General features: G+C 44.9%; 3 protein-coding genes across 3 annotated transcripts in view; 2 read left to right on the top strand and 1 right to left on the bottom strand.

Moving 5' to 3' along the window:
* Positions 1-39,080, top strand: part of LOC125465404 (B box and SPRY domain-containing protein) — a 43,167-nt gene extending 4,087 nt beyond the window's left edge. Inside the window, exons 2-6 of the mRNA XM_048558862.2 lie at positions 14,409-14,507; positions 18,009-18,239; positions 18,326-18,351; positions 22,729-22,853; positions 36,006-39,080. Coding sequence (XP_048414819.1) covers positions 14,409-14,507; positions 18,009-18,239; positions 18,326-18,351; positions 22,729-22,853; positions 36,006-36,532 — 1,008 coding nt within the window. The 3' untranslated portion in view covers positions 36,533-39,080. The remainder of the gene's footprint in view (positions 1-14,408; positions 14,508-18,008; positions 18,240-18,325; positions 18,352-22,728; positions 22,854-36,005) is intronic.
* A 15,330-nt stretch (positions 39,081-54,410) lies between these two features.
* Positions 54,411-57,531, top strand: hdhd3 (haloacid dehalogenase-like hydrolase domain containing 3). Its single transcript, XM_048558962.2, has 2 exons — positions 54,411-54,844; positions 56,357-57,531. The coding sequence occupies exon 2, from the start codon at positions 56,402-56,404 to the stop codon at positions 57,116-57,118; it is 717 nt and encodes a 238-aa protein (XP_048414919.2). The 5' UTR covers positions 54,411-54,844; positions 56,357-56,401; the 3' UTR covers positions 57,119-57,531.
* Positions 57,532-83,806: 26,275 nt separating this feature from the next.
* LOC125465249 (tubulin beta chain-like) lies at positions 83,807-128,197 on the bottom strand. The gene is made up of 4 exons (XM_059638141.1): positions 128,120-128,197; positions 104,458-104,566; positions 104,252-104,362; positions 83,807-84,873 (listed from the first exon to the last, which is right to left on the bottom strand). Exons 1-4 carry the CDS (start codon positions 128,174-128,176, stop codon positions 83,807-83,809), a joined length of 1,344 nt encoding a protein of 447 aa, XP_059494124.1. The 5' UTR covers positions 128,177-128,197.
* Between the last annotated feature and the right edge of the window lie 15,982 nt (positions 128,198-144,179).

Genomic DNA, 144,179 nt, shown 5'->3' with positions numbered 1-144,179 from the left:
CAGGGTTCCCAGGCGGAATATGAGTTGCTGTTCCTGCAACCTTCGGGTGGCATCATTGTGGCAGTGCAGGAGGCCCATGATGGACATGTCATCAAGAGAATGGGAGGGGGAGTGGAAATGGTTTGCGACTGGGAGGTGCAGTTGTTTGTTGCGAACTGAGCGGAGGTGTTCTGCAAAGCGGTCCCCAAGCCTCCGCTTGGTTTCCCCAATGTAGAGGAAGCCGCACCGGGTACAGTGGATGCAGTATACCACATTGGCAGATGTGCAGGTGAACCTCTGCTTAATGTGGAATGTCATCTTGGGGCCTGGGATAGGGGTGAGGGAGGAGGTGTGGGGACAAGTGTAGCATTTCCTGCGGTTGCAGGGGAAGGTGCCGGGTGTGGTGGGGTTGGAGGGCAGTGTGGAGCGAACAAGGGAGTCACGGAGAGAGTGGTCTCTCCGGAAAGCAGACAGGGGAGGGGATGGAAAAATGTCTTGGGTGGTGGGGTCGGATTGTAAATGGCGGAAGTGTCGGAGGATAATGCGTTGTATCCGGAGGTTGGTAGGGTGGTGTGTGAGAACGAGGGGGATCCTCTTAGGGCGGTTGTGGCGGGGGCGGGGTGTGAGGGATGTGTCGCGGGAAATGCGGGAGACGCGGTCAAGGGCGTTCTCGATCACCATGGGGGGAAAGTTGCGGTCCTTAAAGAACTTGGACATCTGGGATGTGCGGGAGTGGAATGTCTTATCGTGGGAGCAGATGCGGCGGAGGCAGAGGAATAGGGAATAGGGGATGGAATTTTTGCAGGAGGGTGGGTGGGAGGAGGTGTATTCTAGGTAGCTGTGGGAGTCGGTGGGCTTGAAATGGACATCAGTTACAAGCTGGTTGCCTGAGATGGAGACTGAGAGGTCCAGGAAGGTGAGGGATGTGCTGGAGATGGCCCAGGTGAACTGAAGGTTGGGGTGGAAGGTGTTGGTGAAGTGGATGAACTGCTCGAGCTCCTCTGGGGAGCAAGAGGCGGCGCCGATACAGTCATTTCGGGCCTAGACCCTTCATCAGAGAGGGGAATGGGGAGAGGGTTCTGGAATAAATAGGGAGAGAGGGGGAGACGGACCGAAGATGGAGAGAAAAGAAGATAGGTAGAGAGGAGAGTATGGGTGGGGAGGTAGCGAGGGGATAGGTCAGTCCAGGGAAGACGGACAGGTCAAGGAGGCGGGATGAGGTTAGTAGGTAGGAAATGGAGGTGTGGCTTGGAGTGGGAGGAAGGGATGGGTGAGAGAAAGACAGGTTAGGGAGGCGGGGACAGGCTGAGCTGGTTTTGGGATGCAGTGGGGGAGGGGATGAGCTGGGCTGGCCTGCTGTGTTCATCCACACTTTGTTATCTCGGATTCTCCAGCATCTGCAGTTCCCATTAACCCCGTATATTTGGGTGGTTTATTTTGTACCTTTAATGGGTTAACCATTTACTACCGATGGGAAATAGAGTTTATCTTGTCCAGGCTAAACAAAATGAGCTAACTAAAGCAAATGCTCAGACTAATGATCTCATTGCTGCTTTTGCAATCTCACTGGGTTCATGTCCCAGGGAATGTGAAGGAGCAGGGGTATATTTCCCAGCCAGAAGTCAGGATAGTGTGTGACTTGTCTGCTTCTCCTTTCTGTCTAAGTGGTAAAGGTTGCATGTTTCTTAATGTATTGTCAGAGGAAACTCAAAGAGTCGCTGCATTACATCTTGAAATGGTGCAGACTGCTGCCATTGTGTGTGGGTGTTGTAGGGAGTAAAGGTTTAAAAAGGTGAATGGGGTGCAAATCAAGATGGCTGCTTTATCCCGGATGGGGCAATTGTCTTGAGTGTTTTTCTCGAGCTGCCAACCATCCAGATGAGTAGAGAGTATTCCATCTCACTCTTGATGTGCATCTTGTACAGAGTGGAGAGGCTTTGAGGAGTTAGGAAGTGAACTACTCAGCAGAATTTTCTCCCTCTGACCTGCTCTTGTACCCACAGTGTATGGCTAGTCTTGTTAAACTTCTGATCAGTGGTAACCCGAGACTATTGATTATAGGGTATTCAGTGCTATTGAGTGACAGAGAAAGTGGTTAGGTTTATTTTTGTTGTTGGAGACACTTATTGCCTGGAACTTATGTGGTGTGACCATGACTTGCCACTTATTAACTCAAGCCTGAATATTTTCCATGCCTTTATGCATGATGGCACAGATTACATCATCTGAGTGGTTACAACTGCTCCTCAAGTCTATGCAATTATTATTTCAAAATTTGCAATATTCTAGATTGATCCCTGCAGGTTGGAAATACATCAGCAATTACAAAGCCACTGGTATCTATCGTTAAGGAAGTTTGTGGTGGTACAGTAGCTCAGTGATTAGCACTGCTGCCTAACAAGACCAGGGACCTGGATTTGATTCCAGCTTTCTGTAACTGTCTGTGTGGTGTTTGCATTTCTCCCACTGTCTGTATGGTTTTCCTCCAGGCGCTCCAAAGATGTGCAGCTTGGGTGGATTGGTCATGCTAAAATTGCCCATAGCATCCGGGGTGCGCAGGTTAGGTGGGTTAGCCATGAGCATTGCAGGGTTATGGGGTGGTGGAGTGGGATAATCTTCGGAGCGTTGGTGTGGACTTGATGGGCCAAATGGCCTGTAAATACACAGTAGTGATTCTGAGTTTTAACAATACAGTAAGAAAATCATAACATGATCCAAAAGAGTCAACATAGTTTGACAAATTTCTTACAGGTTTTTTTAGATAACTAATAGGTAGATAAAGGGCAGGCAATAGGTGTAGAACACCTAGATTTCTTAAATGCGTTTGTTGTCAATAGAAATGGTTGATTAGCAAATGCTTGATCTCGTGGAGGTGGGGTAATATATTAACAATATATTAGTAATAATAATATATTATTAAACAATTGGTTAATGACAGGAAGTAGAGAGTAAGATAAAGGCATTTTCCAAGTTGGTAGGCTGTGATCAGTGAAATGCTACAAGGATCAGTGCTGAGATGATTTTCATTCATTCATGAGATGAGGGTATTGCTGGCTGAAACAGTATTTGTCGTCCATTTCTAGCTGTCCTTGAGAAAATTGTGGTAAGCTGCGTTCATGAACTGCTGCAGCTCATAACTTCAATTATTTACAATTTTTGGTAATAATTTAGACAAAGGTAAACAGTAATGTATCTCAGTTTGCTACTGATATAAAACTAAGTGGAAATGTAAGCAATGCAGAGGGCACAGAGATATCTAGAGAGATATACCAAAGTTTAGTGAGTAGGCAACAAGGTAGCATTGGAGTTTCATGTGGTGAAGTGGATTCACTCTGGAGTCCAAGAACTAGAAAAACAATTTTTTTTAAAAAAAAGATACTAAACTTTTAAATGTTGATATTCAGAAGAACTTTGGTGTATTTGAGTAAGAAATACAATTAAACACAGCTGTAGATACAGCAAACAGTTGGAAAGGTAAGTGCTTTCCTAGCCTTTATTGCAGGGGGATTATTGGAGTTCATGAAGGATTTTTGCAAAGAAATTCATGGGATATGGGCATTGCTGGCTAGGCCAACGTTTATTGCCCCATCCCCTCTTGCTGTTGAGAGCTGCCTTCTTGAACTTCTGGAGTCCATGTACTATAGGTAGACCCACAGTGCCTTTTGGGGAGGGACTTGCAGCATTTTGACCTAGCGACACTGAAGGAACAATGATATAAGTGAGGATGGTGAGTGGATTGGAAGGGAACTTGTGAGGGGTTGGCGTTCCCCTGTATCTGCTGCCCTTGTCCTTCTACATTGAAGTGGTTGTGGGTTTGGATGATGCTGTCTGAGGAACCTTGGTGAAATACTGCAGTACATCTTGTAAATAGTACACGCTGCTGCTACGGAGTGTTGGTGGTGGATGGCGTGAGTGTTGATGGTGGTAGATGGGGTGTCAATCAAGAAAGTTGTTTTGTCCCTTATGGTATCAAGTTACCCGAGTATTGATGGAGCTGCACTTATCCAGCCAAGTGGGGAACTGATTGTGGACAGGCTTTGTGGATTCATAAGATGAATTATTTACTGCTGAATTTCTAGCCTGTGTTCTGCTTTTGTAGCCACAGTATTTACATTGTTGGTTCAATTAAATGTTAAGTCAATGGAAGCCTCAGAATGTTGCTACTATTGTATAGGGCTTTGTTGATACTCTACCAGGAGTACTGTGCTTTGGCCTCTATATCTATGGAAGGATATACTTGCCTTGAACATAGAACATAGAACTGTACAGCATAGGAGTGGGCCGTCCGACCCACAATGTTGTGCCAAACATGATGCGAAATCAAACTAATCCCTTCAGTCGGGCTATGGTCCATATCACTCCAGTCCTTGCATATTCATGTGCTTATCTAAAAGCCCCTTAAATGTCCTTATCGTATTTGCTTCCGCCACTACCCTTGGCAGTGTGTTCTAGGCACCTACTACTCTGTACAAAAATCTTGCCCCATATATTTCCTTTGAACTTTCCCCCCAACCTTAAATACATTCCTCCTAGTATTAGACATTTCAGCTGTGGAAGTTGAGGTGTGTTTTCACCAATGCCCTGTACAGTTCTAGCAAGACTTCAATACTTGTATACTCCAGTCTCTTGAAGTAAATTCAAAATTTTCAGTGAATCAAAGGATGCAGTTAGATAAGTGGAGTTCAGGCAGATGATCAACTGCGATCATAATGAATGGAGGAACAGTCTCAACAGCTAAATGACCAGACTTGCTCCTATTTATTATCTTCTCAGTGCACACCTGCCATGATCGAATTAAATATTTAAATCAGACTTGAGGGCTAAATGACATGCTCCTGTTTCTGAAGTTCCCAAGGTGACATTGGACCTTCTGTAGAGATGTTTTTAAATTATGGATGTGTTGCTAAATCCCATTACATAGCATTAACAATTAACCTTACACAAGCTCCAAAAGTGGAGTCATATTGAGACCAGACTGGGTAATGGTGGGTTTTGTTTTCTGAGATTTCCTTCCGTTCACTGATCAGGCAATACAAGGATAACCCAGAGCTACAGCAACTAAATGGGAAAATCTTAAAGATTCCTATGTAACCCTGCTGTTTGAAGGTGAACTGATGTATGCCTAAAGCTATGTGTCAACAAGTCCCAATGAATTGAGTCTTTTAACACATTAAACGTGCTGGAATTCGTAAGTCACAGAAGCGGTGCTGTGGTTCACTGGAACATGGCTGTTGTCCCAGTCGAAGTCGTGGTTCTCCTTGTCCATGTGAATTGAGATGAGTGAGTATTGGTCGTGTTGAGATGAGTCAGCATTTGTTGTGTCTCAACTCAATCACAGTCCACATGGAAAAGGAGAACCACAGCTTCGACTGGGACAGCACCAAAATCGTGGGACAGACTAGATAGAGACGGGCACGAGAATTCCTAGAAGCATGGCACTCCACGAAGCAGGCTATTAATAAATACATTGAACTCAACCTCATATACATTCCACTATGAAGGAAGCCCGGAAGTGAGGCAATCCATCTCAACGGACCCCAGAGTTTAAAAACCAGGGGGGAAAACACACCGACGCTTCAACAGAGGCTGCACTGAGGATGTTACCCAGCACCGTAACGCAACGTCTGCAGAACAAGAAACCAGCTCGGCAAGCCAACCAACCTTCACACCCACAACCCGAGCTACAGATCCACTCCAAAACCTTAGTTCATTGTGTGCCGGTACACTTATTCAGTTTAGACACATGCTGAGGTAAAATCTGAGAAAAGCAAACTGTAGATTGATCTAGTTAATCAGTAGCTTGAGTAGAATCTTCACCGTCCTGCCTCCCACTCACATCCATGTGAATGAGATAATGTTATCCTCAACACTGGGTCTAGCAGCGTAAACTCGGGCTCTCCCTGGTACAATATATTTTCACCATAGAAACATTTTCTTGCCACACACCTTAGCTCAAAGTACTCAAAACAACGGAAGGAAGGTCAGACTTCTGTTTATGTATTGGGTATCACATCTGGCAAAGTTGGTCATAAAAAGTGAACTATTTTGAAGTGTAGTCAATGACACAGGTTATAATGAGAGGTGGCCCCTTTTGCAGTGTGACATCGACTTCAATGTGAATAATAATGAGGAGAGATATAAAATGATTTTTTTTATTTGACACAATTGCACAAGGTCAAGCTCTCTACCACACCCTACCTTTAAACTGTAAAGATATTTACATCCAAAACACACGTGCTCAGGAACATAAAACATATAGAAAGAATATATACAAACCATTCAACTAACTCCTCTTGTACTGCTTGTAATTCAACGTCTCCGTCTGTTTGGAATATCTTTTCTGTTTCTTTCATATTTTTCCTAAAAGAAAAATCTATATTGAATAGTTTTTAAAAATACATTTCATGATCGTTCAGTTCTGACTCTACAATAAAATGCAGAGCTGTGGGATTTATTGTGGTGCAGTTGTCTCACTAGATTTGACATTGAATATAATTCTGCTTCAGTTGTTAACTGTTGCTGTTCCCCTCACTTCTGCTTGCATGTCCAGTGTCTTCAATTTACTGCAATTTCCCAATTACTTCTCTTTGTAACCCTGCCCAGAGTCTACTCAGTGTTATCAGAAGAGTTTTTTTTTCCTTTTGAAGCTAGAAACACTTTTGTTCTCTCCCCATGACTACTGGCCATCATTGAACATAGGTGGCTTCTGCTGGTTGGTCAGTCAGCTGTAGCTGTTGTTCGACTTTACTCCCTGCACAAGGCATGGAGACTAATTCGTCTAAGATGATCAAACTGTATAGAATGACATAGAAGTGTTGTTGTTTGTTCTGTTGTTTCAAAAGAACATTTCAAGACAGGGATGTGGTATGAATATAATCCACTACAGAATGTGTATTAAAGGCCTGATTATAATCAGGAATGCTGTTAGTTGCAGCACTGAATAATACTGTCTCTTTCACAACAATGTGTTTTTATATTTAAGGCAGCGTGAGTGGTCAGCACTGCTGCCTCACAGCGCCAGAGACCTGGGTTTGATTCCACCCTCGGGCGACTGACTGTGGGTGTTTGCACATTCTCCCTGTGTCTGCGTGGGTTTCCTCCGGGTGCTCTGGTTTCCTTCCGCAGTCCAAAGATGTGAGGGTTGGCTAGATTAGCCATGCTAAATTGCCCGTAGTGACTAGGGATATGTAGGTTAGGTAGATTAGCCATGATAAATCTGGGGTTACGGTGATAGGACAAGGGACTGGGTCTGGGCGGGATGCTGTTTGGAGGGTTGGTTCAGGCTCAATGGGACAAAAGGTCTCTTTCCACACTGTAGGGATTCTATAATATAGCACCTTGAACAAGTAAAATAAGCCAAAGTACTTCACTGCAGTGATATCAAACAAAATTTAGCGCTGGGCCATTTAGGAAGAGACTAGGAATGGCACTGAAGGGTTTGGTGGAAAGAACTAGATTTTAAGGAATGTCTTAAAAATAATCAAAGATTAGGAAGGGAATTCCAAAATTTAGGAGCAAGGCAGCTGAAGGCATGGCTGCTCATAATTGATTGATTAAAGTTGAGAATGTGCAAGAGGCCAGAATTGGAAGAACGTAGCTATCTCAGTGTGTTGTAAGAGGGTTGTGACAGAGATCAGGAGAAGGATGAGCCTTGGACAAATTTGAGCCAAATGATTTTTCTCTGTTTCATTTAATCTTGCGTCATTTCTCTGCCTCTCTCACACACAAAGAAATGTTATGATTTTCTTCTGTACCCAGACATGCATCATGGAGCTGAATGTTCAGGTTCCAGAGCGATTTCACGAGTTGACCCTTTCCTCCCTCACCTTCCAGCTTTTGGCTTGCTTGAAACAAGTCTCCTCAATTTCTCCATGAATGGGCTCCATGGCATAGGGGGTAACCTGACCATTTATCAACAGGCAATGTGACCATGAAGGAGGCTCCCTGTTTTATATCTTAGCTCACTATCTTGTCCAGTTAACTTCACTAGGGAAACAAACGGGATGCTGTCTATAACCCATGGTAATTTGTGATCATCTGCCAGAGACCAAAGTTAAAATTAAACCTGAATACAAAAACAAAATATTGTGGAAGCTGGAAATCTGAACTAAGAATAAAAAAAAGTTGGAAAAGTTCAGCTGGTCAGGGAGCATCTGTGAAAGGAAACTGAACCTTCATGACAGTTTCATCACTTTTCAGTTCACCAGCTGCATTTTTACTGCTTTGTTTGTTGCAATTTAACATTATACACTCACTCCCCCTTAGCCTTCGTTTTTAGTGGGCTGAAAAGTTATGAATATACACAATAAGTTCATTTGACAACCAGAGTGTTCTCACTCGTCATTTCCTTCCTTCTGTCAGTCAAGGACCAATCTGTGCTGCTTTCTGTGGCTTTCCTGCAAGATTCAACGATTCCATCTGAACTCACCGTCGAGTTGTACTCCCAGGCTGCTGGTTCCTCAATGCCCAGTGTTTACCTGCCCGCAGACTAAGCTGAATATGTGGGAGTTGAGCAAGTATCAGGCAGCCAAGAGAGCTATGCTGTATCCAGTATTACTTCGTGTTGGCACTTTATGACTCAGACCACTGCCACAACCTCTACTGCACGACACAAAATAGGCCAGAAACCAGAAGGAGAAAAGAGGAGGCTGAGAGGTGACCTGTTTGAGACCTTTAACTTTAACAGAGGGGTTCAATAGAGTCGATTGTAGGGAAGACGTTACCCACTTGTTGGGGGAGATCAACACTAGGAGCCATGGACATAAGACAATCACTAGTAAATCCAGTGGGGAATTCAAGAGAAAGTTCCTTACCCAGAGAGTGTTGAGAATGTAAAACCTGCTACCAGCTAGAAAATAGGTTGTAAATAACACATAAAGACATTACCAAAAGATATGGGTAGGTTAAGTGAGTGGGCAAAGATGCAGCAAATGGACAATGCTGTGAGAAAATATGAAATTGACCATTTTGGCAAGAACAATAACAAGGAGGGATCTCAGTGTTGTGAATGAATGACAGAACGCTCACATGCTGGCACAGAAAATAAGTAGGAAAGCTCATAAAACATTATCATCTGTTGCAACAAGGGAATTTGAATCCAAAAGTAGTGAGGTTATGCTGATGACATTATATCTTGAGAACTAAATAGAACAGTGATCAACATGCTTAAGGAAGGATGTTTAGGGCAGCACAGTGGCTCAGTGGTTAGCACTGCAGCCTCTCAGCGCCAGGGACCTGGGTTCAATTCCAGCCTCAGGCAACTGCCTGTGATGAGTTTGCACATTCTCCCCGTGTCTGCGTGGGTTTCATAGAACATAGAACATAGAACATTACAGCACAGTACAGGCTAAATTGCCCGTAGTGTTCAGGGGTGTGTGGGTTATGGGGGATGGGTCTGGGTGGGATGCTTCAAGGGGCGGCCTAAACTTGTTGGGCCGAAGGGCCTGTTTCCACACTGTGGGGAATCTAATCTAAATGTTTTGAAGACAGTTCAGAGGTTTACTAGACTCCATTGGGCCAAAGATGTGGTATTAACTTTTCCATTAAATGAGAGCTAATAGCTAATAGAACACTACAGCACAGTACAGGCCCTTCGGCCCTCGATGTTGCGCCACCTGTGAAATCAAACTGAAGCCCATCTAACCTACACTATTCCATTATTATCCATATGCTTATCCAATGACCATTTAAATGCCCTTAAACTTGGCGATCTACTACTGTTGCAGACACGGCATTCCACGCCCTTACTATTCTCTGAGTAAAGAACCTACCTCTGACATCTGTCCTATATCTATCACTCCTCAATGTAAAGCCATGTCCCCTCGTGCTTGCCATCTCCATCTGAGGAAAAAGGCTCTCACTGTCCACCCAGCTAATCCTCTGATCATCCTGTATGTCTCTATTAAGTCACCTCTTAACCTTGTTCTCTCTAACGAAAACAGTCTGAAGTCCCTCAGCCTTTCCTCATAAGACCTTCCCTCCATACCAGGCAACATCCTGGTAAATCTTCTGCACACCCTTTCTAATGCTTCCGCATCTTTCCTATAATGTGGTGACCAGAACTGTACACAATACTCCGAGTGCGGCCGCACCAGAGTTTTGTACAGCTGCAACATGACCTCATGGCTCCGAAACTCAATCCCTCTACCAATAAAACACTGTACGCATTCTTAACAACCCTATCAGCCTGGGTGGCAACTTTCAGGGATCTATGTACATGGACACCGAGATCTCTCTGTTTATCCAGGCTACTAAGAATCTTACCATTAGCCCAGTACTCTGTATTCCTGTTACTCCTTCCAAAGTGAATCACCTCACACATATCTGCATTAAACTCCAATTGCCACCTCTCAGCCCATCTCTGCAGCTTATCTATGTCCCTCTGTAACCTGCAGCATCCTTCTGCGCTATCCACAACTCCACCGACTTTAGTGTCATCCGCAAATTTACTAACCCATCCTTCTACGCCCTCATCCAGATCATTTATAAAAATGACAAATAGCAGTGGCCCCAAAACAGATCCTTGCGGTACACCACTAGTAACTCACCTCCAGGATGAACATTTTCCATCAACCACCACCTTCTGTCTTCTTATAGCTAGTCATTTTCTGATCCAAACCGCTAAGTCACCCTCAATCCCATGCCTCTGTATTTTCTGCAATAGCCTACTGTGGGGAACCTTATCAAATGCTTTACTAAAACCCATGTACATCACATCAACTGCTTTACCCTCATCCACCTGTTTTAGCATTTTAGCTGCTTTAGCTATTAGCATCTTTGATCAGACAGGAATTCATCGGCCTCATCAATGTAGGAAATCATGGCGATCAGTTTGGTATCATATTCCGCTTTGAAAAGCCACGGTAGCACCCTGCATTCCTGTACCAAAGTGGAATTTTTTACAATCCCTGATTATAGTAGCTGAATTTTAATTCGTGCAATCAACTCAGGAGGTCATGATGATCATTTTGGTGTCTCACACTCCACAACAGAAAGCTTCAACAGAGTTGCACAAAAAAACACACACACACACACACACACCCCCAAACACACACACATACCCACATACCCACAGACACACACACACATACCCACACCCACACACAGACACATACACACACAGACACAGACACATACCCAGACACATACCCACACACACACACACACCCCCACACACACACACACACACACACACAGACCCACACACAGTGACCCACACACACACAGACCCACATACACAGACACACATACCCACACACACACACCGACCCCCACACATACTCACACACACACAGACACACATACTCACACACACACAGACACACATACCCACACACACACACACCGACCCACACACAGACACACACACACATACACACCCACACAGACACACACACCCACACATACACACACACATACCCACACACACACACACACACATACACAGACCCACACACAGACACAGATCCACACACAGACACAGACCCACACACAGACACCCACCCACCCACACACACCCACACACATACCCACACACACACATACCCACACACACACAGACATATACCCACACACACACATACCCACCCACACACACCCATACACACACACACACACATGCACATACCCACACACAGACACACACACCCACACACAGACACACACACACCCATACCCACACACAGACACACACCCACACACACACACATATACCCACACACACAAACCCACACACAGACACATACCCACACAGACACATACCCACACACACACACATACCCACACACAGACATACCCACCCACACACACACATACCCACACACTCACACACACACATACACATACCCACACACAGACACATACCCACCCACACACACACACACATACCCACACACACACATACCCACACACACACACACCCATACCCACACACACATACACACACACACACACACACACATATACCCACACACACACACATATACCCACACACACACACATATACCCACACACACACACATTTACCCACACTCACACACACAAACCCACACACAGACACAAACCCACACACAGACACAAACCCACACACAGACACATACCCACACACACACACATACAAACACACACATACACACACACACAGACACATACCCACACCCACACATACACACACACACATACCCACACAACAACACATACCCACACACACACACAGACACAAACATACCCACACCTACCCACACCCACACACACACACGTACCCACACACAGACACATATCCACACACAGACACAGACACAGAGACTCACACACATACCCACACACAGACACACACCCACACACAAACACACACACACACACACACACCCACACAACAACACATACCCACACACACACACCCATACCCACACACACATACACACACACACACACACACACACACATATACCCACACACACATACACACACACACACACACACACACACATATACCCACACACACACACACATATACCCACACACACACACATATACCCACACTCACACACATTTACCCACACTCACACACACAAACCCACACACAGACACAAACCCACACACAGACACATACCCACACACACACACATACAAACACACACATACACACACACACAGACACATACCCACACCCACACATACACACACACACATACCCACACAACAACACATACCCACACACACACACAGACACAAACATACCCACACCTACCCACACCCACACACACACACGTACCCACACACAGACACATATCCACACACAGACACAGACACAGAGACTCACACACATACCCACACACAGACACACACCCACACACAAACACACACACACACACACACACATACCCACACAACAACACATACCCACACACAAACACACACACACAGACCCACACACAGACACATGCCCACACACACACATACCCACACCCACACACACACACATACCCACACACAGACACAGAGACTCACACACACACCCACACACAGACACACACCCACACACAGACACACACCCACATACAAACACACACATATACATACCCACACACAGACACACACCCACACACAGACACATGCCCACACACACACAGACACATACCCACACACACACATACCCACATCCACCCACACACACACACATACCCATACACAGACACACAGACTGACACACATACCCACACACACACAAACACACATACATACCTACACACAGACACACACCCACACACAGACACATACCCACACATACTCACACACAGACACACACACACACCCACACACATACCCCCACACACACACACAAACCCACACACAGACACATACCCACACACACACACACACACACACAAACACACATACCCACACACACAAACACACATACCCATACACACACACACACACACACACACACACACGTACCCACACACACACACGTACCCACACACACACGTACCCACACACAGACACAGACACATAGACTCACACACATACCCACACACACACAAACACACACACACATACCCACACATAGACACACACACATACCCCCCCCACACACACACACAGACACACATACCCACACACAGACACAGACACATACCCACACAGAGACACACACACACCCCCACACACACACACACCCACACACACACACCCCCACACACACACACCCCCACACAGACACACACACACACACACAGACACACACACACACAAACACATACCCACACACACTGACATACACACACACACACACAGACACACACACACACACAGACACATACCCACACACACACACATCCCCACACACCCACACAGACACATACCCATACACAGACACATACCCACACAGACACATACACACACACAGACACACACACACAGTCACAGACACACACACAGACACAGACACACACACAGGCAAACGTGCATGTGCACACAGTTTGTCTGTGTATAAAAGATAATGCCTTGGAATCTTTTATGTCCACCTGAGGAGGTAGAAAGGGCCGCGGGTTAACATTTCACCTGTAAATGTCAGCACTTTTGACAGTGTAGCAGTCACTAGTGCATCTTTGGAAAAGGACTTAAATTCACAACCTCCTGACTCAGGAGAATGCTCCCACTGAGCCACGGCTTAAACTATTTGAATAAAATGGGTACATAAACTGGCTAAAATTGGGCTATTTAAACCTGGGTTAATTGGACAGATATCACTTCACACTGTTAAACAAAGATTGCACATTTTGTAATCTCTCAAGTTAGAAATTCCTTTGCTATACCTAGAATAAATATACTTATTACTTGTGTTATTGATGCCCTTGGTTTTTGTTGGCCTTACAGTATAATTCATTGGTGTGAAGGGTAACTGGGTCTCTCTCTTCTCTCCCCAGAATAAACTGGTTGATGATTGTGAGAAATTACAGCTGAGATTAACTGCAGTGGAGAGATTCACGGTTGGGACTCTGAACATCAAAAACCGCAATGTTAAGGCAAGTTTCCTCATTTACCTCCCATCGTAGTTTCTGGCTGAAGCATGTGCTTCCTTTTTCTGGAGGGATTTACTTCCAGTTGGCATTATGTTCAAGGGCTGGTTTTCACAGGACATATACTTGAAGAGGAACAAAATGCAGGGCATTGGAAAAGGAGCAGGTGAAACAGATTCTGTTTTATTTTGTGTTATGTGAATCTCACTGGCCAGGCCAACATTTATTGCCCATCCCTAGTTGCTGTGGAGAAGAAGTCTTGTTAAATTGCTGCAGTGCATGTGCACAGGGACACGCACATTGTTGTTAGGGAGTTTCACGAACTTGACTCAGTGACTTACATGCAGGAACAGTGATATATGGTTTGAGGTCATGATGGTGTGTGGCTTGGAAGGGAGCTTGCAGGTGATGGAGTTCCCTTGTCCTTCTAAATGGTAGAGATGTTGTGTTTGGAAGGTGCTGTTAAAGGAGTCTTGGTGACTTGTTATAGAACACCTTGTAGATGGCACACATTGTTGCTATTCTGCATCAGTGATGGAGGGAGTGAATGTTTACCTGTTTCCGAATCAACCTGCTCTGAGATGTTACAACATACTTTTGAAACAAGTGGAACATGAAACTGGATTTCTTGGCTCAGAGGTAGGGACACTACCACAGTGACATCAGAGCCCTCCCTCCCAGAGAGAGTTTTTTCTTTCTGTATGTAAAGTATTGTCATGTACAACCGAGTGACTCTCCCACCACCAAAATCACCATTTTTTTTTGTGTTTTTATTTAAAGAAGTTACTAACCACCACCAGTATAAACACCCAAATAGACAATTCAGTATTTATATGGTAAGCCTGTTAAGGGCAATGCAGACCTTCAAAGGGGGAGGTAGGGAGAAAGGGGAGGGACAAAATCAGAATGGATTTGGAGGAGGAAATAAAGTACAGTATATCCTGTGGTGGGACACAGTGAATGTTTATGGTGGTGGCTGAAATGTTGGTCCTCAGTGGCGTTGAGCTTATTGATTGTAGTTGGAGCTTTACTCGTCTAGGCCCTGTAGTTGGTGGACAGGCTTTTGGGTAATTACTTGCCACAGAGCCCTCGTCTCTGAACCTGCTCACGTAACCATGGTAGTTATATGGCTGGCCCCCTGATAAACCTCTGAATATTAACATAGGGAGATTCAGTAATGGTAGTGCCATTATCTGATCTCGGTACAACTGCAACCCTGCTGCAAGGACATACTGTAATGCATTGTTTTTGTTTATTCGAACCCATGATATTTGGCTGAAGGAGCATATGCAATTAAAAGGAGTCAGAAAATGTCTGTTATTATGAACATTATAATGGCAGTGAACATGTGTGATAGGATTAGTGACAAATATTCAGTGATTAGTGTCACACTCTTTAAACAGTTGAGCTCTTTGGACTAAAGGCTTTCTGCGATGTTTTTCACAGGGGGCACAACGTATATGAACCGTGCCTGAGGTCTGAAGGAATTATTTGCATGATTGGGTCTAACTGACATTTTGTTTTATGAGCTGTCAGCAGAGAGCACATTTCCTACCTTTTCTCTTTGGAGAAGGACATTGGCTGGGCAGTTACAGGCATGCAGAGGTACATTGTAGAGGTTACTTTTCTCTTAAACTGTGCATCTCCTACCCCAATTTAATTTTGCTTATTCTTTCATGGTGTATAGATTTATACTGACAAGGCCAACATTTGTCACCCTTCCCCGAGTGCCTTTGCTGGGCCAGTTAAGCATCATCCCCATTGCTGTGAGTTATATGTAGGTCAGACTGAGTAAGAATGGCAGATTTACTTTCCTACACGATTAGTTAACCAGAGGGTTTTTAGATACTTTCTAATCAACCTTTTCGGAGACGTTACGACCAGGTGGGACTTGAACCTGGGCGTCCTGGCTCAGAGGTGCGGACCACACCAATGCACCAGCAGAGCTCAAAAACATCTGATCAGACATCATTCGTCAGTCTGTTCAGAGATGTTATGATACATATCTGGAGCAGGTGGGGCTTGAACCTAGCCCTTCTGGGTCAGAAAGAGAGAGAGAGAGAGAGATGCTACCACTATTTTTATGACAATCGACAATGATTACATGGTCACCATTACTAATGCTGGCTTTCAATTTCAGAGTAATTATTTGGAAGTAATTATTATACTATTCCAGTGACACTACCATTTTGCGGTGGTGGAGGATATATTAACCAGAAAACACAATAACAATCAGTTCTGCAGGAAGAAACAAACACTGTTGGAACACAATCACAGATCCTTGATCAAGCATTATCACTGCACTATTGATCAAAGTGGCAGTCACTTAGCCCAAACTCTCACACTTTGACATGCCCACTGAACCTTCACTGTATTCCTACGTGAACAGAAGTGGCTGTGATGTGGTAGGCACCAGACTCTCAAATGTCTGATATCATCTGGCTCGGAATAAGTAAGTTTGATTTGAAAGGAACACGTGGTGAGATCCCAAAAACATACTAAGAGTATAAAGCCAGAAACTGTTTTGAACAAACAATTATAAAATGGAACATAGAAAGTTAGATCACCATTTGTATGTGTACTCAACTTCTGCCCATAATACCATTCACAGACAAACAGAAGTGTTCGCAGTCACACCGGGTATCTTGCACTTTCAGCTGTATTTGTACGGAAGTGAGTTTGAAGTAATACTGATCATAAATCATTCATACACCTGTTCGACAACTCACATTGCAAACTGGGTACTTGAATTGTACTGAAGACTTAAACTGAAAGAAAATGAGTTCTGGACAGCAGCCAGGCAAGGTCATCCTTGCACACTATTCTTTGTCAGCAATTGGTGTACTAGTCATGAGAAAGCGAGTGTAAAACAAATCTTTCATCTCACTGTATATGACTGAGCTCAAAGTCCACACCAGTTACTAATTCTAAACGAAAAGAAAGGGTTGAAAGAAGACTGGTGAAATTGAATGTTTGAATTACATCTGAGTTTATTGTTTGCGTTATTTACATAGCAGCTTGTTGCAGAAGTCTGAACATGCAAGGAAAAGGAAATGTGTATTTCATTTACCCAGAAGGAGGGGAATGCAGTGTAATATGTATGCAATGCACCGGTAAAGGGTGTCTGAAAACAAAAGCAGCAAGATCATGTGCAGACTTGAATCTGATTATTTCTTACCAAGAACTTTATACTGCCCAGGTCTTTAGCTCTGGAATTCCTGGTTTAATCCTTTCTTCCTTTAAGACACTCCTCAAAGCCCATGGTTATGTTCAGTCTTTTGTCACTTATCCTAATGCAGCTCATTGCGAAATTTTGTTTGATAACCCTCCTGTGAAGTGGCATAACAGGTCTCATTGCAGCATTAGACAACACAGAAATCTAACTTGTAATAATGCTACTTTTGCTGATCAGGTTGATCTCAGCAATTGAAGGTATTATTACGCTGACTAATGCCATTGATTATAGCTTTTTCTCAGGTGGCTTCTCTCCATGTTCCTGCCCCACAGACTGATGCCAGCAGTGCCAGGGAACTGGTCATCCAGCGTCTCAACTTTATACGTGAGATGTGTGACAGTGAGGAGCAGAGACTGCTGGAGGTCATCCATGATGAGGAAGAGCGAGTCCAGCAGAGCATCTTGACCCAAAATACATATTGGATGGAGTCCCAGCAAAAACTAGCTGACCTTAAAAACTACCTGGTAGATATACTGACAAAGATGGACGATACCGTCCTGGTGGTGAGCAGCACTTCCATTACAACTCTGTCTCATTTAGGGATTGTTATAGTTTACTAAGTAACTAAGTTTGCTCTCTTTTCCTGCAGAAACACCAGAAAGAAATATTCGAAAGGTACGTGCAGTCAATCATACACAGTAGATATTGATTTTGACATTAAATTTAGAATAATCCTTTAAAAGTTTTATTGCTGCAGCTTGGAACGTCAGCAACAACTGAGTGTTAGCACTTTGCCTTGTTTAACTTCACAAATGTTAGCACTGTACCTTGTATTAATTTGCAAGTGTTAACACAGACTTGGTTTTAAATCTTTCACCTTCCCAGCTTGACAGACCAAATATGGTCAACTGTCTGCCTCTGTTTCTTACGTTCTGAAGACTATATTTGTTTTTAACAAGAAGCCATTCTCAGTGTATTTCGTCAGAACTTCACCCCAAGTGTTCAAAGTTAAACTGTGTTGGTTGTTGTTTAGAATAGAATATATTCTAGGTTTTATCACAAATGGGCAACAGCCTCTTAAACCCCGCTATAAAATGTCGATTCTTGGATGTTGCTTGCAGGAGGGTCCAGGAGATGAATTTTTAATTTGATTTTCACATTTGCTAAAAAATCCGTCAGTATTTCAGGAGTTTGCAGTCTGACAGTAAAAGGGGGTTTTCCAGGCATAAGTTATAGTAGGCCTAAGATCACACGCACTGACTTCATGTTACTGATGAAGTCTGGTCACGTTTTCATTTCTGATAAATGGACCGCAAACTCCCGTTCTTACTGAGAAGGAAAGCAGACCCATCCAGTTGTTGGTTATTGCACCCATGTCAGTTAATTTATCTTAAATAGATACACAGAGGATAGGAGCAAGAAAAGGCATTGGTATTCAAGCCTGTTCCGCTGCTCACAACAATGGTGCAACTCAACAGCCTAATTCTGTTTTCTCCCCATAACCTTTGATCCCATTCGCCCCAAGTGCTATATCTAGCTGCCTCTTGAATACATTCAATGTTTTGGCATCAACTACTTCCTGTGGTAATGAATTGCACAGGCTCACCATTCTTTGGGTGAAGAAATGTCTCCTCATCTCTGTCCTAAATGGTCTACCACAAATCCTCATACTGTGACCCCTGGTTCTGGACACACCCACCATCGGGAACATCCTCCCTGCATCTACCCTGTCCAGTCCTGTTGGAATTTTGTAAGCTTCTATGAGATCCCCCTCATTCACCCAAATGCCAGCGAAAACAATCCCGACCTAATCAATATCTCCTGTCAGTCCCGCCAGCCCCAGAATCAGTCTGGTAAACATGTGCTGCACTCCCTCGGGAGCAAGAGTTTTCTTCCGTAGAAAAGGAGACCAAACCTGCACACAATATTCCAGGTGTGGTGTCACCAAAGCCCTGTATAACTGCAATAACACATCCCTGCTCCCGTACTCGAAACATCTCGCAATGAAGGCCAACATACCATTTGCCTTCTTTACCACCTGCTGCACCTGCATGCTTACTTTAAGTGACTGGTGCACAAGGACACCCAGATCCTGCTGCACACTCCCGTCTCCCAATTTACAGCCATTCAGGTAGTAATCTGCCTTCTTGTTTTTGCTTCCAAAGTGAATAACCTCACATTCATCCAAATTATACTGCATCTGCCATGGATTTGCCCACTTACCCAACCTGTTGAGATCATGCTAATCATCATAGTACACCCTCCCACCCAACTTGCAAACTTTTAAGATGTAATATTTTGTTCCCTCATCCAAGACATTAATACATATTGTGAATAGCTGGGGTCCTATCATAGATCCCTGTGGCCCCCCACTAGTTACTGCCTGTCAATTTGAACAGGACCCATTAATTCCTACACTTTGTTCCCTCTCTGCCAGCCAGTTCCCTATCCATCCCAATACACTTCCCCAATCCCATGTGCTTTCATCTTGCACAATAATCTCTTATGTGGGATTTTGTCAAATGCTTTCTGAAAGTCCAAATATATTGCATTGACTGCTTACTCCTTGTTAACTCTATTAGTTACATCCTCATGGAATTCCAACAGATTTATCAAGTATGATTTCCCCTCTATAAATCCATACTGACTCTATCTGATCCAGCCACTGCTTCCTAAATGCTCTGCTACAAAATCCATGACAATGGATTTGAGAATTTTTCCCACTACCGATGTTAGGCTCACTGGTCTATAATTCCCTGTTTTCTCTCTACTTCCCTTTTTGAATATTGGGGTGACATTAGCCACCCTCCAATCTGCAGGGACTGTTCGAGGGTCGATAGAATCCTGGAAGATGACCACTAATGCATCCACTATCTCTACAGCCACTTCCTTAAGTACTCTGGGATGTCGATTATCAGGCCCTGGGGATTTATTGGCCTTCAACCCCATCAATTTTTCCCAGCATCATTTCTCTACTAATATCGATTCTTCGCAGTTCTTCCCTCTCACTAAATCTTACATTCTCCAACAATTTTGGTGTCTAATTTGTGCCATCTTTTGTAAAGACAGAACCAAAGTATGTATTCAGGGGACCTACATTTTTCTTCACCAGTCTCTTTATCTTCATGTACCTGTAGAAACTCTTTGTGTCGGTCTTTAAGTTCCCTGCAAGCTTACTTTCATTCTGTATTTTCTGCTTCTTGATCAATCCCTTGGTCCTTCTTTGCTGAATTCCAAACTGCTGCCAGTCCTCAAACCGATTATTTTTCTTGGTCAATCTGCCTGCTTCTTCCTTGGATCAGATACTGACTCTAATTTTAGTTTAAACCCTCCCCAACCGCTGTAGCAAACACTCCCCCAGGACATTAGTCCCAATGCTGCCCAAGTGTAACCTGTCAAATTTGTGCATGTCCCAAAGCCCAAGGAATCTGAAACCCTCCCCATGACACCATCCAATGTATCCTGTCATTTCTGCTGTGACTAGCACGTGGCACTGGTAGTAATCCTGAGATCACTACCTTTGAGGTCTGAGTTCTTAACTTTCTTGCTAGCTCCCTGTATTCTGCTTTTAAGACTTCATCCCTTTTTTTGAACCTATATCATCAATACCAATGTCTACCATGACCACTGGCTGTTCACCCTGTCCCTCCAGAATGTCCTGTACCCGCTCCTAGACACCCTTGACCCTAGGACCAGGAAGGCAACCAACCATCCTGGAGTCTCATCTGCAGCCACAGAAATGCCTGTCTATTGCCCTAGAACCATTGCTCTGGCACAATTTTTATCTGCAGCACCCTCCTCCCGCAGCAGCAGAACCAACCGTGATGCAACGAGCTTGGCTGCTGCCGCTTACCTCTGAGAGGTCATTCACCTCAACAGTATCCAAAAACGGTATAATAAAATGTGAGGCTGGATGAACACAGCAGGCCAAGCAGCATTCGGGTCTAGGCCCGAAACGTCAGCTTTTGTGCTCCTGAGATGCTGCTTGGCCTGCTGTGTTCATCCAGCCTCACATTTTATTATCTTGGAATTCTCCAGCATCTGCAGTTCCCATTATCTCCAAAAACGGTATAACTGTTTTGCAGGAGAATGGCCACAGGAGATCTCTGCATTACCTGTTTATCTATCTTGCTCTTTCTGGTGGTCACCCATTATCTTCTTGCCTGCAGAATCAGCCTGCAGTGTGACCACCTTTCTATACATGCTATCCACGTGGCTGTCTGCCTCATGGATGCTCCACAGTGTTCCCAGCTACCGCTCCAGCTGTGAAACTCGGACTTCCAGGAGCTGCAGCTGGAGATACTTCCTGCATGCATGCTGACCTGGGGGACTAGAACTGTCACCAGCCTGCTGTCCTGCCATGGTTTGCCTCTTTAAATTAAACCTTGGAGAGTACTTTATATTAGATTAAATCAAATCCAGTTACCTGGGGCCCTTCTTTAGTGGTCCGTGTACTATCCTTGCAGATTAGAAGCCAAAAACAATTCTATAAGCGATAGAAGTTGTGAGGACTTACTTACCTTACCTGCAATTGACCAATCAGCTCTCTCCCTTGTCATCATCTACAGTAGGGCAAGACCACTCACTTTCCTGACAGTGACATTTGTTTTTGGTTGGACAAGGAGAGACGGAGAGAAACACTGAAGTAAGTGTTTTGGGTTTAACTGTCCCTTGGCAGCAGTCCCTCCGCAAACCCCTGTATGTTGTGGTGACTGCCTATGCAAATTTTCACCCCGACCGCCAATGATTGTCATCGCCGCTCTCTGCTGGATCTTAAGTCTATGTCCCGTTCTTACCAACGCTCCTGACATTTTCTTCATATTTAATCTATCAAACTCCTGTATCTTTTTAAAAAGCTGGAGTCTCCTCTGACCTCTGTACATGGAGCTCCTCCGATATGTCAACATAACTGAAGACCCTTGTACGTGTCGTTTCCTCTGCATTCACTCCAAAGTCATGATAGCCTTTGTAAAGCATATTGTGTAGAACTGGAAACAATGTTCCAGCTGCTCTGTGTGGCTCTCTGGACTGAATGTAATTTCTTTGTTCTAGGGCAGAGGAAGCAGAGGGAATTCTTGAGCCTGAAGACTCTAATAAGCTGAACTTCAACCTTGCCTGCGCTCACAGTCATCTCCTCAGTAACCTGTGGGCATCTGCAACAATGATTTGTATTCCAGGTCAGTGATAATTTACTAGCAATGGCTTCCAAGTGCAAGCAAATACTTTACAATCATTGCTTTATTTGCACCAAGTCCCAGTCCTCTACCATTCTGGGCTTGCCGATCTACATGGGCTCCATTCAAACTGCATTTTTAAATGGTGGCTCAGTGGTTCGCACTGCTGCCTCGCAGCGCCAGGGGCCCGGGTTCAGTTCCACCTTTGGGCCACTGTCTGCATGGAGTTTGCACATTCCTCCCGTGTCTGCATGGGTTTCCTCCGGGTGCTCCGGTTTCCCACAGTCCAAACATGCGCAAATTAGGTGGATTGACGATGTTAAATTGCCCATAGCGTTCATGTGTGTAGATTAGGTGGGTTATGGGGGATGGGTCTGGGTGGATGCTCTGAGGGTCGGTGTGGACTTGTTGGGCCAAAAGGCCTGTTTCCACACTGTAGATTCTATGATTCTAAATAAAAGTTTGCTGACACACCTACAACGGTGGGCAACCGCTCATGCACATAGTTCCACACCCTTTCCGTCATCATGTAAAAGGCTACACTGCACATGCTCAGAGAAGGAAACATGATTTTGAAACAGGGTTCGACGGCAGCGAGGGAGGGTGAGGGAAGTTAGACAGTGAGGACATGGGATCCAGGAGGCTCCCTTCCTCGGTCTACCCCTACTTTGTCCCTCTACCTTCCTCTTACTCCCTCCACTCCCTCGTTCTCTCCCGACTCTGTCTCCTCTCCACTCCTCCTTACACACACTGACACACATACACACACGTGCGTGTGCACAGACACACAAACACACACGCACACTCCCCACCCCACCACTATTTCAACACACATGTCCACACGTAGCAGGGCAAAGTGTGCATGTGCAGGTGTCGGTAATGGCACCCTTTTAGACACTCCAGTGGATTTGCCTATCTTCACTTGTAATATCCTCCAGTCCCACAGCCCACTGAGATATCAATTTTATCAAATTCTGCCCTCTTGAGAATTAGTCACTTTCATTTTTATTTATTTGGTGACTGTGCCTTCAGCTGCCTTTGAAACACTCTTTTTCACTACTCCAACCTCTCTATCTCTTTTTCCTTCTTTAATACAGGAGCAGAATCAAGCCAGCTGGCCCATCGAGTTTGCTCCATCATTCGATTGTGGCTGATGCATTTCTCAACTTCATTCTCCTGCCTTTTCCCTGTAAGCCTTGAACTGTGAGGATGGGTTTAGCTCAGTTGGCTGGATGGTTGGTTTGCAGTCTTGTGATGCCAATAGTGTGGGTTCAGTTCCCATCTCGGGGGTTACTGCAAAGAACTCTCTACTCATACCTCTCCCTTCTCATGAGGTATGATGGTCCTCAGGTTAAAACATAACCAGTCGTCTCTCTCTCTAAGAGAGCAGCCCTATTGTCTGGTGAGACTATGGTGACACAAATCCCTTTACTAATCAAGAATCTATTCATCTCTACCTTCAATGTGCTCAATGACCTGGCCTCTGCAGCAATGAGTTCTACAGATTCACCATCTTTTAGCTGAAGAAATTCCTCCTTGTCTTAGTTCTAAAGGGTTTTCCTTTCCACTGTAAAGCTATGCCCTCCAGTCCCGGCTTATCCTTCCAGTAGAAATATGTTCTGCGCATCCACTCTATTCAGGCCTCTCAGCTTTCTGTAAGTTTTAATCAGATCCCCTCTCATCCTTTAAATACATACTCAGAGTCTTCAATGGCTCCTCATATGATAAGCCCCTTATTCCCAGGATCATTCCTGTAAATCTCCTCTAGACACCCTCTGATTCCAGCACATCCTTCTCTACATACAGGGCCTAGAACTGCTCGCAGTATTCCAAATGCAATCTGACCAGAGCCTTACACAGCCTCAGCAGTACATAAAGTCATACAGCACAGAAACAGACCCTTAAGTCCTAACATTCCATGCTGAATATAATCCCAAACTAACTAATCCCACCTGCCTGTTCGTGGCCCATATCCCTTCAAGCCGTTCCTATTCATGTACTTATCCAAATGTTTTTTAAACGTTGTAATTGTACCCACATCCACCACTTCCTCAGGAAGTTCATTCTACATGTAAACCAACTTCTGTATAAAAAGTTTAGCCCTCATGTCTTTTTTAAATCTCTCTCCTCTCAATTTAAAAATGTGCCCCTTGGTCTTGAAATACCCCATCCTAGGGAAAAAGAAAACTACCATTAACTGCCTATATCCTTCATTATTCTATAAGATCACTTTTCAACCTCCTACATTCCAGTGAAAAAAGTCCCAGTTTATCCAGCCTTTCTTTATAATTCAAACCTTCCATACCTGGCAATATCCTGGTAAATCTTCCTGAACCCTTTCCATCTTAATAATCTCTGCTCTTGTATTGTTGCCCTCTTGAAATGAAAACTAACATTATATTTGCTTTCCTTACTAGCAAATGAATCTTCAGAGAATCCTTAACTAGGACTCCTATGTTCCTTTGTGCTTTAAATTTCTGAAGCTTTTCCATTTAGAAAATAGTCTATGCCTCTGTTCTTCTGACCAAGGTGCATTCCTCACAATTGCCCACATTTTATTTCATTTGTTACTTCTTTGACCACTCTCCTAGTCTGTCCAAATCCTTGTATAGCCTTCCCACTTCCTCAACACTACTATACCTCCACCCATTTTTGTGCCATCTGCAAATTCAGTTCCTTTGTCCAGATCATTAATGTGTAATGTGAATAGTTATGGTTCCAGCATGGACCCCTGTGGAACTCCACTAATCACCAGCTATCATCCTGAAAAAGACCCGTTTATCTCCGCTCTCTACCTTCTGCCGGTCAGCCAATCCTCTGTCCATGCCAGTACCTTGCTCCGAACACTCCAGGCTTGTTTAGCAGCGTCTTGTATGGCAACTTGTCAAAGGCCTTCTGGAAATCCAAGTAGATCACATCCACTGACTTTCCTTTGTCTAACTTGCTTATTACCTCCTCAATGTATTTGAATAGATTTGGCAAACATGACAAAGCCAAGCTGACTCAGTCCTATTTTACCGTGCACTTCCAAGTACCCATAGTCTCGCTACCGGGAACACCAACGTACAGATTAGCCAAGGAACTACACCAAAGACTAAAACACCTAGTGGAAGACTCGCACCACTCCATTCACTCAACCCAAGAATTCCTGAACACCATCAAAGACACCAAGATAGAAGAGGATGAAATAATGGTCTCCTTTGACGTAACAGCCCTGTTCACATCCATCAACATCAGCCTGGCTAAAGAAACGCTGACTACACTATTAGAAAAACCAAAGACACATACACCAGACATCACCAACCTCATCAGCAAGGACAACATCATCAAGCTAGTGGACCTATGCCTTACCACCCACTTCACTTTCAATAACAAAACCTACAGACAAACCAACGGTACACCCATGGGATCTCCGATATCAGGGTTCTTAGCAGAGGCAGTAATGCAGAGATTCGAACAAACAGCTCTGCCAATCATCCAACCCAAACTTTGGGTCCGCTACGTGGATGACACCTTTGTCATCACTAAACAAAACAAATTAGAGGAAACCTTCAAGACCATCAATAATACCCTTTACTGGCATAACATTCACAAAAGAGGAGGAAAACAACAATAAACTGCCATCCCTCGATGTCACAGTAGAGCGAGCAGTCAATGGGGAACTTCAAACCAGCGTCTACAGGAAAACAACACATACGGACCAAATACTGAACTACAGGAGCAACCATCCCAACACCCACAAACGAAGCTGCATTAGAACATTATTCCAACGAGCCACCACACACTGCAGCACAGAGGAACTACGCAGGGCAGAGGAAAATCACCGATACAGCGTATTCAAAAAGAACGGGTAGTCAATGAACACAGTCCGTCGATTCCTCAGCAATAAACCCAAACAAACAGACAAAACAGGCTCAGAAACCACAAACACTCTCCCCTACATCAAAGACATTTCCGAAATGACTGCCAGACTACTCGGACCTCTTGGCATCAGGGTAGCCCACAAACCCACCAACACACTAAAACAGCAGCTAATGAACTTAAAAGACCCTATACAGACAACAAATAAAACGAACGTCATCTACAAAATACCTTGCAAGAACTGTGACAAACACTACATTGGACAAACAGGCAGAAAGCTAGCCACCAGGATACATGAACATCAACTAGCCACAAAACGACATGACCCACTATCACTCGTATCCTTACATACAGATGAGGAAGGACACCACTTTGATTGGGACAACACATCCATCCTAGGACAAGCCAAACAGAGACCTGCACGAGAATTCCTAGAAGCATGGCATTCCAACCGGAACTCCATCAACAAACACATTGATTTGGAGCCAGTCTACCATCCTCTGAGAAAAAGAACAGGAAATGACATCACCAATGCAGGAAATGACATCACCAACCCAAGGAAACCTAAACAGATAAATAGAAAGCGGGACATGACACCAGCGCTTCATCGGAGGCTCACTGATGATGTTACCTAGTATGGTGACGAAACGTCTGGGAACAAACCTTCCAGCTCAGTGAGCAAACTCACATCCAGAGCCTCAACCTGAGCTACAAGTCTTCTCAAACCTCGTTAACTTCCAAGGACCCTGCAATCTCATTCTTATAAAATGGATGGGATACCAACGACCCAAGTCAAGCTAAACAGCCTATAATTTCATGTCTTCTGCCTCCCTTCCTTCTTCAGTGGGGGTGTTGCATTCACCACTTTTCAATCCTCTGGGACCTTCCCTGATGCCACTGATACCTGAAAGATCACCACCAATGCCTCTACAATCTCTTCAGCAATCTCCTTCAGAATTTCTGGACAGTAGTCCATCTGATCAGAGTGATTTATCTAGCTTCAGATCTTACAGCTTCCCCAGCACCTTCTTCTTAGTGATGGTCTCTACACTCACCTCTGCCCCCATCTCTCTTGAAGTTCTGGTTATGCTGCTGGTGTCTTCCACTGGGAAAACTGATGTAAATTACCTATTCAGTTCCTCCAACAGTTCTTCCCCATTACTACTTCTGCAGCCTAATTTTCCAGTGGTCCAATGTCCATTCTTGAGCCTCTGTTACTTTTTATATACCTTAAAAAACACTCTTGCAATCTTCTTTTGTGTTATTAGCTAGCTTACCCTCATATTTCATGTTTTTCCCGCTTACTGCGTTTTTAGTTATCCTCTGCTAGTTTTTAAAGGCTTCCCAAACCTCACCACTTCACATGCTTTCTCTTTCGTTTTTATGCTGTCCCTGATTTCCCTTGTCAGCCACAGATGCTGGTTCTCCCTTAATGTGTTTCTTCTTCCTTGGGATGAATTTCCACAATGCCTCCTGAATTATCCCCAGAAACTCCTGCCATTGTTGCTCCATCATCTTCCCTGCTGGGGTCTCCTTCCAATCAACTATGGCCAGCTCCTCCCTCATGTCTTTGTAGTTACCTTTACTCAATTGTAATACCGTTACAACTCGTAGGCATTCCGTGAATTCCTTTTCTTGAGATCTGCTACCAATCTGATTTTCCCAGTCCACTTGTATAATGAAGTCCCCCATGATTATTGTAATATTGCCTTTCTTACGCACTTTTCCATCTCCTGATTTATTTTCTGCTCCACATCATGACTACTTTTAGGAGCCTGATTATAACTCCCACTGGGTTGCTTTTTCTTCGTGGTTCCTCAAGTGTACCTACACAGATTCTACACATTCTGACTCTACTTCAGTTCTTATGGGGCAATGTGGTGGCTCAGTGGTTAGCACTGCAGCCTCACAGTGCCAGCGATCTGGGTTCGATTTCACCCTCAGAGTGACTGTCTTTTGCAAATTCTCCCCATGTCTGCACAGATTTCCTCTGGATGCTTCAGTTTCTTCCCACAGACCAAAGGTGTGCAGGTTAGGTGGGTTAGCCGTGATAAATGTGGGGTTGGGGGAAAGGGTGGGGCCTGGGTCTGGATAGTATGCACTTTGGAGGGTCAATATGGACTTGATGGGCCTAATGGCCTCATCCACACTGTAGAAATTCTATATGTTATCAGTCTTGCTATCAACATAATTTCATTTCTTACTAACAAGCCAACCCTGTCCCCTCCGCCTTTCTGCCTCTTCTTTTGATAGGACATGTTATCCTTGCACATTTAGATCCCAGCCCTGACATGGTCACAGCCAAATCTCTGTGATACCCACAACATACCTTCCAATTTCATTCTGCACTACAAACTCATTTACCTTGTTTTGTATCCTGTGTGTATTTAAGTTCAACACCCATGGTCCTGCATTGACTGCCCCCCTATCTAATAATTGTCGCCTTATCTGCTGTGCCTGAAGTTGAATTCCTGAACCTTTCAATATTCTCTGTCTTATTACTTGTTCTGGAAACTTAAACATCTGCTGAGTCCTTCCCTTCTTTAATATTTTCCATAATTCTCCAAGCAATGATTCCCCTCGCTCCAAGTTTAAAGTCCTATCCACTGATCTCCTTATGTAATTCACAAAGACTCCAGTCCGAGCATTATTCACTTCGAGCCCATCCCGTCAGAACAGCTCCCTCCTTCCCCAGTACTGGTACCGATATCATGTGAATTCAAACCTGTTCCTCCCACATCATTGTCTCAGCCAAGCATTTACCTCTTTCACCTTGTTGATCCTGTGCCAATTAGCTCTCGCCTCACGTAGTAATCCGGAGATTATTACCTTTTTTGGTCCTGCTTTTTAATTAAGCTGCTCATATTCCCGCTGCAGAACGTCTTTCCTCTTTCTACCTATATTGTTAGTACCTACATGGATCACGACAACTAGATCTTTCCCCTCCCACTCTAAGTTCCTGTGCTGCCCAGATGAGATATCCTGAACCCAGGCACCAGGCAGGCAACGCAGTCTTAGGAATTCTAGATCCTGACCACAGAGTAAAGTGTCAATTCCCTGGCTGTACAATGACATTTTCTCATCCCTCCTGAATGACTCTCTGTCCATGGTGCTGTGGTAAGTTTTCTCTTCCTACCTACAGGCCCTCTCTCACCCACACAGGCAGAAAGAATCCAAAACCTGTTATACAAGTTAAATGGCTGGGACTCCTTCAGCGCTTCCTCTTGGATCCCGCTGCCTGACTCACTCATAGTCACACCTTCCTGTCCCTGACCACTGATCGAATTTAAGGGAGTTAATCTAAGGGGTGTGACCGCCTTCTGAAACACAGCATCCGAGTAACTCTCCCCCTCCCTGATGTGTCACAGTGTTTGAAGCTCAGACTCCAGCTCGTCGACTCTGAGCCAGAGTTCCTCACGCAGCCAACACTTGCTACAGATGTGGTCACTATGAACCACAATGTGGTCCACCAATCCCCATGTCATGCAGTTAAAGCAGATTGCCTGGCCTGGCATCTCTACTATAATTGCTTAGTTCTTAATTTGATTTCTAAAAATTTTGAACTGGTCTTCTATTTACCTTCAATCCGAAAGTAACCCATAATAAATAGTCAAATTAGTAGTAAATTACCCACTAATGAACTTCTGGTTTACCTGTGACATCACTGTATTGTATTGGGTTCCTGATCCTGGGCCTCAATTTGTCCTGTTTATTAAAAAAAAAACTCACAAACTATAAACCAAAAAAGTAAGCAAAAAGCACCTCTTCCCCACTCCAATGAATTCCCATCCTTGCTCCAATTTCCCCGAACTATATACTCACTTGGGCTGTGCCTCACTTCTGATGGGATCTCTCCTTCCTGACCATGCACAGCTTACTGTTTGTATGCTCTCTTAAACAGCCTACCTCTCTTACCAAACTTTTGAACAACCACCCTAGCAATTGCTTTGATTTCAAATTCATCTTGATGTCAAACTTTGCTTCTTGGGATGTTCGTTGTTCCGTGAAAAGTGTGATGTGAATAAACTGAGTTTGTGCTCCCAATCCAGGTGATAGGGCACACCTGTGAGATATGATATTGCTATGATGTGGAGGTGCTGGTGTTGGACTATGGTGGAAAAGGTCAAAAATCATGTGACGCCAGGTTGCAGTACAACAGGATTATTTGAAAACACAAACTTTCAGAATGTTGCTGAGGAAACAGCAATGCTTCAAAAGCTAGTGTTTTCAAAATAACCTGTTGGACTTTAACCTGGTGTTGCATGATTTTGACTTATGGTTGAGCTGGCCATGGGCTGAGGGGTGACCTTATAGAGATCTTTAAAATCATGAGAGGCATGGATAGATTGAATAGTCAAGGTCTTTTCCCTGGGATCACGGAGTCCAAAACTAGAGGGCATAGGTTAAGGTGAGAGGGGAAAGATATAAAAGGGACCTAAGGGGCAACATTTTCATGCAGAGGGTCATGCATGTATGGAATGAGCTGCCAGAGGAAGTGAAGTGCTGGGGGCTGATATAATTACAACATTTAAAAAGCTTCTGGATGGGTACATAAATAGGAAGGGTTTAGAGGGATATGGGACAAATGCTGGATTGATTTATTTACTTGGGATAGCTTTTCAGCATGGATAAGTTGGACCGAAGGGTCTGTTTACGTGCTGTATATTTCTATGACTCCATGATGCACTTTCTGCATAACTACAATGGCATTGTATCTGCACTAGTCCTCCAGAATATTTCATGAATATTTTGTTTAAATTATGGGAATGTAAATAGATCTGATTATCTGAGGTGAACATAAAATAACTCACAATTATTTCCTTCCCTGTTCTTACCTGCATAACTGATAACATGAATAATATAAATTAGCCAGTTCTTCCATTGTCAGTGTGAGATCATAGTTACTGCCAGCAGGATTACTGATTGCTTTGTAATTCATCAACTATAAGAGCTGGGGCTTTGCTGCAAAATTGCCCTAGAGGAGTATAGAACGTGTGAGAGAGGTCTGTGATACAATTAAAGAAATTAGCATTGACAGAGAGGAGGTGCCAATAAATCCAGTCAGGATTCAGGTGACACCCAGAGTGGAACACCTGGGGAATTTGCTCACAGTGGGTGGTAGAGGTGTATATTATCAATTCAGTTAAAGGGAAGCTTGGGTAACACGTGAAGGAAAAGGAATAAATACAGGACTGTGCTATAAGTTGGTTGAGGAATGATACAAGATGGCTCACACGTGGAGCAGACAACACCTGCCACCACTTTAGGCCTGACAACCTCCTGAGATATCTGTGCCTCTGAGTGTCTCCTTCCCTTGACATTTTCCATAGCTTTGGTCTTCTCTGTACTTAATTGGAGGACATTTCTGCTCAGCTTGTACTAGATGCTGGACAAACAGCATGATGAATCAAAGACAGTGTAGGGGTTGAGAGAGGCAATGGTGAAATAGAGTAGAGCGTTGCCAAAGCTTGTGTGAAATCTGACATGGTGTGTTGTCGTGGAGCCTGGGCTGGGTTTTGTTAGAAGGTACAAGGTGCAATGTATTTGCTGAAAATAAAACACAAACTTCAGGCTCGTGACAAGGTATGAGGAAGCCTGGAGCCAGCATTGTGAGAATGGGCTCTGACACTGATAATCAGTCACCTTAGTCTGTCCAGCCATGACTGCATATGCCGTTGGTTCCACTCTTGTGAGTGATATGACCAGAGTGGTACACACCTTGCTGTCTGGGAGTGAAGCTCACACAGCGAATAAACTGTCGTTGTAGAAACAGCCTCATTTTCTCCCGGTTTGTCAGTGAAAATCTTACAGTGGGTGGCTAATCAACAAAATGAGTTGTACAGCCAGGGGAGAGGTTCAAAGTTCTGCAGAGTGCGGAATATATCACAAATCATGTCCTCTACCCAGTGATATGTTAACACAGCCCCATGGTCAGTGAGTGTGCCTGATTTAATTCATTCAAATCAGCAATAAAATGTGTTCTCACTGAGATAGCACCTTCAGGGTTTGAATTCTAATTATTTAGTTGGATAAATTACTCAGATTTTCACATGTTTACTGGCAGGTTCAAGAGCTTTGCAAAATATACAGGAATTTTGTAAACACAATGGAAAATAGGAGTCACAGCGGGTTCTTCAGCTCCTGACCCTGTTTACCCACTGTTCAATTAAATCTTCTGCACTGTATGAAACTACCATGCCTGATCTTTATCTCTGCCTAATTTACCAGACTGAATGGGACATAAGCAAAAAGAAATTGATTATGTTAGCATCTTTAACATATAAAATGTTTCAAGCCACTCCACAAGATTTTAACCAAACAAAAACAGGACATTGAGCCCCATATTAATGGTCAAAGAGATAGGTTTTGGGCAGCATCTAAGAGGAGGCATTTAGATCCAGAGATTCCAGAGTCTTTGGAGTGGATGGCCGCTAATAAATTGTCACCGTCACCACCTAAAACCACTTCTTAATTTGAAATGATCTTGCAATGTTACTGAGAAAGGGACTATCAGCCTGGATACAGTTAGCAACCTGGAACATCAAATAAAGACCTTACATCAGTTATCTGTTTCTCACCTTGAGGTATACCCTAGAACTCTGAGAGAAGCTAGGGAAGTGATTGCTGGGCCCCTTACTGAGATATTTGTATCATTGCTAGCCACAGGTGAGGTGCTGGAAGACTGGAGGTTGGTTAACATAGTGCCACTATTTAAGAAAGATGATAAGGAAAAGCCAGGGAACTATAGACTGATGAGCCTGACATCGGTGATGGGCAAGTTGTTGGAGGGGATTTGGAGACAGGATTTACATGTATTTTGAAAGACAAGGACTGATTAGGGATCGTCTTTGTGCATAGAAATCATGTTTCACTAACTTAATTGAGTTTTTTTGAAGAAGTAATGAAGAGGATTGATGAGGGCAGAGCAGTGAATGTGATCTGTATGGACTTCATTAAGGCGTTCAACAGGGTTCCTCATGGTAGACTAATAAGCAAGGTTAGATCACACGGAATACAGGAAGAACTAGCAATTTGGATACAGAACTGGCTCAAAAGTAGAAGACAGAGGGTGGTGGTGGGGAGTTGCTTTTCAGACTGGAGGCCTGTGGCCAGCAGTGTGTCACAGGATTGGTGCTGGGTCAGCTGCTTTTTGTCATTTATATAAATGATTTAGATGTGAACATAGGAGGTATGGTTAGTATGTTTACTGATGATACAAAAATTGGAAGTTTAGTGTACGGTGAAAACGGTTACCTCAAAGTACAACAGACTCTTGATCAGATGGGCCAATGGGCCGAGGAGTGGCAGATATAGTTTAATTTAGGTAATTGTGAGGTGCTGTATTTTGGAAAGGCAAATCAGGGCGGGACATATACACTTAATGGTAAGGTCCTGGGGAGTGTTGCTGAACAAAGAGACCTTGGAGTGCAGCTTCATAGTTCCTTGAAAGTGGAGTTGTAGGTAGGTTGGATTGCAAAGAAGGCATTTGGTATGCTTGCCTTTATTGGTCAGTGCGTTGAGTCTAGGAGTTGGGAGGTCATGTTGCAGCTAGGTCACCAATGGAATACTGTTTGCAATTCTGGTCTCCCTGCCATAGAAAAGTTGTGGTAGAACTTGAAAGGGTTCAGAAAAGATTTACAAGGATGTTGCCAGGGTTGGAGGGTTTGAGCTCTGGGGTGAGGCTGAATAGGCTGGTGTATTTTCCCTGGAGTGTTAGAAGCTGAGGGGTGACCTTATAGAGGTTTATAAAATCATGGGTGAACAGACACAATCTTTTTCCTGGGGCAGGGGAGTCCAAAACCAGAGGGCATAGTTTTGAGGTGAGTGGGGCAAGATGTAAAAGGGACCAAAGGGGCAACTTTTTCATGCAGAGGGTGGTGCGTGTATGGAATGAGCTGCCGAAGGAAGAGGTGGAGGCTGGTACGATTACAACATTTAAAAGGCATTTGGATGGGTATACGAATAAGAAGGGTTTGAAGGGATATGGGCCAAATGCTGGCAAATGGAACTAGATTAATTTGGGATATTTAGTCGGTATGGACGAGTTGGACCAAAGAATCTGTTTCCATGCTGTACATCTCTATGAATATATGATTGTGAGTTCAGACAGGCACCTACCCTCACTTCACCTTTACTTCTGTGATATTTCTACAAGCCCAAATTGAGGAATATGGTAGTGGAATGGCTCAGATCACTGGTCTTTGACTCACAGCGGGGTAGGGGTTCAGAGTCAGGCTGCTCCTAATGGGGTGGGAATGCCTTCTGATTCCTGGTAATGATTCAGTGGAAATGTGCTTGAGCAGTCTCAATCTATTGAGCTCAGTAAACCAGTACTTTTAACGGATACCACCAGTGAGATGAGGGGCATTGGAATGTCAGTGGGAACAAGCAGGGAGAAAGTTTCATGATGCATTCCTTGTTGCTGACGCCACTTCCTTGAGGATAACATTTTCCATTACAGAGCACCAGCACAGTGGCTCAATGGTTAGCACTGCTGTCTCACCGTGGCAGAGACTCAGGTTTGATTTCATGCTCACGCAACTGTCTGTATGGGGTTTCCACATTCTCCCTTTGTCTGTGTAGGTTTCTTCTGGGTGCTCCAGTTTCCTCCCACAGTCTAAAGATGTACAGGTTAGGTGGACTGGCCATGCCAAATTGCCCATAATACCCAGGGATGTGCAGGCTAGGTGGGTTAGGCATGGGCAATGCAGAGTTACTGGGATAGGGTGTGGGCAGCAGTGGGTCAGGGTGGGATGCTGGTCGGAGTGTTGTGAACCTGATGGGCCGAATGGCCTGCTCAACACTGTTAGGGATTTTATGATCTCCAGTTGACACACTTGAATATACACAGTGTCATTTATGATCTTAAGATGTCCCAAAGTGCTTCTTGGCAGTGAAGTTCTTTTTAAAGCCTGGTCATTATTAGAGGAGTAAGCTTTCATTGGGAGAATGATCAGACTGTCTGTTTTGGTGCAAATATCAGCCAGGATATAGGGGAATGGGTTAGGAGTTGGATTAGGGTTAGCTTCCTGTTATTCAGAGTAAGGGCAGGCAGGCTGATGGTTTAATATCTCATTCAAAGACAACATTTGCAGTATTTGTGCCAGTGCAGCATTTCCACATTACTGCACAAGACTTTGTGCTTGAATCTCTGGAACCCATGATATTAAACATTATTTTGTTTTCAAATGTAAAGAGTAAATATCAATCCATGTCCAACTCTGGTGACCTGGATATGTAAAAATTGTAATGGCTAAGGATTATTATTAATAACACAAGAATCTTGTGTTTCAGTTGCCGAAGACTTGCACATTGATGAGAAAACGTTGCACTCATCCCTGACGCTGTCTGAGAATAAAAAGGGACTGACCTTTGTCCGGAAGAAAATCCATTCATATTCAGACTGTCCTGAGCGCTTTGAACACTGGCCAAACGCCCTGGGCCTGGAGTCTTTCCGGACCGGTCTTCACACCTGGAGAGTGGACGTGGGGAATAGCTGCGCCTACAAAGTGGGCCTGGCTTACAGCTGCCTTCCACGCAAGGGGACTGGCCACGAGTCCCGGCTCGGATATAACTCATCCTCCTGGGTCTTCTCCCGCTACAATGAAGAGTACACGGTCGCCCATGATGGCCAGCAGAAGACCCTGGATCTGCTGAGGCGCCCAAAGTTGATTGGTGTGCTGGTGGACTACGATGGAGGTGAAATCCTATTCTATGATGCTGACGCCTGTGCTATAATCCATAGCTACCGAACAAAACTCACATCTCCTGTGCATGCTGCCTTTGCAGTGGCAGACAACAGTATCACAATAGTCCAATAGTGGGCTTGTTGGGAACGCTGGAAATCTCCAGGTCTGCACCTAGCATTTTCCTCCAGTTCTCTCATTCCTTGCTGGGGAGATGGTGATAGTTACTTGACTAGTAATGTAAAACCTAGGTTAATGGTGTGGGTCATAGGTTCAAAGCCACCATGGCAGGTGGTGATATTGCAATTAATTCAATAACTGTGAATTAAGAGAAAGGTCTAAACTGAAATAGGGAACTGCCAATAGTTGTAAAAAACGATCTGGTTCATTAATATCATTTAAGGAGGCAAATCTACCACCCTCACCTTCATATTCCATTCAAAACTGCGCAGAGGTCCCAGTCTAATTGAAAATACAGCACAGAAACAGACATTTGGCCCAACTCATCCAATCCAATCAGATTTCCTAAACTGACCCAGACCCATTTTCCTGCACTTCACCCATATCCCTCTAAACCCCTCCTATTCACATACCGACCCAAATATCTTTAAATGCTGTAACTGTACTCACTTCTACCACTTCCTCTGGTAGCTCGTTCCATATATGCAACATCCTCTGTGTGTAAAAGTTGACCCTCAGGTCACTTTTAAACTTTTCCTCTCTCACTTAAACTTGTGCCCTTTAGTTTTGGACTCTCCTTCCTGAGGGAAAAGACATTTGCTATTCGCCTGATCAATGCCCCACAGATTTTATAAACCCCTATTCTGCGGACACCGGAGATTTGAAAATGCTGCTCGTATTCAGTGAGTCAGGCAAACCTAATGTTTCAGGTCAGTGACCTTGATGACCTCTCCTCTGCCTGACCTGTTGAGTATTGTCAGCACTTTCTGATTTTACCCCAGCCTGATTGTTTGAGAACTGAACACAAAGACTTGCTCAGCTGCTTTGCAACACAGAGATGTTTTTGTTCTGTTTGGTTAGCGCACATTACCCTTTGCTATAGAGTCAGACAGCACAGAAATGGACTATCTGTTCCAGCTCATCCATGCCAACTGGACATCCCATTCTGACCTACTCCAATTTGCTAGCATTTGGCCATATCCCTTTAAATGCTTCGTATTCACGTACTATTCTGATGCCTTTTAAATGTTGTAATTGTACCAGCCTCCACCACTTCCTGTGGCAGCTCATTCCATACACGCACCAACTCTGTGTGAAAAATGTACTCCTCAGGTCCCTTTCAAATCTTTCCCCTCTCACCTTAAACCTCTGGTTTTGAACTCCCCTACCCCAGGGAAAAGACTTTTGCTATTCACCTGATCAATGGCCTTCAGATTTTATAAACCTCTACAGGGTCATCCTTCAGACTCCAACGTTTTAGGGAAGAAAACCCCAGTCTAATCAGCCTCTCCCTATTGGTCAAACCCTGCAGCCCCAGCAACATCTGGCCTTACTTGGATTTAAAAAGGAAAAAAATTACTACCAGGTTTCTCCTTTCTAGTTTTCTGCTCTGCATTGTTTTTTGCTGCTGTCGATTGTAATACAGTTCACTGTCCAGGATGTGGCCAATACTGTTGTAGCCAGCTTACATTTTCCATGAGTTGGCAGCACTCCTTGAACACTGTTATTAGTTTGGTACAGCAGAGGACAGTTCAGAGTGAAGCACATTGCTGTCACCCTGGAGTTACATGTAGACCAGACGAGGTAAGAATGGCAGATCTCCTCCCTGAAGGCACATATGTGAAACAGTTGTGTTTTAATGAAAATTCAAAATCTCACTGTCATTACTACTAGTATCAGCTTTTCATTCCCAGATTTAAATAAAATGAAATCAAATTCCCAAACTGCTGTGTGGAATCTGAACTCTTGTTCTCTGGCTTCTTAGTCTAGTAGCATAACCACTGCGTTATGTTATATCATGGTAGAGTGGTTATTTCAGTGTCAGTGGAGGGTGCTTACTGGACAGGGACAATGGACAAGAACCAGGGTTGATTTCCCCTTAACTGACCCTGATCATACCCTATTTGTAATTCTGGTCTATTCAACATGCTTGATTTTAATTGCTGTGCCTTCAGTTACCAAGGCATCAAGCTCTGGAATTCCCTTCCTATATCCTTCTGCCATCAAGAAGCTCCAACAGATTTATTGTCTGGCTAAACTTTTGGTGATCTGACCTCATGCCTCTTTGTGTAGCTCTGTGTCATACTGTGTTTTGTAACACTGTGTCTCGGGAATGTTTATTATATTCAAGGTGCTGCAAGTTTTCATTGTTGTTACTGTTACCTTGGTGACTTAACTTCAACCGAGGATATAAGCTACTTTATGGAGCAGTCACAAAGTGTATAGTGCTGACAATTGTAAAATGGGAACTGCAAAATTCAAACTCTGTTTTTTTGTGTCTGCTAGCCCAGTGTTTCTTGGGGAATATCAAGATTTCCAGAGTCTACTAGATCCAGATTTGTCTGAGTGATACTGGATAGTAGAGGCTGGAGAGCTAAATGACCAAATTCTCCTGCTTTTAATATTCATACTGGAACAATGTTCCCTGGTTAGAGGGGGTTGCAATGTGAGACCTGAGAATACTAAATTAGCCACTATTCTGTTTTTCTCTCTCTCTCTCTCTCTCTCTCTCTCTCTCTCTCTCTCTCTCTCACACACACACACACACACACACACACACACACACACACACACACACACACACACACACACACACACAGTACCACTATGTTTTAGAGGATTTGTCGGGGATAGAGCAAGTTTTGAGACATTCAGCTTCCAGCATTGACCCAGAGTGTCTCGAAAGATTAATCTTCCGGATACTCTTACGAGTAGCCAAAGAGAAAATTTTCAGAGACTGTGAAACCATGTGTACTGTTCATTTTCTCAATTAAACACTTTTGCTTGTTAATTGAAAAAGTATTTAAGTTAGGGGGGAACGGCGAAAGGCTGTGTCACTGGATAGGGTTGTTGTGGTCAAGTGATTTAAAAAGTCCAACAATTCATTGCAACCACAATGGTTAAATCGTTCGACATTGCTGACTAATGTGGTAGTGCTTTAAATGAGATTCATGTCGAAGAAGTGGTAGACAAAGAGGAGGCTAGAAAAACACAGCAAGGCAGGCAGCATGTGGAGGAAAGGAGCAGTCAGTGTTTAGGGCATTACCCTTCAGGACTGTGTTAGCAATGAAGAGGCCCTGGACGGGTACACTCACCACCCTCTGCATGAAAAAATTGCCCCTCTGGACTTTTCTGATTCTCTCCCCTCTCACCTTAAGCCTATACCCTCTAGTTTTAGACTCACCTACCGTAGGGAAAAGCTGTTGTCAATTTACCATATATATACCTCTCGTAATTTTATAGACCTCTATAAGGTCACTCCTCAGTCCACTACACTTCAGCATAAGCGGTCCCAGCCTATCCTTATAACTCAAAATTTCCAGCCGAGGTGGCATTCTTAGTAAATCTTTTCTGCACTTTTTCTAATTTAATAATATCCTTTCTGTTGTAGGGTGACCAGAACTGCATGCAATACTCCAAATGTGTCCTTACCAATGTCTTGTACAGTTACAGCAAGAAGTCCCAATTCCTATACTCAGTGCTTTAACTGATGAAGCATGCTAAAAGCTGCCATCACCACCCTTTGTACTTGTGACTCCACTTTTAAACAGCAACCTGCACCTCTAGATCTATTTGTTCTGTACCATACCCCAGGGTCCTAAAATTGATTGTGAAGGTCCTGTCCTGGTTTGACTTACCAAAATGCAAATAACCTTCTTCACTGTCCACTAAACCACCAACATTGGTGTCATCCACAAACTTACTACCATACCTCCTGAAGTCTCATCCAAATCTTTTACATAGATGACGAATAATAGTGGAACCAATCACTGTGGCATAGGCCTGCAGTTGAAAAATAAGCCTCTACTACCACCTTCAAGCCAATTTTGTATTCAATTGGCCAGCTCTCCCTGGATCCCATGAGAATTAATTTTACTCAACAACCCACCATGCAGTTCCTCATCGAAGGCCTTACTAAAGTCCACTGCACTGCCCTCATCTACTTTCTTGGTCATGCCTTCAAAAACTCAATCATTATTAATTCCCATGCACAAAGCCATGCTGACTATCCCAAATGAGCCCTTGCCTTTCCAAACCCCGATAGATTCATATACTATTCTGATGCCTTTTAAATGTTGTAATTGTATCAGCCTCCACCACTTCCTGTGGCAGCTCATTCCATACATGCGCCACCCTCTGTGTGAAAGATTTGCTCCTCAGGTCCCTTTCAAATCTTTCCCCTCTCACCTTAAAATTATGCCCTCTGGTTTTGAACTCCCCTACCTGAGGGAAAAGACTTTTGCTATTCTTTAAAGGGTCACCTTATAGATTCTGTCTCTCAGTACATAACATTTAGGAAGGACAAAGCTAAGAAAACTTGGAGGGATGGCTCTGTTAGTTAATGATTGGAAAGCATATAAAGAATGGTGACCTATGCTCAGGAAACTTCGACATGGAAGCATTTTAGTTGAGATGGTAAAGGCATGAAGTTATCTATAGGTGTGGAGAGCAATATCATGGCCAGTATTTTAGATGTGGTCTCACCATTGTCCTGTATAAATGATGCATTACAGTCAATTTCGATTTTGTTTAAATTTTCTGTCCAGTCTTCTGAACTGCCACCTGTTTGCTCAATCACACGCTTTTTCTTTAAATTTGATTTCATCTTGATTTTTTTTATTTATGGAGGTTGAGTTGTCCTCTCCTTGGAATTTTTCTTTCTCACCAAAATGTATCTATTCTGTGCATTTTGAAATATCCATTGCATGCCTGCTATGGGTTTCTGTTGATACATCCCAGTTCTTTTATATACTGCTCAGTTTTTTAAAAAGTCACACTGTTTTACCATTTGCTGGTTTCACTGCTGATGGCTTCGAGCCAAATTAACTGCATGTTGAGTAAAAGTTTGCCTCAAATTGCTGATCAATGTTGGAGGCAGGAGAAGGGGTCCCTGGAGAATGGTTGGGAGTCTTTATTGAAGTAGAAGGCACGCAGGTGGAAGACATAATGGGTGAACAATGCCAAACTGTTGTGGAACAGATACTTTGTAGAGATGGAGGTGAGGGTGACAGGAGGATCGGTGAACTCTAAATTCCACTTACAAGAAGAGGAAGGGAATGTGCTGTCTTGTGATGCCCAGGGTCACCATGTTGCACTCTTCCATTTGAAACATAAATAAGTGGTATTGTGTACCACCTTTTAGTAAGCACTCACATCACTCACCCACCATAAACATTCCTCAATGATTGAACTGATTCTCACAGGCACAAATTCTATTTTGGATCACATCCACACTGTAGGACAGTGCCAGCAATTAACAGGACAATGTCACCATTCATACAAACTTTAGAAACTTTTAATTTCGCATAAGTACAATTGCTTGGTCTCAGTTATTTAATGACAAATGTATTTCTTATTCAGTGGTGATATAATTAAACAAAAATATTTTAAAAATTGTATTTATGTTTGTACTTCTGCTTCATGTAAATTAGTGTATTGAAAAATTTCTGTCTTTCCCAAACTTTCTCATTGATCTTTTCTTGTAACACTGTCATATTAGGGCTCACTCTGAGGCAAATCTAAAAGGGAATTGGTGTGGAGGAGACAGGTTTGAAGTTAGTCAGCAACTTGTTACCTGTTCCTTCAGTAAATTTGACATTTGATTCACCTTCCTGAAATGAATCTGTCAATCAGAATCCCCAGATTTCCCTGTGACCATTTCCTGGCAACTCAACTTCCATTCTGGGTTGTCAAATCAGTTCAGTATTGTCCTACATCAGTAAGTCATTGTTTATAGAACTGATGGTGGGGAAAGCACATACTCCAGGTAACATGTTGAAGTGTACTGAGGTGTTGTAACTTTTCTGCAAAATTTAAATTCATTCACAATTCTAACCAATGACCTTGGACACATTAAAAAAAATCTTTTGGCCATCTGCTACTTATAAGAATAAAGATAAAGAATACTTTATTTTTGAATGTGTAAATTTATTCAAGGCTAACTTAGATTTTTGATAGACAAGGGAGTCAAAGGTTATAGGGAGGGAAACAGGGAAGTGGAGCTGATATCTCTACCAGTTCAGTCATGACCATATCGATTGGAAGCGGTTCAAAAGGCTAAATGGTCTACTCCTGCCCTCTTTATTTATATTGTTCAGACAAGGCACCCTTTACTGGCTCTGCTCCACTTTATCATTTGTCTTTTACATCTCAAGCACACCCCCTTACATATCTAAGGAGAGTGTGTGTAAATATGTGAACACGTGTCTGATTGTGTCATTGTAAAGGGATTAACTGTGACCTTCCTTCCACCATCTTCATTTTATAAAGGTTGCAAGCTTCCAATTATTCAATATTAATGATGAACTCCAGAGCTAGCTGTACCCTTAGCTAAAGTGTCCCAATACTCCACATATTCCACAATATTGACATGTGCCCAACAATTTGGAAAACAGGTCAAATCTGATTTGAACAACAGTCCACTTAGCAAAGTGACAGAGGTGGTGTTGACATTGTCACCAAGTAGCAGTAACTCAGCCACATTCAGTAAGGGGCTCCACCTGGATCACCTAGCTCCAGGCCATGGACATAGGAACTGAATTCCAGGGGTGAGGTGAGAGTGACTGTCCGTGATATAAAAGCATTTGTCATCAAGAAACCCTGATGAAGCTGAAATCAGGGGGAAATGTTCCACTGATTGGAGTCATACCAGGCACAAAAGATAATGGTCGTAGCTGTTGGACGGCAATCATCTTAGTCTGAGGACATCATTGTGGGATTTCCTCAGGACTGCCTCTTGGGCCCACTGATTTTCGTCCGTTAATTGTTCCGCTATTTTCACACCCCAGCAATGTAGACCTACCCAGCCAAGCTAAAAACCCCCAAAGAACAGAAATTTTGAATCATTAAAGGAAGTTGATCAGCTTTGCCAGCTATAGACTGCCTCATGGAAGGAAATGTTCTCTTCCCCTGAGTTTTCAAATCAGCAAAGTTATCTCTGGGATTAACATACCTACACATACATCATGGCAGAAACAGCTTAATTTTTCATTACTAATAATGGAATTTAGGATCCTAATTAATGAATTATTGTCTGGATTCAGGCTTGTGAGAGTGCTAGTAATTGCTTATGAACACTTATTGCAAGAAAGAAAACCACTGGATTACATTATAGGAATGAATACTGTAACCTAGAATGTGCGACACTCAAGGACAATCACCACTTATACAGAAATTCGCTATTCTAAGTAAACTAAGTGTTCAATACTGTGCTTTCTTCAGCTGAAAGGTAGCTATATAGTCAAAGATAGTTCTAAGTATTCTACTTTAAATTTTTATATATTATTATATCCACCTTAAAACCTTTTTGGATATTAAAGCAAATAGGATTTAATGAAAAATGTACTTGCACCATTATATTTTATTGTTTGTCTCAGTCTTTGAACGGAATTAATGGTAAACTCAATTCTTTTGTGTCTTCAGATAGCTGACCAATGTCTGTGTGTGTGCTGATTTATTAACATCTACAGTCGGAGTCTATGACAGAGAGAGAGAGAAATGTTTTCATTGACCATTGTATTAACAAAAACAATTCTTAACTGTTTAAAACTCTCTATGAATGCTTGAAGTTTACTTTTTTTTTCATCTTACAGATGTTTGGCCATTTCCCAGTAGTGAGGCCTCCAATGTTCTCAGTGCTTCTATACACTATTCACTTTGGCAGGAAGAATAGAGGAACTGAATATTAGTTAAATGGAGAAAGACTGCAGAAAGTGGTGACATGGTGGGATTTGGGGGTCCTCGTGTATGAATCTCAAAAAGCTAGGAAACAAATCATAAGGTGATAGGGAAGGCAAACAGAATGTTGTTCTTTATTTCAAAGGGAATGGAGTATAAAAATAGGATGGTCTTGCTAAAACTATACAAGGTACTAGTTACACCACATCAGGACTACTGTAGGAGCAAATTACTGCTGATGCTAGAATCTGTACTGAAAACAAAAAATTGCTGGAGATCACAGCAGGCCAGACAGCATCCATGGAGAGAGAGCAAGCTAACGTTTCAGGTCTAAATGACTCTTTGTGTGAGGAATACTGTGACAGCTTTGGGCCTTTTAAGGAAAGATATCTAGCACTGGAGGCAACCTAGAGAAGGTTCACTTGTTTGAACCCAGGAACAGAGGGATTTCCTTATGAGGAGAGCTTGTGGATGTGAGTTTGCTCGCTGAGCTGGAAGGTTCATTTTCAGACGTTTCGTCACTTTTTAAAAAATTTTTTTTATTTGAAAAAATATACTTTATTCAAAAGATGTACAAAAAAAAAACATTTATACACCTACCCAGTCATGCAAGCCGCTCCGGCTTACCCAGGGGGTACGTACAACAACTAAAGGAAAAAAAAACAAACAAAGAAGAAGAAAAAAACAAAGCAAAGAAAATACCCCGGCAGTCGTCACCCCGCACAGTCCCCGTTGGCCCCCTGACCAGCTGGGGAAGGCGCCAGCTGGGTCCAGTTACCAGATAGGGCCCTTTTTTCTATTCTGGACGAGGGGTTTCATACGGTGGTCTTTCCCCACCGCGCCTTGGCGGCGGCTGTCCCAAGTTTCAGCGCGTCCCTCAGCACGTAGTCCTGGACCTTAGAGTGCGCCAGTCTGCAACATTCGGTCGGGGTCAGTTCTTTCAGCTGGCAGGCCAGCAAGTTGCGGGCAGACCAAAGAGCGTCTTTCACTGCATTGATGGTCCTCCAGGCGCAGTTGATGTTGGTCTCGGTGTGCGTCCCCGGAAACAGCCCGTAGAGCACGGAGTCCCGGGTCACGGAGCTGCTCGGGATGAACCTCGACAAATACCACTGCATCCCCCTCCAGACCTCCTGCGCATAGGCACACTCCAGAAGGAGGTGATCGGCAGTCTTGTCCCCGCCGCAGCCACCTTGAGGGCAGCGTGCGGTGGCACAGAGATTCCGAGCCCCTCCCACCGCCAGCCAAGCAATGTCCTTGTGCTTGTTTGAAAGTTCTGGTGATGAGGCATTCTGCCAAACGACTTTGGCAGTCTGCGTGGGGACCCACACGACGGGATCCGCCCTCTCCTTTTCCCGAAGGGTCTCGAGGATACTACGTGCTGACCACTGCCTGACGGCCTTGTAGTCAAAGGTGTTTCCTTTCAAAAATTTCTCCACGAAGGACAAGTGGTATGGAATGGTCCAACTACTCGGAGCGTTCTGTGGCAACGAGGCCAGGCCCTTCCTTCGCAACACCGGGGACAGGTAGAACCTCAGTAAGTAGTGACACTTGGTGTTTGCATACTGAGGATCTACACACAGCTCGATGCAGCCGCACACAAAGGTAGCCATCAGGGCGAGGGTGGCGTTCGGTACGCCCTTTCCCCCATTTTCCAGGTCTTTGTACATGGTATCTCTGCCGACCCGGTCCATCCTCGAACCCCAAAAGAAGTGGAAGATGGCCCGGGTGACCGCAGCGGCGCAGGTCCAGGGAATAGGCCAGGCCTGCGCCACATACAACAGTACCGAAAGCCCCTCGCACCTGACAACCAGGTTCTTACCCGTGATGGAGAGGGACCGGAGCGTCCACCTGCCCAGCTTCTGCTTCAATTTGGTGATACGCTCCTCCCAAGTCTTAGTGCACGCCCCAGCTCCACCAAACCAAACACCCAGCACCTTCAGGTAGTCTGTCCTGACGGTGAAGGGGATGAAGGAGCAGTCGTCCCAGTTCCCGAAGAACATGACCTCGCTCTTACCCCTATTGACTTTGGCACCCGAGGCCAGTTCAAACTGGCCGCAGATATCCAACAGCCTACTCACCGACCGACGATCGGTGCAGAAGACGGCGACATCGTCCATGTACAGGGAGGTCTTGACCTGAAGGCCTCCGCTGCCTGGGATAGTCACGCCCTTCAGGCTCACGTCCTTCCTGATGGATGCGGCGAAGGGCTCCACACAGCACACGAACAAGGCAGGAGAGAGCGGGCAGCCCTGCCTGACTCCAGATCTGACGGGAAAACTGTCCGATTCCCACCCATTGATCGAGACTGCACTAATGATGTTGGTGTAGAGCAGCCGGATCCAATTGCGGACGCCCTCCCCGAACCCCAATTTGGAGAGGACGTCCCTCATGTCAGCATGAGAGACCCTGTCGAAGGCCTTCTCTTGGTCCAGGCTGACGAGGCAGGTGTCCACCCGCCTGTCCTGTACGTAGGCGATCGTGTCCCTGATGAGTGTGAGGCTCTCAGCGATCTTCCTGCCCGGCACAGCACAGGTTTGGTCAGGGTGAATCACCGACTCCAGGACAGACCTGACCCGGTTGGCTATGATCTTGGCCAGAATTTTGTAGTCCACGTTCAATAGTGAAATGGGACGCCAATTCTTAATTTCTTCCCTCTCCCCCTTCCTCATGGACTTGCACATTTCCCCTGCCCGAAGTGCACTATCATACACCTCCAGCAGGTCCTGGCCAACCAGGTCCCACAGAGTGGAATACAGCTCGACCGGTAAGCCGTCACTCCTGGGAGTCCTATTCCTCTCCAAGGACTTGAGGGGTCTGGTCAGCTTGTCCAGGGATATTGGCCGGTCCAGCCACTCCCTCGTGCCATTGTCTAAGACCTCCGTGATAGACGACAGGAACGACTCAGAGGCCGTGCTGTCCGTGGGCTTCGTGTCGTACAGTCCGGCATAGAAGGATCTGCTGATCCTCAAAATATCGGGCCGAGACGACGTCACCGAGCCGTGTCCTCCTTCAGCCGGCTAAGCACAGTGCTCTCTTTGTGCACCTTCTGAAAGAAGAAACGCGAGCACATCTCGTCCTGCTCCATGAAGCGGACCCTGGACCGGAAGATTATCCTGGAGGCCTCCGCGGTGAAGAGCGAGGCTTGCTGGCCCCTCACCTCGCGGAGGTCCTCCGTGACATCGACCCCCATCAACTGCAGAAGGAGCAGGTTCTGCACCCTTTACTGGAAACGCGACAGCTTTCCCTGCCTCTCTCTCGCCTTCCGAACACCCTTGAGGACAAAGAACCTCTTGATGTTCTCCTTCACCGTCTCCCACCAGTCGCCCGGAGACTCAAAGAGGGGTTTCACGGTTCTCCAACCAGCGTACTCCCTCTTGAGCTCCTTGACGTTCTCTGGGGTCAACAGAGTCGTGTTGAGCTTCCACGTCCCCTTGCCGGCCAGCTGGTCGTCCTGTAAGTGACAGTCGGCCAGCAGGAGGCAGTGGTCAGAGAAAAACGCCGGCTCGACGCCGGTGGACCTGACCGAGAACGCCCGTGACACAAACAGGAAGTCTATCCTTGAGCGAATAGACCCGTCTGGCCACGACCAGGTGTACCTCCGCTGCACTCCGTCTGCAGGAGCGCTGAAGACGTCGAGCAGCTTGGCGTCCTTCACCGTGCCCATCAGGAATCTGGACGTGACGTCCAGTTGACTCCCCCCACCTGCTGTCCCCACGCCGGATCTTCCATCTGCATCGATGATGCAGTTGAAGTCTCCGCCTAGGATAACCGGCCTGGACATAGCCAGCAGGGGTGGAAGCCACTGCAGGACGGCCAACCGCTCACTCCGTACCGCTGGGGCGTATACGTTGATCAGCCTCGGGGAGTGTTCCTGTAGGTGACGTTAGCCACTAGGAGGCGCCCCCCCACCACCTCCTGAACTTGAGAGATGGTGAAATTGCGCCCCCGCAGCAGAATAGCCAGGCCTGAGGAGCGACAGTCATTACCCCCTGACCAGATCGAAGGCCCACAGGTCCAGGCGCCGGACCATTTCCCGTACCTGCTGAGGTGCGGTATCCCACACTCCTGCAGAAACAGGAGGTCCGCCCTAACGGTAGGCAGGTAGGCTAACGTGGACACACATCTTGCGGTGGACTTGACGCTGCGCACATTAATGCTCGCAACTCATACCCCCTATCTCTCCCTTCATGCGCATTGCTCGGGCTAACTGCTGGATGCTCTCTGGGCTCAGGAAACCGTCCGTGCTGCCTTCCGGGTGGCATCCCCCCGTCGGGGGTACAGAGGCAGGAGAGTCCGGCTCTGGGTCAGGCTGGGGACGCGCTGTTTCCTTCTTCCCGCCTGGAAGTTCCAGGGGGCCCTCCAGTGCCCCAGCGGCACGTGACTGGGTGTCAGAGGGAGCCTCAGGACGCCTCCCGTCACCTGGAAGCATGGTGCTGCTTTCCTTCTCCCTTGAGATCTTTAACTTCTGCTTCAGGCGGGCCCTCTCCGAATCCCCCTCGTCAGAGGAGCTCTGATAGCCCCCCTGTAGCTGCCTCTTCCCGCCTGATGGTTGCAGTTCCTGGGCCCGCCGACGCACCTTCCTCCTCGCTTTCCGGACCGTCGTCCACTCCCCTGGGTTGCCTGTCACCGCCTCCATCGACTCCGGGTTGTCGGGGCGGGGGAGCGGAGCCTGCAGGGGCGCTTTGCTGGCCTCGGGCCCATCCTGCGGGGCTGGGCCCTCCTGCACGACCTATCACCCATGCTTCTGCCCTTCCCTTCCCATCACACACAACGGCGTGATCGCGTTCCCCTTGTCCCCCTTTTTCATCCTATCAGCCTGTGCATTAAAAGGATCATTCTCTGCTACTTCAGATTTTCCGACATAACACCACCACCAAACACATCTTTCCTTCACTCCCTTGTCTGCTTTTAGCAGGGACCATTCTCTCTGGGACACCATAGTCCATTCCTTGACCACCAGCACCACACCCCCTTTTATTTTCTGTTCATTTTGTGGGAGATGGGCATCGCTGGCTGGGCCAGCATTTCTTGCCCAACCCTAGTTACCTTTGAGAAGGTGATGGTGAGTTGCCTTCTTGAACTGCTGCAGTCCTCCTGCTGTGGGTTGACCCACAACGCCATTAGGGAGGCAATTCCAGGATTTTTTGGCCCAGCGACTGTCAGGGAATGGCGCTATATTTCCAAGTCAGGATAATGAGTAACTTGGAGGGGAACCTGGAGGCAATGGTGTTCCCATATATCTGCTGCTCTTTTCCTTCTAGATGGAAGTGGTCGTGAGTTTGGATGGTGCTGTCTGAGGATCTTTGGTGAATTTCTGAAGTGCATCTTGTGGATAGTACATGCTGCTACTGAGCTTCAGTGGTGGAGGAAGTGAATGCTTGTGGCCAATCAAGTTGGTTGCTTTGTCCTGGATGGTGTCAAGCTTCTTGAGTGTTGTTGGGGCTGCACCCTCCAGGCAAGTGGGGAGTATTCCATCACACTCCTGACTTGTGCTGTGTAGATGGTGGACAGGCTTTGAGGTGTCAGGAGGTGAGTTACTCGCCGCAGTATTCCCAGCTTCTGGCCTGCTCTTGTAGCCACTCTGTTAATGTGGTGAGTCCAGTTGAACTTCTGGTCAATGGTAACCCCCAGGATGTTGATAGTGGGGGATTCGGTGATGGTAACACCATTGAATGTCAAGGGGCGGTGGTTAGATTGTCTCTTATTGGTGATGGTCAAGATCTGGCATTTGTGTGGCATGAACGTCTCTTGCCACATTTCAGCTCAAGCTTGAATATTGTCCAGATCATGTTGCATGTGAACATTGACTGCTTCTCTATGTGAGGAGTCACGAATGATGCCAAACATTGTGCAATCATTGGCGAACTTCCCCACTTCTGACCTTATGATGGGGGGGGGGAAGGTCATTGATGAAGCAGCTGAAGATGGTTGGGTCGAGGACGCTACCCTGGGGAGTAGCCAGGTGTAGCCAGACTGCACCTTCCCGGGTAGCAACAGAAGGTGCATGACCTACCCCTTCACATCCTTCCTGCTCACCGTCTAAGGGCCTAAACAGTCTTTCCAGGTGAAGCAGCATTTCATGTATACCTCCTCCAATCTGGGCTGTTGCGTTCGCTGGACCCAATGTGGCCTACGCTACATTGGAGAAACCAAACGCAGACTGAGTGACCAATTTGCACAACATCTCCAGTCCATGTGCAAGCACAACTCCCATCTTTCTGTAGCCTATCATTTTAACACAGCATCCTGCTCGCTTGCCCACTTATCTGTCCTAGATGTGCTGCAATGCTCCAGCAAATCACAGTGCAAACTGGAGGAACAACATCTTCAGATTAGGTTCTTTACAACCTTCTAGACTTAATGTTAAGTTCAACACCTTCAGATTGTGAATCCACTCCTATTCCTTTCTTCTTTTAGCTTTACTTGGTGACAGAGAATGAAACATGTCTTCCCTCTTTCACCCTCACTCCAGTGGGACCACCTGTACTTTCCCGTCTGGCAGTTAGACACACCCTTGTTCTGCCACTCTCACATTCCAGTCACTTAATCTGCTTTATCAACATCCTTTATCCCCCAGCCCATCATTACAGAAATGCTGCCCCCTCTACACTTCACGTCAGCTGTGATGAAGGGTCAACTAGACTCAGTGTTAACTTGCTTTCTCTCCATTGATTCTTCCTGACCCAGTCTGTTTTCCAGCACTTTGTTTTCACTACCACCACTATTGGCTCTGAGGACACAACATTATGTGCCAGCTTCAGGACAAATGGCATGAACTCGTCAGGGCTACTTCAACAGCACCCTCCAAATCCACAACCTCTCCTGCATAAAAGGGAACATTGCCATGTGAACATTTTCCTCCAAGTTATACAAAATCCAGATTTGCAACCATTTCACCACCTCTGTTGCTGGGGCAAACTCCTGGAATTCCCTCCCTGACAAACGAGTCTACCTACTCACATGGACTGAAACTGTAAAGGTGACAAAGTGTGAAGCTGGATGAACACAGCAGGCCAAGCAGCATCTCAGGAGCACAGATGCTGCTTGGCCTGCTGTGTCCATCCAGCTCCACACTTTGTTATCTTAGATTCTCCAGCAACTGCCGTTCCCATTATCTCTGATCACAACTGTAAAGGTGATTCACCACCATCATTGCCAATACAAGAGGAAAACAACAGTTATTTTGCCAGTGTCAATGAAGTTCACATCCCCTATGGAAATAAAAAAAGTTTTCTAATATCCAATACTTCTATTACCGATTCAGGAAATTGTTCAAATACAGTTTTCTTCCAGGATTATTTTATTCATTTGTGGAACGTTGGTGTTGCTGGCTGAACTTCTATTTATTGTCTATTCCTTGTTGCCCTGGAACAGGTCATACCCTGCGGTCTTCTTGAATTGCTGCAGTCCAGTTAGTTTACACAAAATAATATCTAGGAGATGAATTTTTAAAGACTCCAGGGCTATTCTATAGCGTGTTGGCAGCTCTGTCTGGCTGGAATTTGTTCCTTGGGTGATCTGTAAGCCAAGAGCTAGGGAACTAAAGCAAAGTATTGTGGCTGCTAGAAATAGACAAGAGACAATAGGTGCAGGAGTAGGCCATTCTGCCCCTTGAGCCAGCACCACCATTCATTATGATCATGGCTGATCATCCACAATCAGTATCCTGTTCCTGCCTTATCCCCATAACCCTTTATTCCACTATCTTTAAGAGCTCTATCCATCTCTTTCTTGAAAATATCCAAAGGCTTGGCCTCCACTGCCTTCTGGGGCAGAGCATTCCATATATCCACCACTCTCTGGGTGAAGAAGTTTCTCCTCAACTCTGTTCTAAATGGCCTACCCCTTATTTTTAAACTGTGTTCTCTGATTCTGGACTCCCCCATCAACGGAAACATGCTTCCTGCCTCCAGAGTGTTCAATCCAATCTGAGACAAAAGAAATCTGAGACAAAAAGGTCCAGGTAGAATTACGAAGATTCGAGTTTCCACGAAATCAAAGTCAATCTCGAGGGCACCGCTGCGTGCCCTCTGGAGAAAAACAACCACGGTGATATCAAAATAAAATTGTTTTGTTCTTTCAGTCTTTCATTTGTACTTCGAACATTTCTCTTTGAGAATGACAATGAAGCAGACAAACAGGAGGATGGAAGAACACAGCAGGCAGCCTCCTGTTTGTCTAGAGATAATGGGAACTGCAGATGCTGGAGATTCCAAGATAATAAAATGTGAGGCTGGATGAACACAGCAGGCCAAGCAGCATCTCAGGAGCACAAAAGCTGACGTTTCGGGCCTAGACCCTTCATCAGAGAGGGGGATGGGGGGAGGGAACTGGAATAAATAGGGGGAGGCGGACCGAAGATGGAGAGTAAAGAAGATAGGTGGAGAGAGTGTAGGTGGGGAGGTAGGGAGGGGATAGGTCAGTCCAGGGAAGACGGACAGGTCAAGGAGGTGGGATGAGGTTAGTAGGTAGCGGGGGGTGCGGCTTGGGGTGGGAGGAAGGGATGGGTGAGAGGAAGAACCGGTTAGGGAGGCAGAGACAGGTTGGACTGGTTTTGGGATGCAGTGGGTGGGGGGGAAGAGCTGGGCTGGTTGTGTGGTGCAGTGGGGGGAGGGGACGAACTGGGCTGGTGGAGGGGTGCTCTGAAAGGTAGCCTGAGATGGACATGTCACCAGGAGAGTGCGAGGGGGGAGTTAAAATAGTTGGCAACTGGAAGGTGTTGTTGATGATAGTGTACAGAGCTCAGGTGCTCCATGAATTGGTCACAAAGTCTGCGCTTGGCCTCACTGGTGTAGAGGAGGCCACATAAGGAGCAATGGATATAGCAGACCAGTTTGAAGGACCTACAGGTGAACCCCTGTCGGAAAAAAAAGAAAGTTTGCCTGGGGGCTTGGACAGAGGTGGGAGGGGAGGTGTAGGGGCAGGTGCTGGGTGTGGTGGGGCTGGTGGAGAGGATAAGGGAATCGTGGAGTTAGTGGTCCCTGTGAAACGAAGGTAGGGGTGGGGAGGGAAATATCTCTTTGGTAGTGGATTGCAGATGGTGGAAGTGACAGAGGATGATGTGCTGTTTGCGGAGGTTATTGGGATGGTATATGATGACCGGGGAATTGTGTCCTCATGTTTGTTGTGGGGAGTGCGTTTGAGGGCAGAAATGTGGAAATGCAAGAGTTGCTTTTGAAGGCATTGTGGATCACAGGTTGAGATGGCACAGCAAGATCCCAGTGATTCCAGTCTCAGCATAACACTGACAATCTCTCAGCAACATATCAGTTACAGATTGCCTTCAAAAGCAACTCTTGCATTTCCACATTTCTGCCCTCAAACACACTCCCCACAACAAACATGAGGACACAATTCCCCGGTCATCATATACCATCCCAATAGCCTCCGCAAACAGCACATCATCCTCTGTCACTTCCACCATCTGCAATCCACTACCAAAGAGATATTTCCCTCCCCACCCCTACCTTCGTTTCACAGGGACCACTAACTCCACGATTCCCTTATCCACTCCACACTCTCCACCAGCCCCACCACACCCAGCACCTGCCCCTACACCTCCCCTCCCACCTCTGTCCAAGCCCCCAGGCAAACTTTCTTTTTTTTCCGACAGGGGTTCACCTGTAGGTCCTTCAAACTGGTCTGCTATATCCATTGCTCCTTATGTGGCCTCCTCTACACCAGTGAGGCCAAGCGCAGACTTTGTGACCAATTCATGGAGCACCTGAGCTCTGTACACTATCATCAACAACACCTTCCAGTTGCCAACTATTTTAACTCCCCCCTCGCACTCTCCTGGTGACATGTCCATCTCAGGCTACCTTTCAGAGCACCCCTCCACCAGCCCAGTTCGTCCCCTCCCCCCACTGCACCACACAACCAGCCCAGCTCTTCCCCCCCACCCACTGCATCCCAAAACCAGTCCAACCTGTCTCTGCCTCCCTAACCGGTTCTTCCTCTCACCCATCCCTTCCTCCCACCCCAAGCCGCACCCCCCGCTACCTACTAACCTCATCCCACCTCCTTGACCTGTCCGTCTTCCCTGGACTGACCTATCCCCTCCCTACCTCCCCACCTACACTCTCTCCACCTATCTTCTTTACTCTCCATCTTCGGTCCGCCTCCCCCTATTTATTCCAGTTCCCTCCCCCCATCCCCCTCTCTGATGAAGGCTCCTGTTTGTCTATCTTGGATTCCAGCACCTGCAGCAATTTCTTTGTCCCTAGACAATGAAGCAGAACTGGTTTACAAGTTGGCATCTCACTGACGAGCACGGATTGGAACCCCTCAGACTTTCATCAAGCAGAAACATGAGCTAAATTCGACCCCACCTCCCTTTTATAAGCTCTCTTTTCTCAAAGATCAGTAACAGCTTCCACCTGTCTACAGAAGGGGATGCTCAGTGGAACAGTAGGCAGCAAGGACAGGTTTCTGGGGGAACGGTCTCCGGGTCGGAACTGGGCGACAAACCGGAAGTTTCCGTACCTCAGGACTCCGGGTGAGCGCACATCTGGCGTTGGTGGAGGAGGGGAGTTGTTGTTGAATGCGGACGGAGTTGGAATTGAACCCCAGTATGTCGTGTCTGCCGGGGTAAGTGGTGAACGGTGTGTGCATTTTGTGCTGAGATGCTGCCACTTCACACTGCTCTTGTGTGAAGTGGTAGTGTCTCTACCTTTACGCAAGGAGGCCCAGATACAAGTTCTACTTGCCCCAGGGGTGTGTCATAGCATCTTTGAACAGGTTTTCTAGAAAATAATTGCGACTTGCCTCTGTTCAGCCCTTGGAATGTGTCTAACTTTTGGGTGCTGCTGCTCATCCTTTATCACCAATCAAGAGGTTGTGTGCTGTCTGTTAGAATTTCCAATTAGCCACCCATTTCTGAGTTCTAAAGCTATATTAAATGTCAGACTTCCATTCCTGTTTTGCCATTAACACTTGGCATTACCTCCTCAGTCAGAAGGTTATGAATTTCAACTCCAACCTAGGTTATTAAACACAATATCTATGCTGATACTTCAGTACTGGAGTGCCATGCTGTCATCTTCTAACAGCTTCGTTTAAGTCCCATCCACCTTCTCAGGCAGATGTAAAAGACCCTAAGGTTCCATTTTATGAATTCTGAAGAAGCAACACTGGACCCAAACAGTAACCCTTCTTCATCTGTAAAGATGCTGCCACACCTGTTGTGTTTACTAGCAATCTCTGTTTTTGTTTCTATTTCAAGCAATAGCAAGAGAACTGTCTGGTGTCCTGGTCAATATTTATCACTCATCTAAGATTACAGGAAAAATGGCCCAGATTTTTGAAGTATGTAATAACAGTGAGACTATAAGTGCTGTTAAAGAATAAATCAGTTAGCAACTTCCAGCAACTGACTTCTTGAGTTGCCATGTTCCCTCATTAAGTTATTATACCCAAACAGTATGCAAAGATTCACTACTGAAATCTATGTAAGTGTATGAAGTTGTTCACTGAATATGTAAAAATGTTACTGCTGGTACATTCAGGTCTGTGCTTTTTTTATGTAAAATGTGTAAAAAGCAATAGTTACCACCAAACAATTTCTCTGAAATTTCAATTTAACTTTTTGAAGCATATCTTAAACTTTCATTAAGACTTTCACCCTCTTAATTCCAACACTTTATTTTGCTTTCTGTACAAAATTTTACAAATAATCATATTCTTTTGCATACTTCCTGGTTTAGATTCTGCATGTCTCAGAATGGATTCTTCAACTTGACAATTGGGTTGAAGAGTCAAGGTCTTATTGGCCTACTCGTTCAACAGATCCACTGTGCAGAAAGCTATGCTGTTTGAATACCTGATGATAAATTGTGATTCATAACTGAAGAAAGTTGTGGGCATCTGACAGTGTAGTGAATGACCAAACCATTCTTTACACACAGACTTCAAAATCCTGAGCCTTTGATCATTCCCGTGTTTGCTGGTTGTAGGATTTTGCTGTGTACAAATTGGCCGTCATATTTTCTGCATTACAAGAATGACTAAATTTCAAAAGAACTTTACTGATTGTAAAGCACTGTGAGATGTCTTTCACAATCTCAGAACAGTATATAATTGAGTTCTTCTTTCTCTGCTCAGGATGCAGCCACTATCTTTTATTGGTTAAAGTAAGAGTGACTGAGGATGAGGCCTCGGTTGCTGACCTGGGACGTAAAGGACACTCTGCTCCGAGTGCGTCACACAGTCGGCGAGCAATATTCCTCAGAGGCCAAGCTGCACGGCATTCGGGTGGAGGCTGAGGCACTCGACAGATCGTTCCTGGCAGCCCTCCGAACACAGGACCAGTTATTCCCTAACTATGGTGCAGGCCAGGGTGTGAGCTCCCAGAAGTGGTGGGTGGAAACAGTCAAACAGACGTTTCGGTTTTGTGGGGTGCGTGACGAACGGGTGCTGACTCCGCTGGCAGAGAACCTCTATCGTGGGTTCAGCAGCGCTAAGAACTGGGAGGTGTTTAATGACGTGAAGGACACCTTGATTCACTGTGACAGGCTGGGCATTCACATGGCAGTTATTTCCAACTTTGACCGCCGCCTGGAGCAGATTTTAACCAACTGCAACCTGCGGCAGCATTTCCAGTTTGTGCTCACGTCGGAGGATGTTGGAATAGCTAAGCCAGACCCTCGTATCTTTATTAAGGCCCTGGGCCTTGCCCAGGTACAGCCCAAACAGGCCACACATATAGGTGACAATGTGCAGAAGGATTATCTGGCAGCCAGGGCTGTGGGAATGGGGAGTTACCTGCTTTGCAGGGAGGAAGAACAACCTGCTGGGGCAGAAGGGCTAGTGCCCAAAGCTCACATTCTCCACTCTCTGCAGCAGTTGAGTGGCCTTCTGAAATAACTGCCTTGCTGTATGTGTGCCCAAAATCATCGTGACATTATTAAATGTACCACAGGAAAGGGAATGTTTTCACTGGAGATAATAAGAATTCTAATAGCTATCGTGGTGTTTAGTTTTACACTCTCTTCTGGAAGAGCTAGCAGTTGTGGGCTAATGAATTTGTACAAATGACTGTGATATATCATATGAGGGATTCTGTCTGCAGTCCCACTACATGCCTTCTCTGTGAAGACCTCACAGAAATTCTGAAGTGCTGTGCAAATGATATACTCCGTGGTGAAGTCTAGCATTTTCCAGATGCATCTTGTACATTAAGGTATTTTCAAAGAGGAGCTCAATAATTAATGTTTCACTGTGGTGACATGAGAATTTTTTTTCAGGATTCTGAAATAAAGTTTTTCTTCATGTTTTGATCACTTTGTCCTGTGTTTCATCTTACAGAACAGTATTTTGTCCAGAAACAGAAAATTGCTGGAAAATCCTAGCCCGTCTATGGAGAGAAAGCAGAGTTAATGTTTCAAATCCAGTGACTCTTTCAGAACTGAATTTTTCCAGCAACTTCTGTTTGTGTTTCTGATTTCCAGCATCCACTTGTTTTTTTTTTCTGTTTAGTGTTCTGTTCAGATTCGGGTCTTTTACTGTGCACCTCAGTAGGATGAAGTGACAGAAGTGAGAGATATGTCAAATATCAAATGGCATGTACACTAATGTGGAAATGAATGAGGAAGAACTGTGGATGCCGGAATTGCTGTCCTGTCAACAGTATATGTCGTGATAGCACTGTGAATACACAGTGAGGGGGAGGCCTGTTCAATGAGTTTAGCAGGGCTGAGTGTGAGTGTATGGTGTAGAAGAAGGAAGATCCACCATTGAGCTGACTGGTTCACAAAACAACTGAAGCCAGAATGAAATACTGCTAATTGTCTTGAAAGAATTCTGTCTCCCTGGTGTTGTCTCTATTTGAATGTTTGTAAGCTCCAGAACTGAGTTTTTGAACCCATGCACTCTCATCTCTAAATATCCCTATCTTCACCCCTGCTTCAGCTCCTCAGTACATGAAACCCATGCCTTCATTACCTCCACTGAAATTATTCCAAGTTTCAGCTGGCCAGTATCCCAGCCTCCAGTCTCTCTCAATTTCTGATCAGGAATTCTGCTACCCATATCATAACATTTGCAAGGTTTTGTTCACACTCATGTTGAACTATAATAGTTCATGTATACCCTATCTTAAAATGTCATGTCTCTCCAAACTTTTCCAGTTCTATAACTTTGAGAATACTGCTTCCTCCTAATTTCATCTGGTAAGGCTCCTGTGAAGCAGCATGGAATGTTTCACTAAATGTTTTGAATAAATGGATGTTGACATTGTGGCTGTGAAATTTGACAGAGAAATTGGGACAGGCTCATTGCACAACGTTGCTTATTGCCCCTTGCTGTGACAAAACACAAGAAAAACTTTTATTAAATCCAATGCTGTCCTTAAAGTCTTTATCTCAATGCCAAGTGTCTGGGAAAGGTGACTGACTTTAAATACTGTGGTGATTCAGAAAGTGACTACACTGAGGACTTTAATAAGCTGCAATGTCACAGCCATTTAATAAAGAAACTGCTCATCACGCTTTATTTTAGCACATGGAGGCAATGGTAGGTTGTAGTTTTGAAACATTCACCCTCATTTAACAGGTTATTTCCTACATGGAGGATGAGATTAGTCAAATGAATCATACTTACTTCAGGAGTAGGTGTTGTGGAGGTAATGTCATTGGTTTATTCATCCAGAGATCTTAATTAATGCCCTGGACCATCAGTGATTACCATAAAACCCGTCTAACTCAGTGATGTTCTTTAGGGAAGGAAATCTTCCTTCTTTACCTGGCCTGGACTATATGTGAATCCAAATTCACAGGAACGTAACTGACTGTTAACTACACTGAAATGGCTGGACAAGTCTCTCGATTCAAGGGTGATAAGGGATAAGCAACGAATATTAACCTTGCCAGTGAAATAAAATCTCTTGTTCTGCACAACATCTACTTTGTATATTGCAAGTGAGAAATGTAAGAGTAAACAAAAACAAACCAAACATTAACTTGCTTTGTTGGTTATCGGCACCTGAAATTACAGATGCTTAGCTCAAAAAAAAGGACGTTTGTACAGTGCCACAAATAATTGAAGTTGTTGAAAAGTTTGTGTCTGTCCTTACTGAGTAACTGCAGTCAGTCCTGATTCTCTCTGATTCCAGTGAAATAATGCTCTTTGCTGGATTGACAGATGCAGCATGGAAGAGTTGGTGAGGCTGTAAACGGCTTCCATGTTTTTCCATGTGTCCCACGAAAGAGCAGTTGCAAAAAAGAGGAAAGTGAGAAACTGAGTAACGAATGACCAGTCAGCATTATGTTAGTGGCAGATCCACATGTAGAGACCATAAATTGGAACAAAATTAATTTTCATTTTTTGAAAAATCATGATTGTCAACATGAAATTTGTTGAAGACAAATTTGGGCTGACAGATTGCGCCCCCCCCCCCCCCTCCCGCTAAATCAGCCCAGTATCATTCTGGTGAATCTACAGGCATCTCTTCCAAGGCTGCTATATCCTTCCTGAGGTGCTGTGACTCAAACAGCATGCAAATGGAAAGATTTTTAAAATTAATGCTTCATTTGCCTTTTGAATTATTTTGTACCTGTGCACTGGCTTTTTGTGACTTTTGTACATGGACCCTAAATCCCTTTGCTCCACGAGACCCCAGCTTTTCACCAAACTACTTCCTGGCAGAGAGGAATAGTCCAACGAGGAAATCATAAGTAGTCTGGGCCAATTATTCTCTGGAGTTTAGAAATATTAGAGGTGATCTCATTCACACATACAATATTCTTACAAGAATTGACAATGAAATGGAGGAAGGATATCTCCCATTGCTGGGGCAGTGTAGAACCAGGAGGCAAGATCTCAAAACAAACGACAGACCATTCAGGACTGAGATGAGGAGGAATATCTTCACTCAGATAATGCCAATCCACGGAATTGTCTACTTTAGAGGATGTTTGGAGTATGCTCAAGTCAGAGATTTCTACTACATTAAAAACATCGAGAGATGTGGGGATAATACAAGAAAATGGTGTCAAAATAGGTCAGCCATGATCGCACTGAATGGCTTACTCCTTTTTAAATGTACCTACCATTTTAAAAATACTCTGATCTCTTTCTTTGGTGCAAACTGGATGGCTTTGTGTTCCTTATATTGAACTCGATCTGCTGTAATTTTATGCATTCAATTTATTAATGTCCCTTTATGATTTTCTGCTCCCAGCTTCACAACACGTAGACTCAGATGTACAGCATGAAACAGACCCACCGGTCCAACTTGTCCACACCAACCAGACATCCCAAATAAATTGAGTTCCATTTGCCAGCATTTGGCCCCTATTCCTCTAAACCCTTCCTATTCATACCCAGTCAGACATGTTTTAAATGTTGTAATTGTACCAGCCTCCACCACTTCCTCTGGCAATGCATTCCATACACGCACCACCCTCTGCGTGAAAAAGTTGCCCCATAGGTCCTTTTTAAGTCTTTCCCCACTCACTTTAAACCTGTGGCCTCTAGTTTTGGACTTCCCCACCCTAGGGAAAAGACACTGTCTATTCACCCAATCCATGCCTCAAGATGTTTTAAAAATTTTGAGGTCACCCCTCAGCCTCCAAACACTTCAGGGAAAATAGCCCCAGCCCAATCAGCTGCATCCTATACCTTAAACACTCCAATCCTGGCAACCTCCTTGTAAATCTTTTTTGAACTCTTTCAAGATTCATAACATCCTTCCTATAGCAGGGAGACAAGAATTGGATGCAGTATTCCAAAACAGGACTAAGCCATGTCTTGTACAGCCACAACATGACTTCTCAACTCCCATACTCAATGCACTGACCAATAAAAAAGCAAGCACACTAAATGCTTTCTTTGCTATCCTGCCTACCTGGAACTCCTTTCAAGCCACTATGAACCTGCACTCCAAAGTCCCTTTGTTCAGCAACATTCCCCAGGAACTTACATTAAGTGTGTAAGTCCTGCCTTGATTTGCCTTTCCAAAATGCAGCACCTCATATTTATCTAAATTCAACTCCATTTGCCATTCCTTAGCCCATCTGATCTAGATCCCACTGTACTCTGAGGTAACCTTCCTCACTGTGCACTGCAACTTCAATTTTGGTGTCATCTGTAAACATACTAACCATACCTCCTATGTTCACGTTCAAATCATTTATATAAATGACAAAAAACAGTGGATCCAGCACTGAACCTTGTGGCACACCAGTGGTCACAGGCCTTCAGTCTGAAAAGCAACCCTCCATGACTGGCATCCATATTCTAGCTCTGACTGAGTTTTGTATCCAAATGGCTAGTTCTCCATGTATTCCGTATGATCTAACCTTGCTAATAAGTCTGTGAGGAATCTCGTTGAATGCCTTCCTGAAGTCCGTACGTATTATGAGCAGAGACAAAAAGAAACTGCAGATGCTGGAAGAACACAGCAAGGTAGGCAGCATCTGGAGGAAAGGAGAAGTCAACATTTCAGGTATTATCCTTCTTCAAGCCCTGAAGAAGGCTAAAAGCCAAAACATTGATTTCTCCTTTCCTTCTGATGCTGCCTAGCTGGCTGTTTTTCCATGCCCCCATTTGGCTACCTCCATATCGGTCACATCTTCTGCTCTGCCCTCATCAATCTTCTTTTATACTTCTTCCAAAATCTCAGTCAAGTTAGTAAGACATGATAGGCCATGCATAAAGCCATGTTGACTATTCCTAATTAGTTCTTGCCTTTCCAAATACACACAAATCTTGTCCCTCAGGATTCTTCCCAACAACTTGCCCACCACTGATGTCAGGCTCACCAGTCTAGTTCAAGATAACAAAGTGTGGAGCTGGATGAACACAGCATGCCAAGCAGCATCTCAGGAGCACAAAAGCTGACGTTTCGGGCCTAGACCCTTCATCAGAGAGGGGGATGGGATAGGGATGAGGTGTGGGGGCAAGTGTAGCACTTCCTGCGGTTGCAGGGGAAGGTGCCGGGTGTGGTGGGGTTGGAGGGGAGTGTGGAGCGGACAAGGGAGTCGCGGAGAGAGTGGTCTCTCCGGAAGGCAGACAAGGGTGGGGATGGAAAAATAGCTTGGGTGGTGGGGTCGGATTGTAGATGGCAGAAGTGCTGGAGGATGATACATTGTATCCGGAGGTTGGTGGGGTGTTATGTGATCCCTCACCCCTATCCCAGGCCCCAAGATGACCTTCCATATCAAGCAGATGTTCACCTGCACATCTGCCAATGTGGTATATTGTATCCATTGTACCCAGTTGGCTTCCTCTACATTGGGGAAAACAAGCAGTGGCTTGGGGACCACTTTGCAGAACACCTCTGCTCGGTTCGCAACAAACAACTGCACCTCCCAGTCGCAAACCATTTCAACTCCCCCTCCCATTCCTCAGACAACATGTCCATCATGGGCCTCCTGCAGTGCCACAATGATGCCACCTGAAGGTTGCAAGAACAGCAACTCATATTCCACTTGGGAACCCTGCAGCCCAATGGTATCAATGTGGACTTCACAAGCTTCAAAATCTCCCCTTCCCCCACTGCATCCGAAAACCAGCCCAGTTCTTTCCCTCCCGCCACTGCATCCCAAAACTAGCCCAGCCTGTCTCTGCTTCCCTAACCCATCCCTTCCTCCCACCTCAAGCTGCACCTCCATTTCCTACCTACCACCTCATCCCGCCTCCTTGACCTGTCCGTCTTCCCTGGACTGACCTATCCCCTCCCTACCTCCTCACCTATACTCTCCTCTCTACCTATCTTGTTTTCTCTCCATCTTCGGTCCGCCTCCCCCTCTCTCCCTATTTATTCCAGTTCCCTCTCCCCATCCCCCTCTCTGATGAAGGGTCTAGGCCCAAAACATCAGCTTTTGTGCTCCTGAGATGCTGCTTGGCCTGCTGTGTTCATCCAGCCTCACATTTGGAATTCTCCAGCATCTGCAGTTCCCATTATCACCAGTCTAGTTCTCTGGCTTTTCCTTATCATCATTCTTAAATAGCAGCACCACATTAGCCAACTTCCAGTCTTCAAACACCTCACCCATAGCTATCAATGATACAAATATCTCAGCAAGGGACCCAGCAATCACCTTCCCTAGTTTCCCAAAGTTCTAGGGTATACCTGATCAGGGATTTATTCACCTTTGTGGATAAGTTCACTGTGTTTCCTAACTTATTGCATTTTCAGAAAAATTTATCTTAATTATTGTTCATCTGCAACACAGCTCTTGACCTAGAGCTCCAGCGTAAATCACCACTGACTGTTTTGTGTAAGAAATTATAATGTGTATTGTGACTTCTTCTGGATTATTTTGCTTGTGATTACCTTGTTTACTTCTCTCCCCTTTTATGTATAGGTAAATAACATTTGCAATCATTCAGGCCTCTTGCACGTTCAAGATACTGAAATATGGTGTTCAAAATCTGCAATTTTCCATTCTTGCAATTGAGAACTGACAACTGTTTAGGTGGTTCACCATTATCGATTTGTATTCGATCCAATTTCTTTATTAACTCCTCTTTTTAGGCAGCATCAACCTCTTCAGTAACAAGTCATTTTGTACTTTAGCCATATCCTCTGCATCACAGCAACGTATCATTTTAGTTTTTAATTGAACTTACCTGACTACATGTTAAATGTTTATAAAACATTTTGTGTCACCCTTTAATTATTCTCATGTCATATCACAGTTATCATTCAGGCACTGTCACCTCTTAGTCTCCAGGGATTAGCTTCAATATCAAGGTTTACCCTTCAGTGCAGTACCAACGAATGGCTGCACCAGTGAACGTGCTGTTGTTTAGATGAGGCCAAAACTTCACCCTCAAGTAAGGGTGAAGTTAAAAAAAACGTCCATAGTAATATTTTTAAAATGATCAGGGACACTCGTCCAAGTGTCCATTTCTTTGGCAGTTTCTTTTTCATTCATAGAGTGTTTAGTAAATTTCAAATTAGATTTTCACAAACTCATTTAAAATTGCAAATCTGTGCTTTTCTTTATTCAAGATAACAAGGTGTAGAGCTGGATGAACACAGCAGGCCAAGCAAGAGGAGCAGGAAAGCTGATGTTTCAGGTTGAGACCCTTCTTCAGAAAAATTCCTACTATCTCTTTTCTTTATTCAATACTTTTGTAAAACTTCATTTTAAATAAATGCTTCGTAACAAGTACCTTTAACATGACATATGCACTTTATTCTATTCAACTTAGAAAAATGAATTCATATAATTAGCTATGAATTCAAAATGTCAGTATTAAATTCTACTCCTGAATTCGAGAAACACATTCAGTTTCAACCAATTCACAGCTGAAACATTTTTCAAGTTTCACACAGAAGAGAAGATGATCTACACTGCTAATATGACAGCCAGACAACAATGAGTTAAGAACTTTCAGCTTTGCCAAACAGAACCATGGTATTCAAAGAAAAGCTTTTAATTGTGGAGCTTCCAACATTAACAAAGACTCTAACAAAAAACACATTTGCTTTAACTGACATTAAATTTCAGTAACATCTTCTGCTGTAATTTCCCTCAGTGTGAAAGCTCACTAGCAATCCCAACAATGGTTCCAAATTGAAGATTATTTTTAAAACTATTTTTCTTTTTAGTTACTGGTTAGACAACACCAAATGTCTGTTCTTTAACTCTGCAATTTCTTCTTTCAGGTTCTTAAATGTTTGAAATGTTTAATTCTCACTTTTTCTTTGAGTGTTTTCTTTTCTTTCAAGCTTTATTTTCTAACATCTACTCTCGCTTGTCCAAATATAACTCTCTTTAAGGAGGACTCATTTTCCCTTCATTTAATAGTCTGTTGGCAATATCTGAAACTCAGTCCAATGCTTTATCCAACTTCTCTTGATGTGTTGGTAGAAGATTACTCCTCCCTGACATTTTTCAGTCTCCTTTAACCAACAGGCAAGTTCTAATGATTCATAGGAAAGCAAAATCTTTACATACTATGTGTGAGTGATGGCTGGTCCAAACACAACTGAGACCCTTAACTACCAACATCAAATATTACCTGTCCTTGTCTGGTTCTTACGAGCTACACCATTTGTAATAAGTTTTGAGATCCGGAAATAAGTTTCAGACGAGGTGATATTTAATACGGTGGAATCAATAAAATTTATTTAGCAACAAAGTTATCAAAATGAAGGCAAATCAATACCCCAGTTTGAATGGTTGTTGTTTCCCCACCATGATGGGACCCCAATGACTTAGAGAGATACAGCAGGAATCAGACCCTCCGGTTCAACTCTCCATGCTGACCAGGTATCCCTAACTTAACTAATCTTATTTGCTCATGTTTGATCCATATCCCCATAAACCTTTCCTATTCATGTACCTGCCCAAATGTCTTTTAAATGTTGTAACTGTACCTGCTTCTACAACTTCCTCTGGCAGATATTGAAGTTAAGATGCGGGGAAGAGAGGGGTGGTCTAGAACTTGAGTCCGAAGGACTTAAAAAGGCACAGCCAGCCACAACAGAATGGTGAGGGGATGAGCAAGAGACAGGAGGTGGAAGAGTACAGAAATCAAAAGATTGCAGGTAGGGAAGAAAGCCAAGGGGATCTTAAAACAAAGGTGATTTTTTTTTTAAAAAAGAAAGCAAAGTATTTGGAATTAAATTGATGTAGCAGTGAGAGTTGGATTTAAAATCCCACAGAATACATTTCACATATTGTGGTTACGCAGAGTACAAATGTGAGATAGACAGCAAGAGAAGGAATGGATTATTTATCCCAAAATTAACTGCCATGAGCACTGAAACATTTAACACAAGAAATCTTTTCAGCCTAACAGAAGTGACATTTATGACCCAGCATCTAATTAGATTTTAGAAGCTGCAACTGTACTCAGTGAGAACCTAAGATATGAGTGGGGAGTGCAGGAAACTTCTATCAACACACTGGAGCAGACTCTTCATGGGTTTAGCATGTTGACAATTATTCAGGGTAGAAGGAACTTGAAAAACTAACCACTCAACACAGTTTAGTAACTATTGCATCTCTTACTCTGGCTTCTGGAAGTTTAATTAAGCAGATTATAAAATTCTAGAAATATTGCATGATTAATAAGGCCACTTTACTTTCAAAACCTGGTCTGACAAAGGATGAAGCGAAGACAGCTTAAAGGAAATATAAAGGGTTTTTAAAAAGAAATTATAAAATTGCAAATAATTGATGCACAACTTAAGAAATATTTTTGGTATCTGTTATCAATTTAACTTTGTTCTAAGGTTTTGGAGTAGATCTGTAGCTCGGGTTGTGGGTGTTGAGGTTGGTTGGCTTGACGAGCTGGTTTTTTCGTTCTGCATACGATTTGTTACTGTGCTTGGTAACATCCTCAATGCAGCTCCTGATAAAGCGTCAGTGTGTTTTCCCGCCTGGTTCTTAAACTCTGGGGTTTGTTGCGATGGATTGCCTCACTTCCGGGTTTCCTCCGTAGTGGAATGTATATGGGGTCAAGTTCAATGTATTTATTAATAGCATGCTTCATGGAGTGCCATGCTTCCAGGAATTCTCGTGCTTGTTTCTGCCTAGCCTGTCCCAGGATCTTGGTGTTATCCCAGTCGAAGTCATGATTCTCCTTGTCCATGTGGTTTGAGATGAGTGAATATTGGTAGTGTCTTTTTGTAGACAGTTGGTGTTCACGTACTCTTGTTAGTTTCCTTTCTGTTTGTCTAATGTAGTGTTTCTCGCAGTGTCTGCAGGGGATCTTGTAGATGACATTGGTCCTGTCCATGGCAGGGAATTGGTCTTTAGTATGGGTGAGCACTTGTTGTAGAGTTGATGTGGGTTTGTGTGCCACACTGATGCCCAGCGGTCGTTGGAGTCTTGTGGTGAGTTCTGACGTGTTCCTGATGGAGGGCAGTTACGTTTGTTCTCTGAGTGACAGCAAAATTGACCACAGATCTTAATTTTTGATACTGATCAAGCAACAAGTGCAGACAAGAATTTCTCTACTCATGGTTTAACCAAACAGAAGGGTACTGAGAGGTAACCCTGCCACCTTCCTACTTTCACACCTGAAGTAGTGGTGGGAAGCCCATGGATGTCATTTCCTATGTCAACATCATTGCGGTCCTTAACCAAACAATTATAGCCTTATTAAGGGTGTTATCACACTGCTGCTGCCATCGACCCACTGGTGGGTAGTGGGCTCACCATGTGAGCATTATAGGTGGTTTTAACCAACCTACTCAGAGATGGTATTACATACCTGAAGGGCAGGTGGGACTTGAACCCAGGCCTCCCAGCTCACAGGTAAGGACACAACCACTGTGCCACAAGAGCCTTTCCAAGTCAGCATTATAAGCAAACTATGTTGGAGGTCCTTGGTAAAAGGCATTCAAGTACTTGAGAACCATGGCATCAGGGGCAGGACAATGGGCTACTTGGAGTCACACTCTCTACTTCAATGACCCTCACCCTATGCCACCCATTCTCTGCACTACAGCCACTAACCACTGATTTACCAACATTTCATAGTAAGTGGGGCTTTTGCTCCAGGGATCCTTGATTCTTGGCAAAGGCCCGTCAAGGACCCGAGTGGCCTTTGATACGGCAAACGTTCCTGGAAAAAAGCAACAGGAGGCTCTCATGAGCTCTTCAGCTATTTCTTCTCTTGGTTAACAGAATGTTGTGTTCAAGACCCACTCCAAAGACTAATTCAACTTGATACAAATCAGTATAGGACAGAGGGAGCTGCTGAATGCGCTGTCTTCTGGATGAGGCATCAAACCAAGGCCCTATTTGTCCTTTCAAGTGACTGTAATAGATCCTATGGCAGTATTTTGAAGATGACTAAGGGTCTTCCTCCAGGGTCCTGACCAATATTTAATCCTCAAGCAGATGATCTGGTCATTATTTTGCTTCTTGAAATCTGTACAACAAATCTCTTCAAATGAGTTACTTCATTCTCTCTGGTCAAAGGTCTCCTGTGTTCTGATGTTACCACTATGCTTTGATCTTGTTATTTCATTTGTCAGTAGTCATGAACCATGGTTACAACCAAAAGAAGATATTCTTAAACACTTAACGTTTTCCTGTATTTGTAAAAAGTAAAAACATATCCTTTGATCAGAATTGGTAACACAGTTTACATCTATCCCTTCTTTTCACTCAGTTCCCACCAACAATCCCTTTTATCACATGATCTCAATTTAACTCAAGTCTCACAGGTCACACGTCCTCAGTTAAGTGTACATTTAGTATTAAACCTTCATTTAACAAGAGTTTTGAAAAAATATAAAATTCATAACTCATAGTATAGAAGGTACAAAAGAGTAAACTGGTTAACATTTTCTGCATGGCATCAGAGGTTTTGACCATTTCAAATGTATAGCAGATGGTGGATAGAAACATCCAGTTTTATCATTCTATAGACTGACTACAGGAATTCAACGGTCAAGACAATTACTTTAACTGGATAGATGCCTACCTATTGAGTGGTCTGATGGCCGCTGACATAGCTTGGCCAGTGTTCAGAAAGAGACTCACTGTGTCTAGATATAGTTTTCAAAGGATTTTATTAATGTCCAGTTTCAAGGTTCTGTGGAATTCTATGAGGCAAGGTTTAGCCTAAAACCTTTGGTTTTCTGAAAAATGTCAATTGCCATTGCCGCTGGGCATCAGTGTGGCACACAAACCCACATCAACTCTACAACAAGTGCTCACCCATACTAAAGACCCATTCCCTGCCATGGACAGGACCAATGTCATCTACAAGATCCCCTGCAGAGACTGCGAGAAACACTACATTAGACAAACAGAAAGGAAACTAACAAGAGTACGTGAACACCAACTGTCTACAAAAAGACACTACCAATATTCACTCATAATGTCCAGTTTCAAGGTTCTGTGGAATTCTATGAGGCAAGGTTTAGCCTAAAACCTTTGGTTTTCTGAAAAATGTCAAATGCCATTTTGCACTAACCTTCTTTGAGCTTTCAAACAGTATTTTAATTTTCATGCACTCACTGGAAGACGTTACAAGCTTCCACAAGATGTCTGACTTCTCACATTTTCAGTCTTCTCCCCCTGTTCTTGATGAGCCAAGATCTCAAGCATTAATTTTTGCTTTCTGCATTTAGATATTGGCTTCTTCTCAATTTGAATGGATTCATGCTGAAGGTGTGGCTCCAGCTGAAAAGGTGCACAACCATATAGCAATCAGGGGGTCAAGAGGCTGCATTCAAGCAGCAGTCCTTTTAGATATGGAGTTGTAAGGACATTTTGCAATGCAAGAAATGAGCTAGTCACTATGAAGAGAATATACAGGAAACACTACCACTGGCCCAAATGAAGATTCCCAAACTAGTGTCTCACCTCTTGGAAGTTTGACAGGAGAGCTCAATAGGGACACAAAATATAAACAGGAACAAAAACAAAGTTCCTGGAAAAGTTCTGAAGGGGGGGTCACCGGAACCGATACGTTAACTCTGTTTTCTCCTCCGCAGTTGCTGCCAGACCCGCTGAGCTTTTCCAGCAAATTTGTTCCTGATTTACATCATCCACAGTTCTTTTGGTTTTTACACAAAATATAAATGTACAATGTTATGTTAAATCTGTATAAAACACTAGTTCAGCCTTAGCTGGAATACTGCATCCAGGTCGGGGGACCATGCTTTAGGAAATATGCAAAAGCATTAGACAGAGTGCAGAAAAGATTAACAATAGTAGTTCCAGACTGAACTTCATTTACATAGAAAAAGTGAAGAAATTGGGACTATTTCCCTTGGAGAAGTTAGGCTGAGAAGAAATTTTACAGAGATATGAAAAATCATGAGGGATCTGGACAGAGTAGATAGGGGAAACATGTTCCCATTTGATGAACGTTTGAAACCAGGTAGCACAGATTTAAAGTAATTGGTAAAGAAAGAAATGGATGTATGAGGACAATCTTTTTAACGCAGTGAGTGGTTATGATGTGTCAACAGAGGCTTTCAAAAGGGCATTCAATTATTATTGATCAAAGGGATGACACTAGGTGAGTTGCTGCTTCAGAGAGCCAGCATGAAGATGATGGTGTTGTAACCATTCTATGGATACGTATTCTTCTCCAGAACTGTTACCTGCTGCAGTTGTGACTCTCTGAATCACGATACTGAGGAAGTGCTCATGTGGGTAGTTGTACCTGTCTCCTCCAAGACCTCAGGCAGCTCATTCCATTCATACACCATCCTTTGCATGAAAAAGTTGCCCAATAGGAACCCAGGTAAAATGTGACATCACATATTCATATGACATATAGGAGATCTGATGAAAAATAGGACGTCCAAAGATAGATTCTTAAGGGCCTCCAGGGCAATAGTGCAGAGACAAGAAGTCAAGCCACTTCAAGAGATACTTATTATTAGAATGTCAAATGATGATGCAGGTGAGGAAAATTAAAGATGACAACTGGTAGTTGAAAAAAGGCCAGTGATTATCCTAGCATATTTAACTGTTGTGCAGTCAGGTGGAAGATTCAATGCTGCTTGATGTGGTCCAACTGGATCGGGTGATAAATTATTAACTCACTGCACACCTCATCTATTCAAGTCGTGGCCCTTGGACATAATACAGCAAAACCAAGGGCCTCATCAGGGGCATGACCCGGGTAGATATGCAACAAAACATAAATTATTAGCAAAACTTGGCAAGTCTGGTACCACCCATGAGAAGAAAGTGAAGCCAACACCTTGAGTCTGGTGATATATCAGAACCGTTCTGATGAACAGTCACCAGACTTGAAGCACTAAATCTGATCCACGCCCACAGGCGCTGCCAAACCCACCACACCCTGCCACCAACCTCTATCTTCATCTCCCATCTTTGGCAACCCCAGACCTTTGTTTTACAGAAGATTTAAACGTTTGACAAAGTAAACAATGTGTGTAGTTAGCTGCAGGACAACCAAAACAGTCAAAGAAATAACATGTGCTGTAGGTAAAAGGAAGCTTGTTCACATACTGTACTTGGGTTTTCAGAAAGGATCCACAAAGGGTTATTACTCAGAGCAGAAGGCCAGGGTGTAGGAAGCAACATTCTAATGCGGATAGAAAATTGGCTGGCTGGCTGGCTGGCAGGCAGTCAAAAAACAGACAACATTCATTAAAGGAGCTTTTTCTGACTGTCAGGATATGATGAATAGAGTCCCGTAGGGATCTGTACTGGGATCTCACCATTTTATAATTTACATTAATGATTTATATGTGGGAAAAAGGCATGCAAGCTAAATTTGCATAAAATAATAATAGAAAAGGGTTAAGAGGAAACAAGGAGGTTGCAGGCTGATTTTTTTTAAAAAAGGTTGAACGAGTGGACAGAAATCTGAAAAGTCTTTAAGAGATATTGACAGAAATGAGTATATGCAGTTAGTCACAGATTAGCCATGATCCCATTGAATGGTGGAAGAAGCTAAATGGCCACCCCTGTTCCTATATTCCTAAAGAGAAAGTTAGCCTTGTTTAGAAAGAGTGCCTTTCATGGGAAAATTGTGCTGATGTTGTGTACAAGCTGTGAAGTGTGAATAAGTGGAGATTGTGTTAGTGGTATTAAAATTAGGAGATGCAGCAGTGTAAGGAAGGGAAAGAAAAGGAATGGGCTTGTGATTTCAGAAGAGAGAAAGATGTAGGATAATGGTGTTCTGCAGCAATGTGACCTCAGGTAAGAAATGACACTTGCTGAGCTCATTCTTACCTTGACAATCTGTGGTGGTAACTGAATTTCATCCATGATATTATCTTGCCTTGGGAGCTTAGCTTCAGGCACAGAGCTCACCAGTGACTTCATTCCATTGCAGTGGAGTTGTCTCACTCTCATCCTTCCTGCTAGCCACTGAATGAGAATGGCATTTGAAAACCTGCATGACCGATCTGAAGCTCCTGCAATGACATCTACAAATTTCAAGTCTATCCTGCTGTGTGTCCCAGGTCCCTCTTCAACCGCATATGGAAAAATAAATCAGTGCCAAATATTCAGCAAACAAATCTATATCTAAAATAGCCAGGAGAAGCTTTGCAGCCTTAAGCATTTCTACATTTCAGCTCCCTACAAAATTGGACTGAATATACATGAGGAAGCAAAAGCAAAATGTCATGATTACACAGAAGTCCCAAATGTTAGATTCTGATTCAAAGAAAGTCAAACATACATGTTAACACATACAGGACACTGCAACATAAAGGAGTCAGCTAGTAGTGCCTGATGTAAAAGAGGACTTCAAAGCCGATTTGTATCATATTCACCAAGGCTGTTTTGTTGATGACTATATTGCTTGCTGTGGCAGTCTAACCAATCCCACTAGTGCTGGTGAGCTCTTCCTTATAAGTACTTTCTTTCAGGAAACTAAACTTGGCCAGATGTAACCAGATAGGAAGGGGTAACAACACATTCAGTCCCCTATGGTGCCCAATGGCCATGAAAATCTTCAAGTGTGGCAGGGGACACCACGTGCTCCCTCCTGAAGGAAGCACAGGCATGGGCATAACTACAATAGATGGGCAGACACTTGAGAATTACGATCCTCTCCAATGCTTGCTAAGTGGGCCTACTGATAGCCACTTTGACTAGGCACAGAAACAGAACATAAGAAAATCCTCCAACTTGTCTGTAACCCTCCATTACTACTGCCCAAAGATCTAGAGCACGAGGCTGAAGTGCAACCTATGTACACAGTCCACAGATCCACAGGAAATGCAGGTGGGCTAGGAACCTATGTACCATATGCATATCTAAGCAAAAACAGAAATTGCTGGAAAACTCAACAGGTCTGGCAGCATCCACGGAGAGAAAGCAAAGTCAACATTTCAACTCCAGTGACCCCTCTTCACAACACTTTTTTTTAAATTTAAGAGTATAGAGTACAATCAGTTCAAACAGAGATAGGTTTGAATGGGTGAGGGGAGCAAAGAAATTAAGGTCACTGGTGTCGGTCAACAGTTGTCAATGAATAAGTCAAATGCAGGTAAGAGATTAAAGGGAGGGGTCCAGATGGAGGGACAATGTTGAAGGCAGTGAAGGGAGTGGCATGGTGGATCAGTGGTCAGCGCTTTGCCTCACAACACCAGGAACCTGCGTTGAATTCTAGCTTTGGGTGACCGTGTGTGGAGTTTGTACATTCTCCCCATTTCTGTGTGGGTTTCCTCTGGGTGCTCCAGTTTCCTCCGACAGTCCAAAGATATGCAGGTTATGTGGATTTGCCAAGCTAAATTGCCTGTGGCTTCCAAAGATGTGTAAGTTAGTTGGATTAGCCATGGGAAACATGGGGATAGAGTGGAGGGGTCAATCTGTGTGGGAAGCTCTTTCGAGAGTCAGTGTAGACTTGATGGGCCAAATGGCCTGTTTCCACACTGTAGGCAGTCCGTGAGGGTCTGCAGGATGGGAGGGGGATTCTTGCCCAAAGAAATAGACTTGGAGTAAAATGTGATAGAAGAAGAGTTTGTCAAGTCATGCTGAAAATTCACTTAAGTAAGTGCTGAGGATAAAATTAAAATCTTTGCTGAGTACAGAATGTTCAGCATCAGAGAGCGGAACACAGGCCTTTGTGTCCTTTGAAAGGAAGCACATTGTGCCCACCACACTTCAAGATTTTCATGGCCAGTAGGCGTTGCAGGGGACTGAATGTGTTATTACCCCTGTAATAACTCTCAAAGCCCGACCACTTTAGGGATACATAGGCTTGTCTCAGTACAGACAGACTGTTGTACAGACCCATCCCTGTTCTGCTTTTATTTGATTTAAATCTATTTTCAAATCAACCTATTCAGAGATATTATTGCACATCACTGAAACCGGTGGGACTTGAACCCGGGCCTCCTGGCTCAAAGATAAGGATACTACCGCTGCAGTACACTGCTTTATTATACTTTTAATCAACCTATTTTTATAATCAACCTGTTCAGAGATGTTACTACATACCTCTGGAGTAGGTGGCACTTGAACCTGGGCCTCCCAGTCAGGGATAGAGACATTATCACTGCACCACAAGAGGGCCCACTATTATTGGTTTCACAATACATCTGTTTGTTTGAGTTAGAGATAATGGAAACTGCAGATGCTGGAGAATCCGAGATAACAAAGTGTAGAGCTGGATGAATACAGCAGACCAAGCAGCATCTCAGGAGCACAAAAGCTGATGTTTTGGACCTAGACCCTTCATTAGAATAGGGGATGGAGAGAGGGTTCTTAAATAAACAGGGAGAGGGGGGAAGGTGGATCAAAGATGGATAGAGGAGAAGATAGATGGAGAGGGGACAGACAAGTTAAAAGGGGCGGGGATATGGAGCCTGTAGAGGTGAGTATAGGTGGGGAGGTAGGGAGGAGATAGGTCAGTCCGGGGAGGATGGACAGGTCAAGGGGGCAGGATGCGGTTAGTAAGTAGGAAATGGGGGTGCGGCTTGAGGTGGGATGAGGGGATAGGTGAGAGGAAGAATAGGTTAGGGAGGCGGGCACGAGCTGGTTTGGTTTTGGGATGCAGTAGGCGGAGGGGAGATTTTGAAGCTTCTGAAATCCACATTGATACCATTGGGCCGCAGGGTTCCCAAGCAGGATATGAGTTGCTGTTCCTGCAACCTTCGGGTGGCATTGTTGTGGCACTGCAGGAGGCCCAGGATGGACACGTTGTCTAAGGAGTGTGAGGGGGAGTTGAAATGGTTCGCGACTGGGAGGTGCAGTTGTTTATTGCGAACCGAGCGGAGGTGTTCTGCAAAGAGGTCCCCAAGCCTCCGCTTGGTTTCCCCAATGTACAGGAGGCCACAACAAGTACAGCGGATGCAGTATACCACATTGCAGATGTGCAGGTGCCACCCCTGGTCTGCTTTTTTTTAAGAAGAGATGGAGTTGGGAGATGGAATGGAGACAGATGGGAAGGGAGCAATGTTCCAAAGGAGCATTTGTTATTGAAGCTTCTCTTCCTTAATGCCTGAAAGGAAGAAGTTTCTCATGAGAATGTCAAATAAGCTGCAGAATGCAGTGGAACTAGGGGAATAGGGCAGCTCCGAGATGGGTGAGGCAGTGCTAATGGAGAGAGGGGTTCAGGCTACGTATATGGCAGCTCACGGCACTGAGTGCAGATCTCAGGATGCAGTGAAAACAGCTATTTGAGGAACACTGTACATCACTGAAATATTTGCGATCATGGGTGGACTTGAAATACAAAGCATGAAACTTCAGTTGGAACACACATGGAGTGATCTGAGTTGGAGGCAGTCACTGAGGCATGAGATATGGCTGTGAAAGCAAGTTTTGGCAAATATGAGGAGCAACAATAGAAGTAACAATGGTTAACAAGAAGAAAAATTAGAACAGAAATCCTATCAGTGGGAGGTGCAGAACTTCTTCAAGTTGTGGAAGAGATGGAAGAGTAGATGTAGCAGTAAGTTAAATGCTAAAATAAAATGGAGTACTGCAGATGCTGGCAATCTGAAACAACAAAGAAACTGCTGGTGAAATTCAGCACATCTGGCAGCAAAGTGGAGAGAAAGCAAACTCTTCTTCCAAAAGTATTTTAAATATAAACAAATAAATAACTCTCAACAACTCTTTACTTTGTTACTTTCAGCTACCAGGGCTTGGATTTTCCACTGACCAGACTGTCATTCTTACACTATAGACTATTAAATACATCCACTAACTCCTAAGTAACTAACAGATTCCATACCTAACAGATTCCATACCTAACAGATTCCATACCTAACAGATTCCATACCTAACGCACACCCACCCATCCACCTACACTTCTACTGGACCCAAAACATTCTGGATTCAACCTCCCACCCCATAGCCCTTCCCCTTCTTGAGGCCCAACAAAACCCCCCTGACTAGGGGGCTGACGGCCCAATGGTATTATCATTGGACTGTTAATCCAGAGATTCTAGATAACGTTCTGCAGGCCTGGGTTCAAATCCTGCCATGGCAGATGGTGAAATTTGAATTCAATAAATATCTGGAATTGAAAACCGAATGATGACCATAAATCCACTGTTGATTGTCAGAAAAACGCATCTGGTTCACTAATGTCCTTTAAGGGAAGGAAACGATCATGCTTACCCGGCCTGGCCTACATGTGACTCCAGACCCACAGCAATGTGGTTGACTCTTAACAGCCCTCTGAGCAATTTGGAATGGACAATAAATGCTGCCTAGCCAGCAACGCCCTCATCCCGAGAATGAATTTTAAAAACAAACTCAACATCTCCAATCCTGTGACATGGAATCTTCCCCTCACACCTCAAACTCAGACAGATGCCCATAACCAGGTTTAACCTGATTTCCGACCAAAAGACATAACAGTAGACAACAAGAACAACAGGGAACTCCAGGTTAGCATATACAAAAAGACCACACATACAGACAAATATTCAATTACAGTAGCAAACAACCCAACGCCCACAAACAGAACTGCATCAGAACATTATTTAAATGAGCCACAACACTTTGCAGCAACACGGAACTATATAAAGCAAATCAAGAACACTTACAGAATCCCTACAGTGTGGAAACAGGCCCTTTGGCCCAACAAGTCCACACCAACTCTCACAGCATCCCCCTAAAGACCACCAAATGACACATCCCTGACACTATGGGCAATTTAGCATGGCCAATCCACCTAGCCTGCGCAGCTTTGGGCTGTGGGAAGAAACCCACACAGGCATGGGGAGAATGTGTAAACTCCGTACTGGCGCCCAAAGGTGGGATTGAACCTGGGTCGCTGGTGTTGTGAGGCAGCAGTGCTAACCATCAAGCCATCATGCCACCCTGATTTTATACAGTCATCAAAAGAAATAGATACCCAAAACTCGCCCCATTACAGGAAGGATGTGGACGCATTGGAAAAGGTGCAGAAGAGATTTACCAGGATGTTGCCTGGTCTGGAGCGCAGGCCCTGTGAAGAAAGGCAGAGGGACTTGGGTCTGTTCTTACTGGGGAGAAGGAGGCTAAGAGGGGATTTAATAGAAACATTCATGATGATCAGAAGATTAGATAGGGTGGGCAGTGAGAGTCTTTTTCCAAGGATGATGACTTCAGTTTGTACAAGGGGGCATAGCTACAAGTTGAGGGGGGTAGATTTAAGACAGATGTCGGAGGCAGGTTCTTTACTCAGACAGTGGTAAAGGCGTGGAACGCCCTCCCTGCCAATGTAGTTAACTCAGCCACATTAGGGGTATTTAAACAGTCCTTGGATAAGCATATGGATGATGATGGGATAGCGTGGGGGAGGGGCTTAGATTAGTTCACAGGTCGGCGCAACATCGAGGGCCGAAGGGCCTGTTCTGCGCTGTATTGTTGTATGTTCTATGAAAAGCACAATCCGCTGCTACCTCTGAGACAGACCACAACAGAACACACAACACGACCAGAATCATTTATCACCCTACCATACATCAAGGACATTTTAGAGATGATAAGACTACTCAGATCCCTAGGTAACAGAGTAGCCCACAAACTGACAACCACCGACAAACTTAAAGGATTCCATACCCAAAACTGGCAAAACTGAGGTAATATACAAAAGACCATGCGAGGACTGAGAGAAATACTACATAGGTCAAACTGGAAGAAAATTGACTATATGGATACGTGAACACCAACTAGCCACCAAGACAAAAGACCAATTCTTACAGTCTCACTACACATGGACAATGAGGGACAGAAATTTGACTGGACAACGCATGGATGATCACAAAAGCCAAACAGAGTCGTGCCAGTGAATTCCTGCAGGCCTGGTTATTCCAACCAGAATTCCATCAACAAATACACCGAATTAGACCCTGTGTATGAACCACCGAGAAACAAAACCGGAAGTAATACCAATCACCCCAGAAAACCAAGGCACATAAATAACAAGTGAGACAGAACATTGACGCTTCAACGGTGGCACACTGATGATGTTACCTAGCAGGGTGACAAACTATTTGCAACCAAACCCACCAGCTCAGTGAGCATGTCTACAATTTCAGTTCTTATGCTTTTTTTGGTTACTCTCAAAAGAGCCTTGGTGAATTTCTGCAGTGCATTTTGTCGATGGTATACAATGCTCCTACAGAGCATCAGTAGTGGAGTGTGTCTCCTTGTTGGGAATGAGTTTGGTGGTTTTGTTTCAGGGGTGAAGGATCAGCAATTTGGGGCAAACCTTTACTCAACATGCAGTTAATTTGGCTCTAAGCCATCAGCAGTGGAACCAGCAAATTATAAAAGTGTGACTTTTTAAAAAACTGAGCAGTACACAAAAGAACTGGGATGTATCAACAGAAACCCATAGCAGACATGCAATGGTTATTTCAAAATGCACAAAATAGATAAATTTTGGTGAGAAAGAAAAATTCCAAGGAGAGGACAACCCAACTCTCCATAAATTTAAAAAGAAATCAAGATGATATCAAATTTAAAGAAAAAGTGTGAGATTGAGCAAACGGGGGCAGTTCAGATTTACAGATTAACACCTCGAATGGGGGATCCGTCTTGTGAGGAAAGGTTGTCTGCTAGAGTTTAAATGAGTAAGAAGTAATTTGAATGAAACATACAAGATCACGGTGGGGTTTTGACATGGGAGATGTAGGGATGTTCCTTCTTATAGAATTCAGACACAAAGGATCACTATTTAAAATCAGAGGTTGCACATTTAAAACAGAGGTGAGGCTTTTTACTTGCTTTGAAGGTCATGAGTCTTTAGTACCTTCTTCCTGAAAAGACAGTGGAATATTTGTAAGGCAGAAGCAGATAGACTCTTGTTAAGCAAAGCATTGAAAGGTTATCAGAGATGGACGAGAATGTGATTTAAGTTACAATCAGATAAGCTGTGATCTTATTGAACAATGGAGCAGGCTGGAGGGTTTGAATAGCAACTCATGCCCCTCATTTGTACGTTCACATGTGTTCCAATGGCTAATACTTAATAATGAGGACAAATTTGAAGTATGATAGAAAGCTAGCTAGAAATATAAAAAGAGATTCTATAGATATTTTTAAGAGAAAATAATTAACACTACTGATTTGGAATTCGATCATTATTCCTTCACTGCTGGGTTAAAATCTGGAACTATTTTCCTTATAGCATTGTGAATGTCCTAATACTCCAAAGGCTTGGATGGAGATAAACTTGATAAGCGCGTTCAGGAAGAATGTCTCATGCAGCAGAGAGATGGCCCTCCTAGAATGGACAAAACTTGACCTCCTCTTGGGAAATAATGAAGGACAAGTGACTGAAGTGTTAGTGGGGGGTGCATTTTGGGTACCAGTGATCATAACTGCATTAGTTTTAAAATAGCTATGGACAAAGATAGATGTGATCCACAAGTTTAAATTCTAAATTGGGACAAAGTCAGTTTTGATAGTCATAGACAGGAACTTGCAAAAGTTGATTAGGGGAAGCTGTTTGCAGGCAAAGAGATGCCTAGTAAGGAGAAAGCTTTCAAAAATGAGTTAGTGAGGTTTCAGGGCCAGCATATTCCTGTTCAAATGAAGGGTAGGGCTGGCAGGAGTAAGGAACCCTGCATGACTAGAGTTATTGAGGCCCTGGTCAAGAAAGTGAGGGAGGCATATGGCATGTGAAAGCAGCTGGGATCAAGTTAATTCCTTGAGGAGTATAGACTGTATCTGAGTACACGTTGAGAGAAATCTGGAAGGCTAAAACGGGATACAAGATGGCTTTGGCAGGTAAGGTAAAGGCGAATCCAAACAGATTCTACAAGTATGAGGGGAAAAGAGTAACTAGGAAGAGAATAGGGCCTCTTAAAGATAAACAAGGTCATCCATGTGGTGAGCCACAAGAGGTGGGAGAAATCCTAAATGGATATTTCTCATCAGTAGTTGCTTTCAAGAAAGGCATGGATCCTAGGGAACTTGGGGAAATAAACAGTGTTGTCTTGAAGACAGACCACATTAAAGAAGAGAAGATGTTACAAGTGCTAAAATGCATTAAGGCAGATAAATCCTGAGACCTGAAGTGTATCCCAGGACTTGGCGGGCAGCTAGGGAGGAAATAGCAGAGATATTTGTATCATCAGCAGCCACAGGTGAAGTGCCAGAAGATTGGAGGATGGTTAATGTTATGCCATTATTTGAGAAAGACTGCAGGGAAATGCCTGGGAACTACAGACCAGACTGCCTAACATCTGTGGTAGCTATGTTGGTGGAGGGATTCTGAGAGACAGAATCTGTACGGGTTTGGAAAGGCAAGGACTCATCTGGGATAGTCAGCATGGCTTTGTGCATGGGAAATCGTGTTTTATTAATATGATTGTGTTTTTGAAGGGGTGACCAAGAAAGTAGATGACAGCAGTGCAATGGACTTTAGTAAGGCCTTTGATGAGGAACTGCATGGTGGGTTGTTGAGTAAAATTAATTCTCATGGGATCCAGGGAGAGCTGGCCAATTGAATACAAAATTGGCTTGAAGGTGGTAGTAGAGGCTTATTTTTCAACTGCAGGCCTATGCCACAGTGATTGGTTCCACTATTATTCTTCATCTATGTAAAAGATTTGGATGAGACTTCAGGAGGTATGGTAGTAAGTTTGTGGATGACACCAATGTTGGTGGTATAGTGGACAGTGAAGAAGGTTATTTGCATTTTGGTAAGTCAAACCAGGACAGGACCTTCACAATCAATTTTAGGACCCTGGGGTATGGTACAGAACAAATAGATCTAGAGGTGCAGGTTGCTGTTTAAAAGTGGAGTCACAAGTACAAAGGGTGGTGATGGCAGCTTTTAGCATGCTTCATCAGTTAAAGCACTGAGTATAGGAATTGGGACTTCATGCTGTAACTGTACAAGACGTTGGTAAGGACACATTTGGAGTATTGCATGCAGTTCTGGTCACCCTACAACAGAAAGGATATTATTAAATTAGAAAAAGTGCAGAAAAGATTTACTAAGAATGCCACCTCGGCTGGAAATTTTGAGTTATAAGGATAGGCTGGGACCGCTTATGCTGAAGTGTAGGGGACTGAAGGGTGACCTTAGAGGTCTATAAAATTGAGAGGCATTATATGGTAAATAGCTAACAGCTTTTCCCCACAGTAGGTGAGGCTAAAACTACAGGGTATAGGTTTAAGATGAGAGGGGAGAAATACAAAAGGGTCGAGGGGGCAATATTTTCCATACAGAGGGGAGTGTCTGGATTGAGCTGCCAGAGATGGTAGTGGAGGTGAGGACAATTTTGTCATTTAAGAAACATTTGGACAGGCATGTGTATGAGATAGGTATGGAGCGACATAGGCTAATTGCAGACAAATGCACTAGATTAACTGTGAAAATTGGGTGGCATGGACAAGTTGGGCAGGAGGGCTTGTTTCCTTGCTGTAAACCTCTCTGACTCTGACTGTAGCAGTTCCAGAAGGAAGCTCACTACTACTTTCTCCAGGGAAATTAGGGATGGGCAATCAATAGTGGCTACCCAACGCTGTCCACATCTAAGGAGTGGATAAAAGCAAGTCAACACTGAACTGATAGAAAGTGACTAGAAAATTAATAATGCACGATAAAGAGATGGCAGATGAATTAACAGGATGTTGCTTCAATCTTCACTGTAGAAAATGCAAGTAAGTTCTGAGAATTGGCTATAATTCAGGATGTACAGGACAGAATGAAGCAGGGAGTACCACAAAAATTGGAACTGTAGGTTGACAATTCCCAGGGTCCTCAATGATTTCATCTTAGAGTCTTAAGAGGCTTGTGACAGAGTTCATGCATTGTTTTAATTTTTAAAAAATTCCCTACATTTGATAAGTAGGAAATGTAACTCCTTTGATCAAAAAGACATAAAATAGCAAGGTACAGGCCAGTATGTCTAACATATGTCACAGGGAAGATCTAGTTAGTTGGGCATTTTAAAAAGTCCAAGGTAATTACATGGAGTTCATATGATTTTGTGAATGGGAGGTTATGTTTAACCAATTTGTGGATTATTTGAGGAAGTAACATGTGCAGTGGATAAAGGGGAACCAGCAGATGTAATGTAATTAAATTTCAGGAAGGCATTTGATAAGAGGTCACAACGGTTCCTGCAGAATATAAAAGCTCATGGTGTACAGGGTAATGTATTGGCATGAGTAGATGTTTACTGGATAACAGGAAACAGAAGGCATAAAAAGGCATTTTCTGAAGTAGGGTCCCGACGCGAAACGTCAGTTTTCCTGCTTCTCTGATGCTGCTTGGCCTGTTGTGTTCCTCCTGCTCACACTGTGTTACCTTATGCATAAATGAGTCTATTTTTGGATGGCAAAATGTAATAAATGACATGCCACTTGAATCAATAATGATGTCTCAACTTCTTATAATTTATATAAATGAATTTGATGAAGGTACTGGAACTATGGGGCTAAATGTGCTGATGGCACAAACGTACATAGGAATGTAAGTTGTGAAAGGAACATGAGGAAACCGGAAAGGTACATAAATAGAGATAGTAGGAACTGCCGATGCTGGAGAAGCCGAGATACCATAATGCGATGCTGGATGAACACAGCAGGCCAAGCAGCATCAGAGCAGCCCGAAACGTCGATTTTCCTGCTTGGCCTGCTGTGTTCATCCAGCTTCAGACCGTGTGATCTTAGGTACATAAACAGGTTGAGTCAGTGGGCAAAGATTGAGGAATATCTTGTAGAAAATGTGAAATTGTCCATTTTAGCTAGAAGAATAGAGTGCAGACAGATCTGCATGCCCTACTCAATGAACTGCAAAAGATCAGTATGCAGATACAGCAATTAGGAAAGTTAGTAGAGTGTTATTGTTTATTACGGAGGCAACTAAATACAGAAGTAGGAAGGTCATGCTTGCTAGAGAAATAGGAAAATTATACAGTGCATTCATAAGCCCATGTCTGGAGTACTGTATTAATCATTTTATTTAAGGAATGATGTAAGTGCATCAAGAGCAGTTCAGGGCATGTTTGCTAGACTAATACCTGGAATTAGTGTGTTGTCTCATGAGGAAGTATAAGACACATTAGGTTACATCTGCTTGAGTTTGGAAAGGGTAAGAGGTGACTTCACTGAAACAGATAAGAAGGTAAGTGGTGTTGAAAAGATGCATTTGGAAAAGAGATTTCCCTCTTGGGAAGAATCTAAAATAAGGAACCACTGTTTAAAAATAAGGAGTCACCCATTAAAGTAAAAGATGGAAAAAAAAATTTCTCTCGACTCGGTTCTTTGGAACTCTCTTTTTGAATATTTTTAAGGTAGTGGTAGATTGACTCTTGATAAGCAAGGTTCTGAGGGGTTGCAAGAGTAATCAGATCAGCTGTGATCTTATTGAATGGTGGAGCAGGCCTGAAGGGTAGAGCAGCCTGCGCTGCTTCCAGCTCATATGAGAATGCTGCACCATGATACAAAGTAACCTTTACCATTGCATTACTTGGTTTCAAGGATTCTGGAATTGCAAGAGGAAGCGCTGTGGGATAGCTGACTAAGACAGATCACAGGGTTTCTGGCTGTACAGTTAATATACTTCAACAGCACACATTGTTTTAACTTTTCAACAAGTCAATACTTTGAGTACAGTCAGGCGATTTTAATTGCTCCATTACTATCGAGATGAGATCATGTGAATAGTGCAGGAGAAGGAGGACCTATTTAGAAAGGTTTGTAAGGAATCTGGAGCTCAAAATAATGGTGTTCAGGACTCTTCATCGCCATCAACTTCTTCAACATAATACCGAGCCCCCTCATGCACTGGAACTTCCTGATAGTACTGGTATTCAGCTATCAGATCCAGCATGTCAGCTTCAGCCTCTGTGAACTCTGTCTCATCCATGCCCTCACCGGTATACCAGTGTAAGAAGGCTTTCCTCCGGAACATTGCAGAAAACTGCTCACCAATGCGCTTGAACAGCTCCTGGATGGCTGTTGTGTTGCCAATGAAGGTGGCTGCCATTCTGAGGCCTCTCGGTGGGATGTCGCAGACAGCAGTCTTGACATTGTTGGGGATCCATTCCACAAAATAAGGGCTATTTTTGTTCTGGACGTTTAACATCTGTTCATCCACCTCTTTCATGGACATGCGGCCTCGGAAAACAGCAGCAACAGTCAGATAGCGGCCATGTCGAGGGTCACAGGCTGCCATCATGTTCTTGGCATCAAACATTTGCTTGGTAAGCTCAGGTACTGAGAGGGCACGATATGGCTGGGTACCACGACTAGTCAGAGGAGTGAACCCTGGCACAAAAAAATGTAGGCGGGGGAAGGGGACCATGTTCACTGCTAGTTTACGCAGGTCAGCATTGAGCTGACCGGGGAAACGTAGACAGGTTGTTACACCGCTCATGGTAGCTGACACAAGGTGATTCATGTCACCATAAGTGGGTGTTGTGAGTTTGAGGGTTCGGAAACAAATGTCATGCAGAGCCTCATTATCAATACAGAAGGTCTCATCTGTATTCTCTATAAGTTGGTGAATTGATAAAGTTGCATTATAGGGCTCTACCACAGTGTCCGATACTTTGGGTGAAGGAATAACACTGAAAGAGAGCATCATTCTGTCAGGGTATTCTTCACGGATCTTGTTGAGGATAAGGACACCCATGCCAGCACCAGTACCACCACCCAGTGAATGGGTAAGCTGGAATCCCTGGAGGCAATCACATCCCTCAGCCTCCTTCCTCACTACATCCATGACAGAGTCAGCCAATTCAGCTCCTTCAGTGTAATGACCCTTGGCCCAGTTGTTAGAGGCACCGCTACGTCCTGAAACAAAGGATGCCAAATAAAATGCTTTAGTAAAAAACATCAATATTGATGGTCAACGTCAGGTTACTTGCCCCAACAAGCTTACCCCCCTCCCACTAATCTAAATGCTGCAGTTAGCGTTCTGAATATTCTTCATGACAATATCTTCAAAATCTCTTGCAGCAGGACATTATATACACTTTTCAGGAAACAATATTGCAAGGGCTAATGGTAAGATTCTTAGTAGTATAGATGAGCAGAGGGATCTCGGTGTCCACGTACACAGATCCTTGAAAGTTGCCACCCAGGTTGACAGGGCTGTTAAGAAGGCATACAGTGTTTTAGCTTTTATTAATAGAGGAATCAAGTTCCGGAACCAAGAGGTTATGGTGAAGCTGTACAAAACTCTGGTGCGGCCACACTTGGAGTATTGTGTACAGTTCTGGTCACCGCATTATAAGAAGGACGTGGAAACTTTGGCAAGGGTGCAGAGGAGATTTACTAGGATGTTGCCTGGTATGGAGGGAAGGTCTTACGAGGAAAGGCTGAGGGACTTGAGGCTGTTTTCATTTGAGAGAAGAAGGTTGACAGGTACTTAATTGAGACATAAAATAATCAAAGGGTTAGACAGGATGGATAGGGACAGCCTTTTTCCTAGGATGGTGACGGCGAGCACGAGGGGGCATAGCTTTAAATTGAGGGGTGAAAGATACAGGACAGATGTCAGAGGTAGTTTCTTTACTCAGAGAGTAGTAAGGGAATGGAACGCTTTGCCTGCAATGGTAGTAGATTCGCCAACTTTAGGTACATTTAAGTCGTCATTGGATAAGCATATGGACGTACATGGAATAGTGTAGGTTAGATGGACTTGAGATCGGTATGACAGGTCAGCACAACATCGAGGGCCAAAGGGCCTGTACTGTGCTGTAATGTTCTATGTTCTATTAATACCTGCTTAAATTAACTATTCTCTAATTAAAGGTCTTCTGGTTTTGCCAACTGTGAACTAATACTGCAGACTTTTTAACAATTCAACATTTTGTATCTTCCAGAAAACTGCCCTTAGACTTTCTTAAGAAACTAAAACTTGGTTCCTTTAAGCTTTCTCAACCTGTCCCTTTTCATGTGGAATGTTTCGTTGATACATTTTCTGCATTCCTACTCCAATATACACATTTCCTTTTTTTAAACCACTTGCTGAACATCAAACTGTCAGAATGGTTGAGGTTACCACGAAGAATTCTCCTTAACATTTCACCTTGCTTGATGCATGGTAAACCACCACCAATTACGTCTATCCAATGAGAAAGCAGCCCTACAGTTCTCTGGGACTACGGCAACCCTTTAACATCACACACATCTGAACAATGAAGCAATAACTCACATTACAGCCATTGTTCTGACATTGCACTGAAGAATTCTCAAATCATTTTTAAAACTGTTTTAATAAGTCTAATTTTTTACCACCAGGTGTCCAATACCAAGTCACCCTCTACCAATTTCATCCCAAACGAGTTTGAAATTTAGCTCATAAGTTGGATAGTTCAAGATGGGTAATTCCCTACTCTCAGGTGCAAAGTGGAGTTGGCCATAAGGATTGCCAAGTACTGAGCTCAGCTGTTTACAGGTTTGTAACAGTCCCCTGTGACTTTGTTCCAATTGTTGTTACATTTTAGGCTTTCTAGCAGTTACTCCACACAATGCATCATTTCCCCCATTCAAACCAGTGCATGCCCCCATTCACCATCCTATGCCATTGTAAAGGGTGCCAACTCATCCAGTATCTACCATGGACGGACCTCAGGTTGAGATGAAATGAACAATATAAAAGAAAACTCCAAACTGCAAAATCCATCCAAAACAGTTGAATTTGCTCAAGTAATTGCATATAAGAACTACTGTATTCAAAACCTTGCATTAAAAAACAGCTGGTCCTGTATTAACTTCTTGGAGCAGTGAACTTACAACTCTCTACTGACATAATGGCAGCTTATGCAAAGTAGCCAAGCATTAAAAATGACATATTGATAGTAATGAAGTAATGTCAACAAACAGCTATTGTATCTGTTTAACCAAATGTATTTCAACTCTCAATAACACAAACCACCGATTTTCTTTTATTGAAGAAACATGTTTAAAGGGTGAGGGAATTAAATAACTTCAAAACATTTTACCTCATTGGCACAGGCAAGCTAAATTTTTAATATTTAAAAAGGCTAAGAGTTTGTCAATTCCTATACATCACTCAAGAGCAGATGTGACTGCAGTATAAGTTTGTAACTTTCACAGCGTAACTTAAGGCACCTGGCACTGTGAAAACAGCATGTATTCAAACAGGCGTAGAGCAGGCCAAGTAGCATCTTAGGAGCAGAAGAGTTGATGTTTCAGGCCGAGACACTTCATCAGAAATGGGGGAGGGGAAGAGAGTTCTGAAATAAATAGGGAGAGAGGGGGAGGCAAATCGAAGATGGATAGAAGAGAAGATAGCTGGAGGAGGCAGACAATAGGCAGGGATGGAGCCAGTAGAGGTGAGGGGAGAATTTGAAGCTTGTGAAATCTGTAATAACCACCAAAAGAACACTTCCAACACCTTCCACCCCGACCTTAAGTTTACCTGGACTATCTCTACCACCTCCCTCACCTTCCTGAACCCCTCTGTCTCCATCTCGAGCAACCACCTGGAAACTGATATCCATTTCAAGCCCACAACTCCCACGGCTACCTAGAATACACCTCCACCTACCCACTTTCCCGCAAAAATACCACGCCCTATTCCCAATTCCTTCGCCTCCACCGCATCTGATTCCACGATGAGGCATTCTACTCCCGCACATCTCAAATGTCCTCGTTTTTCAAAGGCCACAACATCCCCCCGCAGTGGTTGAGAACGCCCTTGACTGCGTCTCCCGCATTTCCCGCAACTCATCCCTCACATCCCGTCCCCGCAATAACCACCAAAAGAGAATCCCCCTTGTCCTCACATACCACCCCACCAACCTCCAGATCCAACACATCATCCTCCGACACTTCCGCCATCTGCAATCTGGCTCCACCACCAAAGACATTATTCCATACCCACCCTTGCCTGCTTTCCGGAGGGACCACTCTCTCCGTGACTCCCTTGTCCGCCCACACTCCCCTCCAACTCCACCACACCTGGCACTTTCCCCTGCAACCGCAGGAAGTGCTACACTTGCCCCCAAACCTCCTCCCTCACCCCCAGCCCAGGCCCCAAGATGACTTTGCAAATCAAGCAGATGTTCACCTGCACATCTGCCAATGTGGTACACTGCATCCGCTGTACCCGCTGTGGCCTCCTCTACATTGGGGAAACCAAGTGGAGGCTTGGGGACCGCTTTGCAGAACACCTATGCTCGGTTCGCATAAACAACTGTACCTCCCAGTCGCAAACCATTTCAACTCCCCCTTGCACTCCTTAGACGACATGTCCATCCTGGGCCTCCTCCAGTGCCACAATGATTCCACCCGAAGATTTCAGGAACAGTAGCTCATATTCCACTTGGGAACCCTGCAGCCCAATGGTATCAATGTGGATTTCACAAGCTTCAAAATCTTCCCTCCCCCTACTGCATTCCGAAACCAGCCCAGCTCAGACCCGCCTCCCTACACTGTTCTTCCTCTCATCTATCCCCTCCTCCCACCTCAAGCCACATCTCCATTTCCTACCTACTAAACTCATCCTGCCCCATCAGTCCATCCTCCCCAGACTGACCTATCCCCTCCCTATCCACCTACACTCACCTCTACTGGCTCCATCCCCACCACTTTGACCCGTCTGTCTCCACTCTACCTATCTTCTCCTCTATCCATCTTCGATCTGCCTACCCCTCTCTTTCTATTTATTTCAGAACCCTCTTTCCCCCCACCCCCCCCATTTCTGAAGAAGGGTCTAGGCCTGAAACGTCAGCTTTTGTGCTCCTAAGATGCTGCTTGCCTGCTGTGTTGATCCAGCTCCACACTTTGTTATACCTAGAAGACAAATTTGATTAACACTTGATTTACAACTCAATATTTCCAGTGTATAAACTTAACAAGAAATAAAATGTGAAACTCACTATCCCAGGGTGCATCTGAAACAACAATATAGGTGCAATTGAGGGAGAAGGGAAGGGACCGTTACAATAGTAGATTTAGGTTAAGAAAGATGTTGGAGGTTTGAGTTGACGATAAACATCAGCATTGACCTTATTCTGAAAGTATGCCCTCCACTTCTGGGTTTCCACATTCTCTCAGCATCCACATGTCAAGCCGACTGAATTGAATTTATCAATAAGATCACCTCCCACTTTTCTAAATTTAGAGTATAAGCCCCATTTGCTTAACCTTTCCTCATAAAACAAAGCTCTTCATCTCAGGAATCAACCTGGAAAATCCTCTCTCAATTGCCTCCAATAGAAGAGTATCCCTTCTTAAACAATACCAAAACAATATGCAATATTTTAGGTAACAAAGTGTGAAGCTGGATCCACACAGCAGGCCAAGCAGAGTCTCAGGAGCACAAAAGCTGACGTTTCAGGCCTAGACCCTTCATCAGAGAGGGGGATGGGGAGAGGGTTCTGGAATAAATGGGGAGAGAGGGGGAGGCAGATCAAAGATGGAGAGAAGATAGGTGGAGAGGAGAGTATAGGTGGGGAGATAGGGAGGGGATGGGTCAGTCCAGGGAAGACGGGACAGGTCAAAGAGGTGGGATGAGGTTAGTAGGTGGGAAATGGAGGTGCGGCTTGAGGTGGGAGGAAGGGATGGGTGAGAGGAAGAACAGGTTAGGGAGGCGGAGACAGGCTGGGCTGGTTTTGGGATGCAATGGGGGGAGGGGACGAACTGGGCTGGTTTTGGAATGCGGTGGGGGAAGGGAGATTTTGAAGCTTCTGAAGTCCACATTGATACCATTGGGCTGCAGGGTTCCCAAGCGGAATATGAATTGCTGTTCCTGCAACCTTCAGGTGGCATCATTGTGGCACTGCAGGAGGCCCATGATGGGCATGTCATCTAAAGAATGGGAGGGGGAGATAAAATAGTTCGCGACTGGGAGGTGCAGTTGTTTCTGGCGAACCAAGCGGAGGTGTTCTGCAAAATGGACCCCAAGCCTCCGCTTGGTTTCCCCAAGGTAGAGAGAGCCACACTGGTACAATAGATACAGTATACCACATGGGCAGATGTGCAGGTGAACATCTGCTTGATATGGAAAGTCATGTTGGGGCCTGGGATAGGGGTGAGGGAGGTGTGGGGGCAAGTGTAGCACTTCCTGCAGTTGCAGGGGAAGGTGCTGTGTGTGGTGGGGTTGGAGGGGAGTGTGGAGCGAACAAGGCAGTCATGGAGAGAGTAGTCTCTCTGAAAGGCAGACAAGGGTGGGGATGGAAAAATGTCTTGGGTGGTGGGGTCAGAATGTAGATGGCGGAAGTGTCGGAGGATGATGCGTTGTATCCGGAGGTTGGTAAGGTGGTGTGTGAGAACGAGGGGGATCCTCTTGGGGCGGTTGTGGTGGGTGCGGGGTGTGAGGGATGTGTTGCAGGAAATGCAGGAGACGCGGTCAAGGGCGTTCTCGACCACTGCAGGGGGAATGTTGCGATCCTTGAAGAACTTGGGCTTCTGGGATGTGCAGGAGTGGAATACCTCACCCTGGGAACAGATGCGGCGGAGGAATTATGTTGTTTCAGCAATGTCTTGTACAATTGCAGCAAGGCTTCCTTAATCTATATTTTAACCCTTTCGCAATAAAGTCCATCCTTCCATTTGCTTTTCTAATTACTTGCTGTAACTGTAAGCTAATTCATGTACAAGGTCATCCAGGTTCATCTGTAATCACAACATTCTGCGGTCTCCTTTCACTCAAACAATATTTTGGTTTTGCGATAACAAGGTGAAGAGCTGGATGAATACAGCAGGCCAAGCAGCATCATAGGAGCAGGAGAGCTGATGTTTCGGGCCTAGACCCTTCTTCAGAAATGGGGGGAGGGGAAGGGGGTTCTGAAATAAATAGGGAGGGGGAGGCGGATTGAAGATGGATAGGAGGAGATAGACCAATCAAAGAGGAGGGGATGGAGCCAGTAGAGGTGAGTGTAGGTGGGGAGGTATGGAAGGGGATAGGTCAGTCCAGGGAGGACGGACAGGTCAAGCGAGCAGGATGAGGTTAGTAGGTAGGAGATGGGGGTGGGGCTAGAGGGGATAGGTGGGAGGAAGGACAGGTTAGGGAGGTGGGGACGAGCTGGGCTGGTTTTGGGATGCAGTGGGGGAAGGGGAGATTTTGAAGCTTGTGAAGTTGACGTGGGAGGAAGGGACAGGTGGGTGGAAGGACAGGTTAGGGAGGAGGGAACAGGCTCGGCTGGTTTTGAGATGGATAGGGGGAGAGTGGGAGGACCAGGATGGACATGTCATCTGCGGAATGAGAGGGAGAACTGAAGTGGTTCGTGACTGGGAAGTGCAGTTGTTTAGTGTGAACCAAGCGTAAGTGTTCTGCAAAGCGGTCCCCAAGCCTCCACTTGGTTTCCCCGATGTGGAGGTTTTGTGTTCTTTTTATTGAAATGAATAACTTCATTTTCTCTCAGAAGTGACATCTACCAATTTTTTTCCTCAACTTTCTGTCAGCAGCAATTTTTGCTCGATTCCTCCATCCAAGTCTTTTAGACAGAAACAGTTAAGACCCCAGGTGATCACTATACCACTTCAGTCTGCCAACTTAAAAAGGACCCCTTTTTCACAGCTATTTTTTTTGTTAGTTATCTCATCCTTAATTCAAGATGAGATAATAGTTCAGGAACAGTAATAATCTTCACAACAACCACCGTAAGGTAGTTGCACAATCAGTCAGGACTACAGTAGGCACCATAGCTTCTCTGGTGAAACAATGCAATTGTGAATTGTAGATAATAAAATGTGAGGCTGAATGAACACAGCAAGCCCAGCAGCATCTCAGGAGCACAAAAGCTGACGTTTCGGGCCTAGACCCTTCATGAAGGGTCTAGGCCCGAAACGTCAGCTTTTGTGGATGAAGGGTCTAGGCCCGAAACGTCAGCTTTTGTGCTCCTGACCCTGCTGTGTTCATCCAGCCTCACATTTTATTATCTTGGATTCTCCAGCATCTGCAGTTCCCATTATCACTGATGCAATTGTGAATTGTGTCAACCAAAGGGTGCAGTGACTTGGTTCAATTCCATCATGCTGCCGCTCAAGTCAGAAGCTTGTAGATTCAAGTACAGACATGGGCACAAAATCTAGAGTGTCATTCCAGTGCTGTACTTGAGCATGGCTGTATTGTTGGAGGTGTCTTTTTCAGATGAGAAGTTAACTAAGGCCCCCTCAAGTGAACAGAACTGATCTCAGGGGTTTATTCAAACAGTTGAGGAGTTCCCTTTACTGTCATTGGCAATATTTATCCCTTGACCAACATCACCAAGAAAGATTATCTGGTTGTTATCACAATGCAGTCTGCAACACTTACTATATTAACCATAATATTCCCTACATCATAGCAGTTCCTGCATCTTAAAAGTAGCTGCAGAGTACTTCTGAAGTTGCGAAATGCAATAATATACGCTAATCTAGCTTTCTTTTGGACTGTTTATTTTACAGTGGCAGCAAATGAGTGCTAAATGTTTCGTGCTGTGCTAAATCACTCTGCCTTTCCTCCATGTCTCCAATCTCCACCCAAGAGAACCACATTCTCAAACGGAAAGTCACTGTGGACTCCTTAGGATATTGAGGAACAGGAAAAATACAGGCATCTGCCAACAAAGGGCATAAAAACAGATGGTGAAACAGCAGAATAACAAAAACAGCCAAGTGTGCCTGGGCTATATAAAACCATTCTGCCCTTCATTTATTATCAATATTAGGTGGCTGTTTTGACATTGTAAGCTGGGGTTGGGGGATCAGAGCCACTATTTCTTCTTGCACACAATGTGAGAACATTAACTTAACAGCTCATACAGAATGAGGGGTGGCCTTTTGACAACGACCACAACACCACCAGTTCCTACACAATGCGAATGTTAACAAGGCTTTTCACAAGATTTCCTAAACAGCGATCTCCATTATCTAGATCAGGAAATCCCAAAATTAAAGAGGTTGCAAGAACAGGCAGTGCTAGGGATTCACATCTTCACATATTTTAAAATAGGAACGTTGTTAAAGTATACGGAGTCCTTAGTTTTATTAATAGAGGCGGAGAATGTAAAAACAATCAAGTAATGCTGAGCCTTTATAAAGCGTAGTTAGACCTCAGCCAGGATTTGGACATTATGCATCCAGAGGGATATCATAAGCTTGACCATGTTAGAGAACATTATCTACAATGATACCTCGACAGTGGGGGGAGACTGTAGAATAGTCCCGCAGATGTTTTGTTTTTATGTATTTATCTAATTGCCTATTAGGAGTGACAATTATATTTGGTTTCCAGCCTTATGTCATTGTATTATAGATTACAACAACTTGCCGCACAAAATAGCACTCATTAACCCTCAACTTAAGGGTCCCAGAAACTGGGATTGTTTTATCAACAACGCTAAGGAAAAGAAAAAGTTTCTGCTTAGACATCTGAGGAGTTGGCACCAAATTATAGAACAGCACTTCTAGGGTAGTAATCTCTGGATTAATATCGGAGTCAGATACCAGTTGGCACAGAGAACATATGATTAGTGACAGAAAACACATGGCTCAGAGATCAATGTGGGATATGTGCGTCCCAGCACCAGTTTGTGGGACACTGGCATCAGAATTTCGGACAGTTGGAACTGTATCTTTAAGGCGGTCTATGAACAGCACAGGGACCAGTATTCTAGCAAATTAAGCATAACTAAATACAAAGATGTATACAATAACTAAGTAGTTCCTTACAGCATATTAAAGAATAGTAGGATAGATGATGTGTCACAGTTGCAGCATGTAGGAATTCCAAGATGCCAGTCTAGTCCAGAGCAAACACATCTCCGGGAAATATTTTAATATTGAGCATAGTCATAGAACATAGAACTGTACAGCACAGTACAGGCCCTTCGGCCCAAGATGTTGTGCCGAACTTTTACCCTAAACCTAAGGTCTATCTAACCTCCACCCCTACCTTATACTATCACATATGTGTCTATCTAATAGCCACTTAAATGCCCCTAATGAGGCTGACTCCACTAATCTCTCCGGCATTGCATTCCACACCCCTATTACTGTCTGAGTAAAGAACCTACCTCTGACGTCTCCCCAATATTGACCTCCTTTCACTTTAGAACTATGCCCCCTCATAAAAGCTACCTCCACCCTAGGAAAACGTCTCTGGCTGTCCAGTCTACCTAAACCTCCGATCATTCTGGACACTTCTATCAAGTCACCTCTTATCCTTCATCATTCTACAGAGGAAAGCGCTAGCTCTCTCAACCTTTCCTCAGAAGTACAGCATGGAAACAAACCCTTCGGTTCAACTAGTCCACACCATGTTCCCAAACTAATTCAGTCCCACCTGGCTGCATTTGGCCCATATCCCTCCAAACTTTTCCTATTCATGAACTTTTCCAAATATCTTTTAAACATCGCAACTGTACCAGCATCCACCACTTTCTCTGGCAATTTGTTCCAAATAATAATCAACCTCTTATGTATAGAAAGCTGCCTCTCACGTCCTTTTTAAATCTCTCTCCTCTCACCTTAAAAATATGCCCCCTACTTTTGCACACCCCCAACCTAAGGAAAAGAACGCATCACTCAGTTTATCAATGCCCCTCATAATTTTATAAGCTTCAACAGGTCACCACTCAACCTCCCACGCTCCTGTGAAAAACGTCCCAGCCTATTTTTATATTTCATACCCTCTATTCCCAGTAACATCCTAGTAATTTTTTTTCCACTGAACCCTCTCCAGTTTAATAATTTGCTTCCTTTAACAGGGCAATCAGAACTGCATACAGTGCTCTGAAGAGGCCTCACCAACAACCTGCACAACTTTAATATGACATCCCAACTTGAATACAACCCAACCTACTCAAGTCCATGCTCCCTTCAAAAGAAATCCCCTCCATCCCAGGAATCTACCTAGAGAATGTTCTCCATACTGCCTCCAATACCAACATATCTCTCCTTAGACAAGGAAACCAAAACTGTTCACACTATTCCATATCTGACTAGTGCCTCATCTAGTTTTAGCAAGAACTCCCTACTTTTATATTGCCATTACATTTAAGTTAAAGGCCAACAGTCCATTTGCCTTCCCTATTATCTGCTTAACTAGTACACTAAAGTTTTGTGATTCATACACAAGAATCCCCAAATTCCTGTGCTGCAGTTTCCTCCAGCCTTTCCATCAAAATGATATTCAGCTGTTCCATTATTCCTGCTAGACTGCAAACCACACATTTTCCCATGTTTCCACCGGGTTTTTGCTAACACACTTAACCTGCCTAGATCGTTCTTTTGCCTTCACACCTGCTTTTGTGTCATATGTAAAATTAACAATACCACATTCATTTCCGTCAACCAGGTTATTAATATATATTATAAATAATTGTTGCCTCAGCACTGATCCCTGTAGCACTCTGCCAATAACAGATTGCCATTTTGAAAACTTTCCCCATCTCAAATTTCTGTCTTGTATTAATTAGCAAATTCTTTATAAGGGGAGGCAATGGCCTGGTGATATTATTACTGGATTGTTAATCCTTAGACCCAGGTAAAGTTCTGGGGACCTGGGTTCAAATTCCACCATGGCAGTTGGTGGAATTTGAATTCAATAATATCTGGAATTAAGAGTCTAATGATGACTTTTAAAGTTTTAAAACTGCTCAGGAGCACTGAAATCTCCAAACTGAAATCTACTACCAAATTATTCATCACTTGAGACAAATACGATGTCCTTGCTTTGATCTGTATCTCCATCTTCTTCCCCTGAATATTCCGTTTCATGTTTAGTTTCAAACACTCCCCTATCCCATTTGGGACGGTTCTCAGCATAATGATACTTTCAATCACATCTGAAACACACTGAACACTTCTGGGATTCATCTTCCTACCGTAAATCCCAAATTCTTTTTGCTTCTCAAAATAATCAGTCGCATTTCTATTCTCTGTTCTCTTCTATTTCTCCTTTTGTGCTGTTGCATAGACAGTCTCAACAACTGTTTGTGTTCTTCATATTTTTGAGATATTGCTGAACTCCCCCCCATACGCTACAAATGCTGCTGGAAAGGAATGCTTTCCTAGGACTTTTCAGTGATTACAATATTTGTTTTAGTGGTGTACGTTTATCAACAAATGTAAGGGCAATGCTACGGGTCAGTAGGGTGGCACCTGTTCCTTTCTCAGGCAACCTTTAGACTTTATTAGATGGTAGCGATAACCTAATATGCAAGAATTTTACATTCAATTTGAGGGAGAGGAGAGTGAGTCCAAGACTAATTTTAGGTTTTAAATAAGGGCACTAATGAAGCAGAGCTGGCTAAAATGAATTGTCAAATTAGGTTAAAGGATACAGATGCAGTAGCAGATATCTAAGGACATATTATTTCAGACTACACTGAATAAATACATCCTAATGAGTAAGAAAAATTCAAAAAGATCAGACCTACCACCTGTGGTCAACTAGAAATGTTAAAGAGATAGTATTTGTAGTGATTGTAATGAGTTCAGCCAGATGGACCTCACAGAATAGGAGTTCCTGGATTAGGGCTATTAACCTGGTCTATCACAGAGCCATGGCTGACAGATATAAACAGGAGTGTCAGAGGTCCTGCTCACTGTAAGGAGGTACGACCAGTGTCAGGTATTATGCACGTGTAAATAAAAAAGTGAACTGATGGAGTTAGATCAGTTGCAATAGATGTGCAAAGATAGGTTGCAAAACAAGTGATTATACAGAACATAAAACGCACTAAAGAAGGACCAAAAAAAAATAAAGTGGGGAAAAATTTAGTACGAGAGAAAGCTAGCCAAAATTATAAATAAAATGAACAATTCTGTAAATATTTAAGTTAGCAATGTTAACAAAGTGAGCATTGGTCCTACTGAATATCAGACTGGAGAATTAACAATAGAAAATAAGGAAATTACAGATGCATTGACCAATTATTTGACATCAGTCTTCACTCTCGAATCAGAGTCACACAGCACAGAAACAACTCCTTTGGTTCATGCCAATCAGGTTTCCTAAGCTGAACTACTCTTATTTGCCTGTGTTTGGTCTATATCTCTCTAAACCGTTCCTATGCAGGTAACTGCCTAAATGTCTTTTAAATGTTGTAGCTGTAACCACCTCTACCACTTCCTCTGACAACTCATTCCATGTACACACCAGCCCCGTGTGAAGAAGTTGCCCCTCAGCTCCCTTTTGTATCTTTCCCCTCTCACCTTAAACCTGTGGCCTCTAGTTTTAGACTCCCTTGCCCTGGATAAAAGACTTGGCAATTCACCTTAGCTATGCCCCTCAATATCTTATAAACCTTTGTAAGGTCAGCCCTCAGCCTCCTTCACTCCAGGGAGAAAACTCCTAGCTTAACTAGCCTCTCCTTATAACTCAAACCTTCCAGTCAGCAGTAACATCCTTTTTTGCACCCTTTCCAGTTTAATAACATCCTTCCTATAGCAGGGTGACTAAAATTGAATGCAGTACTCCAAATGTGGCCTTACCCATGTCTTATATAGGTGGAGGATGACGTCCCAATTCCTGTACTCAAATGCTCAGACTGATGAAGCCAAACAGGCGAAAACACTTTCTTCACCACCCTGTCTGCCTGTGATTCCACTTTCAAGAAACTATTTAGCTGGACCCCTAGGTCTCTCTGTTCAACAATACTTCCCAGGGCCCTATCCTGGTCTGTATAGCTCCTGACGGTTTTGTCTTCCACCACACATTTATCTGAGTTAAATATCTGCCATTCTTCAGTCCATTGGCCCAGTTGATCAAGATTCCACTGTATTCTTAGATAATCTTCTTCACTGTGAACTATACTACGAATTTTGGTGTTATCTACAAACTTACTAACGATGCCTCCGATATTCTCCTCCAAATTATTTATGTAAACATTGAACAACAGTAGAACCAGCACTGAACCTTGTGGCATACCACTGGTCACAGGCCTCCATTAAATAACAAGCCACTAGAACCACACTCTGTCTCCTATGTTCAGGTTAATTTTGTATCCAGTTGGCAGCTCTTCCTGGATCCCATGTGATCTAACCTAACTAACCAGTCTACCATGTGGAATCTTGTTGAAGGCCATGCTAAAGTTCATCTAGGCAACCGAAAGAATTGAAGAACAGTCACTGGACCCGAAATGTTAACTCTGATTTCTATTCACAGATGCTGCCATACCTGCTGAGTTTTTCTGGCAATCTCTGTATTTCATCCATGAATACAATGTCTACTGCTTTGCCTTCAACAAGCTTCCTGGTCAATTCTTCAAAAATCTCAATCAAGTTTATGAGACACAATTTCTTACACATAAAACCATGCTGGCTACGCCTGCCTTTCCAAATGAAAGTAGATTCTGTCCCTCAGAATCCCCTCAAACAACTTACCCACCACGGACGTTACACTCATTGGTCTGTACTTCCCTGGCTTTTCCTTGCAGCCTTTCTTAAATAACGACATAACATTAGCCTCCCTCCAGTACCTCACCCATGGCTATCGATGATAGAAATATCTCCACTAGGGGCCCCACAATTTCTTCTCTAGCTTCCCACAATGTCCTGGGATACACTTGACCAGACCCCAGGGGATTTATCTAACTTCTCTTCTGTAATATGGACTCTTTTCAAGACATCACTTACTAATTTCCCAGAGTTCCTAGCTTCCATGTCTTTCTCCTCGGTAATACAAGTCACATCTCACAAGCTGAGACAAATCAGAAAATGAAAGAAAGGGAGGAACTCGGGAAAATCCCAAAAAAACAGAAGTACTGAGTAAACTGTTGGAACTGCAGGCAGACTGGTGCCTGGGCCCCGACGGATTTAGAGTAAGTGACCAGCAAGATAGTTTATGCATTGGTTTCAACTTCCTTGATTCACAGATGGTCACATTATATTAGTAAATAGCAAGTGTGATTCCTTTATTCCAAAAGGGAGACAAAAAGCAGGAAATTATCGGCCAGTTAGCTCAAGAGCTGTCAAAGGGAAAGTGTTAAGAGCTACAAAGAAGTTACAGTATGAAAACTGGCTAAGTTCAAGAAAATCAGGCACATTAAACATGGTTTTGTGAAACAAAAATCGCGTTTGACCAATCTATTGGAGATCTTTGAGCAGCTAACTGCTGGATGAACTGTGCTTAGATTTCCAGAAAGCAATTTGTTAAGGCACCACATCATAAGTTGCTGTAGAAAATAAAAAGCTTGTGGTGTAGGAGGTCTCATATTGGCATGGTTAGAAGACAGGTAAGCTAACATGAAACAGATGAGGGGTTAGGGGTCTGTTTCAGGTTGGCAAGATGTAACAACTGATGGGCCTCTGGGATTTGTGCTGGGACTTCCAACTGTTTACAGCTGATGAAAATTACTCAGATGAAGTGATGGAAGGTCAGTTTGCCAATTTGATGATGACACAAAGATGGCTAGGAAAGTGCGTTGTGAAGAGGACACAGGCTACAAAAAGACACAAGGTTAAACGAGCGGGCAAAAATGTAGCAAATGGAGTATAATGTGAGGAAATGTGAACTTGTTCATATTGGCAGGATGAATAAAAAGAATTATCTAAATAATGAGAGATTGTACAGTTCTGAGAAGCAGAGGGATCTAGTTCTAACCCTAACCCATCCTTATGCATGAAGTTGCAAAACATCACAGTGCAGCAAGTATTTAGAAAAGTGAATACAGTTGAATACAGTTGAATAAAATGAATACATTTATCACAGGGGAACTGATTACAAGTACAGATGTTATGTTTCAGTTATAAAAGGTAATGGCGAGATCGCATCTGGAGTACTGTGCACAGTATTAATCACTATTTATTTTTCAAGATGGCGGCGGAGTGGGCCGGGACTAATCTGCTCCCATCAGATTTCTTTCTCATTTTGTTTCTTTTTAGTTTTGCTCTTTTTCTTTCTTTTCTCTTAGTTTTCTTTTCTTTTGAGCCTGGAGAATGGTGGATGAAAGAGGTGGTCTCTGGTGGCTGCAACATCAGGATAAGCTGGACATGGCTCCACCCAAGCCTGGGGTGTTCAGGCAAGAGAAGAACCGCTGACTGCCCAGCCCAGACCCACAGGCTGGGCCAAGGCTCCCAGTCCGCAGTTAGGCCCGGGTGCCTGAAGGAGGAGAAAAGCAATCTCAGCCTGCCATGGTAGTCTCATAGTGTGACAGTCTTGAACCGTTACTGTGGTCTTGCCCCAGTGTGGGGGTCTTTTGTCTTTGGCGTCCAGGTATTCTAGCAGCCTGACAGGCAGTATTATCCAAGAGTAGTGGTCTCAGACCGGCATGGCCATCTTCTTTGGCTGAGGTTTCCAGCTCAGTATTCCAGTGGCGTGGTGTGGCAATCTGGTGATGGCTGCGTTTTCAGGGTATTCCATTGCTCCTTAATCGGCTTTCCCCAAGCCATTAACTGAACTGTGATGAAGTCTGTCTTAATTTTACTTTCGTATTGTTATTAATACATGACTTTTCATGTTGAAGTAGATGCCATGGTGGAGTGACTTAAAATTTTTCATGTAAAAGTACATACGATAACAAATTTCTATTGTGTCCTATTGAAGGATGGCTGTAAATTTGTTGGCAGTTGTTCACAGAAAACTTACTAGAATGGGTCTTATGAGAAAAGGTTGGACAGACTCAGCTTGTATCTGAGGGAACTGAAGTCGTTGTAGCTATATTTGCAGACATAAAGGCAGGTAGAAAAGTATTTTGTGAAGAGTACATAAAAATGATTCAAACTGATATTGATAGGTTGAGTGAGTGAGAAATAATGGAGGGAAATCTGAAGTTATTTACTTTTGCATTTAGAATCAAAAAGCAGCATTACTTAAATAGAGAAGGATGGCAGAATTCCAAGATGCAGATGGGTCTAGATGTTCTGCTGTCCAAGATGCAATAAGTTAGCATGCAGGTACAGCAAGTCATTAAGGCAGCTAATGGAACATAAAAATTAAGGATGTTATGCTTGGTCTCCTTATTTAAGGAAGGATATAAATGCATTGGAATCAGTTTACAAGAGGTTTATCAGATTGACATCCAGAATGATTGGGCTGTCTCAGTGATAATGGGAACTGCAGATGCTGGAGAATCCAAGATAATAAAATGTGAGGCTGGATGAACACAGCAGGCCTAGCAGCATCCCAGGAGCACAAAAGCTGACGTTTCGGGCCTAGACCCTTCATCAGAGAGGGGGATGGGGTGACGGTTCTGGAATAAATTGGGGGGGGGGGGGGGGTGGCGGCGGACCGAAGATGGAGAGAAAAGAAGATAGGTGGAGAGGAGAGTATAGGTGGGGAGGTAGGGAGGGGACACCCTCCTTCCACTGACCCCTTCGCCCGCTTCCAACACAAATCCTCCTCCTGGACACCACCCCAGGCCTCCTACCTTCCCTCGACCTCTTCATCTCTAACTGCCATCGAGACAGTAACCGCCTCAACCTCTCCACCCCTCTCACCCACTCCAACCTCTCCCCTGCAGAACGGGCAGCCCTCCGCTCCCACCCCAACCTCACCATCAAACCCGCAGACAACGGCGGCGTAGTGGTAGTATGGCGCACTGACCTCTACATCGCCGAGGCCAGACGCCAACTCTCCGACACCACCTCCTACCGCCCCCTTGATCATGACCCCACACCCGAGCACCAAACCATCATCTCCAACACCATTCATGACCTCATCACCTCAGGGGACCTCCCACCCATAGCCTCCAACCTCATTGTTCCCCAACCCCGCATGGCCCATTTCTACCTCCTTCCCAAAATCCACAAACCTGCCTGCCCTGGTCGACCCATTGTCTCAGCCTGTTCCTGCCCCACCGAACTCATCTCCACCTATCTGGACTCCATTTTTTCCCCTGTGGTCCAGGAACCCCCTACCTACGTCCGTGACACCACCCATGCCCTCCACCTCCTCCAGGACTTCCAATTCCCTGGCCCCCAACACCTCATTTTCACCATGGACGTCCAGTCCCTATACACTTGTATTCCGCATGCAGATGGCCGCAAGGCCCTCCGCTTCTTCCTGTCCCGCAGGCCCAACCAGTCCCCCTCCACAGACACCCTCATCCGCCTAGCCGAACTCGTCCTCATCCTCAATAACTTCTCTTTTGACTCCTCCCACTTCCTACAGACTAAGGGGGTGGCCATGGGCACCCGCACGGGCCCCAGCTATGCCTGCCTCTTTGTAGGTTACGTGGAACAGTCCCTCTTCCGCACCTACACAGGCCCCAAACCCCACCTCTTCCTCCGGTACATTGATGACTGTATCGGCGCCGCCTCTTGCTCCCCAGAGGAGCTCGAACAGTTCATCCACTTCACCAACACCTTCCACCCCAACCTTCAGTTCACCTGGGCCATCTCCAGCACATCCCTCACCTTCCTGGACCTCTCAGTCTCCATCTCAGGCAACCAGCTTGTAACTGATGTCCATTTCAAGCCCACCGACTCCCACAGCTACCTATAATACACCTCCTCCCATCCACCCTCCTGCAAAAATTCCATCCCCTATTCCCAATTCCTCCGCCTCCGCCGCATCTGCTCCCACGATGAGGCATTCCACTCGCGCACATCCCAGATGTCCAAGTTCTTCAAGGACCACAACTTTCCCTCCCACAGTGGTCGAGAACGCCCTTGACCGCGTCTTCTGCATCTCCGCCCAAAGAGGATCCCCCTCATTCTCACACACCACCCCACCAACCTCCGGATACAACGCATCATCCTCCGACACTTCTGCCATCTACATTCTAACCCCACCACCCAAGACATTTTTCCATCCCCACCTTTGTCTGCTTTCCGGAGAGACCACTCTCTCCATGACTCCCTTGTTCGCTCCACACTGCCCCCAAACCCCACTACACCCGGCAACCGCAGGAAATGCTACACTTGCCCCCACACCTCCTCCCTCACCCCTATCCCACGCCCAAAGATGACTTTCCATATTAAGCAGAGGTTCACCTGCACATCTGCCAGTGTGGTATACTGCATCCACTTTACCCGGTGTGGCTTCCTCTACATTGGGGAAACCAAGCGGAGGCTTGGGGACCACTTTGCAGAACACCTCCGCTCGGTTCGCAATAAACAACTGCACCTCCCAGTCACAAACCATTTCCACTGCCCCTCCCATTCTTTAGATGGGATGTCCATCATGGGCCTCCTGCAGTGCCACAATGATGCCACCCGAAGGTTGCAGGAGCAGCAACTCATATTCTGCTTGGGAACGCTGCAGCCCAATGCTATCAATGTGGACTTCACCAGCTTCAAAATCTCCCCTTCCCCCACTGCATCCCAAAACCAGCCCAGTTCGTCTCCTCCCCCCACTGCACCACACAACCAGCCCAGCTCTTCCCCTCCACCCACTGCATCCCAAAACCAGTCCAACCTGTCTCTGCCTCCCTAACCTGTTCTTTCTCTCACCCATCCCTTCCTCCCACCCCAAGCCGCACCTCCATCTCCTACCTACTAACCTCATCCCACCTCCTTGACCTGTCCGTCTTCCCTGGACTGACCTATCCCCTCCCTACCTCCCCACCTATACTCTCCACTCCACCTATCATCTTTTCGCTCCATCTTCTGTCCGCCTCCCCCTCTCTCCCTATTTATTCCAGAACCCTCACCCCATCCCCCCTCTCTCTGATGAAGGGTCTAGGCCCGAAACGTCAGCTTTTGTGCTCCTGGGATGCTGCTGGGCCTGCTGTGTTCATCCTGCCTCACATTTTATTATCTTATGATTGGGATGTCTATCAGGTTTGATGGGCTGGGTTTGTTTCCACAGGAGTTCAGAGGAATGAGGGATGACTGGATTGAAACACGTAAGATCCTGAACAGTTTTGACAAAGTAGAAGTGTGAAGCATTTTTCCATCTTGAGTCGAGTTGAAATCAGGGGCTCTCTTTAAAAATAGAGGCCACTCCTTTAGGACATGGATTAGGAGAATTGCTTTCTCTGATACTGTTGTGAGACTTTGGAAATTTGCCTCAGAAGGTGGTAGAGGTGGAGTAATTTAATATTTTTGTGGCATTCATCCTTAGATCATTCTTCATCTCATCATCTACACTGGGCAACTGTAGATTGCAATACAACATTAATTTAGACCTCTTCTAACGAATTCCATAGATGTTTAAGTACACTTAAGCTTTAGAAAAAGTAAAAGCAAATCATCAGTCAACAACCAACTATGGCGACCAAATATTTGCACAGAACTCAAGAGGAATTTATCTAGGTTGAATCCCGTGGCTCTATCACATAAGAGTTACAAAGGACAACTAATGTTTATTTAAGACTTCACTTACCAAACATAAAATTATCTGGTCTGAAAAGGTGTCCAAAGGGTCCAGAACGAACAGAATCCATAGTACTAGGTTCCAGGTCCACAAGGATAGCACGTGGTACAAACTTACCACCTGATCAGAAGGAGTTTTAAAACGTGAGATATATACTTTTATGCAGAACATGAGCTATAAATAAATGCAAGTAGCTTTATGATGCAAGTCAGCACCTGTGGCTTCATTGTAGTAGACATTGATTCTCTCCAGTTGCAGATCGCTCTCTCCACGGTAGGTTCCCGTAGGGTCAATGCCATGTTCATCACTGATAACTTCCCAGAACTGAATTTAAAAAAAAGACATTAATACACGTGGCATGGTGGCACCGTGGCTCAATGGTTAGCACTGCTGCCTCACAATGTCAGGAATCTGGGTACAATTCCATGCTTGGGTGACTGTCTGTGTGCAGCTTGCACATTCGCCCTGAGACTGTGTGGGTTTCCTTTGGGTGCTCCAGTTTCCCCTCACAGTCCAAAAATGTGCAGATTAGGTGGCCTGGCCATGGGAGATAGGGAGTTACAGGGATAGAGTAGGGGGGTGGGTCTGGGTGGGATGTTCTTCATAGGGTCACTGTGGACTTGATGGGCTGAATGGCCTGATTCCACACTGTAGGGACTCTATGATTCTAGATGCAAGACACAGGTCTGCAAGATTCCGTTGCTCATTACTAGCTTAAACAAATGCTGCTGAAGTCAACTTGAGCTGAAGTCAACTTGAGCTGAAGTCAACTTGCGCTGACGTCAACTTGCGCTGACGTCAACTTGCGCTGACGTCAACTTGCGCTGACGTCAACTTGCGCTGACGTCAACTTGCGCTGACGTCAACTTGAGCTGAAGTCAACTTGAGCTGAAGTCAACTTGAGCTGAAGTCAACTTTGGGTCATTCATGTAGCATTCTTGCTTCTGAGTCAGTAGGCTCAGGTTGCATCCCAGACACTTTAACAGTGTCTTTGTTGGGACTGCAATGCAGTATTAAAGCAATTGCTGCAACTTTAGGGCTGCAGTCTCCTAGGGTAGATGTCAAACAAAAGTCAACATAAATTACAAATCTACATCGGGGAAACCAAGCGGAGGCTTGGGAACCGCTCTGTGGAACATCTAGGCTCGGTTCACAACAAGCAACTGCATCTCCCAGTTACGAACCATTTCAATTCCTCCTCCCACTCCTTGGACGACATGTCCATCCTGGACCTCATGCAGAGCCACAATGATGCCACCCGAAGTTTGCAGGAACAGCATCTCCTATTTTGCTTGGGAAATCTGCGGCCCAATAGTGTCAACACGGACTTCACAAGCTTCAAAATCTCACTTCCCCTAACTGCATCCCAAAGCCAGCCCAGCTCGTACCCACCTCCCTAACCTGTCCTCCGTCCTACCCACTCCTCCCACCTCAAGTCTCCTCTCCACCTATTTTCTCCTTTATCCATCTTATATCCGCCTCCCCCTCTCTCCCTATTTATTTCAGAATCCCCTTCCCCTCCCCCATTTCTGAAGAAGGGTCTAGACCCAAAACATCAGTTTTCCTGCTCCTCTGATGCTACTTGGCCTGCTGTGTTCATCCAGCTCTACACCCTGTTATCTCAGATTCTCCAGCATCAGCAGTTCTTACTTTCTCTGAACATAAGTTATCCCATTTCATTTTGCGCAGAGTAGGGGAATTTTCCCCCAGTGTTCTGGACAATATTTATCTCCCAATCAACAACTAAGAGCAGATTATCTGGTCAGTCTCATGTTATTGTCGTCAGGGTCTTAAAATTTGTACAGTTATCTGGTTTTCTACATTAATGCAGTGACAAAACTTCAACATTCTACTTGATTGGCTGTGAAGTAGTTAACTTCCATAGATATTCTTGGAGGATGTCCAGGCTGAGTTTCCTAAAATTTAGTTTTCTTACATTAAAGGAAATGCAGTTCAATTCAACGAAAGCATCTGCAATGTGTTATGAAGTTGGGTAGAGTACTTGTGGGTTGAGAAGCAGGAAATTAGAATTTAGTGTTTGTAAAATGCTAGGGGAAAGCAGTGCATGGTCCCTTTAAGGATTATGTGCTTTTTCCATGCTTAGGAGATTTATAAAGAACATCTGTGAGCAGCTTAAAAGTTTGCAAGGGCACAGAGAGTACCCAAACTGAAACATCTGTACCAAAAGGCGGTAGTTAGCAGGCCAAGCAGCAGTTTTGTTTTCTTATCAAGACAGCACGTTTTGAATTTAGCCAATAAATTTGAACTAGGCACTTGGGCACCAAAAAAAAAATTAAATTTAAAAGAAAGGTCCTGACCCAAAACATCAAACATTCCTGGTCCTCTGATGCTGCATGGCCTACTGTGCTCATCCAGCTTCACACCGTGTTATCTCATATTCTTCACCATCGGAAGTTCCTACTATCTCTATTAAATTTAAGTCTGATGGTTATGGAAAAAAAAAGGACTAATTCTAGTGTAAGAAATTGATATGTCATCAAGGACACAAAAGAAGAGGGCAGTTGGACAAAAACAAACAGTGAACTGCCATCTGCCAGAATTAACAGCTACCAGCTCTACAGAGAATTGCTGGCTTGCAGTCTTCTTTACGTTTTCAAGAAAGCACCATTTAAATTAAAAGGTACCTGCGGCATAACTAGTTAGGATTCCTGACACAAAGAAATTAAAGGAAAATGCATTCCTGACTGAACATTCGATGGAGAAGGCATAGGACATTCTGGAAGACATGTAACCTGGCTGTAAGCTTCAGAGACTAAAGTCAATTTTCTTTTTATTTCATATAAGTGGGACTTGTATTCATTCAAACTGCATTTGATGTATGCTAGAACCAAAACAAAGAATAGCCTTTCAAGAAAACTGTCCAAAATCACCCACAAAGACACAGACAACACAGATTCATAGAGTAAAAACATCTTGGACCAACCACTTACAGATACGGAAAAGACTGTCCTAGTATGGACTGAATTATAACGCAGACACACTGAAAAAATTGACTTCCTGGCTGTGCTAGAATCGACACTAAAGAACAACGAACTCATGGAAGACCATCAGGCAGACGATAGTCCAACACTGAGCAAAAAAAAAGGAAAGTGGAACACATTCAACTCAGAAGAGAATAAAGCCCTGGAAAGACTCAAGAAAGACAAGAACATTATAATCTTACAATCGGACAAAGTAGGCATGACAGCAATCCTCAACAGAACCCAATACATCAAGAAAACTAATGCATTACTAGTGGATACCCACAGACCCAACACCACGGTTAGGGCATCAGAATACAATGACCATGAAGAAATTACACAACTCAGGAGACATCAGCAAAAACTACCAAAAATGAAGTCAGAGGGATCCAACACATCCTGTTTCTGCAGACTCCTCAAGATACACAAACAGGGGGTCCCCCTCAGACCCACTATTTCACAGTCAGGTACACCAACTTATAGGCTTGCTAAAGAACTACACAAGAAATTGAAATCTTTAGCGGACAACACTACCCACTCCATCATCAAGGACACCAAGATAGAAGAGGATGAGATCATGATATCCTTTGACATATCAGCACTAATAACATCAATAAAGATCAACCTAGCCAGAGAAACAACTACCACACTGCTGAACGAATCAAGGAGGCAGGCAACCCAGGACACCAACATCATTAACGACACCACCATGAAATCACCAGATCGGTGCCTCACAATCCACTTCACCTTCAATGACATCATATACAAACAAATCAACAGAACACCAATGTGGCCCCCAGTATCAAAACCTGATTGCAGAAGCAGTAATGCAAAGGTTTGAATGGACAACGCTCCCCAATAAATTTTGAGTCCAATATGTGTACGACACCTTTGTGATTATTGAACGTATAAAACCAAAGAAACCCACCAACACATAAACAACATCCTTACCGGGACAAAATTCATGAAAGAGGAGAAGAGGAGAACAATAACCAACTACCCTTCGTAGACATAATGGGAGAACACAAAAACAACAGGGAACTCCAGAATAGTATATATAGAAAGACCATACATACAGACCAGATACTCAATTACACTAGCAACCACCCCAACACCTACAAATGCAGCTGCATCAGGACACTATTTAAATGAACCACAACACATTGCAGCAACCTGGAACTTCACAAAGTAGAACAGCAGCACCAATATGGAGTCTTCAAATGGAACGAATACCCGAAAACAACAGTCCACCATTACTTCCAAGACAGACCACAACAGCAAGACACAACACAAACAGAATCATTTATCACCCTACCATTCATCAAGGATATTTTGGAGATGACCACAAGACTACTCAGACCCCTAGGTATTAGAGTAGCCCACCAACCAACAACCACCCTATGACAGATACTGACAAATGTAAAGGATCCCATATCCAAAACCAGCAAAGCCAGGGTAATATACAATACACCATGCAAGGACTGTGAGAAACACTACATAAGCCAAACCAGAAGAAAAGAGACAATATGGATACACGAATACCAACTAGGCACCAAGAGACACGATCAATTTCCAAGTCTCACTACACATGGATAACAAGTGACACAAATTCCACTGGGATAACACATCCATAAGTGCACAAGCCAAACAAAGACATGCCTGGGAATTCCTAGAGGCCTGGTATTCCAACCAGCACTCTATCAACAAACACAATAAATTAAACTCTGTGCACAAACCATTGAGAAGCAGAGCCAGAAGTAATACCAACCACCCCAGCAAACTGAGGCATATAAAGAACAAGCGAGACAGAACATGAACACTTCCCTGGAGGTGCACTGACAATGTTACCTAGCAGGGTGATGAAATGGTTGTAACCAAACCCACAGGCTCAGCAAGCACGTCTACAACCTCATCCACAACCCGAGCTACAAATCTTCTCAAACAATCAGTTATGTGGCTGAGTTTAAGTTTCTATTAAATCATAAATGGGTTTGCATTATGATTTTATTTGTTTAATAATTGATATTGTATAAGGTTGAGCCAAAATGTGTTTCCCATGTGTATACTGTTCCAGGTCAAAGACAGGGAACCCTCAAATGAGGATAGAATATCCTTGGATGTGTTGCAAAGTAAATGTTTTTGATCCATAAATGTGAGAAATGATGCAGTCTGAAAGTCTACAGAGGATGATAGGGTGGACACGTAGTAACAACCATGATAGAGAAAATTTAGCTACTGTCTTTACAAATACAAAAGCAGATTCTCAAGGACAGCATGAAGGAGTTGGAAGAGTTAATGGTCACTAAGGAAAGCAATGAAAACTCTGGTTAATCAGGATTAATCATTTGGATGATGTAACACAAGACCGGAAACTGAAGTAACAGCATAAAGTACTCAGAACATCAGGTACCAGAACATGATGTGAAGGTGTTGGTGTTAGACTGGGGTGGAGAAGGTCAGAAGTCACACGACACCAGGTTATAGTCCAACGGGTTTATTTGAAATCACAAGCTTTCAGAGCGCTGCTCCTTCGTAAGGTGAAGTCCAGTTCACCTGACAAAGGAGCAGAGCTCTGAAAGCTTGGCGATTTCGAATAAACCTGTTGGACTATAATTTGGTGTCATGTGACTTTTGACCAGATACCGGAATATAGGAGGCACTGTCACTGAGAAGAATGTTAGGAATTTTGAGAAAGCCAACAGCAAAGGGACAATTAAAGCATGTGAATGTGACATACAGAATATCCCAAAATCAGGTTATGAAGAGGCCAATCTAATAAGCCCTATAACATGAAAATTCATAAACTGACACCAACATCTGCAGTAATTTGCTCCTACTGGTATTATCCAGATTGGGAAGAGGAGGGAAAGGAGCCCAACTTTGGAACCCAGAAATGCTGACAAGCATGGTGAAACTGAAGCGTGGAAGAGACACGTCATCAATGTGTCAACGCAGAACAGAGTGGTGGTATCAATATTGCAATGATGTTGAAATGAAGAATGCGATACTGGGAAGCTGTATTAGACTTGATCAGCAACCACTAAATTAGCCTGAAGGATTAGACTTTTGTAGGACAAGGACATGGCCAAAATAGCCCTTTATTGCAAGTTAAGCAGACCAGACAGCTAGCAGATGAAGCATGCATGCAAACTGAGATCGATACGCTTGAAGGCAATGGCTAAAATCTGGTATTTGCCAACTTAACTGGCGTTCCAGGGAATCAGTGGCTGAGGACCACAGTAACCAAAAGTATGCTGTAGATCACAGCAAGAGCTGAATTATGGATTCATCTGAGAATGAAATAAATGCGGAGGCTGGCGTGTTAAGGAACCTTACTATAGTTTTCAAATATGATGAAATCAAAGAAAATAAGAGGAGATGGTACACAAAATAACTGCGAATGCAGACAAGAAAAGGGTACAGATGCAGGAGTAGGTTGCGTGGGTAGATCCCAGGCTTGTTCCATCTGTTGGAAAAGAAGTCACTGAATTATTTCTGCAATTAGCTTGTGTGTATAGAGTTGAATCTCAGGGGTGATGTGAACAGGTATTGTGATAACAGCATAGTGTGCACAATGAATAATGCAGACTTCCACTGGGGTGGCACAGTGGCTAGCACTCCTGCCTCACAGCACCAGAGACCCAGGTTTGATTTCACCTTCGGGCTACTGCCTGTGTGGAGTTAGCACATTCTCCCCCTGCCTGCATGGGTTTTCTCCAGGTACTCTGGTTTCCTCCCACAGCCCAAAAACGTGCAGACTAGGTGGGTTGGCCATGCCAAATTGCCCATAGTGTTCAGGGACGTGCAGATTATCCAGGATGGACTGGGTGGGATGCTCAGAGGTTTGGTGTGGACATGTTGGGCTGAAGGGCCTGTTTCTACACTGTAGGGATTCTATGATATTCTGCTGGAACACATGAGTAAGTAGTAGGACGATAGCAGTTAATTTAAACAGACTTGATTAATTAAATAAAACAGACTTAATGTTGATCACAGCCCACTACAAAAACAGGTAGTGAATATTGTCTGATGTTGATAGATTGTTTCCTCAAGCAGCCAGGTGCCTTCCCTTGTACAGCAGGTACACATTATCCTCTGCTAGGATTCTGGCGAGGGAAGTGTTCTCCAGATGGGAATTGCCTCTTAAAAGTGGAATCAGGTCAGGGAAGTCAGTTCACTGGATAGGCTATGCAGATCGCCCTTAAATTTCTAGGCATACAGGGAAAATGGCATGTGGCCCATAACTCCTATTCATCAAGTACAGAGCATGAACAATGTCATTAAAAAGACTTAAGGAGGAGATAGCTAAGACCTATTCGGAGGTCCTGCCTTAGTCTTAATGTACATCAGGGCCAGCCTCTCCCAAAGGGAAGATATTGCCCATGTCAGCTGATGACCAGAGGGATGTTGAGAGCTCTGACTCAAGTGCTGGTACCAATTTTGAGCAAAAACTAAGCCTATGGGTCACCTGGGACAGATTTGTAAAGATCTACATGAAACTCTAAGTATACTGGGTGGCAGCTAAAACAAGGAAAAACAGCACCACAAGAATAAAATGCTACTGGACTATGAAAAGCACAGGGAGTAGAAAGGAAGGGACCAGATCATGGGGGTCAGAAATTATGCAAGAAGAGGGGCATTTCAATCAGTGTATATGGAATCATATCGTATAAATCAGGATCAGAGAATGATACTGAATGGAACCAACCCTTCATCCACCTCATTCATGCTGACCAGGTTTCCCAAACCAAACTAGTCCTATTTTCCTGCATTTGGCCCATATCCCTCTAAACCTTTCCTCTCCATCCAAATGTCTTTTAAATATTGCAATTGTACCCATGTCTCCTTATATTTTTAATTCCACCATTTGCTGTGTTGCAATTTGAACCTGGGTCCCCAGAACATTACCAAAGTCTCTGGATTACCAGTCTAGTGGTAGTATCCACAGGATTGAGCCTCCACAAACATTCGCATCCATCACTGATAACGCCCAGTAGCAACAGTGTGTACTATCTACAACATGCATTGCAGAAATTCACCAAGCCTCTACAGGCAGCACCTTCCAAACCCATTACCAACAAAATGGCAAGGGCAGCAGATACACAGAAACACTATTACCATCAAGTTCCTCTCCAAGCCATTCAGCGTCCTGAGTTGGAAGATTATTGTCATTCTTCAGTGTCACTGGGTCAAAATCCTGGAAAGCCCTCTCCAGCAGAATTGTGGTCAAACTGCAACAGTTCAAAAAGACAACTCATACCACCTTCTCAAGGGCAACTAGGGCAATAAATGCTGGCCCAGCCAGCAACACACACATCCCATAAATAGGAACAAAAAACTATCCCTGATAACTATTCACTCCCTTGCATAACAGGAATCTATCCACTTCTGTCTTAAGATTTTCCAAAGGCTCTGCTTCCACCACCTTTTGAGAAAGATAGATAACAAATCAAACCAAGTCCAACGTTACATGTAATATGAATGCCAAAACAGATAAAATGGTGCCACATTAACTAGTGTGAACTCTTTGATGCTGAAAACAAGAGAGCAAAGATGGGATAATGACCCAGAAGACATGTGTGGTAATAGACAATCTGACCCATAGTGCCCTCAACAGTTAATCCTATACCAACATCTTTTTGATGATCAAGAGGTCCAAACTTCAGGGAAAGGAAGAGGGAATGTGGTAATTTTAGCGTTAAAATATGAAGTGGAAGGAAAGCCTCTCATGGAGTGGTTCTACTGTTAATGAGCTGGGATACAGACCCTTTAGTCCAATCATCCATGCTGACCGTGATTCCAAACTAATCCCACTTGCCTGCCTCCACTTGCCCATTTCCCTCCAAACATTCCTATTAATGAGCTTATGTTTTAAATGTTGTAACTATATCTGTATCCACCACTTTCTCAGGAGGTTTACTCCACACACAAACTATTCTCTGTGTAAAAATGGTGCCTTTCATATCCGTTTTAAACCTTTCTCCTCTCACCTTAAAAATACATCCCCTAGTTTTGAACTCCCCGACCTAGGGCAGAGACCCCAGTCATTCACCTTCTCTATATCACTCGCTAATTTATAAACCTCAATAAGGCCTCCCCACAACCTTCTACGCTCCAGTGAAAGAAGTCCCAGTCTTTCCAGTCCATTTTTATATCTCAAACCCTTCATTCCTACTAAATCTTTTTTAACAATCTCCAGTTTAATAATGTTCTTCGTACAACAGGGTGACCAGAACTGCACACAGTACTCCAAAGGAGGCCTAACCAATGCTCTGTATGACCTCAACATAAAGTCCCAACTCCTATTTTCTTTTGTAGAAGTTGGACCACGAATGCAGATTAAAGCACTTCGTAGCTGGACTTCTTGATGATCCAGATTACAGCAAGACAGGGAGATTAAGATGTCCTTTATTACAGATGTTTGGACAAAGTCTGGTGCACTGTAACACAACAGGATACAACACAAGATGATGCTGTGTTTGCTACCTATTTCCATGAGGCCTGAATTGCTTTGAGACAACTTCCCCCAAGTATTCCAATCATACTAGTGATAAATTTGAGGAAGTATCAAGGTCCTGTCCGAAATCAAAAATCAAGACCAATTAGGTGCAGGTGAAAGAGTAGTGAGGTTTATTTAGAATGTCAAGGGAGTACCAGGCATTTTTCAGTGCAGTCTAGAAGGCTGAGAAGATAAATTCATGAGGAGTATAGATATACAGTTAATGGTAGGTGTCTTTTCCTCACAATGGGAATTTCAAGACTATGGGGCATACTTTAAGGTGAGAAGAGAGAGATTTTAAAAAGATATGATGGGCAAATTTTTTTACAGAGGGTGGTTCCTTTGTGGAATGAACTTCCCGAGGAAAGTATGTAAAACACACTTAGATAAATACATGACTAGAAAAGGTTTGGAGGGATGTGAACCAGGAGCAGGCAGGTGGAACTGGTTTAGTTTAAGATTATGTTGAGCATGGACTAGTTGGAACGAACAGTGCTGCATGACTGTATGGTGCTGTGATTTAATAAATAAAGAATAAAACTGATGCATCTACGGATTGGAAATACAGTAAGTAAGAAATGACTTTCACAAGTGCACAACAGGAACTAAGGAGGTATTGAAACTGTGATGGGCAACTGGTGGAAGGAGGAGAAAGGTGTTTGTGTCTGTGGGTGTGTTGGGGGTAAATGCAAAGGGAAACCATTTTTTATTTTAAACAATGGCAAGATTGTAGATCTGGGACATACTGGTTTCAAAGTTTAGATTTGTGCTCCCAGCTCCTGCAAACGCAGGATGGCACCAAACTTATAATGCACTAAAGTAAGCCAATATCAATAATCCCACAACTCAGAACAAAGACTCCATATTAAAGTTAATGACACCTGGATCTAGGAATAGGTAATGTTGAGTCCAGCAGGGATAGAGCAGCATCATGATTGGAATTAAGAGGTCATTTTCAATTTAACTGAATTACATCTGACCAGATGGTGCCCACCACAAACGAATGAATTTCAAGAAAGTGTGAAAAGCCATGAATCTAAACACCACAAGATTCACATCAGTTCCAATTCACATTTAGACCAGGCTCAAGCAAGGTTTTATGATCACACTGATGCTCTTCTCAATCCTCCTTGCTACAACGACCTACTTCATCCTCAGCACACTGCCTGCTGGAGCAGAAGGTACTCTGTCATTAAACTAAAGCACAAAGATGACACTTCCATATGCGCATATTCAGAAGACTTTCAGAGGTATATGATGGCCTAACATTAAACATTTGTAGAACAAATATTCGCTACCAAACTGCTTCCACCACACTGCGCCCTGTGCCACCTTACCAAAATCCTTGGACACTGTCAACAAGTTTCAACATTGTGATCACTGTGCCAGTTCAGTCTTCAGTTACCTAAGGAAGGGAATGTTTAAAGACAGTTACCTCAATCCTGGCATCAAACGCATTGCTCTAATGAGCAATACTCTGCAGTGATATGCAGGGTGGCACAGTGGTTAGCACTATTTCCTCACAGTGCCAGGAACCTGGGTTTGCTTCCACCCTGTGGCAACTGTCTGTGTGGAGTTTGCACATTCTCCCCGTGTCTGCGTGGGTTTCCTCCAGGTGCTCCGGTTTCCTCTCAGTCCAAAGATGTGCAGTTTAGGTGGATTGGCCGTGCTAAATTGTAGTGTTCAGGGAGATGTAGATTAGGTGGGTTATAGGGGGGTGGGTCTGGGTGGGATGCTCTGATGTTCGGTGTGGGCTTGTTGGGCTGAAAGGCGTTTCCACACTGTAGGGATTCTATGATATCTGCACTCCCCGATGGATCAGAGATATGGACTGCAGGAGCCTCAAATTGGGTGACAATCGGTAAAGTGGGTGGAAATAGCATGTAGGTGCAGACAAGGAGCTCTCTTCTAGTTTTCAGATGTATCTGTTCCCTAAGTGCCTACTGATTTGCCTTGTTGCTATTTTGAAATAAACCTTGTTATTTGAGACGTTTCATTTTTGCACTTGGATGACAGCACTTAAGAGTGCAATGCTCCAATGTGAAGTACAATTATTTATTGAACTGTTTTATAGTATACTTAATGGTAATTAATTATGAACTTATTTTGCAAACAAAAGGGATCTGTATTATGGCTGTTCTTTTTTGAGCCATGAATTCAAGATTAATCAAGACTTATGGGTCATATATATTCCGCTCCTGTAAGAATCATTTCTCAGTTCACATATAATTCAAGTAAATATTTTCTGTACCTTCTCTAACACCTTTCTACCACAAAGGCATCTTAGAAAATGCAGACCAAACATATGCAGGTAGACTGCATGAATTCAGGTCAAGTTTAAAGTCTTGAGGCAAGCTCATGCTTAACTGTCTTCATCAGAAAAACTACAACTGTAACAAAGGTGGGATCACACGAACAACAACTAAAAAAAAGCTTTCTGATGGGGATGAAGAAACCGATGCCATCATATTGTATCTTTACAGGAAAAAAACTCAATCTGTAATTTGTATTACTGGCCCGAACGATATTTGTTTGACCTGAAGTTAACAATCCATCCTAAAATTCACTGGGCATGTTTACATGATTTCAAAAGAACTGTATCAGTTACATTGCTGCATCAAATATCTCAATCATGATCTATTGTATAAAGTTATGCATGAAACTGGTTCTGGTTTTATTGAACATTTCAGAGTCAATGTTGGGAGTAACATTCCCACAGATCACAGACATCATGTGATAAAAAGTATCCCTTTTTTTCTTGGCTTCCATTTAAACTTTTGTGTTAGTTCAGCTACCTTTAGCAGTGATCTTTTCCCCAAGGTGATGGCTGATATCTTTGCTACAATTGCTCCTGGATTAAATGGGTAGTTTTCCTCTTCCGCTTCAAAAGCAGCCTGTTCAGAAAACACCATCGCAAAAACAGACTCCATACAAAATGTTGAATGGGGGATGAATTTATGTCTTAAAGTTTGCATTATGATAAACAGATATACACAACAGCAGCTCAAGAAAAGCAGGTACAACTTGTAATTAGAGTACAATGAGTATTTTAAAATTACTGTGAACCTCGCTTGGAAGGCATACTGTGAGCCTTTGAAATTACTTACTTCTCTTCAGACTTAAATGCCATATGCATAGATAAAATTAAGTTTGCAATGCGAATAATCAAAAGTAGATGGCTAATTTAATTCAACAAAATTTAGATCAAGGTAAAATAAAGAATGAAATATACAAAAAGCCCCTAATTACTTTCTTGGGTAGTCTATACAGATACTGGATGCCTTGAAAAATGTAGAAGAAATGCACAAACAGGAAAAATAAACAAACCTGGGAACTAGTAGAAATACTCAATGGCTGCAATCCACCCTCCAAACCATTTATAATTCTGACTTGGAACTATATCACCACTACTTCAAAATCCTAGTAGCACTGGGTGCACCTGCATTTCATGGACTGTAGCAGGTGCGGAGGCAGCTCACTAGCACCTTCATAAAGGCAATTAATGACAGGCAATAACCAGTCAAGGATATTGCACAGAACATGAAGAATACAGACTGCTGACATCTACTTGAGTAATAAAGTAAGCCTCAAGTTCAAGAATACCAAACTTTGAGGTGGACAGTGTAGAACTTTTAAAAACATCGAAAAGTTTGCAGACAGATGTTCAATGCACTTAATATACTCTGGTAGAAAGAACTTGGAGAAACAGTACAAAACAAAACATGCAATTCAAAAGCGATGTGTGGAAGCAAACAGTTCTGTACATATGTGTGTGTACACCATTCAATGTAGCAAAACAGAGAGAATATGCAGAGAGAGCACACAGCATCCTTGGCAGTATTAATAGTGGTACTGAGTACAAACAAGAGAGATTACGCTGACATTATACAAGACACTAGTTCGCTCAAGGAGAACATTGTGCTTCAGGGCAATAGATTAAAGGAGTGATATGAATGTACTGGAGAGGGTGCAGAGAAAGTTTATAAGCATGATTCTAAGGATGAGAACTTCACATAGAAAGACTGATTGGAGAAATTGGGGCTATGATCCTTAAAGCGGAAAAGGCTAAGAGCAGACTTGATTAAGTTTTCAAACTCATGAGGGGTCTACGCAGAGGAGATAAGGAGAAACTCTTCCTACTCGTAAATGGATCAAGAATAAAAGGGATAATAGGAACTGCAGATGCTGGAAAATTCAAGATAACAAGGTATGGAGCTGGATGAACACAGCAGGGCAAGCAGCAGTGATAATGGGAACTGCAGATGCTGGAGAATCCAAGATAATAAAATGTGAGGCTGGATGAACACAGCAGGCCCAGCAGCATCTCAGGAGCACAAAAACTGACGTTTCGGGCCTAGACCCTTCATCAGAGAGGGGGATGGGGTGAGGGTTCTGGAATAAATAGGGAGAGAGGGGGAGGCGGACCGAAGATGGAGAGACAAGAGGATAGGTGGAGAGGAGAGTATAGGTGGGGAGGTAGGGAGGGGATAGGTCAGTCCGGGGAAGACGGATAGTCAAGGAGGTGGGATGAGGTTAGTAGGTAGGAGATGGAGGTGCGGCTTGGGGTGAGAAGAAGGGATGGTGAGAGGAAGAACAGGTTAGGGAAGCAGAGACAGGTTGATGATAATGGGAACTGCAAATGCTGGAGAATCCAAGATAATAAAATGTGAGGCTGGATGAACACAGCAGGCCCAGCAGCATCTCAGGAGCCTCTCTGATGAAGGCTCTAGGCCCGAAATGTCAGCTTTTGTGCTCCTGAGATGCTGCTGACCCTGCTGTGTTCATCCAGCCTCACATTTTATTACCAGAGACAGGTTGGACTGGTTTTGGGATGCAGTGGGTGGAGGGGAAGAGCTGGGCTGGTTTTGGGATGCAGTGGGGGAAGGGGAGATTTTGAAGCTGGTGAAGTCCACATTGATACCATTGGGCTGCAGGGTTCCCAAACGGAATATGAGTTGCTGTTCCTGCAACCTTCGGGTGGCATCATTGTGGCACTGCAGGAGGCCCATGATGGACATGTCATCTAAAGAATGGGAGGGGGAGTGGAAATGGTTTGCGACTGGGAGGTGCAGTTGTTTATTGCGAACCGAGCGGAGGTGTTCTGCAAAGCAGTCCCCAAGCCTCCGCTTGGTTTCCCCAATGTAGCGGAAGCCACACCGGGTACAATGGATGCAGTATACCACATTGGCAGATGTGCAGGTGAACCTCTGCTTAATATGGAAAGTCATCTTGGGGCCTGGGATAGGGGTGAGGGAGGAGGTGTGGGGGCAAGTGTAGCATTTCCTGCGGTTGCAGGGGAAGGTGCCGGGTTTGGTGGGGTTGGAGGGCAGTGTGGAGCGAACAAGGCAGTCATGGAGAGAGTGGTCTCTCCGGAAAGCAGACAAGGATGGGGATGGAAAAATGTCTTGGGTGGTGGGGTCGGATTGTAAATGGCAGAAGTGTCGGAGGATGATGCGTTGTATCTGGAGGTTGGTTGGGTGGTGTGAGAGAACAAGGGGGATCCTCTTTGGGTGGTTGTGGCGGGGGCGGAGTGTGAGGGATGGGTTGCAGGAAATGCGGGAGACGCGGTCAAGGGCGTTCTCGACCACTGTCGCGGGGGGGGAGTTGCGGTCCTTGAAGAACTTGGACATCTGGGATGTGCGGAGTTGGAATGCCTCATCGTGGGAGCAGATGCGGCGGAGGCGGAGGAATTGGGAATAGGGGATGGAATTTTTGCAGGAGGATGGGTGGGAGGAGGTGTATTCTAGGTAGCTGTGGGAGTCGGTGGGCTTGAAATGGACATCAGTTATAAGCTGGTTGCCTGAGATGGAGACTGAGAGGTCCAGGAAGGTGAGGGATGTGCTGGAGATGGCCCAGGTGAACTGAAGGTTGGGGTGGAAGGTGTTGGTGAAGTGGATGAACTGTTCGAGCTCCTCTGGGGAGCAAGAGGCGGCGCCGATACCTCATTGTTCCCCAACCCCGCATGGCCCATTTCTATCTCCTTCCCAAAATCCACAAACCTGCCTGCCCTGGTCGACCCATTGTCTCAGCCTGTTCCTGGCCCACCGAACTCATCTCCACCTATCTGGACTCCATTTTTTCCCCTTTGGTCCAGGAACTCCCCACCTACGTCCGTGACACCACCCATGCCCTCCACCTCCTCCAGAATTTCCAATTCCCTGGCCCCCAACACCTCATTTTCACCATGGACGTCCAGTCCCTATACACCTGTATTCCGCATGCAGATGGCCTCAAGGCACTCCACTTCTTCCTGTCCCGCAGGCCCGACCAGTCCCCCTCCACCGACACCCTCATCTGCCTAGCCGAACTCGTCCTCGCCCTCAACAACTTCTCTTTCGATTCCTCCCACTTCCTACAGACTAAGGGGGTGGCCATGGGCACCCGCATGGGCCCCAGCTATGCCGGCCTCTTTGTAGGTTACGTGGAACAGTCCCTCTTCAGCACCTACACAGGCCCCAAACCCCACCTCTTCCTCCGGTACATTGATGACTGTATCGGCGCCGCCTCTTGCTCCCCAGAGGAGCTCGAACAGTTCATCCACTTCACCATCAACATCCACCCCAACCTTCAGTTCACCTGGACCATCTCCAGCACATCCCTCACCTTCCTGGACCTCTCAGTCTCCATCTCAGGCAACCAGCTTGTAACTGATGTCCATTTCAAGCTCACGGACTCCCACAGCCACGTAGAATACACCTCGTCCCTCCCACCCTCCTGCAAAAATTCCATCCCCTATTCCCAATTCCTCCGCCTCCGCCGCATCTGCTCCCACGATGAGGCATTCCACTCGCGCACATCCCAGATGTCCAAGTTCTTCAAGGACCGCGACAGTGGTCGAGAACACCCTTGACCGCGTCTCCCGCATTTCCTGCCACACATCCCTCACACCCCGCCCCCGCCACAACCGCCCAAAGAGGATCCCCCTCGTTCTCACACACCACCCCACCAACCTCCGGACACAATGCATCATCCTCTGACACTTCTGCCATCTACATTCTGACCCCACCACCCAAGACATTTTTCCATCCCCACCCTTGTCTGCCTTCCAGAGAGACCACTTTCTCCGTGTCTCCCTTGTTCGCTCCACACTGCCCTCCGACCCCACCACACCCAGCACCTTCCCCTGCAACCGCAGGAAATGCTACACTTGACCCCACACCTCCTCCCTCACCCCTATCCCACGCCCAAAGATGACTTTCCATATTAAGCAGAGGTTCACCTGCACATCTGCCAATGTGGTATACTGCATCCATTGTACCCGGTGTGACTTCCTCTACATTGGGGAAACCAAGCGGAGGCTTGGGGACCACTTTGCAGAACACCTCCACTCGGTCCGCAATAAACAACTGCACCTCCCAGTCGCAAACCATTTCCACTCCCCCTCCCATTCTTTAGATGACATGTCCATCATGGGCCTCCTGCAGTGCCACAATGATGCCACCCGAAGGTTGCAGGAGCAGCAACTCATATTCTGCTTGGGAACCCTGCAGCCCAATGGTATCAATGTGGACTTCACCAACTTCAAAATCTCCCCTTCCCCCACCGCATCCCAAAACCAGCCCAGTTCGTCCCCTCCCCCCACTGCACCACACAACCAGCCCAGCTCTTCCCCTGCACCCACTGCATCCCAAAACCAGTCCAACCTGTCCCTGCCTCCCTAACCTGTTCTTCCTCTCACCCATCCCTTCCTCCCACCCCAAGCCGCACCTCCATCTCCTACCTGCTAACCTCATCCCACCTCCTTGACTGTCCGTCTTCCCTGGACTGACCTATCCCCTCCCCACCTATCCTCTTTTCTCTCCATCTTCGGTCCGCCTCCCCCTCTCTCCCTATTTATTCCAGAACCCTCACCCTATCCCCCTCTCTGATTAAGGGTCTAGGCCCGAAACATCAGCTTTTGTGCTCCTGAGATGCTGCTGGGTCTGCTGTGTTCATCCAGCCTCACATTTTATTATCAGGGCAAGCAGCATCTCAGTAGCAGGAAAGCTGACGTTTCGGGCCTAGACCCTTCATCAAAAATGGGGGGAGGGGGAAGAGGATTCTGAAAGAAATAGGGGGAGAGGGGGAGGCAGATCAAAGATGGATAGAGAAGATAGGTGGAGAGGAGAGTGTCAAGTCAGAGAGGCCGCGATGGAGCCAGTAAAGGTGAGTGTAGGTGGGGAGGTAGGGACGAAAAGGAGAATATTGTAGAGGATAAGACGGAGTTATGGGCTTCTAGAATTGAAAGGATTGAGGTTAGTAAGGAGGAGGTGTTATCAATTCTAGAAGGTGCGAAGGTAGATAATTCCCCCCGGCCGGATGGGATTTTTCCAAGGATTCTCTGGGACGCTAGGGGGTAGGTGGCGGAGCCTTTGGCCTTGATCTTTGAATCATCATTGTCTACAGGTTTAGTATCAGAGGACTGGAGGATTGCAAATGTTGTGCCCTTGTTCAAGAACGGCAGTAGAGATGACCCAGGTAACGATAGACCAGTGAGCCTTACGTCTGTTGCAAGAAAAGTTTTGGAAAGGATTATAAGAGATAGCATTTATAATCATTGAGCAAGCAGCAATTTGATTGGAGATAGTCAACATGGATTCGTCAAGGGCAAGCCGTGTCTCACAAACCTCAGTTTTTTTAAGAAGGTGACCAAGCATGTGGATGAGGGTAGGGCAGTTGATGTGGTGTTCATGGACTTCAGTAAAGCCTTTGATAAGTTTCCACATGGTTGGCTATTGGAGAAAATGCAGAGGCATGGGATTGAGGGAGATTTAGCAGTGTGGATTAGAAATAGGCTTTCTGTAAGAAGGCAACGAGTGGTGGTTGATAGAAAATATTCAGCCTGGAGTCCAGTTACTAATGGTTTTAGGATCAGTGCTGTTTGTCATCTTTATAAATGACTAGGACGCAGGCATAGGTGGATGGGTAAGTTTGCAGGTGACACGAAAGTCGGTGGAGTGGTGGACAGTGTGGAAGAATGTTGCAGGTTGCAGGGAGACTTGGATAAACCGGAGACATAATGTCATGTTGCAACTGTACAAAACACTAGTGAGGACTCACTTGGAATATTGTGTACAGTTCTGGTCGCTCCATTACAGGAAGCATGTGGAAAAGGTGCAGAGGAGATTTACCAGGATGTTGCCTGGTCTGGAGGAAAGGGACTTAGGTCTGTTCTCATTGGAGAGAAGAAGGCTAAGAGGGGATTTAATAGAGACATACAAGATGATCAGAGGAATAGATCGGGTGAACAGTGAGAGTCTTTTTCCTCAGATGATGATGTCAGCTTGTACGAGGAAGCATAGCTGCAAATTGAGGGGTGATAGATTTAAGACAGATGTCAGAGGCAGGTTCTTTACTCAGTGAGTGGTAAGGGCGTGGAATGCCCTGCCTGCCAATGTAGTTAACTCAGCCACATTAGAGGCATTTAAACAGTCCTTGGATAAGCGTATGGATGATGATGGGATAGTGCAGGGGGATGGGCTTGAATTAGTTCACAGGTCAGCACAACATCGAGGGCTATATTGTTCTATGTTCTATGAGATAGGTCAGTCCAGGGAGAATGGACAGGTCAAGGGGGCAGAATGACGTGAGTAGGTCGGAAATGGGGGTGCGGCTTGAAGTGGGAGGATGGGAGAGATGAGAGGAAGGACAGGTTAGGGAGGCGAGGATGAGCTGGGGTGGTTTTGGGATGCGGTGGGGGGAGGGGAGATTTTGAAACTTGTGAAATCCTCACCCTCAACAACTCTCCTTCAATTCCTCCCACCTCCTACAGACAAAGGGGGTGGCTATGGGCACCCGCATGGGCCCAAGCTATGCCTGACTGTTTCTAGGTTACGTGGAACAATCCCTTTTCCGCACCTACACTGGCACTAAACCCCACCTCTTCCTACATTACATTGATGACTGTATCGGCGCCGCCTTGTGCTCCCACCAGGAGCTCGAACAGTTCATCCACTTCACCAATACTTTCTACCCCAACCTTAAGGTCACCTGGACTATCTCAAACACCTCCCTCACTTTCCTGGACCTCTGTTTCCATCTCGGGCAACCACCTCAAAACCGACATCCATTTCAAGCCCACCGACTCCAACTACTTAGAATACACCTTCTTCTACCCACCTTCCTGCAAAATGCCATCCCCTTCTACTCCTTCACCACCGCCGCATCTGCTCCCAGGATGAGGCATTCCACTTCCATATATCTCTGATGTCCTCATTTTTCAAGGACTGCAACATCTCCCCGCAGCTCCCCCCACCCCGCAGTGGTCGAGACGCCCTCAACCGTGTCTCCAGCATTTCCCGCAACTCATCCCTCACACCCCATCCCCGCAACAACAACCGAAAGAGAATCTCCCTCGTCTTCACGTACCACCCCACCAACCTCCGGATCCAACGCATCATCCTCTGACACTTCCGCCATCTGCAATCCGACCCCACCACCAAAGACATTTTCCCCTCCCCGCCCTTGTCTGCTTTCTGGAGGGACCACTCTCTCCGTGACTCCCTTGTCCGCTCCAGCCCCACCACACCCGGCACTTTTCCCGGCAACCGCAGGAATTGCTACACTTGCCCCCACACCTCCTCCCTCACCCCAATCTTCGGCCCCAAGAAGACTTTCGACATCAAGCAGATGTTCACCTGCACATCTGCTAACGTGGTATATGGCATCCGCTGTACTCACTGTGGCCTCCTCTACTGCAGGAAAACCAAGCGGAGGCTTGGGAACCACCTTGCAGAGCACCGATGCTTGGTTCACAATAACCAGCTGCGCCTCCCAGTCGCGAACCATTTCAATTCCCCCTCCCATTCCTCGGATGACATGTCCATCCTGGGCCTCCTGCAACGCCACAATGATTCCACCCGAAGGCTGCAGGAACAGCAACTCATATTCCACTTGGGAACCCTGCAGCCCAATGGTATCAATGTTGATTTCACAAGCTTCAAAATCTACCCCACACCAACCAAAACCACCCTAGCTAGTCCCTGCCTCCCTAACCTGTTCTTCCTCTCACCTATCCCCTCCTCCCACCTCAAGCCACACCCCCATTTCCTATCTAATAACCTCATTCCGCCCCCTTGACCTGTCCATCCTCCCCAGGTTGACCTATCCCATCCCTACCTCCTCACCTACGCTCACTTTTACTGGTTCCATCCCTGCCTCATAAACTTGTCCATCTCCTCTCCACCTATCTTCTCCTCTATCCATCTTCGACTGGCCTCCCCCTCTCTCCCTATTTATTTCAGCACCCTCTTCCCCTCCCCCACTTCTGATGAAGGGTCTCGGCCCGAAACATCAGCTTTTCTGTTCGGCCTGCTGTGTTCATCCAGCTCCATACCTCATTATCAAGAATGAAAGGGCAAAGATTTTGGAGTGAATAAAAGTGAATAAATGTGATACATTCAGCTCTGTCTGGAAATTTGGTAAAGGCAGGTTTAATTACAACATTAAAGAGAGTTTAGATGATTATTTAAATATAAATAATGTGCACAGTCACAGGGGAAGGGCAGGAGGATTTCACCAAATAATGGTATTTATTTGTACAGCCAACAGGCAGTGGGCCAAAAGGCCTTCTTCTGCACTGCAACAATGCTGTGATCTTAGTACACACAACCAAGGCAATTAAAGATGTGGTTTCAGAGATAATGGGAACTGCAGATGCTGGAGAATCCAAGACAACAAAATGTGAGGCTGGATGAACACAGCAGGCCAAGCAGCATCTCAGGAGCACAAAAGCTGACGTTTCGGGCCTAGACCCTTCATCAGAGAGGGGGATGGGGTGAGGGTTCTGGAATAAATAGGGAGAGAGGGGGAGGCGGACCGAAGATGGAGAGAAAGGAAGATAGGTGGAGAGAGTATAGGTGGGGATGTAGGGAGGGGATAGGTCAGTCCAGGGAAGACGGACAGGTCAAGGAGGTGGGATGAGGTTAGTAGGTAGATGGGGGTGCGGCTTGGGGTGGGAGGAAGGGATGGGTGAGAGGAAGAACCGGTTAGGGAGGCGGAGACAGGTTGGACTGGTTTTGAGATGCAGTGGGTGGAGGGGAAGAGCTGGGCTGGTTGTGTGGTGCAGTGCGGGGAGGGGACGAACTGGGCTGGTTTAGGGATGCAGTTGGGGAAGGGGAGATTTTGAAACTGGTGAAGTCCACATTGATACCGTTAGGCTGCAGGGTTCCCAGGCGGAATATGAGTTGCTGTTCCTGCAACCTTCGGGTGGCATTATTGTGGCACTGCAGGAGGCCCATGATGGACATGTCATCTAAAGAATGGGAGGGGGAGTGGAAATGGTTTGCGACTGGGAGGTGCAGTAGTTTGTTGCGAAATCAGCGGAGGTGTTCTGCAAAGCGGTCTCCAAGCCTCCGCTTGGTTTCCCCAATGTAGAGGTAGCCACACCGGGTACAGTGGATGCAGTATACCACATTGGCAGATGTACAGGTGAACCTCTGCTTAATGTGGAATGTCATCTTGGGGCCTGGGTTAGGGGTGAGGTGGGAGGCAAGTGTAGCATTTCCTGCGGTTGCAGGGGAAGGTGCCGGGTGTGGTGGGGTTGGAGGGCAGTGTGGAGCGAACAAGGGAGTCATGGAGAGAGTGGTCTCTCCGGAAAGCAGACAGGGGTGGGGATGGAAAAATGTCTTGGGTGGTGGGGTCGGATTGTAGATGGCGGAAGTGTCGGAGGATGATGCGTTGTATCCGGAGGTTGGTGGGGTGGTGTGTGAGAACGAGGGGGATCCTCTTTGGGCGGTTGTGGCGGGGGCGGGGTGTGAGGGACGTGTTGCGGGAAATACGGGAGACACGGTCAAGGGCGTTCTCGATCACTGTGGGGGGAAAGTTGCGGTCTTTGAAGAACTTCGACATCTGGGATGTGCGGGAGTGGAATGTCTTGTCGTGGGAGCAGATGCGGCGGAGGTGGAGGAATTGGAATAGGCGATGGAATTTTTGCAGGAGGGTGGGTGGGAGGAGGTGTATTCTAGGTAGCTGTGGGAGTCGGTGGGCTTCAAATGGACATCAGTTACAAGCTGGTTGCCTGAGATGGAGACTGAGAGGTCCAGGAAGGTGAGGGATGTGCTGGAGATGGCCCAGGTGAACTGAAGGTTGGGGTGGAAGGTGTTGGTGAAGTGGATGAACTGTTCGAGCTCCTCTGGGGAGCAAGAGGCGGCGCCGATACAGTCATCAATGTACCGGAGGAAGAGGTGGGGTTAGGGGCCTGTGTAGGTGCTGAAGAGGGACTGTTCCACGTAACCTACAAAGAGGCAGGCATAGCCGAGGCCCATGCGCGTGCCCATGGCCACCCCCTTAGTCTGTAGGAAGTGGGAGGAGTCAAAAGAGAAGTTGTTGAGGGTGACGACGAGTTCGGCTAGGCGGATGAGGTTGTCGCTGGAGGGGGACTGGTCGGGCCTGCGGGACAGGAAGAAGCGGAGGGCCTTGAGGCCATCTGCATGCGGAATGCAGGTGTATAGGGACTGGACGTCCATGGTGAAGATGAGGTGTTGGGGGCCAGGGAATTGGAAGTCCTGGAGGAGGTGGAGGGCATGGGTGGTGTCACAGACATAGGTGGGGAGTTCCTGGACCAAAGGGGAGAAAATGGAGCCCAGATAGGTGGAGATGAGTTCGGTGGGGCAGGAGCAGGCTGAGACGATTGGTCGACCAGGGCAGGCAGGTTTGTGGATTTTGGGAAGGAGATAGAAACGGGCCGTGTGGTTTGACATGTTTCCCATCTTCATTTGTCTTCTTAAAGGATTGTATGTTCTCCCCACTGACTCTTCATCTAGTTGGTTATTAAATCAATCCAGGCTCAGTCTTTTCCATTGCTCCATCAGTTAATTCACTGAGACAAACATCCTATCATTCATCTGAAATTTGTCTTTTACCACTCAGAACTTGCTTCCCCTCACTGAACTTTCACGATCAGTTCATACACCTTCTTTCCAAGATAAATTGTCTAACCAACTGGGTCTGACCAACTGTTTTTCTTTCTCTCTGGTCTCCATCTCCAACTACCATTTACTCCCCCGTCCCACCACACCACATACCATCATCTGCAGTATACACCATCCCTTTTCCTACCGGCAATCGGTTCTGAAGAACGGCCAGTGTGCCCGAACCTGTTTTCCCTTAACACAGGTCTTTGTTATTACAGTAACATTTGTCACAGACAGGGAGACGGAACGACTTCAAGTTCAGGTGGCAGGTGACAAAGTGCCTCCAACGGCCAGCGTCTCCCGCCCGAGTCGCCATCACGTGACCCACTGCGCCTGCGCGCGACTACCAACACCTTACCGCGGCAGTTGGTGCCGCGCGCGCTGACACGTGCGGCTGCCACTGCTGCGACAGACGCGGCGAGGTGTGGTACCGCTTGATCTATCGTCACTCCCGGGCTTCGCCGGCGGTAAGGGCTCACCCCGGTCCCCTCGTGCACTTACACACCTTCGCCCCGATCTGGTTTCCACACAGGCCGGCCTGGATGTGCACGATCTCCCGCATTCCGACTGTCGGATTTAAAGTAGAAGAAACGAGCAGAAAGCCAGGCCCCTCATCTCTTTGGACGCGACTGCGCTATTGGACAGATTCATCAGATTCCCGTCTTTCCATTTGTTGTCTGCATGTCAATCAGCAGCCACGGCACGGGGCTGCTACTCCAATTGGTCCACTTCAATAGACTGGCTGCTGTTGCCTGGCAACGACTTTAACCCCGCCCCTTTTCTATCTGACAGTACCTTGTCACAATCTTCTGGGACAAGTGATGACATCTTGGTCATGTTATAGCATCTTACCCGTGCCTTGTCACATGTCAGGTTTAAACCTTTATAAACAAAGGCAAGGTGTGTAAAAACAAATGTAGTAAGTTATGTTAAACCTTTGTAATATGTTAATTTGGAGCCAGCAGGAGTAGTATGTCCAGATTTGGACACTACATCAGATGAAGAATGTGAAGATTAAGTAGCGAGGGCAAAAGAGACTTATTTGAATGGTTAAAGGATTTCGTTTAGCCCATATTTAGGGAAACTGGTGTTCGTCTCATTAGTACAGAGAGGAGACCTGGTAAGGTTGTTTGAAGTCATGAAGGGTTCAGATAGAAGAATTGAAGAGAAACTTTCTAATAGCTGAAAGGGTTGGTAATCAACTTGACAAAAGGACAAATGGTGAATTAGACAGCAAGTGGTCAGAATTTGCAATATGCGGTCTAGTAGGGCGGTATGTACAGGTTCTTTGATAGGTATCTAAAGGGAATTGGATAAATATTTGAAAAAATAATAGTAAGTATCTGAAAAAGTGTTGATATTGCAGTACAAAGGATATGATTGGAGCGCAAGCTGAATGGCCTCTTGTGTTGTACTCTTTAATAAAAGCAAAACACCATACCTGAAATATAAAAGAAATGTAAAAGTAGTCCATTCAACACATCAAGTCCACTCTACCACATAATAAGATCATAGCTGATCTGACACTCCTCAACTTCACTTTACAAAATATATCCATTATATAAAGTGAAAAAGCAAGAAGGTTATGCAGCATCTATAGAATGTAGAAGATAGAAAAGTACAGCACAGCACAGGCCCTTTGGCCCACAATGTTGTGCCGTGGAATAATCCTAATCCAAAAATAAAATAACCTAACCTACATTCACCTCAATTCACTGCTGTCCATGTGCATGTCCAGCAGTCGCTTAAATGTCACTAATGACTCCGCTTCCACGACTACTACTGGTAAACTATTCCATGCGCTCACAACTCTGGGTGAAGAACCTCCCTCTGACGTCTCCTCTATACCTTCCTCCTAACACCTTAAAACTATGACCCCTTGTGGCAGTCAATCCTGCCCTGGGTAAAAGTCTCTGGCTATCGACTCTATCCATGCCTCTCATTACCGTGTACACCTCGATCAGGTCACCTCTCTTCCTCCTTCTGTCCAGTGAGAAAAGTCCAAGCTCAGTCAACCTCTCCTCGTAAGACAAGCCCTCCAGTCCAGGCAGCTTCCTGGTAAACCTCCTTTGCACCCTCTCCAAAGCCTCCACATCTTTCCTATAATAGGGCGACCAGAACTGGACACAATATTCCAAGTGTGGTCTCACCAGGGTTTTATAAAGCTGCAGCATAACCTCAGGGCTCTTAAACTCGATCCCTCTGTTAATGAAAGCCAAAACACCATAAGCTTTCTTAACAACTTTATCCACTGGTGGCAACTTTGAGGGAGCTGTGCACTTGAACACCAAGATCCCGCTGTTCCTCCACACTGCCGAGAATCCTGCCTTTAATCCTATATTCAGCATTTAAGTTCGATCTTCCAAAATGCATCACTTCACATTTATCCAGGTTGAACTCCATCTGTCATTCCTCAGCCCAGCTCTGCATTCTGTCACAGTCTCGCTGAAGCCTGCAATAGCCCTCGATACTATCAACGTCACCTCCAACCTTTGTGTCATCAACAAACATACTAACCCACCCCTCAACCTCCTCATCCAAGTCATTTATAAAAACTACAAAGAGCAGAGGCCCAAGAACAGAGCCCTGCGGGACACCACTCAGCACTGACTTCCAGGCAGAATACTTACCATCTACAACCGTGGAGAGAGAAGCAGATTTGCTGAATATTTATAGTATTTCCATTTTTATATTATTTAAAATGTACTTGGTAAGATTTCACACTAATTAATTTTCATAGGAGATGACTAAACACTGCAGTCGTGAGATGTGAACGTTGGTGGTAACACCAGTATGTCTGTTGCTTATCCCTAATTGCCTTAAAGAAGGTGGTACTGGAGCACTGCAATCTATACGGTAAAGGTACTCTCACAATGCTAATAAGAGGGAGCTTCAGGATCTTTGTCCAGTAATGAGAAATGATTAACAAAATGTCTTCAAGTCAGGATGGTGTGTGATTTGGAGGAGAATCTGAAGCTGCTGTTATTTCCATGCAGCTGCTGACCTGGTCATAGGTCTGGAAGATGCTGTATAAGGAACCTAGGTGAGTTACTGCAGTGCAACTTCTAAATTTAAAATAAATATATTCTTGCTCATTCCTAATCATCGTTGAACTGAACAGCTTGCTAAGCCATTTCAGAGGACAATCCATGGAATCCCTACAGTGTGGAAGCAGGCCATTCAGCACAATGGGTCCACACCAACCCTCCAAAGAGCTTCCCATCCACACCTATTCCCCCTATCCTATCCCTGTAACCCTGCATTTCCCATGCCTAAAGCACTTAACCTCGAACTCTGGGTAACTTAGCATGGCCAATCCACCTAACTTACACATCTTTGGATGTGGGAGGAAACCAGAGCACCTGGTGAAATCCTTCACAAACATGGGGAACATGTGCAAACTCCACACAGACAGTTGCCCAAGGGGGGAATCAAACCCGGGTCTCTGGTGCTGTGAGGCAACAGTGCTAACCACTGAGTGACAGTGTCGTGTTTTTGTAAATCCAAAGTCACGTACTCCAGATCACATAAGATGGCAGATTTCCTGTCTTCTGGACCATAGTGAACCAGACTATTTTTATAAATAACAATTAATTATAGTTTCACGGTCACTATTACTGAGACAAGCTTTCAACATCATACCTATTAATTAATTGACGTCAAGTTCCATAAGCTGCTATGGTAGGGTTTGAATTACTTTTCTAGTGGCAGTACTACTACACTACAGTTTCCACTTGTATGTATTATAGCTACATTCCACCAGTGAATGAGGGAATGAATCGTTAGGGTAGTGGAATAGAATGCTGATCATGCAAGTTGCTTTATCCTGGATGGTGTTAAGCTTCTTAAGTGTTATTTGGCTTGCGCTCATCCAGGCAAGTGGACAGTATTCTGTCACACCTGTGTATCGTAGACAGTTCGCAGGCTTTGTGGGAATCAGGATGTCATCAGAAAATAAAAACTGAAAGAACTGTGGATGCTCTAAATCGGGAACAAAAACAGAAGTTACTGGTAAAGCTCAGCAAGTCTGGCAGCATCTGTGAAGAAAAAATGAGAGTTAATGTTTCGGGTCTGGTGACCATTCTTCATTATTCACAGATGCTGCCAGACCATCTGAGCTTTTCCAGCAACTTCTGCTTTTGTTGATGAAGGCGTTTGATATGCTTGCCTTTCTAGTCAATACATTGGGTATAGGGATTGGAAGGTCATGTTGTGGCTGTACAGGACATTGGTTAGGCTGCTTTTGGAAAACTGTGTGCACTTCTGGTCTCCCTGCTATAGGAAGAATGTCGTGAAACTTGAAAGAATTCAGAAAAGATTTACAAGGATGTTGCCAGGGTTAGAGGGTTTAAGCTACAGGGAGAGGCTGAGTAGGCTGGGGTTATTTTCCCTGGAACTTTGGAGACTAAGGGGCTGACCTTTGTAAAATCTTGAGGAGTCATGGATAGACAAGGTTTTTTCGCCAGGGTGAGGGTGTCCAAAACTATAGGACATAGGTTTAATGTGAGAGGGGAAAAATTTAAAAGGGACTTTAGGGGTAACTCGCAGAGGTGGTGCGTGTATGGAATGAGCTGTCAAAGGAAGTGATAGAGCCTGGTACAACTGCGTCATTTAAAAGGCATCTGGATTGGTATATGAGTAGGAAAGTTTTAAAAGGATAAGTGATAATGGGAACTGCAGATGCCGGAGAATCCAAGATAACAAAGTGTGGAGCTGGATGAACACAGCAGGCCAAGCAGCATCTCAGGAGCACAAAAACTGACGTTTCGGGCCTAGACCCTTCATCAGACAGGGTGATGAAGGGTCTAGGCCCAAAACGTCAGCTTTTGTGCTCCTGAGATGCTGCTTGGCCTGCTGTGTTCATCCAGTTCCACACTTTGTTGTCAAGGTTTAAAAAGATTTGGGCCAAATGCTGGCAAATGGGACTAGATTTATCCAGGATATCTGGTCGGCATGGACAAGTTGGACCGAAGGGTCTCTTTCTGTGCTGAACATCTTTATGAGTCTATAAATAGAAGAATAGCACATGCCAGCATAAAATCAGACTTGTTTTTAAACTTGCAAGTAATCCCTGTCATGGCCAACTCCTTTTATCCTTTCAAGGTTTGTGAGTATCACTAGCAAGCTAATATTTGTTATCTATCCCTAATTGCTCATGAGAATCGCTGCAATTGTACAGGGCCTTGTGAAACCACACCTGGAATATTGTATCAGAGATAATGTGAACTACGGATGCTGGAGAATCTGAGATAACAAAGTGTGGAACTGGATGAACACAGCAGGCCAAGCAGCATCTTAGGAGCACAAAAGCTGATGTTTCGGGCCTAGACCCTTTTTCTGATGAAGGGCCTAGGCCCGAAACATCAACATTTGTGCTCCTAAGGTGCTGCTTGGCCTGATTTGTTCATCCAGCTCCAGACTTTGTTATCCTGGAATATTGTATGTAGTTTTGGCCCTCTTGTTGGGGGAAGGATGTTCTGGCTATGCATGGAGTGCAACAAATATTTACCAAACTGATTGCTGGGCTGACATGACAAACAATATGAAGAGAGACTGAATCATTTAGGACAATATTCACTCAAGCGGGGGTGGGCTTAAGTGTCATAGAAATTACTTAAAAATAATAGGACTGACGTGTTAACCACAGGAAGGACATTCCCAGTGACTGAGGAGTCCAAAACCAGAGGTTACATTTTATGGGTTAGGCTATCTGGGACTGAGACAAGAAATTTCTTCCCGAGAAGGATGGTAAGCCTGTGGAAATATTTGCCACAGAAAACGGTTGAGACTATTTTCAAGAGGCTTTAGGTATAGTTCTTAGAGCTAAACGGATCCAAGGGTATGAGGGAAGAGTGAAAATAGGAGGCTGAATTGGATGATCAGCCATGATTGTCTCGAATGGCAGAGCAGCCTTGAATGGCTGATTTGCACAAACCCGCCAGCCCTGGTCGACCCATTATCTCCACCTGCTCCTGCCCCACCGAACTCATCTCCACCTATCTGGACTCCATTTTCTCCCCCTTGGTCCAGGAACTCCCTACCTACGTACGTGATATCACCCATGCCCTCCACCTCCTCCAGAACTTCCAATTCCCCAGTCCCCAACACCTCATTTTCACCATTCCCCATGCAGATGGCCTGAAGGTCTTCCGCTTCTTCCTGTCCCACAGACCCGACCAGTCCCCCTCCACCGACACCCTCATCTGCCCAGCCAAACTCATCCTCACCCTCAACAACTTCTCTTTCGACTCCTCCCACTTCCTACAGAGAGAGGGGGTGGCCATGGGTACCCGCATGGGACCAAGATATGCCTGACTCTTTGTAGGTTACGTGGAGCAATCCCTTTTCCGCACCTACACTGGCCCCAAACCGCACCTCTTCCTCCGTCACATTGATGGTTAAGAGGCAACTTGATAGAGGCCTACAAGATGATCAGAGGGTTAAATAGCCTGGACAATGAGAACCTTTTTCCTCGGATGGTGATGGCTAGCACGAGGGAACATAGCTTTAAATTGAGGGGTGATAGATATAGGACAGATTTCAGAGGAAGGTTCTTTACTCAGAGAGTAGTAAGAGCGTGGATTGCCCTGCCTGCAACAGTAGTAGATTCGTCAACTTTAAGGGCATTTAAATGGTCATTGGATAAACATACGGATAATAATGGAATAGTGTAGGTTAGATGGGCTTCAGATTGGTTTCACAGGTCGGTGCATTATCGAGGGCTTGCACTGCGCTGTAATGTTCTATGACTGTTTCGGTGCTGACTCGTGCTCCCATGAGGAGCTCAAACAGTTAAACCACTTCACCAACATCTTTCACCCCAACCTCAAATTCACCTGGACCATCTCCAACGCAACCCTCGCCTTCCTGGACCTCTCTGTCTCCATCTCAGGCAACCACCTAGAAACCGATATCCATTTCAAGCCCAACGACTCCCACAACTACCTAGAATACACCTCCTCCCACCCACCTTCCTACAAAAATTCCATCCCCTATTCCCACTTCCTTTGCCTCCGCCGCATCTGCTCCCAGGATGAGGCATTCCACTCCCATACATCTCAGATGTCCTCGTTCTTCAAGGACTGCAACTTCCCCCCCCACAGTGGTCAAGAACGCCCTCGACCATGTCTCCCGCATTTCCTACAACTCATCCCTCACACCCCATCCCCGCAATAACCGCCAAAAGAAAATCCCCCTCGTCCTTACATATACCACCCCACCAACCTCCAGATCCAACGCATCATCCTCCAACACTTACGCCATCTGCAATCCGACCCCACCACCAAAGACATTTTTCCGTTCCCACCCTTGTCTGCTTTCCAGAGGGACCCCTCTCTCCGTGACTCCCTTGTCTGCTCCACACTCACCTCCAACCCCACCACACCCGGCACTTTTCCCGGCAACCGCAGGAAGTGCTACACCTACCCCCATACCTTCTCCCTCACCCCCATCCCAGGCCCCAAGAAGACATTCCACATCAAGCAGATGTTCACCTGCACATCTGCCAATGTGGTATGCTGCATCTGCTGAACCTGTTGTGGCCTCCTCTACATCAGGGAAACCAAACGGAGGCTTGGGAACCGCTTTGCAGAACACCTATGTTCGGTTTGCAATAAACAACTGCACCTCCCAGTCGTAAACCATTTCAACTTCCCCTCCCATTCCTTAGACGATATGTCCATCTTGGGCCTCCTGCAGTGCCACAATGATGCTGCCCGAAGGTTGCAGGAACAGCAACTCATATTCCGCTTGGGAACCCTGCAGCCCAATGGTATCAATGTGGATTTCACAAGCTTCAAAATCTTCCCTACCCCCACTGCATCCCAAAATCACCCCAGCTCGTCCACACCTCCCTAACCTGTTTTTCCTCTCACCTATCCCCTTTTCCCACCTCAAGCCGCAGCCCTATTTCCTCCCTACTTGCCTCATCGCCCCCCCTTGACCTGTCCGTCCTCCCCAGGCTGACCTATCCTCTCCCTACCTCCCCACCTACAGTCACCTTTACTGGTTCCATCCCCACCCCTTTAACTTGTCTGTCTCCTCTCCACTTATCTTCTCCTCTATCCATCTTCGATCTGCATCCCCCTCTCTCCCTATTTATTTCGGGACCCTCTCCTCCTCCCCCTTTTCTGATGAAGGGTCTAGGCCCGAAAGATCAGCTTTTGTGCTCCTAAGATGCTGCTTGGCCTGCTATGTTCATCCAGCTCCACACTTTGTTATCTCGGCCTGCTCCTATTCCTGTTTTCTATATTTGTTGCGACTGCACTCATTCATACAAGTGGACAGTGTTTCATCACATTTCTGACTTGTGCCTTGCGAATGGTGAGCAGGATTTGGGAAGGCAGAAGGTGAGTTACTTGCTGTACAGTTCCCAAACTGTGAGCTGCAATTGTAATCACAAATTTTAACTGACTGGTCTCATTTAGTTTTTAGTTAATGGTAACCTGTAGGAAATTAATAATGAGAAAATCAGTCATATTGTTGAATGTCAAGAGCAGATGGTCGGAATCTTATTGGAAGTGGTCATTGCCTTCATTTTTTTGTCATGAACATTAAATGCCACTTATCAATCCAAACCTCAAAACTGGCCAGGTCTTGCTGCATTTAGACACAGATTGTTTCAGTAGCTAAGGAGTTGTGAATGCTGCTGAACATTATGCTATTATTTCCACTTTTGAATTTGTATTGAAATAAGGTGATTGGTGAAACAGCTGAAGATATTAGAGCCTAGGACACCACCCTGAGGAACTCCTGCACTATGACTGACCTGCAACAGCCATAATCCTCTTCATTTGTGCTTGAAATTACTGCAAGCATTGAAGAAGTTTTCCCTGACTTCCCAGCTTTTGACAGGGCTCCTTGAGCTCCAAATGCTGCATTAATGTCAAGGGTAATCATTATCAATTGAATCTTTTAATTGAGTTGAAGTTTTTATTGTCACATGCATTAAGTATAAAATACCATGAAATGTTTATATCATTGCCATACAACAGCACCATTCTCATTAGCTTAAAATAAAAAAAAGAACATAACTTGGAGAGTCCAACTTTTCCTTATACAGTCCTACTCCAGACTTCACCAGGCCACGCCAGGTTGCTGCCAGAGTCCTGCTCCAAGCTATGCCAGCCCATGCCATTGCTGCCACTACAGTTGTGCTCTGCTTCACCAGCAGTCATCTCTGGCCATGTTGCCTCTGAAGCCAGTACCACCCCAGATCCCAGCAAAGCTGCCTTCCTGCCAAAAGAGCTCTCTTTAGAAGGTAGGTATAGCTCAAAACATGAGAAAACGAGAGAAAAAAAAAAGCAGATGAAGAGGACAAGCCTGGGCACAAGAACCCATGAGGCTGCTTATTCTGCTGCCATCATTATGGGGGATTTAGCAATGGTAATCACATTGAATATCAAAGAGAAATAGTAAGGCCTGTGCCTACTCCAAAAATTTAAAATTTCAGAACCCCATCATCCGTCTTTTATTTTTCTTATTCAACTTGTTTGTCAAATTTGAATACATGAAAGATTAAGAAATAGCTCAAACGGCTAGAGTCTTAATCAATCTTTGAACGCTAACTTTCAGATTAACCCATGAACCTTTTTCTCGTGTGCAGCTTAGAACTGTGTTTCATTGTTCAGTATTAATGAGTTTGTACTTATTTCTGATTAACTGTTCTGATATTTCAGTAAACCTTGCTTGTTCTGAAGGTTTCTCCCTCATCTTCATCAAAGCATGGCTTGAACAATCTGAAACACTGTGATAAAGATTATCCTTACTCAGCAATCGAAATTCTACTTTGTAGTCTCTTATTTTCTAGACTAAAAACAATTCACAGAAGAGTAAACAAGTTCTGAATCTGAAGGTTAGTTCAAGGCTCTTCAGTGCAGCTTGGTCTTAATGGTTTGAAGTGGGTGTTAAGCAACATGGAATCTAATGTAACCACCAGTAGTTTTAAAGCTTATTATTTGCTGTACTGTCTTAAACGTAGTCCTGTTATTTGCTGTTCTGAAACTATAATTATCTTTCATCCCTACTGTGTTTTAAATGAAAGCTTGTGAAAATAGATTAATGACATCCAAGAAAATGTTATTCATTATTTTGTTTTGACTGTTTCCCACTGACTTCTGTTGTGATAAGGCAGACTGTCCTCACTGCAACGCTAAAATGGCTATTCCTCTCCTGTGAGTTTACTGGCATATTTGAGCTGGCAGATAAGGGTGTTTGGTCTTGACAGCAGGCAGCATTTGAACACCTGTGGCTTCAGGGAGCTATTGTAAAACCAAAGTCTGTGGGAATTGAAGATAAATTCTTTACTGGCTATAAGCATATGGAACACAAAGTTCACGTGACAATGGTTGTTGCTGGCCAATCTCCAGATTCAATGTGGCGGCAGGGTAATGGCACCTCCATTCGGAACTCCTCTCTACTCACCAGTTCTCTTTTTCTTTCATCGTCTTTCCTTTTTTTCCCTCCCTTTTCTCTCCCTCTGTAGTAATTCTATCCCCCCACTCCCTTTTAACTAAACACCCAAGGAGCCGGGTCGCAACCGGGAACGACATGATGAGTGCTGAATACGCAGGTTGTGTCCTGCAACGATGGTGGATTGAGCAGGGGTCAGAGCAATGGCAATGGCAGCGAGATCGACCAGTGAGGCAGTTCAGAGCAGGACGTTGGCGGCGGCATGGCGTGGGCTGGAACGCCCAGAGTGGGACTCTGGCAGCAGCATGGCGAAGACTGGAAGTGGGAATGCGGCAGTCGATAGGAATGTTGGATTATCTTAAGTTATATACTTCTTTCCTTATCATGTTCTAAGTTAAGACCATAAGACATAGGAGTGGAAGTAAGGCCATTCGGCCCATCAAGTCCGCTCCGCCATTTAAATCATGGCTGATGGGCATTTCAACTCCACATCCCTGCACTCTCCCCGTAGCCCTTGATTCCTTCTGAGATCAAGAATTTATCGATCTCTGCCTTGAAGGCATCCAACGTCCCGGCCTCCACTGCACTGTGTGGCAATGAATTCCACAAGCCCACCACTCTCTGGCTGAAGAAATGTCATCTCATTTCAGTTTTAAATTTACCCCCTCTAATTTTAAGGCTGTGCCCACGGGTCCTAGTCTCCCTGCCTAACGGAAACAACTTCCTAGCGTCCATCCCTTCTAAACCATACATTATCTTGTAAGTTTCTATTAGATCTCCCCTCAACCTTCTAAACTCTAATGAGTACAATCCCAGGATCCTTAGCCATTCATCATACGTTAAACCTACCATTCCAGGGATCATCTGTGTGAACCTCTGCTGGACACGCTCCAGGGCTAGTATGTCCTTCCTGAGGTGCGGGGCCCAAAACTGGACACAGTATTCTAAATGGGGCCTAACTAGAGCTTTATAAAGCCTCAGAAGCACATTGCTGCTTTTATATTCCAACCCTCTTGAGATAAACGACAACATTACATTCGCTTTCTTAATTATGGACTCTACCTGCAAATTAACCTTTAGAGAATCCTGGACTAATGCTCCCAGATCCCTTTGTATTTCTGCTTTGCGAATTTTCTCACCATTTAGAAAATAGTCCATGCCTGTATTCTTTTTTCCAAAGTGCAAAACCTCACATTTACTCACATTGAATTTCATCAGCCATTTCCTGGACCACTCTCCTAAACTGTCTAAATCTTTCTGCAGCTTCCCCACCTCTTCAGTACTACCTGCCTGTCCACCTATCTTTGTATCATCGGCAAGTTAATGTGAATGGTGCTATGTATGTACAGCAAAGATGCGCACTTTTCACTGTATTCTTACATTGAATACACATGACAATAAATGATTCAATTCAGTCACCTCATTCTCAGAATATCGCTGCAGTAATGCCTTGGATTTGTGTCCGAGGTCCAATAATCTTCCACTGCTCCATCAATGACCTGCCCTCTGTCTTGAGGTTAAAACTGGAGATATTTGCTGATGATTGCTCGATGTTTAGTATCATTTGCACCATTCCATGTCATTTGAAGCGATCTGTTTTCACATATAGCGAGATCTGTGCAAGATTAAAGTTTATAAGTAGTAAATAACATTTGTGAGACATCAGGCCACAGAACAGTCATTATCGTCACAAAAGAAACTAATCATTTCTCTTGACATTTAATAACATCACTATCATCAAATTCTCCATTAGACTACACTGTTTGATCACTCCTTGCCACCAGTATCTTTTTGAGATTATTATTGACCTGAAACTTAACTGAACCAGTCCCATCCAAACTGTAAAAGTGCAGAGGCAATTGTGAGTGTCCCACCCTCACCAATCCTGATCACCCACCCAAGCTTTCGACTATCTACAAGGCACAAGTCAGGTTTGTGATGGAATACTAGATAACAAATTGTGAAGCTGGATGAACACAGCAGGCCAAGCAGCATCTTACAAGCACAAAACCTGATGTTTCGAGCCTAGACCCTTCATCAGAAAAGGGGGAGGGGGAGAGGGTTCTGAAATAAATAGGGAGAGAGGGGGAGGCAGATCGAAGATGGATAGAGGAGAAGATAGGTGGAGAGGAGACACAAGTTAAAGGCGCAGGGATGGAGCCAGTAGGTGGAGAGGTAGGGAGGGGATTGGTTAGTCTGGGGAGGACGGACAGGTCAAGGGGGCAGGATGATTGTAGGTGGGAAATGGAGGTGCGGCTTCAAGGTGGGAGGAGGGGATAGGTGAGAGGAAGAACAGGTTGGGGAGGTGGGGATGAGCTGGGCTGGTTTCGGGATGCAGTAGGGGGAGGGGAGATTTTGAAGCTTGTGAAATCCACATTGATACCATTGGGCTGCAGGGTTCCCAAGCGGAGTATGAGTTGCTGTTCCTGCAACCTTCTGGTGGCATCATTGTGGCACTGCAGGAGGCCCAGGATGGACATGTCATCTAAGGAACGGGAGGGGGAGTTGAAATGGTTTGCGACTGGGAGGTGCAGTTGTTTATGGCGAGCCAAGCGTAGGTGTTCTGCAAAGTGGTTCCCAAGCCTCCGCTTGGTTTCCCCGAGGTAGAGGAAGCCACAACTGGTACAGCAGTTGCAGTATACTGCATTGGTGATGTGCCAGTGCTGATTAGGAAGGGTCTCTGCCCAATACATTAATTACCTGTTTTTCTCCTTTAAGGTGCTGATGCACAGCCAGTCTCTTTATTCCTGGAGTCTTACCACGTTCTTTCTATTCTGTCATCTTGAGAAGCATTAAAGCTAATTACTGGACCTCAGCTAATGCCCCATGTGTGACCTGTTAATATCAGATGTACCCAATTTCTATTTGTATTACAGGCAACAAAATATAAAGAACTGCAGTTGCTGAAAATCTGAAACAAAACCAGAAGTAGCTGGAGAAACTCAGCAGGTCCGGCAGCATCTACGGAGAGAAAGCACAGTCAGCATTCCGGGTCCAGTGTCCCTTCTTCAGAACTGATTTAATTTGATATGATTTGTTATTGTCACAGGGAAAGTGATGCCCTAGTGGTATTAACGCTAGACTATTAATCCAGAGACCCAGATAGTGTTCTGGGCACACAGGGTTGAATCCTGCCATGGCAGATGCTGGAATATAAATTCTATAAAAGAAAGTCTGGAATTAGAATTTACTGACTTACAAGAATTGATTATCGATTGTCAGGAAAAATCCATCTGGTTCAGTAATGCCCTTCAGGGGAGGAAATCTGCCATCCTCATGTGATGTGGCCTACATGTGATTCCAGACCCACAATAATGTGGTTGACTCTCAGTTGCCCTGTGAAGTAGCCTATCAAACCATTCAGTTCTTCCAATCGCTACAAAGTGTCAAAGAAATGAAACTGGATGGATCACCTGGCATTGGCCTGGGAACCAGAAAAGACATTGGCAGAAACAGCCCTGTTGACCCTATACAGTCCTCTCTAACATCCAGAGGCTAGTGCCAAAATTGGGAGAACTGTCAAACCGTCTCATCAAGCAATAGCCAGACATTGTCTCTAAGGTATGATTCCGTGAGAATGGCAATGTCCCAGACACCACCACACCATCCCTGGATACGCCCTGTCTCACAGGCAGGACAGGCCCAGCGGAGATGGCAGCACAGTGTTATACAGTCAAGAAGGAGTTGCCCTGGGAGTCCTCATCACTGACTGTGGATCCCATGAAGTCTCATGGCTTCAGGTTAAACATGGGCAAGGAAACCTCTTGCTGATTAACATGTATTGTCCTCCTTTGGCGATGAATTGGTACCCCTCCATGTTGAACAACATTTAGAGGAAGCACTGAGGATGGCAAGGGCACAAAATCTACTCTGGGTGGGGGATTTCAGTGTCAATCACCAAGACTGGCCCAGCAGCAGTAGTACTAATTGAGCTGGTTGGGTCCTAAAGGACATAGATGCTAGACTGGGTCTGTGGCAGGTGGTGAAGGAACCAACAAGAGGGAAAAACATACTTGACCACATTCTTACCGATATGCTAGCTGCAGTTGCATCTGTCCATGACAGTATTGGTAAGAGTGACCATCGCACAGTCCTTGCGGAGATGAAGTCCTGCCTTCGCTTGAGAATAACCTTCATTGTGTTGTGTGGAACTATCATTGTACTCAATGGGACAGACTTCAGGTAGATCTGGCAACCAGGAATGGGCATTTTGAGGTGCTGTGAGCCATCAACAGCAGCAGAATTGTAGTCGAGCAAAATCTGTAACCTCATGGCCCGGCATATCTCCCACTTAACCAATACCATCAAGCCAGGGATCAAATCTGGTTCAAGGAGCATGCAGGAGGGCATGCCAGGAACAGCAGGCATACCTGAAGATGAAGTGTCAACTGGTGAAGCACCAAACAGGACTACTCGCATGCCAAACAGCATAAGCAGCAAATGATAGGCAGAGCTAAGTGATCCCACAACCAACGGATTAGATCTAAGCTGTGCAGTCCTGTCACACCTAGTCGTGAATGGTGGTGAATGATTAAACAACTCACTGGAGGAGGAGGCTCCACAAATTTCTCCATTCTCAGTGATGGAAGGCCCCAACACATCAGTGCAATAGATAAGGCTGAGGCTTTTGCAGTAACCTTCAGCCAGAACCATCCAGGCCTCCTCCTGTGGTGGGTGGGGGGGAAGAGCTGGGCTGGTTGTGTGGTGCAGTGGGGGGAGGGGATGAACTGGGCTGGTTTAGGGATGCAGTAGGGGAAGGGGAGATTTTGAAACTGGTGAAGTCCACATTGATACCATATGGCTGCAGGGTTCCCAGGCGGAATATGAGTTGCTGTTCCTGCAACCTTCGGGTGGCATCATTGTGGCAGTGCAGGAGGCCCATGATGGACATGTCCTCCGACACTTCCGCCATTTACAATCCGACCCCACCACCCAAGACATTTTTCCATCCCCTCCCCTGTCTGCTTTCCGGAGAGACCACTCTCTCCGTGACTCCCTTGTTCGTTCCACACTGTCCTCCAACCCCACCACACCCGGCACCTTCCCCTGCAACCGCAGGAAATGCTACACTTGTCCCCACACCTCCTCCCTCACCCCCATCCCAGGCCCCAAGATGACATTCCACATCAAGCAGAGGTTCACCTGCACATCTGCCAATGTGGTATACTGCATCCACTGTACCCGGTGCGGCTTCCTCTACATTGGGGAAACCAAGCGGAGGCTTGGGGACCGCTTTGCAGAACACCTCCGCTCAGTTCGCAACAAACAACTGCACCTCCCAGTCGCAAACCATTTCCACTCCCCCTCCCATTCTCTTGATGACATGTCCATCATGGGCCTCCTGCACTGCCACAATGATGCCACCCGAAGGTTGCAGGAACAGCAACTCATATTCCGCCTGGGAACCCTGCAGCCATATGGTATCAATGTGGACTTCACCAGTTTCGAAATCTTCCCTTCCCCTACTGCATCCCTAAACCAGCCCAGTTCATCCCCTCCCCCCACTGCACCACACAACCAGCCCAGCTCTTCCCCCCCACCCACTGCATCCCAAAACCAGTCCAACCTGTCTCTGCCTCCCTAACCGGTTCTTCCTCTCACCCATCCCTTCCTCCCACCCCAAGCCGCACCCCCCGCTACCTACTAACCTCATCCCACCTCCTTGACCTGTCCGTCTTCCCTGGACTGACCTATCCCCTCCCTACCTCCCCACCTACACTCTCTCCACCTATCTTCTTTACTCTCCATCTTCGGTCCGCCTCCCCCTCTCTCCCTATTTATTCCAGTTCCCTCCCCCCATCCCCCTCTCTGATGAAGGGTCTAGGCCCGAAACGTCAGCTTTTGTGCTCCTGAGATGCTGCTAGGCCTGCTGTGTTCATCCAGCCTCACATTTTATTATCTTGGAATCTCCAGCATCTGCAGTTCCCATTATCTCCTCCTGTGGTCCCCAGTATTACAGATCCCAGTCTTCAGACAATTTGATTCACTCCATGTGATATCAAGGAATGGTTGGAGGCATTGGATACTGAAAAGGCTATGGGCCCTGACCACATTCCGGCAATAGTACTGAAGACTTGTGCTCCAAAACTTGCTGCTCCCCTGGTCAAGCTGTTCCATTACAGTTACAACACTGGCATCTACCCATCAATGTGGAA

Source organism: Stegostoma tigrinum, chromosome 29 (genome assembly GCF_030684315.1).
Source record: "Stegostoma tigrinum isolate sSteTig4 chromosome 29, sSteTig4.hap1, whole genome shotgun sequence".
Lineage (NCBI taxonomy): Eukaryota > Metazoa > Chordata > Chondrichthyes > Orectolobiformes > Stegostomatidae > Stegostoma > Stegostoma tigrinum.
Note: the sequence above shows the minus strand (reverse complement) of the source record. Positions and strands in the feature narration are given on the sequence as shown.

Excerpts from the sequence above, each read along its gene's own strand:
- LOC125465249 (XM_059638141.1), bottom strand. The coding sequence starts at position 128,176 with ATGCGGGAGATCGTGCACATCCAGGCCGGCCTGTGTGGAAACCAGATC. Across the intron at positions 104,567-128,119 it reads GAAACCAGATCGGGGCGAAG|TTCTGGGAAGTTATCAGTGA; the intron begins GTGTGTAAGTGC and ends TTTTAAATTCAG. Across the intron at positions 104,363-104,457 it reads CTACTACAATGAAGCCACAG|GTGGTAAGTTTGTACCACGT; the intron begins GTGCTGACTTGC and ends CCTTCTGATCAG.
- hdhd3 (XM_048558962.2), top strand. The coding sequence starts at position 56,402 with ATGAGGCCTCGGTTGCTGACCTGGGACGTAAAGGACACTCTGCTCCGA.